The 144,179-nt window shown below is 44.2% G+C and overlaps 2 protein-coding genes and 1 pseudogene across 2 annotated transcripts; all 3 read left to right on the top strand.

Annotated features, from left to right (window-relative positions):
- The first annotated feature begins 27,101 nt into the window (after positions 1 to 27,101).
- On the top strand, positions 27,102 to 27,939 carry LOC147970716 (uncharacterized). Its single transcript, XM_087523579.1, has 2 exons — positions 27,102 to 27,341; positions 27,433 to 27,939. The coding sequence occupies exons 1-2, from the start codon at positions 27,102 to 27,104 to the stop codon at positions 27,937 to 27,939; spliced, it is 747 nt and encodes a 248-aa protein (XP_087379705.1).
- A 23,658-nt stretch (positions 27,940 to 51,597) lies between these two features.
- LOC147970715 (BTB/POZ and MATH domain-containing protein 1-like) lies at positions 51,598 to 89,612 on the top strand (annotated as a pseudogene).
- An 8,390-nt stretch (positions 89,613 to 98,002) lies between these two features.
- LOC147970714 (BTB/POZ and MATH domain-containing protein 1-like) lies at positions 98,003 to 98,638 on the top strand. The gene has a single exon (XM_087522694.1). The coding sequence runs from the start codon at positions 98,048 to 98,050 to the stop codon at positions 98,636 to 98,638; it is 591 nt and encodes a 196-aa protein (XP_087378820.1). The 5' UTR covers positions 98,003 to 98,047.
- Positions 98,639 to 144,179: the final 45,541 nt, after the last annotated feature.

Genomic DNA, 144,179 nt, shown 5'->3' with positions numbered 1-144,179 from the left:
CGTCTCAACCCAGAGAGATCAGAGAATCAGTGTCCTTCGCAACCTCTTCAACCGCTTCAAGCGAAATGACAATGAGAATGTCCAGCTCACATTTGACCGACTCACTGACATCACAAATGAGCTTCAAGCCCACGGAGCTACTGAGATCACCAAACATGAAGTCGTCAAGACACTATTGAGATCACTTGATAGTTCGTTTGACACCCTAGCCCTGATGATTCAAGAACGTCCTGATTTCAAGACACTCGATCCGTCTGACATACTTGAGAGGCTCAACACACATGAGTTTCAACTTTCTGAGAAAACAGATATCTACGGTCCAAACTATGGGCGAACTCGTGCCTTAAAGGCAAAAGCTGTCTCCTCATCTGAAGAAGAATCTGCCAGCAGTTCGGATGATCCTGAAGACATTGGAAGGGAACTTGCTATGCTTGTGAAGAAGTTCCAAAAATTCACCAAGAAGAAAGGTTTCAGAAAGTCTTCCCGATCAAGCTCAAGGAATGATGAAGCTTTTGCTCACGACTACAAGAAGAAAACATGTCACAAGTGCAAGAAACCTGGCCACTTCATCTCTGAGTGTCCACAGTGGGACAATGAGAAAAAAAGAAGAAGAAGAGCAAGGAATATGACTTTGACAACAAGAAGAAGAAGAAATACTCAAAGTCTTCTTCCAGGTCTTCCTCAAAGTCTTCATCACACAAGAAGAGCTCATCTGGCAAGGCACGTGCGTTTGTTGGCAAGGAAATGGATTCAGAGGAGTCCGCTTCTGAGGAGGCGGAGGTGGAGTCTAAGGAGGAGTCCGATTCAGGCGTCGCAAGTCTGGCTACAGCATACGTTGCCAAGTCCATCTTCAACACGGAAGACAATGACTTCATCACCGACACCGATGCAAATGACAAGGACTACTCCGCTTCTACATACTGCTTCATGGCACACGGTGCCAAGGTAAACACACGCACTACTCACTATCAAACATCTAGTGACGATGACTCTGATTGTGGTTCAAAACCCAGCTACAAAACACTTGCTAAAATTGCAACTGAACAACAGAAAGCTATGGAACATATTTAAAAACTGTTAGACAGAAGCGATGATCTGTTAGGTGATGAAATGACTCGATCTGAATCCTTAATTGAAGACATAAAAAATCTTCACGTTAAGTATGAGGAACTAGAAAGTCGTCATGAAACTCTCTCAACAACTCATGAAAAGCTTTCCTATGATTATCTTCAAAGGAAGCAAGATCTTGAGAAATTGAGAGCGGCTCATGAAGATTTCAAAAGGAAAACGAGTCACTTCGCACCAAACAGATCAGTTCCGCTCAGGAAGGATTTGAACCACCATGTCTTAAATGCATTGAGCGTGATAATGCTACTTCTGTTGCTGAATGTTCTACTGCTACTACTGTTGCAATATCTTCAACTGTTGATGTGGTTACTAAGCCCTCTGCTAAGGATACCACTGCTATTGCTGATGAGAATGCTAGGTTGAAGACATTGCTTGAAACAGGGATGTACAAAAGTCTTAAAGGGAATCAGACACTATGTGATGTCCTCAAAAAGCAGATTCTGAACCGAAAACCGAGGAAAGAGGGTGTTGGGTTCGTAAGGAAAATGAATGCTGATGGCTCTTACTGGAAACCTGAGCAGTACCCCAAAACCACGTGGGTTGCTGCAAAGGAACCTTCAGCAGATCCATCCAATCTATCTAGCTTCACTTGTGCTAACCCCATTATCATTGATGAATCCCTTGATGCAAACTATAAACTGTTTAAGAATCAGAATGGTCAAGTGTTTGCCAGGTACATTGGTACTAACTGTAGGAATGGACCGCCTATGAAGAAGATCTGGGTTCCGAAAAGGTGTCTGGAGAATCTTCCTGTGAATGTCATCATGACACCTCACGTGAAGAAGACAAACCTTAGACCAAAGGATTCATACGGTCCAAAGGCTTCATACAGATAGAGGACTCACCTGAGTCACACTAACGCAAATGTTTTGTAGGGAAACCATACTCGGGCATATGAATATGAGAGCGGTACATCAAAGCGCCATGTTCATAAGACCAAGAACTATTCTGCTTATTCTTATGAGTACTATTGTCCGCCTGCAAGACTGTTTGCTAGGGCTCCAAAGCCAAAGTTCTCAGATGCTGCACTTAGACTTATTGCTTCTAAGCCACCCTTGAAGATGTGGGTGGCTAAGAAAGCTTAACTCTCTTTTGTAGGGAAAGGTCTCCAGCAAAAAACCAAAATCGTCTGACGCTATTGCTGGGGACCTTAAACATCTTGTAGGGCGCAAGATCAAATGCCCGAATGGTCTTACTATGTACTTCGTTCCTGAATCGCTTGCTACTCTCCCTGTTAGTCCTAATCTGGATCTAAGCTTTCATAACCCACTGGTTCGTCAAATGTTTTTGCTTCACAATGCTCTTCGTGAAGCCTATCCCCCTAACTACACTGTAGGGTACGACACCAGCATCTTCAGAATGGATTATTGATAGTGGGTGTACAAATCACATGACTGGCAAAAGAAGCCTTCTTATGGACTCAACCTTACGTCCATCCGACAAGAGCCACATCACATTTGCTGACACTGGTAAAAGTAATGTATTGGGTCTAGGTAGAGTTGCAATCTCAAGGGATCAACACATGGATAAAGTCATGCTTGTTGAATCCCTTGGCTTCAACTTAATGTCTGTCTCAATGCTTTGCGATTTAAACATGATCGTAATATTTGGAAAATATCGTTGCCTTGTTCTAATGGAATCTGACAAGTCTCTAGTATTTGAAGGGTATCGAAAAGATGATTTGTACGTGGTAGATTTCTTAGCAGGACCACAGCTTGCCATATGTCTTCTAGCAAAAGCTTCAGAATGCTGGCTCTGGCATCGGAGGCTTGGGCATGCTGGCATGAGGAACCTCCACACCCTGGCAAAGAAGAAGCATGTCATAGGCATCGAGGGTGTCAAGTTCAAGAAAGATCACTTATGCGGTGCCTGTGAGGCAGGAAAGATGACGAGGGCCAAACATCCCTCGAAGACAATCATGACCACTACTCGACCCTTCGAACTGCTTCACATGGATCTTTTCGGTCCCACTCATTACTCAACTCTTACTACTACTGCTTGTCTCTATGGCTTTCTCATTGTTGATGATTATTCTAGATATACTTGGGTGCACATAATCCTTTACAAGACTGAAGTGCAGGATGTCTTCAGACGCTTCGCCAATCGAGCAATGAACAACTATGGCGCCAAGATAAAGCATATCCGAAGTGACAATGGCACTGAATTCAAGAACACTAGCCTTGATACATATCTTGATACCTTGGGCATCACACATGAATTATCAGCCCCGTACACGCCACAGCAGAATGGGGTCGTCGAACGCAAGAACAAAACACTCATTGAGATGGCCAGAACGATGCTAGATGAATACAAGACTCCAAGAAAATTCTGGCCTGAAGCCATTGATACTGCATGCCATACAATCAATCATGTTTATCTTCACAAGCTTCTGAACAAGACATCTTATGAGCTCCTTACTGGCAAGAAGCCAAATGTCAGTTACTTCAGAGTATTTGGCGCCAGGTGCTGGATCAAGGACCCACATCACACCTCAAAGTTTGCACCAAATGCACATGAGGGTTTTATGCTTGGATATGGAAAGGATTCGCACTCCTACAGAGTCTTCAATCTCTTTCATTACAAAGTGGTTGAAACAGTGGATGTGCGGTTCGATGAGACCAACGGTTCACAAAGAGAGCCACTGCCAAATGTGCTACATGAAGTTCCATCCAGTGAATCAATCAAGCTAATGGGAACTGGAGAAATTATACCTTCTGAAGCTCATCCTAAAGAACTTATCATCTCAGCACCTGATCAACATGAAGACAATGCTCAGCCTGAAGACATTCCTTCTAACAACGACAATGATCAGCAAGAGCAAAATCTTCGCCCTGTACATCCTTGCGTTGCCAATGAAGTGCAGATTGAAAGAATAATTGATAGCATCAATGCACCCAGTCCACTCACTCGTTCAAGGGCAACTTAGCTAGCAAATTTCTGTGGGCACTTCGCATTTGTCTCAATAACAGAACCCAAGAAAGTTGAAGAAGCCTTCATGGAACCTGAATGGATTCAAGCTATGCAAGACGAGCTTCAACAGTTTGAGCTGAATAATGTATGGGAACTGGTCAAGCGTCCCGATCCTCGGAAGCACAACATAATAGGCACCAAATGGATATACCGCAACAAGCAAGATGAGCATGGTCAAGTTGTCAGAAACAAAGCTCGTCTCGTTGCTCAAGGATATACTCAAGTGGAAGGCATTGACTTCGATGAAACATTTGCTCCTGTGGCTAGACTTGAAGCCTTACGCATACTGCTGGCCTATGCAAATCATCACAACATACTTCTTTATCAAATGGATGTGAAGAGCGCCTTCCTCAATGGCAAGATTGAAGAAGAAGTGTATGTTGCACAACCTCCTGGCTTTGAAGATCCAAAACATCCTGACATGGTATACAAGCTCAACAAGGCACTGTATGGCCTCAAACAAGCCCCTCGGGCCTGGTATGACACACTCAAATACTTCCTGAAGAGCAAAGGCTTCATACCTGGTTCTCTCGACCCCACTCTCTTCACGAAGACATATGATGGTGAACTGTTTCTATGCCAAATATATGTGGATGACATTATCTTCGGCTGCACCAATCAGAAGTACAGTGAAGAGTTTGGATATATGATGCAAGAGCAATATCAAATGTCTATGATGGGAGAGCTAAAGTTCTTTCTCGGTCTTCAAATACGACAGCAACGCAAAATCATCTTCATATCTCAAGAGAAGTATCTCAAAGATTGCCTGAAGAAGTTCGGTATGCAAGACTGCAAAGGCTTCACGACGCCAATGCCAGCCAAGCATCATCTGGGTCCTGACGACAATGGTAAAGAGTTCGATCAAAAGGTATACCGCTCCATGATTGGTTCTTTACTTTATCTATGTGCATCTAGGCTAGATATTATGCTTAGCGTTTGCATGTGTGCTCGATTTCAAGCGGCACCAAAGGAGTCGCATCACTTAGCTGTGAAGCGAATTCTTCAATATTTTGCTCACACCCCAACTCTAGGATTATGGTATCCAAAGGGCTCAGAGTTTGATCTGGTTGGATTCTCGGATGCTGATTATGCTGGTGACAAAGTTGATCGCAAGTCTACATCAGGCACATGTCACTTTCTGGGACGATCACTTGTATGTTGGTCTTCAAAGAAGCAGAACTGTGTATCTCTCTCCACTGCTGAATCTGAATACATTGCTGCTGGATCTTGCTGCGCTCAGCTTCTGTGGATGAAGCAAACGCTCAAAGACTATGGCATTCATCTAAAGCAAGTGCCACTCTACTGCAACAACGAAAGCGCCATCAAGATTGCCAACAACCCAGTTCAGCACTCGAAGACAAAGCACATTGAAATTTGTCATCACTTTCTCAGAGATCATGTTGTGAAGGAAGATATTGATATCATACACGTCAACACTGAAGAGAAATTGGAAGATATCTTCACCAAGCCCTTGGATGAGAAGAGATTTTGCAAGTTACGGCGTGAGCTAAATATCCTGGAATCCTCAAATGTCCTGTGATCAGGCACACATCTAACCCTTATGCATATTGATGACTTAGATGTGCAACACACGAAGTAAAGTATATCTTTAATCAATGAAGACATACATTCTAAGTGTGAATACATTAATGTGGAATTTGACTTCGGAGTGCCACGATAATTGTGCGCCGTGTCTAGGTCTAATACTTCCTATACGGTGGGTAACGCCACCACCAAATGTTCTATTTTGAAGTGTTTCACTCATGGCGTTACCTTGCTATGTCTTCACATTTGGTTTGGCTTCAATCTCAACATGTCTTCATGATTATCTTCACTATGTTGATTATATATATATACTAGTGTTCTGTCCTCTACAGCATTCACTTATAGCTATGTCTTCTTGTTGAATCTTTTGAACTAAGTGAATGTGATCGGACCCTAACCTCTCTATGCTATCTATCTCAAACTCTATCTCTCCAAATCATATGCATTCTATTGAGACTGTCGAATGTCTTCTCTGCGTCCTTGTTAGCAGAAGATACAAAGATAAACCTTAAGTTCACCTTCAATGCTCATTCCTCCACATGAAACCCGGAGAAGTAGGAACGACCACCCGACAATCCAGGCGTGCGTGGGACGTGGAACAAACCCCAAAATTCTGCATGATGGCCACGTGTTCCTCAGATGCGAATCGCCAGGGGCACCTGTGTAATAACGTAGTGCCGCCCCTGTACCTATAAATACACACTTCATGGTGGTCATTATCTCTTCTTCCACTCTCGCACGAACCCTAGCGCCACCGCTAGCCCTCGACGACGCCGACGACGAAGCGCTTCGCTGCCGCAACCTCTCCGACACCGTCTCACGCCGACCGCGGACATCGTCCTCTCCGCCGTCACCGTAGGTGTCCTCCGTCGCCATGTTAGGGCACGGAAGATCGAACTGCTCGACCTCATCTTCCACTCCGTGTAGCAGTTCTTAGTGTGGTAAATAAAACTTCCTTTTTACGGCACCGTTGATCCTATGGCTTTGTCACTTTCTACCACAAGCAGTTTCTATTCACACAAGTTAGATCTCTCTCATACTGCATCTCATAACATGCCTAGTATATTCACTTATGCTTGACAAAGTAGTTAGATTCCTCACTTGTACTGATCTCTGGATTTGTACAAATCTGGAACCAACTCATTATCTATGTGTGAATGTCTTCGCACGATGAGGTCAATGTCTTCTAAACTGATTTATATTCAAAATCTTCTGAGAATGCATATGACCTCTTCCCCTTCCCTCACACATTAATGCTGTCACAGGTACATGTCCGTGGGAGAATCCCTTGGTTCTCATAGTCTGCATTCATTTGCAGAATTCTTACACCATCATATAAATTCTCCCGAAGCAAGTTCCTGTTTGTCCAGCAAGCGAAAATCTTTGAAGCCTTTGAATGTGTTGAAGCCTTTCAGTTTAAAGTTCATGGCTTCAGAGAAATCAGCAAGGAAGGGTGGCAGAAAGCGTCGTGGAGAAACATCTAGAGATCTGCCAGATGACCTCTCAGAATGGTACAAGACAGATCCTGAAGAGGATTACAATCAGCGCAAGACCCGAATCCAATGGATTCGAAGATATTGGGCAGAACAATGGTTCAAATACCGATTTGTAACCCAGGAATATGCTGAGAAAAATGCCATCAAGAGACCGTGGGGAGACATCCTATACAAGAATCTTCAACCCAGGTCCAGAGATGAAGCCATTGAACAAGGCTTCTATCCCTGCATGGTCCGTGGGCCACAGCCTGTTGATGCACACCCATCATCACTACTATGGTGTCGTGACGATATTCTGTTCAAGCGCAACTTCCAGTTTGCCCAGAACTCAGTGAAGCAAAACAAGAAGACATTGGGACTAGACTTCAACCCTGGTCCCTCAGCTCCAAGGGCTGATGGCACACGAGATGCAGAACCCAATGTCGTCGGTCGTTTCTACAACCTTGAAGGCCTCATCACCCATATCTTGGTTCAAGGGACTGCAGTGAATGAGCCTGCGGCTGACGCTGAATCAGATGAAGCGCCTGCAGCGCCGAAGCCAAAGAAGTTGAAGAAGCCTAAAGCTTCAAAGCCTGCCCCTTCACCAAAAATCTCACGGGCGAAGCCACTGGCAACTGCACCTCCTGAAGACAGTGTGCAGTCCGAAGATTTATCACGCATCTCCAAGCCCCAGAAGGTCAAGATGCCTCTGCCACACACCGGCTAAGAGCTAACAGCTGCTGCCATTCTGCGCAATGATGCCATTGATCTGTCAAGTGATGAAGATCTTGCAGATGACGCTCTTGAGCAACTCATCAAGAGCAAAGAAGAAGCAGAAATCTTCAATGATCTGCCTCTCTTTGATGTAACAATCATCCACAACTTCATTGATGAATGGTTTGACACGCCAAACATTAGCTTCGACGATCTCCAACTACCCATTGGCCTCAGTGTCGGCTTCCATGGCGCCATTGCTTCAGAGTTAGCTATCACCCAGCGCATTGTTGAACTGAAGCAGAAGATTGACTTTGAGAAATCTCAGTTCAAGAAGCATATGGCCAAGCTCAGCGTGCAAGACATGAAGAATTTCAAGATGATGCTGCACGAGCTCAAGGAAGCCTTTCTAAAGAAACGTACAGAAGCTTAGGGTTCTCGTGAGTGCATGAAGGTCCTGGCTGATAGGTGTGCGCAAGCCTACAATGAGGCTGAGAAGCGCAAGGCCCTTGGGCGTCCTGGCATCGACCCCAGGATGGCTGCCAAGAAGCAGAAGAAGCCCGCTATGGCTGAACCTGAAGCACCAAGGCAGGAGGCAGATCCCCTTGTCTTCCCAACTAGCATGACTAGCCCCAAGCCAAAGGTCAGGTCAACCGCTTCAGAACTGAAGAAGACCAGGACTGCTGAGGCTGAAGCAAGGAAGAGAAAACATCTTGAAGCTTCTGCTACTGCCCCCGTCAAGAAGAAAAGAATGACCAAGAAGGACCGGGCTCCTCCCACAGAGCCCTTGATTGTTGAACCCATTTCCATGGTTCACCCCGACGCCGATCCACAAGAACGTCAACTGACTGTCCATGAGCCTGCTTTCACAGAGGCTCATGAAGCTGAAGACTTTCCAGCAGCTGATCCCATCGCTGCTGAAGACATTGGTCATCATGACCATGTTGAAGATGATGCAGCCCTTCCTCAGCTAGAACACCAACAGGTATCATCGCCTGTGCTAACGCACAGCGAACTCATCAGCATTGGTCGTCCACTGACGCCAATTGCACATGATGCTTCATGGGCGGATCGCCCACAAGAGAATGAAGACCTTGAGGCCCAGCCAACAGCAACTCCACAGGCATCACCCGCATTGCGTAGGCTTCGCAAAGGTCCAAGGCCTCAGGTCTCTGCTGAAGACAATCCGGCTGCATCAGCCACGGAAGAAGAAGTCCCACAAGTTGCCACTCCCCTGTCCCACCAAGAAGAAGTTCTCGAGGAGAACGTGATCATGACCGATCCTCCTGCTCGTCAAGTGGAGGTTGAACATCTTGAGGCTGCCACCACCAACACCACTGAAGCCACTGACGCTGTCATGGCTGAAGCTAATGTGGAGCCCTCACCAACAAAAGCACCAGAAGTCAGCGAAGCCACTGATCCCGCCCTTCTGTTCCTGAGTCTGCTGCCGGTCCCCAGTTCGACTATCATGTTGAGCATAGGCCTCAGGTACAGAAGCCAATCCCAAGATTGCCAAGGCTCCCAGGTCCTGCATCAGCACCTGGCTCCTTCAATATGAATGGCTTCAGAGCAAACAACACATTCTTCAATAGCTCCAGGAACCTCTACTCCAGGGAAAGAAAATCATCTGATCGGTTCTGGAGTTATCCGCAGCGAAGCTATTACTCATGCGTTCTTTACAACCAAGGTCGCATCTTCCCACACAAGCGCCTTGACATTGAAGCAATAGCTGGTCTGCCCTGTCTGGAAGAAGCTCTGGATTGCTTCAAAGAGGTTGGACTGCTGACGTTCGTCACTGACCAAGAGCATTGGAATGAAGAGTTGCTGCTCCAATTCTATGCCACACTTCACATCCGCGGGTATAGCAGAGATCCGAAGACTTGGGTCCTGGAGTGGATGACAGGAAACGTTCATCACGAAGCCAAAGCCTTTGACATCATTGAGCTCACTGGTTTTCCCACTCCTGGCGATCTCTACGAGCATGGCTGTCATCTTCATAGTGAAGCTATTGAGAGCATCTTTCAGAAGACTGAACCTAATATGAGTCAGATGCTCAGTATGATGAAGCCATTGCCCCAAGATGCTGCTTATCCCACGGAGTTCTTTGTTGAAGACCTTGAATATCTGCCAAGAACCATTTATCACATCATAAGGCGAACTCTCTGGCGAATCAAAGGACATTCTCCCCATGCCAAGCTGGAAGGTGCAATGAAGACTTTGGTCTTCTACATTCTTCATGGAAAATGCTTCAATACAAAGGATTTCTTCATTCGCCAACTTGCTGCATCTGGCTCTGATCTGTTTGGTTTGAAGTTCTATGCCCCTTGGGTGATGCGGCTGATCAAATTTCACTCCGCTATCTCATATCAGCCCTCGGCTCGCAACCATCGGATCTTTTTGCCTGATGTGGATATGTCTATTGAAGCCATCTATCCTGAGCCTGCCAAGGAACCTCTCAGTCTTCATAATGCAGAGCATCAAAGTTTCACTCAGAACGTTGAAGGCGTGGAAGCCGTAACTCGTGTGTATCCTTTGGCTGGCACTACACGTGCACTGCATCCTACTCTCACTGAAGCCACTGACAGTACAACTGCTCCACGACCCAAGAAGCACACTCGTGTTCTCAACGACCGAGAGCTTCTTGTGGCTCTTCATCAGAAACAGGATAGGCATCATGACTGGCTGAAGCGTCAGATGCAAAGCCTCTTGGTGGATGTTAATCGCATTCGCAATCTTGCCACCAAGAATGCTTTTGTTGCCCATGAAACCTCTCGCCGCACATGGAAAGGGCTAACGCTGATGTGTTCTGAAGATGATCTTCAAGAGGATGGCTTCACTGAGCGATTCAAGTTTGACTCCACACCTCCTCGAAGGGCAGTGCTGCGACGAACTCCATCCCTTGAAGACTCTGAGTTCTCTTCCTCTGCTGCAACTGTGAATGCCAGAGTGATCGAGGATGAAGACGATGCTACTTCACCGCCACCTCCTTCAGCACGCTTCGACTCTGCTCCAAGCTCTTCAGCACCGCCAAACACCACCAACGACCCTGCTGCTTCACCTACTCCTCATGGGAACGAGTAGATGCTCTATGTCTTCAAACCTTTTTGGTCCTTACTAACAAAAGGGGGAGAAGCATATGAGGTTGATAGTCTTCAAGCGGGTCCATATGGGCGGGTGCTTTATATTTTGCTTCGTGCTTACAACTCTCGTTTTGCTACATTTGGTTCTTTGAGTTGTAACACTTAAACTCGATGGTCGTCTGCTACTTATTTGCCACCTTGTGTTGCGATGATAAATTCCGCATGTGCGACGATAAATTCCTCACTTAGATCATTCTGTAGATGTCCATTTTCCATTATGCATGTCATTATCTTCATATACTTTCACATGCATAGTGGATTGTCATCATAAGTTGAAGTGGATCTCCACAAGTACAACCTGCCATGTGCATTTGCATTCCAAAAGCAAATTACTTATATGCACATCTTCAGGGGGAGCCCTTGCAACTTATGAAGACAATTCCTTATCCTTTACAATTTCACAGATTATATTCCCCGTTGAAAACTTCAACTAGTTTGTCATCAATCACCAAAAAGGGGGAGATTGTAAGTGCATCTAGTGCCACCCCTAGTTGGTTTTGGAGTATTGACGACAAACCTAGTTGAGGGACTAATGTGTTTGTGAGAATTGCAGGATAACACAGTTAGAAGTCCCTCATTGATTCGGTTTTCCTACCAGAGATGACCCCTAAAAATGTATGAAGACATTGAAGTCAAAGGTGGTATATTAAGATATTCACATTGAAGACTATGACAAGAGAAGACACCACATGAAGCCTATGGAGCTCGAAGACTTAGATCTTTCGTAGTTCTCTTTCTTCTGTGTTGAGTCATAGGAACCACCGTACTGTTAAGTGGGGTCCAAGAGAACCAGTCAGAATGACTGAAGTGATGCTTAAACAAAACCTATGTCTTCGAGTGAAGACTTTGAGAGCGAATCTTGTCCAGAGTCGGGCAAGTCAGCTTTGCTTGAAGCCCAAGTAAAGTTGCCGTGTGAGTTGGAAATCTGACCGTTGGAACACATGTCAGTTCCTTAGTGACCCAGGGTCATTTCGGACAAATCAGGTCAGGTTGCCAAGTGTCTATAAATAGCCCACCCCCTACAACCATAAATGGTTGGCTGCTGGTTGGCTGCTCAGATTCAGAGTACGGCTTTTGTCGTTTGAGAGCAACCCACCTCGAAGCCTTTGAGAGAGAATTCCTTGCGAGGATAAAGCCCTAACCACCCAGAGCCAAAGAGAATTAGGCATCACTTAAGTCTTCTTGTCTGTGTGATCTGAAGACTTATTACACTTGAGGACTGTGCATCCTCCAGCCGGTTAGGCGTCACGTTCTGAGCATCCAAGAGACATTGTGGATTGCTGGTGAACGAAGTCTGTGAAGGTTTGGGAGTCTACCTTGAGGACTTACCAGAGTGATTGGGCGAGGTCTGTGTGACCTTAGCTCAAGGGGAATACGGTGAGGACTGGGTGTCGTGAGCTGCGTGTTCAGGACTGGGTGTCCGGGACTGTGTGTCCTAAGGTTTAAATACCTATCCGCCCTAACCAGACGTACAGTTGTCACAGCAAATGGAACTGGTCCAACAAATCATTGTCTTCAGTGAGTCACTGGTTTCATCTTCGCTTCCCTTTACTTACTGTTACTCCTTGTGAAGTCATTGTATGTTCGCACTATCTTTTGTCTTCACTGAGTGACTGTGTGTTCTGTGTGGCTTCACAATATCTTCCTACCTGATCCTTACTACATTGCTGCTATTAGTCATTGTGCTTTCACTCTATTGAATACTTGACTATGGCTTGCCTAGTGTAGTCTACCTTCCGCTGCAGGGTAATAGGTTTATTTCTATCGTTTGTCTTGATAACTTCCACGTTTTGAAAACTTTCATAAAAATTGCCTATTCACCCCCCCTCTAGTCGATATAACACACTTTCACCTTGTTCCTCCTTGCTCATCCATTCTCGCGCACTCGAGCTCCAGCGCCCAAGTCCACATCCTTCTCCTCAACCCTCTCCAAACATGTCCAGAGCGGGAGGCAAGTGGATGGTCTCCTCCGTTACAGAGGGAGACATCAAAAAGCTGCGCGGGGCTGGATACTTAGCCACGGATATTGCGCACCGGCTGCCAGCTGCGGGGCAGATCGTCCGTACCCCGGAACCTTACGAAAGGGTGGTTTTCCTCACCCACTTCGTCCGTGGACTGGGGTTTTCCCTCCATCTATTCGTCCATGGACTTATCTTCTATTATGGGCTGGACTTCCATGATCTAGCTCTGAATTTCATCGTCAACATCTCGGCATTCATCGTCGTGTGCGAGGCTTTCCTCCGCATCCGGCCCCACTTCGCCCTGTAGCTGAAGACCTTCAATGTCAAACCGAAGGTAGTAGGCGGCCAACAAGCGGAATGCGGCGGAGCCATGGAGGGAAAAATGCCCAACGTTACATGGCTCGAGGGATCCTACATGGAGACCATAAAGGGGTGGCAATCGGGGTGGTTCTACATCACCGAGCCGTGCGACACCAACTGGGTGGCGGCCCCCGAGTTTCGATCCAGAATCCCCACGCGGCTCACTTCCTGGAAGGAGAAGGGCCTATCCTGGGGCTCATCGGTAGAGCTGGACGGACTCCATAAGTGTATCCGGAACATGATAGGCAAGAAACTCAAGCTTGTCAACATAGTCCAGGTCATGCTCTTCCACCGGATCCTCCTGTGTCAACAACGGGCTTTCAACTTATGGGAGTTCGACCCGGCCCAGCACCAGACTCTACGTGAGCTCTTCGACACGACGCATAAGGATGTCTGTAAGGTGCTGTTCAAGGGCGCCGAGGTCCCCCCTCCCCTTATCGAGGATCGCGGGCTAAGAGCGACGCACCCTGCGAATCCGGTAAGTTCTGTACATCTCGTAGGGTATTTATTTTCCATAGTTTAACCATGTGCGGGGTCTGAGCTCCCATGCGTTTGATAGGACTGGGTGGAGACATCGAAGCAGATTGACTGTCCGGCCCCTCTGCCCGAAGACCCTGCAGATGCTCTCCTGATGGAGATGCGGACTCCGGCACCTTATGAGGTGCCGGAGAAGAAGATCAAGAAGAAGGCCACGGGAACCCGAAAGAGTTCCCGGCGCCAGGTGGTATCGGACTCATCGTCCGATAACTTCGAGATGCACTCCTCCCGTGAAAATGAGAAGGAGGAAGATGACGGTTCTCCCCCTCCAGTCGGGGGAGACAGGAAAAGGAAGGCCGCCCCAACCGGGGAGGCCGGAGGGTCCAAGAACGGAAGGACTCTCCTTCCGGATTGATCCACCACCGCTGCCGACAGCGAAGACGAGTGGTTACTCAGGGCCAAGCCCCTCGCGAAGTCGTAAGTATTCGGATACCAGAGTAACTCATAGCATACTTTTATTGCATTGCTTCTCCTAACGTCGAATATGATCATGCAGTCTGCCCCGAGCCCGCATCGACGTATCCTCGTCGGACGGTTCCTTAGACTCGTCGGATATGAAAAGTGAGTCACTTCCAACCGCCTCCTCTCCTCGCCTTACGGACAATGTCGAGGTATTGTCTCAAGGGGCACCGAACTGAGGGGAGGTAGTCCTGGAGGCGCCTCAAGGCGACCTTCCGGACTCCAGGCGCAAAGGGAGCAAGACTCCCAAGGGCTCCACGTTCGGCCCTCAGCCAAACACCGCGCCGGAACCTCCAGTGGTTCCGGACTCCGGCAGGCGGCCCCCTGCCAAGAGGGGCAAGCTGCCCATGCTGGTGACCTCTGTCTATCCAGAGGCACCGAACAACCTGCTGGGAGCACTTCGCGGCGCTTCCATCAACGAAGAGCACCGCACTATTATGAGTGCGGTGTTTAAGAAGGTTCAGTTCGCCAAGAGCGGACTGACTGAAGCCTGTGCTAGCCTTTTAATAGGCTTTGAGGTAAGTATTTAAAATATAGGAAAATATTAACACATAGACAGTAGCCCCTGATGCCCTGTTTGGTGTTCACAAAGAAAAGCCGAATAGAGGATCAAATAATATCTGCAGGAGTCTAATACAAGTATGTCTATATGCGTATGCAGGCTTCGCTGCTGACCTCTGCCGCACTGACTGCGGAGGTCGCCGCACTGAAGCAGAACCTTGAGCGGTCCGAGAAAGAGCTCGGCCTTGCCAAGAGGCAGCTCGAGGAGAACAAAGGTAAGAAATACCTTGTCTATATATATATATATAGATGTGGTTGCAAAATGATAGGATCATCATGGGTGTGCCAGGGGCCATGACCGAAGTGGCGACCCTGAAGCAAACGCTGTCCGAGGCTGAAAACAAAGTGGCCGAGGAGCTCACCGAGCGGGAGAAACAAGAGGCATGGGTGGGCGAGGTGCAGCAAGAGCTCCAGGCTCTGGTGAAGAAGCACGAGACTTTGGAGCTTGACTCGAAGACGCGAGGGTCCGAGATTGCCGCGGCCCTCGAGAGCACAAAGCATGCTAAGGATGAAGTCCAAAAGGCCCTCCAAGAAATTGAGGCGATGAGGAAAATAGCGGCGGGTAAGGCATTCATTATGCAAAGCAAGCATGTGAAAGTAAATTAGTTGTTACTTACCCGAGTCTGGAGCTCTCCAGGAGCATTCGAAGATTTGCCCCGCAGCGTGTCGGATGCCGCAAAGTTATACCAGGCCGAGGAGGGAAGCTCAACGGAGAAGTGGTTCTGGTCTCAGTATACTGGGACCCAACACCTGATGCCTGTGAGCGACCAGCTGAAGGAACTAGTCGAGTTGCACAAGGTGGCCGAACAGGCCATGAGGGGCCTTATAGTCTGGATGTGGCCTGGCGACTCCCTTCCCAAGAGCTACTTCGGCCTGGTGAGGTGGCTTGTGGATGCCTGCCCATGGCTAGAAGTCATAAAGCGGTCCGTCTGCATCGAAGGTGCACGCCGGGCTTTTGCCCGTGCGAAGGTGCACTGGGCCAAGATGGACGCCGAGAAGGCGGTGAAGGAGGGGCCGCCGCAGGGCAAGGAGCATCGCCACCCTGAAATGTATTATGAGGGTGTCCTGAAGGGTGCCCGTCTTGTGGCGGACGAGTGTGCGAAGGATGTAATTTTTAAATGAACTTTCTTGTGTGATCTTGTATTATGAAAGCTTGTTCATGTGCGCTATGCAATGCTTGTTTGAATTTAAGATATTACCTTCTGTGCGGCTGTTTATCAAATCTGGGAGATGGCCCGTCATCGGCTTCTGCCCCCATGCCATGAGTGCTGGGGTGTTCGGGATAAATCTGAGAACTCTTTTTCCCATTGTTGGGTCCTTCGAGGGAGGTGCTCAGCGCAACGAACAAGGCAACTGGACTATAATGCTTTATCACTCTCACTTAGCCATAGAAGTCTACAATTTTAAATTTTGGCGAAGCCCCTAGTATTCGGAAGGCCGAATTTGGGGCGCTATACACGCCTAAGCCGGACAAAGCCGACTCCTCGCCTTAAGCGGCATAAGTCTTTAGGGACTCTAGACCTCTTGAATAGCGACCAGCTCTTGCCTTATCATGACAGTCAGTTTTAGCTTTCTCTACTGAGGTGCTTGCCCAATTGAACCGGGGCACAATCGCAGTAGTTCTCCCAGTGCTACCTTAGCCGATATAGCGGAACGTAAGGTACCAAAACATGCGAGCCGGGCAAACCCAACTATTGACCCAATACATGATTCGGAGCTGATGCATATAATGCTATAACTTCGGGGTGCCGCACTGTCAAAAGTGTTTGGACTTCTCACGACGTATTATGGGGTACGCTTAAGCCCCTGGTGTATTGGCCGCACCAGAGTGTACGGGTGCTGAATCTCATGAAGGTGCGGTAATAATCTAGTGCTATGCATTGTTTATTCAAAAAGGTGCGTTGAAGCATAATGACACAAGTAGTACGATATGCAAAAAGTAGGACTATTTGACATGTCCCCTCCAAGGGCAAGCTGCGGAATGGTATTTAAAGCAGGTATTTCACTCGTTATCAGAGACCACCTGGGAGTTCCATGGTGCGATGTAGCTTTTTGCCTCCTTGGTTGTTGTATCGTGTGTTCGGCAATCGTACTGCCGTACGGGGTTTCCAGAGTGTAAAGTCCTGAAAAAGAGAAAAAATAACAAAGCGGGAAGCCCCTAGTGCGGTTGAGCCGTGTTTTGGGGCGTGCCGTAGTCGTGCCCCCCCCACCTATGCCCATGGTATTTTCAATGTGTAATTATGTACGCGTGGCACAGATTTCGCTGTTTGGCTGGGACATGGGTGGGGTTCGCATTGCTATGCGAGCTCGGAACGTGCCAGGCGGTCTTGTTGCAAATTACTCCGGGCATGCTTGACGGTGTCTGGGTGTTTAATCACCGAACTGGTAGATTGCCTGAAGAGGCTGCTTTGTGCTTCTGCTGCGAGGGCCGCAATGTGCTCCTCCATGCGGAGAGAGCGCTCTGTGTTTCCATTGACTGTGATGACCCCCCGGAGTACTGGCATCTTGAGCTTGAGGTATGCATAATGTGGTACCGCATTGAATCTCGCAAATGCGGTTCGCCCGAGCAGTGCATGATAGCCACTGCGGAACGGGACTATATCGAAGATTAACTCCTCACTTTGGAAGTTATCTGGGGATCCGAAGACAACTTCCAGTGTGACTGAGCCTGTGCAATGGGCCTCTATACCTGGTATTACGCCTTTGAAGGTCGTTTTTGTGGGTTTGATCCTTGAGGGGTCTATAACAATTTTGCACACTGTGTCCTGATAAAGCAGGTTCAGGCTACTGCCACCATCCATAAGGACTCGAGTGAGGTGAAATCCGTCGATGATTGGGTCTAGGACCAGTGCGGCGAATCCGCCATGACGGATACTAATGGGGTGGTCCCTGCGATCGAAGGTGATCGGACAGGAGGACCATGGGTTGAACTTTGGGGCGACTGGCTCCAACGCATATAGGTCCCTTAGCGCACGCTTCCGCTCCCTCTTGGGGATGTGGGTTGCGTATATCATTTTCACCGTCCGCACTTGTGGGGGGGGACCTCTTCTGTCCTCCGGTGTTCGGCAGCTGGGGCTCCTCCTCGTCATCGCTATGTAACCCCTTATCTTTGTTTTCGGCATTTAACTTGCCGGCCTGCTTGAACACCCAACATTTCTCATTGGTGTGGTTGGCTAGCTTGTCGGGGGTGCCGTGTATTTGACACAAGTGATTGAGTATATGGTCCAAACTGGACGGGCCCGGAGTGCTTCTTTTGAATGGCTTTTTCCGCTGACCGGGTTTAGAGCCTCTGAATTCGGCATTGACTGTCGTATCCTCGGTATTGTTGTTGTTGATGCGGCGCTTGTGTTTGTTGCGACGTGACCTGCCATTGCTATCCTTTGTATCCGAAGTACCATGGTTCTTTGATATGTTATTGCTTCGAGCCAGCCAGCTGTCCTCTCCCATGAAAAAGCGGGTCATGAGTGTCGTGAGGGCTTCCATAGATTTCGGCTTTTCCTAGCCAAGGTGGCGGGCAAGCCACTCATTGCGGATGTTGTGCTTAAAAACTGCTAGGGCCTCTGCATCCGGACAGTCGACGATTTGATTTTTCTTTGTCAGGAACCGTGTCTAGAATTGCCTGGCTGATTCCTCTGGCTGCTGAATTATGTGGCTCAAGTCATCGGCATCTGGTGGTCGCACATAAGTACCCTGGAAGTTGTCAAGGAATGCGGATTCCAGATCTTCCCAACAGCTAATGGATTCTGCTGGCAGGATGTTGAGCCAATGCCGAGCTGGTCCTTTGAGTTTGAGTGGGAGGTATTTGATGGCGTGTAGATCGTCATCGCGGGCCATGTGGATGTGCAAGAGGAAGTCCTAGATCCATACCGCAGGATCTGTTATACCGTCATATGATTCGATATTTATGGGTTTGAAACCCTCTGGATTTGGTGATCCATTACTTCGTCTGTGAAGCATAGGGGGTGTGTGGCGCCTCTTTACTGGGCTATATCGCGGCGTAGCTCAAATGAGTCTTGTCAGCTGTGTTCGGCCCGACCGGATTTACTTTTACTGTATCCGGCATGACGGTTATCGTCTCGCAAAGTGGCGCGCCCTCGTGATCCGTAGATCGATCTTGCGTGTTTTGCTTTGTCCTCCAATACGTCTCGTAGGTCTAGCGTGTTTCTCCGTGCCTTGACATTTTTATTTGAGTGGCGTCGTGGTGCGGACTGAGCTTTTGGCTGAAATGCCTGTCTGTCACGGCCACGAGGTGGCCGATCAGCTGCGCCATATGCTAGAGATGTAGGTTTTAATGCTTCCTCCTCCAGTCTGGGTAGCAACCTGCACTTTGGGTAACTCTTGGAGGGGCGTTCGAGTTCATATTCCTCGGCCGCAAGGACTTTAGTCCATCTATCAGCTAGCAAATCTTGATCAGCTTGAAGCTGCTGTTGCTTTTTCTTAAGGCTATTTGTCGTGGCTATAAGCCGACGCTTGAAGCGCTCTTGCTCGACGGGATCCTCAGGCACGGAAAATTCGTCATCGTCGAGGCTTGCCTCGTCTTCGGGGGGAGGCATGAAATTATCATCCTCTGCCTCTCCATCTACCGCTCTCTCGGGAGGGCTGGCTTCTCCATCCTCCTGCTCTAAATCTTGCTGGAGGGCATTGTCGTCATCTTCAGCACTGTCCGGAGTGCTATTATCTCCTGTGCTGGTATCACCGCTTTTGCCTTGGCGAGACATAGAGCGGTGTCGTTGACGTCGGCGCTTGGGTTGCTTCTTGGAGGGGTCATCCTCCGCTGTCCCGTCGCCATTTCCTTCTTTGGGTGTGTCCATCATGTATATATATCATATTATGAGGTGCCTGTCTAGTGCCCTGTGGGCAGTGGTTCTTGTTCGTCTCCTGCATCGTCGTCCATACCGTCGATGTCTTCAGAGTCGAAGTCGAGCATGTCGGTCAAATTGTCGACAGTGGCTACTAAGTGGGTGGTGGGTGGGCGGCGAATTTCTTCGTCTTCCGCATCCCAATCCTGCCGGACATAGTTCGGCCAGGACTCTCCTGACAAGGAGAGAGACCTTAATGAGTTCAGCATGTCACCGAAGGGCGATGGTGAAAGATATCTGCGGAGGTGAACTCCATGATCGGCGCCCAGTCAGATTCGATAGGCACGGGCGCAGGCGGTTCGGAGTCCGCGGCCGGGGAAGAATCCGGCAGTTTGGCGTCATGGCTCTTGTGAAGGGTAAGGTCGATACTCGGCTGGATCGCCGCTGAGAATGCTGCTTCCGTGGAGGGGTCTATCCACCCGTCCATGGATGGCGCAACTGGCTCCGAATTGAGGGTCGGAGCGGCTGCTGGTGCGGTCTCCTGAACAATGTCTGGTGGTAGAGCTAAATCATGCTCATCGTGACCGTGCGGCGCACTCGGCAGGGGCTCGAATCCATTAAAGATCAAGTCTCCGTGGATGTCGGCCGTGTAGTTTAAGCTTCCAAACCTGACCTGGTGGCCAGGGGCGTAACTCTCGATTTTTTCCAGATGGCCAAGCGAGTAGGCCCGCAGTGTGAAGCCGCTGAATACAAAGATCTGTCCGGGGAGAAAAGTCTCACCCCGGACTGCATCGCTATCGATGATTGACCATCCAGCCTAACGATGACGACACAGAGGAACTCTCAATGAAAGCACCAATGTCGGTGTCAAAACCGGCGGATCTCGGGTAGGGGGTCCTGAACTGTGCGTCTAGGCGGATGGTAACAGGAGACGGGGGACACGATGTTTTTACCCAGGTTCGGGCCCTCTCGATGGAGGTAAAACCCTACTCCTGCTTGATTGATCTTGATGATATGAGTATTACAAGAGTTGATCTACCACGAGATCAAAGAGGCTAAACCATAGAAGCTAGCCTATGGTATGATTGTTGTTGTTGGTCCTACGGACTAAACCCTCCAGTTTATATAGACACCGGAGGGGGCTAGGGTTACACAGAGTCGGTTACAAGGAAGGAGATCTATATATCCGTATTGCCAAGCTTGCCTTCCACGCCAAGGAGAGTCCTATCCGGACACGGGACGAAGTCTTCAATCTTGTATCTTCATAGTCCAATAGTCCAACCAAAGGATATAGTCCGGCTGTCCGGATACCCCCTAATCTAGGACTCCCTCAATGGACTTCGCCATTTGTTGGCCGAGGTGTCGGGGTAGCCATTCGTCATGGATGCTATGCTTAAAGGCCACTAGGGCTTCGGCATCTGGACAGTCGATGACCTGGTTCTTTCTAGTTAGGAACCGTGTCCAAAATTTCCTGGCTGACTCTCTAGGTTGTTGAACTATGTGACTTAAGTCATCAGCATCCGGAGATCTGACGTATGTGCCTTGGAAGTTGTCGCGGAAGGCATCTTCGAGGTCCTCCCAGCTGCCAATAGAGTTTTTAGGCAGGCTGTTCAACCAGTGCCGAGCTGGTCCCATGACTTTTAGGAGGAGGTATTTGATGGCATGAAGATCATCACCGCGGGCCATATGAATATGGAGAAGAAAGTCCTCAATCCATACAGCGGGATCTGTTGTTCCATCATATGATTCGATATTCATGGTTTTGAACCCTTATGGGAATTCATGTTCCATTACTTCATCAGTGAAGCAGAGGGTGTGTGTGGCGCCTCTATATCCGGCTAGGTCGCGACGTAGCTCGGATGGAGTCCGTCTGCGGTTTTCGGCCCGGGCGTGATTATGCTTGTCATGTCCGGCCAGATAGCCGTCGTCGCGCGACGGGGCACGCCCCCGCGATCCGTATGGGCTGGTGTTCGGCTTGAGTTGCCATTTTGTCCTGGCCACATGGTGGAAGATCAGCCGCATTACGTGTTGAAGGTACGGGCTCAAGTGCCTCGTCGTCGAATTGAGGTAGCAGTTTACGCTTCGGGTAACTTTTAGTTGGGCGCTCGAGGCCGTACTCCTCGGCTGCCAGGACATTAGTCCACCTATCGTTGAGTAGATCTTGATCAGCTTGAAGATGCTGCTATTTATTTTTCAGGATCCTCGCAGTGGCTATTACCGACGCAAAGGAGAGTCTTTTCCGGACACGGGAGGAAGTCTTCTATCTTATATCTTCATGGCCCAACAGTCTGGCTCATGTCACACAGGCCGGACGCCCGAGGACCCCTTAATCCAGGACTCCCTCAATCGGAATTACATATATAATTTTTGGCCTCGTGAAGGAGAAAGTATCGCTCTAGCTTGGGGGAGGCTTAAATCTATGTTATATTCATGCTCCAATCATGAGCTCTCAAGAGAAATTATTATTCAGAATTTTTATGCTCGGCTTTCTCGTGATGATCAATCCTTGCTTGATACTTCTCGTACTAGTTCTTTTATGAAGAAGACTATTGAATTTAGGTGGGATCTTTTAGAAAGAATTAAACACAACTCTGAAGGCTGGGAACTCGACGAAGGTAAAGAGTTAGGTATTAAGCTTAAGTATGATTGTGTTAAATCTTTTATGAATACCAATGATTTTCAAAAGTTTAGGACTAAATATGAACTTGACTCTAAGATAGTAGCCTCCTTTTGTGAATCATTTGCTACTCATGTTGATCTCCCTAAGGAGAAGTGGTTTACATATCATCCACCTATTAAAGAAGAACTAAAAGAACCGGTAATAGCTAAAGATGAAACTATTATCTATAATGTTGATCCAGTTATTCCTACTGCTTATATTGAAAAAACACCTTTCCCTATTAGGATAAAGGAACATGATAAAGTTTCAACTGTGGCCAATAAAATTTATATTAGAAAACCTAAACCGGCTGAACAAATCAAGGTAGAACCTAGTGTTGCTATGGTTAAAGATCTCTTGGAAGAAAATATAGCTGGGCATGTTATTTATTTCTGTCATGAAGCTTCTAGAATTCCTAAACCTGGTGAAAAAGATGAACATAGACCCGTTGTTGGCATGCCTATTGTCTCAATCAAAATAGGAGATCACTGTTATCATGGTTTATGTGATTTAGGTTCTAGCATGAGTGCTATTCCTTTTACCTTATATCAAGAAATTATGAATGATATAGCACCAGCTGAGATAGAAGACATAGCTGTTACTATTAAACTTCCTAATAGGGACACCATCACACCACTTGGGATTGTTAGAGATGTTGAAGTCTTGTGTGGGAAAATAAAATATCCAACTGATTTTCTCGATCTTGGTTCCCCACAAGATAAATTTTGTCCCACTATCTTTGGTAGAACTTTCTTGAACACTGTTAATGCCAAAATAGATTGTGAGAAACAAACCTTTGGTGTTAGTTTCGGTGATGAGTCGTATGAGTTTAATTTTTCTAAGTTTAGTAGAAAGCATCATAAGAAATAACTGCCTAGTAAGGATGAAATAATTGGTCTTGCTTCTATTGTCGTACCTTCTACTGATCCACTAGAACAATATTTGCTAGACCATGAAAATGATATGCATATGCATGAAAGAAATGAAATAGATAAAAATTTATGTGAACAACGTCCTCTACTTAAACACTTCCCTATTGAATCTCTAGGAGGTCCTCCTCCACCTAAAGGTGATCCTATGTTTGAATTAAAACAATTGCCAGACACTTTGAAATATGCTTATCTTGATGAGAAAAAATATATCATGTTATTATTAGTGCTAACCTTTCAGAGCATGAAGAAGAAATATTATCGAAGGTTCTGAAGAAGCACCGAGCTGCTATTGGATATACACTTGATGATTTAAAGGGCATTAGTCCCACTCTCTGTCAGCACAAAATCAACATGGAACCTGATGCCAAACCCCTTACTGATCACCAATGATGTTTAAATCCTAAAATGAACGGAGTGGTAAGAACTGAAATAGTGAAGCTTCTGGAAGCAGGTATAATCTATCCTATAGCTGATAGTAGATGGGTAAGTCCTGTTCATTGTGTCCCTAAGAAATGAGGTATTACTGTTGTTCCTAATGATAAGAATGAACTTATTCCACAAAGAATTTTCACTGGTTACCGAATGGTAATCTATTTTAGAAAATTAAATAAAGCTACTAGAAAGGACCATTACCCTCTTCCTTTTATTGATCAAATGCTACAAAGATTGTCAAAGCACACACACTTTTGTTTCCTTGATGGATATTCTATTTTTTCTCAAATACCTGTCTCACAACCTAATCAAGAAAAAACCACCTTTAATTGTCCTTTTGGAACTTATGCTTATAGATGTATGCCTTTTGGTTTATGCAATGCACCTGCTATGTTTCAAAGATGTATGACTGCTATATACTCTGACTTTTGTGAAAAGATTGTTGAGGTTTTCATGGATGATTTTTCCGTTTACAGAAGTTCTTTTGATGATTGCTTAACAAACCATGACCGAGTTTTGTAGAGCTGTGAGCAAACTAATCTTGTCTTGAATTGCACACTACTAGGGAAAACCTTATACACAGACGTATAGTAGTAGAGCTGGTCAGAACAAAGCACTACTGCAACTTAGTCGTAGCGTGCGTCAACAAAGCGCGGTACAACTATAGTTGTAGCAGTAGCGCGTCTGCATGAAAAAATGCTACTACTATAATTCCCACACTGTTGCCGGTAGGCTAGGAATAGTAGTAGCGATCCTGAGGAAAACACGTTATGCTAAATGCCTTGTAGCAGCATGTTTCTGTTGTAGAGCGCTACTGCTAAGAAAAATAAAATAAGTAGAAAATAAATAGAAAAGTAAATGAAAGAAATAGAAAAAAGAGAAATAAAAAAACAAAAAGAAAAGAAAAATAAAAAATGCAGGTGAAAGGCATAGCAGTAGCGCTAGTTCTCACAAAGCGCTATGGCTATATTAGCGGTAGCGCTTTTCGGGTTCCCGCGCTATAGCTAAGTTCCTTAGATAAAAGGAAAAAAGGAAAATAAATAGCTACTTCCTGTAGCAATAGCACGTTTTGGTGGAAAGCGCTATAGCTAACTTAGCTATAGTGTGTTTTTTCTACCAGCGCTACTACTAGTTTGACTTAACCACGCGCGGGCTTAAAATTTTGCTAAGTAATTTTCCCCCCTCTCCCCCTCTCCCCCCACGAGATTTGTCACCGCCGTCGATCGCCCTGCGCCCGAGCATGCGCGAGACACCGGCCGTCGCCCGAGGCCTCACCACCGCCGCCCGAGGCCGCCCTCAACCTCACCGCCGCCCCCCGAGGCCGCCCTCAACCTCACCGCCGCCACCCTCAACCTCACCACCACCACACTTGACATCACCGCCACCACCCGAGCCCTCCCTGGACCATCGCCACCCGAGCCGCAGACCATAAGCCTCTTCCTCTCCTCTCCCCTGCCCTCCTCTCTCTCTCTCTATTCCAGCTAGGGAAATTTCATAGAGTGCTACTGTGATGATGTTCATATGAACCCTAGGTGTTCATATGAATCCTAGATTTGTTTACGACAGTAGGAATTTTTTTAGCATTTAGAAAATAATTTAGCAAAAAAAATAGGAAATTAGTTAGGGCAATTTTTTATGAAAATGCCTAAACAGTAATTTCATTTAGCTTTGAATTAATAGAGGGTATATAAATAATAGTAGCATTTAGCTTTAAACTAATAGAGGTTATAAACAAAAACAATAGCATTTAGCTATAAAAAATTATTTGGACTATGGACATGAATCTTGTCCAAATTTTATTCAAATGAAATTTGAATTATTTGGACTATGGACCTGAATATTTTTGAAGAAATTGGATGTAGGTACTAAGGTATTGCTATGGAAATTTTGGTGAGGTCAGAAGGCTTAGAGAAAATGGAGTTCCTTTGCAATTTCTAATAAGGTCAAGTATTTTTGGAATATTTTCTCTAAAACAATTTGGATGAAAAGAAAATAATGTGTGTGTGTGTGTGTGAGGAATTGCTAGAACAGAATTTGGGTTCTGTCCTAGGCAGAGAAGTATTTAGTGAGGTCATTTTGCGAAGGTTTTTGGTTTTGAAAAGACCACAATTTTTCATGGAAAAGAATTTGGGCAAGTTTTATTTTAAAGATGATCCCTTCCTAGACTTTTAGCTTTAGACAAAAAACAAAAGTATTTAGCTATAAATGAAAAACAGTACCTATGGCATTTAGCTATAATCAAAAAATAGAATTGTTTTTCTTTTCAAAAACTTGATTAAAGTAATTGTTGCTATGTAAACGAAAAACAAGATTGATGTTATGTGATATATGTCATTGATGTTCATTTGTATATTCCATTATTGTTGATTATATATTTTCATTGAAGTGGTCATGTTATATGCAAAGTACTCAATAGTGTTTGCTCATGTTATATGCAACATGGAAGTGGTTCGATTGTGCCCAAGTGGCCTTTTGTTGTTTCCAGGGAATGTAGCCGAGTGGACTATGTTTTGCCAGAATGTTGATTCATTTCAGTTCTGGCAAATTTTAGGTGCTCGATCTGTCCACTTTTTAGCAAAGCTCATGCCGAAATTTTCTATGAATTTCGCATGACTTGTGCTACAAACTAGGACATATCGAGTGCCTGGGATTTGCCGCACTGGGAAGGAATCAACGTTCCTGCAAAACATAGGCCTTTTTATGTCATTATTCATTTTATTAGGTCTAGAATAATTGACTAGATTTAATCGTAGGAAACATGGCTAGCAACGATGAAGGACAGGGTTCTGGTGATTGCAACGTCTACGCAGCGGCAGACGCCTATTTGATCCTTCTCGATGAGCGATAGTCGTTGCAGGGCCCACCTGTCACATTAAAGACTGAGATCAACATCAAGACCGGTGCTGAGACTGAAAACGGCACCGAGACTGGCGAAGCTGGTATAGAACCGTAACCAAAGAGCCAACGGCGCCCAAACTAGCTCATCACTACTAAAGTGGTGGCACGGAGGTGGGTGACGGCAATTTTGAGCCAAAAGAGCATGCGGGAGCACGCGCGTGCTACGGCAATCAAATAGGTTACATCCTACGGGCTTGCCCCACCATCAATGATGTGAAACTAAGGAAGATACCAGATATGAAGCAGCCCCTCCTAATGTAGCTACACCAGGTGTTCTTGTTCTCGGGCCGGGATGAAAGCGAATATAAAAATCCAGATAAAGACACGACAATGAAGAAGATAAACAGACGTGCCATAGGCAAGTTTAGCGGCACGTTGTCCGCCTGGAAAGTAAGGGTGAAACATCGGATCATCGATAGAAAGGAACCCTACTTCGAGATTGTAAAGGATAATCCGACAATTTTGGACGAGTAGTTTGAAATATTCAAGGCGGCTTGTGTTGTCGAAGCTGCCAAAGAAAAGTTAGAATACATGAAGGGGCTTCAAGAGAGGAACATGGGGTGCCACCACCTTGCAAGTCGTGGTTACGCAGGGAAGAGGTCCATATGGGCCAAGGAAGACGCGGAACACAAATGTCTAGGCATCCTAGACCCCTTGGCGGAGTTCACCATCCCGCAGGAGCGTGACGTCCTCAAGGCCCGGTACCATTGGGAGCTAGTCAAGAAGGTTTTCGAGAAGGAGGCAGTCATGACGGAGTTCATGAGACTGGTGGTAATTTTTAATTTACCCCCTAATTTTAGCTTCTGATCAATTCGACTACATGTTTACTCATATTTGTAAACAATCCTTGTTCCTTTTGCAGAGAGAGCAGCACAGGATCGCGGCCGAAAGCGAATCGCCGTCTGAGGCGTTGGCGAGGCCCAAGTGGGACACCCTATTCAACCGGGCCTTGAACATATTGAAAGGACTCCCAGTGGACACTCTGCCATCATATGGACGTGTGCACAACATCGGAGACGGCTCCACATGGAAGAAGTACTACCGTAAGACCACAGAAGAGAGAAAGGAAAGACAGAGGTTAACTGAAGAAAACATCGACAAGAAGGTTGCGATTGGGGTTGATAAGAAATCAACCGAGACAGTCAAAGCAGTGGTAGCTGCCGCAAAAGAGGAAATGGTAGCTTCGTATGGTGTGTTGCTTCCGACTATCGTCAATTGGAGCAGAAAAATCCAAGTAAAGATCCAGCGGACTTTCCCCTTGCCAACTTCTTCGGGAGCAGCTCGACTAGCGTTGCACCAGCATCTGCTCCCGCACCTGTTCCTGCACCGGCCCCCACACTCCTACACCAGCTCCCGCACCTGCTCATAGCAGCCCGTCCTCCGTCTCGGACGTGCTCGGCGGTGCTTCGTCTTTGGCTGAGATCGACGCCCTCATGGTACCTTTCACACCAGCCCTCTTGAATAAATGTATAATCGGTCGTTTCCGTTGCCTTTCGGATGTCTCACGTCGCAGACATGTCTTTTGCGGCTGATGTAACCCCATGCACCATATTGTACACCATCAGTCGCCAGAAGGTGGACATGGGGAAGGCGACAATAGTGAAGCCAAAGGAACAATTGTTCAACAGCTGGCCGATCCCCTTGACTTCTTCAAGGTTTTTGTGGCCAGTGTCAAACTAGGCCATGCGAATTTGGCTCCTCCGATACTAGGGGGAGATGACGACGAGACCCTGATAGAGGCAAGGGTCCCAATCTTTCGATGAGACGATAACTATCGATTTGGTGGAGTTAACTTCGACGATCCGACTACAAACGTGCACGACGTTGAACCTTAACAATCGCTAAACCAATCTCCCGAGGTTACTGACGATGCCAGAAGCACGATCAGCCTGACCACGATGGTCTATTCCTGCATGCAATCGAAGAACAACCAATAATATGATAATGCAATCTGAATATTGTGAATATATATGAAGTATTGATAAAGGTGGGGATCCGAAAGCGGTCTTGGTCTTGTCGTTGGACACAAACGAAGTACAGGAAGTTGTAATGGCTAACTTTTAACTAAACAAATCCCAAGGAAAAAGATACTAGATGGATCTACTTATATAGAAGCAAGGGGTGGCGGCCAAGGAGGAGGGAGGACGACCCAAGGCAGCCTAAAACTAAACCTATGTCGTAAAAGGCTCATGGGCCCAAGTGGAGGTGATTTAACACCTTTGGGCTTGTAGTTTGACTCGGATTCCGCTACAACGTCAGATTGTTTCGTCCATAACTCAAAGCTCCGGATGAATTTGAAGTTGAATCCAATTGTGTTGGAAATAGCACGAAATCTACTTTCAAACAAAAAAAAGAATCACCCAATTCGGAGTCCGTATGAAAAAGTTGTTAGCGTTTTTAGTCAGGTATGTCTGTGCAGTCCGAATCTGAATTGAGAACGTGAGAGACTTGGACTCTATCTTCTCTTGGCCGAAAATTGACATCAGAGGACTTTTTGAACAGCACCTAAACTTCTATTTTTCCCTTATCTTCATATGTGGATTCTACAAATGTCCCATACACATGTATGCAATATTTTTGGTCGTATCCAAGGTATTCATGTCCTCATCATCCTCCCCTTCTTGAAAACAAAGCCGTCCTCGGCGTTGCTTAATCTGAAATGTGGCTAACAAAAGAGACAAGGTGTATATGGTGTATATGTATATGCCATCCATTTTTACTTCCCTTGATTTTTGCACAAATGACACATGTATACACGAGTAATTTTCATAGTTCATAAAATCTGAACCCAAAATATTATCACAATAAGTACAAGGCATGAAAATATTGCAACTCAGTTTGCACATATAAGTGAAGCTCTTATTCATACCAAAGAATTGACCATGTTCATCATTAAACCATCCCAACATTGGTGAATAAACCTTACTTGCATCAAATTTACATGGTACACCATGCTTAAATAAACAAACATGCAATAAGTCCTTTGACACAGAATCATCACCAAGATTAGAGGTCATACCAAAATGATTAAACATTGGTTCTTTTGCATCAACAGTTAATTCAATGGGTGCACTCAAAATTGTTGGTATTTCAGTTGTTTGATCACATGACGCATTCATGAAAGTAAAAAGATTCTCTAAATAAGGTGGTGTGCTCAAATCAAGAGGTAACTCAACACATGATGCATTCAGGTTAACTAGGCATGCGTCATTCTCATGTGAAGTTATATCATCAATACCTTTACTGTTACCTTGTCGCAAAGACGTAGCTGATGTAGGTACGGACATTGACAATGTACCATACCCTTGAGATGATGCCGCGCTCCCAATCTGAGGTGGGTCTACTCTAGTAGGTGCAACAGTGGAGGAACCAACCAGCAGTGGTGAGCATGAACTGGAATAGTTGTTGTTGTTGTCACCCAATGCATCCTCCTGTATTTGTCTCTCAAAGGTACAAGCACGAACATGCATAGCAGTAATGCAACAAGGAATATACTGAAATCTTGCCTGAATATCATGGTTCAAACCACCAAAAAATCTATTCATTGTATCATCCTCAGATTCTTCTATGTCACAATGATGCATATAAGATTTGAACTCTTGGTAGTAAGCATGAACAATGTTGTTGCCTTGTTTAAATTGTTCAAATTTGCGAAGCAATTCACGACGATAGTAAGGGGGGAAAACTTGTTGTCTCGTTACATATTTCAAATCTTTACAAGTTGTGGGTTGGTTATCAATGTTTTTCTTACAATGCACACTCCACCAAATAGAAGCAAAACCAGTAAAAGCTCTAGTGGTATCTCGTACTCTCTATAGTTTAGAAAAATCATGGTGAGTAAAAACTTGTTCTACAGCAAGCTCCGAAGCTAGATAAATAGCAGGATTAAATCTACCCTCGAATGATGGTAAAGAGATAACCTGACCATATGCTTGTGTGTGTTGTCCCACCTCTCGTGATGCTGAAGATGTATCCGTCGTCCAAGAACTTCTATCTTCGGACCCTGTCATGATTAGTAGAAACAGGAAACAAAATTCAAGAACAATGTTCCTATGAACTACTAAGGTGTGGTGGTAAAGCACTCACAGTAAAGCAAATATCAATATCACACAAGTTCTTACCAAGAAGCAGGTGGTGACAAGCAACCATCAGTGTCAAATAACTCCGAAGATTGTGTAAAGCGATTGCCAGGGAAACATACGTATACACGGGTGTATAAATATGTGGAGCTGGGTTGGCTATATATGGTAGCAAAAGATTAGCAATAATCAATTCTGAGATGCAATGTTGAATAAATGCTCAACGATAGTACTATGCTGGTCCTAGGCTAGACCGGACTAGAGACGCGAGCCTAGAACACAAATTAGGTCACGCCGTAGTACAACTGGCATCAATAAAGGATATGAAGTAGCTCTGGACATCAAAATATAAGTGAATATCACAATAGCGGTAAAGATTATGATTTGAAACAACAGCCAAGCAGGATATATCAACAACTTTATCTCCAACTTTCCTCTGGAAAACTTTGTGCCAATTTTTTGATAATTTTTCAAGAATGGTATTGACTCAAGCTTTCAAACGCAAAAGGAATCACTCAATTCCGAGTTGATATGAGGAGTTAAAAAAATCTAAACTGGGCTAAAAAACTAGAATAAGCTGTGTTCATGAACTTCGGAGGGCAAAAAGACCTATTTAGAAGCAAATTTTGAAGTGCCAAATATTGAACAAGCTTCTGCAACTATTTAGATGCGGCTCGTCACTAGCTTTAATTTGAGTACTAGCGGAGTCAAAACGGACTTTGTATGAGGAGGTTATGTCTATTTTCCTGAATAGTGCACAAAACAGATTTCAATTTGAATTCAACTACGAGATTGAGCCTAGATAGATCCGAATTTTGTTTTTTTTTCTTCTCTCTTTTTTTCCTCACACTTCTTTTTATTTATCTTTCTCTTTTTTTCTCTGACTTTTTTTAAATTTTTTCTCTCATTTTTTTCTCTGTCTTTTTTTCTCTCTCCCTCTTTCCAAAACAAACTAGATAAGATGTAGATTGGATCAAGCGAATATGTGAACTCTCAATTATGATTATGACAATGAACGGTGGGTAGCACGTGGTGAAAATTGATGGATGGATGGTGGACAGCGGAAGGGATAACGATGCAGTGGCGGCATGACTGATGTGAACAGAACTCAAAACTCTAAACGAACGAGACACTAAGACCAGCAACTCGACACGACGATGCAACCAATAATTCAACTATGCAAGCAATGAAAAGAAAATTGCAAAGGCTCAGACTAGCTTGGAAAAAGGATAAATAGATCTATTTTGTGGCTTTTTCTTGGACACTAGGTAAGAAAATAAATCTAATATAGGAAAAACTAGAAATTCTCACCGAGCAACCTGAAAACTGATACCACTTGATAGAGGCGAGGGTCCCGATCTTTCGATGAGATGATAACTATCGATTTGGTGGAGTTAACTTTGACGATCCTACTACAAACGTGCACGATGTTGTGCACTAGCAATGGCTAAACCAATCTCCCGAGGTTACTAACGATGCCGGAAGCACGATCAGCCTGACCACGACGATCTATTCCTGCACGCAATCAAAGAACACGCAAGAATATGACAATGCAATCTGAATATTGTGAATATATATGAAGTATTGATAAAAGTGTGGATCCGAAAGCGGTCTTGGTCTGGTTATTGGACACAAACGAAGTACAGGAGGTTGCAATGGCTAACTTTTAAATAAACAAATCCCAAGGAAAAAGCTACTAGATGGATCTACTTATATAGAAGCAAGGGGTGGCGGCCAAGGAGGTCGGAGGACGTCCCATGGCAAACTAAAGCTAACCCTATGTCGTACAAGGCTCATGGGCCCAAGTGGAGGTGATGTAACACCTTTGGGCTTGTAGTTTGACTCAGATTCCGTTACAATGTCAGATTGCTTCGTCCATAACTCAACGCTCCGGACGAATTTGAAGGTGAATCCAATTGTGTTGGAAAGATCACGAAATCTACTTTCAAACAAAAGAAGAATCACCCAATTCAGAGTCCATATGAAAAAGTTGTTGGCATTTTTAGTCAGGTATGTCTGTGTAGTCCGAACCTTAATTGAGAACGTGAGAGACTTGGACTCTATCTTCTCTTGGCCCAAAAGTGACGTCAGAGGACTTTTTGAACAGCACCTAAACTTCTCTTTTTCCATTATCTTCATGTGTGGATTGTACAAATGTCCCATACACATGTATGCAATATTTTTTGTCGTATCCAAGGTATTCATGTCCTCATCATCCTCCCCTTCTTGAAAACAAAGCCGTCCTCAGCGTTGCATAATCTGAAATGTGGCTAACAAAAGAGACAAGGTGTACATGTTGTATATGTATATGTCATCCATTTTTACTTCCCTTGGTTTTGCACGAATGACACATGTATACATGAGTAATTTTCATAGTTCATAAAATCTGAAGCCGAAATATTATCACAGGAAGTAGAAGGCATGAAAATATTGCAACTCAGTTTGCACATATAAAGTGAAGATCTTATTCATACCAAAGGATTGACCATGTTCATCATTAAACCATCCCAACATTGGTGAATAAACCTTACTTGCATCAAATTTACATGGTACAACATGCTTAAATAAGCAAACATGCAATAAGTCATTTGACACAGAATCATCACCAAGATTAGAGGTCATATCAAAATGATTAAACATTGCTTCTTTTGCATCAACAGTTAATTCAATGGGTGCACCCAAAATTGTTGCTATTTCAGTTGTTTGATCACATGACGCATTCATGACAGTAAAAAGATTCTCTAAAATAGGTGGTGTGCTCAAATCAAGGGGTAACTCAACACATGATGCATTCAGGTTAACTAGGCATGCGTCATTCTCATGTGAAGTTATATCATCAATACCTTTACTGTTACATTGTTACAAAGAGGTAGTTGATGTAGGTACGGACGTTGACAATGTACCAGACTCTTGAGATGATGCCGCGCTCACAATCTGAGGTGGGGCTACTCTAGTAGGTGTAATTGTGGAGGAACCAACCGGCGGTGGTGAGCATGAACTGGAATAGTAGTTGTTGTAGTCTCCCAATGCATCCTCCTATATCTGTCTCTCAAAGGTACAAGCACGAACATACATACCAGTAATGCAACGAGGAATATACTGAAATCTTGCATCAATATCATGGTTCAAACCACCAAAAAATCTATTCATTGTATCATCCTCAGATTCTTCTATGTCACAATGATGCATACAAGATTTGAACTCTTGGTAGTAAGCATGAACAGTGTTGTTGCCTTGTTTAAATTGTTCAAATTTGTGATGCAATTCACGACGATAGTAAGAAGGGAAAAATTGTTGTCTCATTACATATTCCAAATCTTTACAAGTTGTGGGTTGGTTATCAATGTTTTTCTTACAATGCACACTCCACCAAATAGAAGCAAAACTAGTAAAAGCTCTAGTGGTATCTCATACTCTCTAAAGTTCAGAAAAATCATGGTGAGTAAAAACATTTTCTACTTCAAGCTCCCAAGCTAGATAAATAGTAGGATTAAATCTACCCTCAAATGATGGTAAAGAGATAACCTAACCATATGCTTGTGTGTGTTGTCCCACCTCTCGTGATGGTGAAGATGTATCCGTCGTCCATGAACTTCTATCTTCGGACCCTGTCATGATTAGTAGAAACAGGAAACAAGATTCAAGAATAATGTTCCTATGAACTACTAGGGTGTGGTGGTAAAGCACTCACAGTAAAGCAAATATCAATATCTTACAAGTTCTTACCAAGCAGCAGGTGGTCACAAGCAACCGACGGTGTCAAATAACTCCGAAGATTGTGTAAAGCGATTGCCAGGGAAACATACATATACACGGTGTAGAAATATGTGGAGCTGTGTTCGCTATATATGGTAGCCAAAGATTAGCAATAATACATTCAGAGATGCAATGTTGAATAAACGCTCAACGACGGTACTGTGCTGGTCGTAGGCTAGACCGGACTAGAGACGCGAGCCTAGAACACAAATCAGGTCACGCCGTAGTACAACTAGCATCAATAAAGGATATGAAGTAGCTCTGGACATCAAAATATAAGTGAGTATCACAATAGCCGTAAAGGTAATGATGTGAAACAACAGCCAAGCAGGATATATCAACAACTTTATCTCAAACTTTCCTCTGGAAAACTTTGTGCCAATTTTTTGATAATTCTTCAAGAATGGTATTGACTCAAGCTTTCAAACGCAAAAGGAATCACTCAATTCCGAACTGATATGAGGAGCCAAAAAAATCTAAAACTGGGCTAAAAAACTGGAATAAGCTGTGTTCATGAACTTCGGAGGGCAAAATGATCTATTTACAAGCCGATTTTAAAGTGCCAAATATTGAACATGCTTCTGCAACTATTTAGATGTGGCTCGTTGCTAGCTTTCATTTGAGTACTCGCAGAGCCAAAACGGACTTCGTATGAGGAAGTTATGTCCATTTTCCTGAACAGTGCACAAAACAGATTTCAATCCGAATTCAACTACGAGATTGAGCCTAGATAGATCCAAATTTTGTCTTTTTCTTGTCTCTTTTTTTCCTCACACGTCTTTTTTTTCTTTTTCTTTTTCTTTCTCTGACTTTTTTTTACTTTTTTCTCTCCCCCTCTTTCCAAAACAAACTAGATAAGATGCAGATTGGATCAAGCGAATATGTGAACTCTCAATTATGATTATGACAATGAACGGTGGGTAGAACATGGTGAAAATTGATGGATGGATGGTGGACAGTGGAAGGGATAATGATGCAGTGGCGGCGTGACTAATGTGAACAGAACTCGAAACTATAAACGAACGAGACACTAAGACAAGCAACTCGACACGATGATGCAACTGATAATTCAACTATGCAAGCAATGAAAAGAAAATTGCAAAGGCTCAGACTAGCTTGGACAAAGGATGAATAGATATAAATTTTTTTGTGGCTTTTTCTTGGACACTAGGTAAGAAAATAAATCTAATATAGGAAAAACTAGAAATTCTCACCGAGCAACCTGAAAACTGATACCACTTGATAGAGGCGAGGGTCCCGATCTTTCGATGAGATTATAACTATCGATTTGGTGGAGTTAACTTTGACAATTCGACTACAAACGTGCACGACGTTGCGCATTAGCAATCGCTAAACCAATCTCCCGAGGTTACTGACGATGCCGGAAGAACGATCAGCCTGACCACGACGGTCTATTCCTGCATGCAATCGAAGAACAAGGAAGAATATGACAATGCAATCTGAATATTGCAAATATATATGAAGTATTGATAAAGGTGGGGATCCGAAAGCGGTCTTGGTCTGGTCGTTGGACACAAACAAAGTACACGAAGTTGCAATGGCTAACTTTTAATAAACAAATCCCATGGAAAAAGCTACTAGATGGATCTACTTATACGGAAGCAATAGGTGGCGGCCAAGGAGGTGGGAGGACGTCCCAAGGCGGCCTAAAACTAACCCTATGTCGTACAAGGCTCATGGGCCCAAGTGGAGGTGATGTAACACCTTTGGGCTTGTAGTTTGACTCGGATTCCGCTACAACATCAGATTGTTTCGTCCATAACTCAACGCTCCGGACGAATTTGAAGGTGAATCCAATTGTGTTGGAAAGAGCAAGAAATCTACTTTCAAACAAAAAAAGAATCACCCAATTCAGAGTCCGTATGAAAAAGTTTTTGGCGTTTTTAGCCGGTTATGTCTTTGTAGTCCGAATCTGAATTGAGAACGTGAGAGACTTGGACTCTATCTTCTCCTGACCCAGAAGTGACATTAGAGGACTTTTTGGACAGCACCTAAACTTCTCTTTTTCCCTTATCTTCATATGTGGATTTTACAAATATCCCATACACATGTATGCAATATTTTTGGTCGTATCCAAGGTATTCATGTCCTCATCATCCTCCCCTTCTTGAAAACAAAGCCGTCCTCGGCGTTGCTTAATCTGAAATGTGGCTAACAAAGAGACAAGGTGTACATCTTGTATATGTATATGTCATCCATTTTTACTTCCCTTGGTTTTTGCACAAATGACACATGTATACATGAGTCATTTTCATAGTTCATAAAATCTGAAGCCGAAATATTATCGCAAGAAGTAGAAGGCATGAAAATATTGCAACTCAGTTTGCACATATAAGTGAAGCTCTTGTTCATAACAAAGGATTGACCATGTTAATCATTAAACCATCCCAACATTGGTGAATAAACCTTATTTGCATCAAATTTACATGGTACAACATGCTTAAATAAGTAAACATGCAATAAGTCATTTGACACAGAATCATCACCAAGATTAGAGGTCATATCAAAATGATTAAACATTGGTTCTTTTGCATCAACAGTTAATTCAATGGGTGCACTCAAAATTGTTGGTATTTTAGTTGTTTGATCAAATGACGCATTCATGACAGTAAAAAGATTCTCTAAAATAGGTGGTGTGCTCAAATCAAGAGGTAACTCAACACATGATGCATTCAGGTTAACTAGGCATGCGTCATTCTCATGTGAAGTTATATCATCAATACCTTTACTGTTACCTTGTCGCAAAGACGTAGCTGATGTATGTACGGACGTTGACAATGTACCATACTCTTGAGATGATGCCGCACTAACAATCTGAGGTGGGGCTACTCTAGTAGGTGCAATGGTGGAGGAACCAACCGGCGGTGGTGAGCATGAACTAGAATAGTAGTTGTTGTAGTCACCCAATGCATCCTCCTGTATCTGTCTCTCAAAGGTACAAGCACGAACATACATACCAGTAATGCAACGAGGAATATACTGAAATCTTGCCTGAATATCGTGGTTCAAACCACCAAAAAATCTATTCATTGTATCATCCTCAGATTCTTCTATGTCACAATGATGCATATAAGATTTGAACTCTTGGTAGTAAGCATGAACAGTGTTGTTGCCTTGTTTAAATTGTTCAAATTTGCAAAGCAATTCACGACGATAGTAAGGAGGGAAAACTTGTTGTCTCACTACATATTTCAAATCTTTACAAGTTGCAGGTTGGTTATCAATGTTTTTCTTACAATGCACACTCCACCAAACAGAAGCAAAACCAGTAAAAGCTCTAGTGGTATCTCGTACTCTCTAAAGTTCAGAAAAATCATGGTGAGTAAAAACTTGTTCTACTTCAAGCTCCCAATCTAGATAAATCGCAGGATTGAATCTACCCTCAAATGATGGTAAAGAGATAACCTGCCCATATGCTTGTGTGTGTTGTCCCACCTCTCGTGATGGTGGAGATGTATCCGTCGTCCAAGAACATCTATCCCCGGACACTGTCATGATTAGTAGAAACAGGAAAAAAATTCAAGAATAATGTTCCTATGAACTACTAGGGTGTGGTGGTAAAGCGCTTACAGTAAAGCAAATATCAATATCTTACAAGTTCTTACCAAGCAGCAGGTGGTGACAAGCAACCAGCAGTGTCAAATAACTCCGAAGATTGTGTAAAGCGATTGCCAGGAAAACATACGTATACACGGTGTAGAAATATGTGGAGCTGGGTTGGCTATATATGGTAACAAAAGATTAGCAATAATCAATTCAGAGATGCAATGTTGAATAAACGCTCAACGACGATACTGTGCTGGTCCTAGGCTAGACCGGACTGGAGACGCGAGCCTAGAACTCAAATGAGGTCACGCCGTAGTACAACTAGCATCAATAAAGGATATGAAGTAGCTTTCGACATCAAAATATAAGTGAATATCACAATAGTCGTAAAGATAATGATGTGAAACAACAGCCAAGCAGGATATATCAAAAACTTTCTCTCTAACTTTCCTCTGGAAAAGTTCGTGAAATTTTTTTTGATAATTTTTCAAGAATGGTATTGACTCAAGCTTCAAACACAAGAGGAATCACTCAATTCCGAGTTGATATGAGGAGTCAAAAAAATCGAAAACTGGGCTAAAAACTAGAATAAGCTGCGTTCATGAACTTCGGAGGGCAAAAAGACCTATATTAGAAGCCGATTTTGAAGTGCCAAATATTGAACTTGCTTCCGCAACTATTTAGATGCGACTCATCGCTAGCTTTCATTTGGGTACTCATGGATCCAAAACGGACTTCGCATGAGGAAGTTATGTCTCTTTTCCTGAACAGTGCACAAAACAGATTTCAATCCGAATTCAACTACGAGATTGAGTCTAGATAGATCTGAATTTTGTTTTTTTTCTTCTCTCTTTTTTTCCTCACACTTCTTTTTCTTTTTCTTTCTCTTTTTTTCTCTGACTTTTTTTCTACTTTTTCTCTTGTTTTTTTCTGTGTCTTTTTTTCTCTCTCCCTCTTTCCAAAACAAACTAGATAAGATACAAATTGGATCAAGCGAATATGTGAACTCTAAATTAGGATTATGACAATGAACGGTGGGTAGCACATGGTGAAAATTGATGGATGGATGGTGGACAGTGGAAGGGATAATGATGCAGTGGTGGCGTGACTAATGTGAACAGAACTCGAAACTCTAAACGAACGAGACACTAAGACCAGCAAGTCGACACGACGATGCAACCGATAATTCAACTATGCAAGCAATGAAAAGAAAATTGTAAAGGCTCAGACTAGCTTGGACAAAGGATGAATAGATCTAAATTTTTTTGTGGCTTTTTCTTGGACACTAGGTAAGAAAACAAATCTCATATAGGAAAAATTGGAAATTCTCACCGAGCAACCTGAAAACTGATACCACTTGATAGAGGCGAGGGTCCCGATCTTTCGATGAGATGATAACTATCGATTTGGTGGAGTTAACTTTGACGATCCGACTACAAACGTGCACGACGTTGCGCATTAGCAATCGCTAAACCAATCTCCTGAGGTTACTGATGATGCGGGAAGCACGATCAGCCTGACCACGACGGTCTATTCCTGCATGCAATTTAAGAACAAGCAAGAATATGACAATGCAATCTGAATATTATGAATATATATGAAGTATCGATAAAGGTGGGGATCCGAAAGCGGTCTTGGTCTGGTCGTTGGACACAAACGAAGTATAGGAAGTTAATGGCTAACTTTTAACTAAAAAAATCCCAAGGAAAAAGCTACTAGATGGATCTACTTATATAGAAGCAAGGGGTGGCGGCCGAGGAGGTGGGAGGACGTCCCAAGGCAGCCTAAAACTAACCCTATGTCGTACAAGGCTCATGGGCAAAAGTGGAGCTGATGTAACACCTTTGGGCTTATAGTTTGACTCGGATTCCGCTACAACGTCAGATTCTTTCGTCCATAACTTAACTCTCCGGACGAATTTGAAGGTGAATTCAATTGTGTTGGAAAGAACATGAAATCTTCTTTCAAAAAAAAGAATCACCCAGTTCGGAGTCCGTATAAAAAAGTTGTTTATGTTTTTAGTCAGGTATGTCTATGCAGTCCGAATCTGAATTCAGAACGTGAGAGACTTGGACTCTATCTTCTCTTGGCCTAAAAGTGACGTTAGAGGACTTTTTGAACAACACCTAAACTTCTCTTTTTCCCTTATCTAAATATGTGCATTGGACAAATGTCCCATACACATGTATGCAATATTTTTGGTCGTATCCAAGGTATTCATGTCCTCATCAGACCCCACGGCGGCTTGGTGATTGCAAGAGGTGGGTCCTATTGTGGCCAAAGAGTCTGCTTCGCCTGGAGGAGGCCAGGAGCACATCCACCACCACGCAGCCTCAGCAAGGTATGAACATCAACACCCCACCTACCCAATTAGCGTCGCATGTCGTGTCAGGTGATAGCAGATGGGGTGAGTAAGAGGCTCCATTAGACGCTGATGATGTCGCCGCCGTCGAAGAAGCAATGCACGATATTGATGCCATTGATGAGGATGAGGATGACGATGACACTCTATAGTATCTCAATACTGGCACCTACGACGGAGGTTTGATGGCTCATCAGTATGAGTACTTAGGGGTTGAGCATCATGAGTCGGTGCCTGAATTGCCAGTAGTTGAACGTATTATAGACGACCTTCCAGTAACAAAGCATAGGAAGAGAGCGAGGAAAGGCAACAAAGCTGCTTCTATGATCCAGCCGACTCAATAGCCTCGGGTTGAAGACCATATAGCTATCCTCGGTGCGGCAAAATGTCATATCCCCAGTCATCCGATCCTACCTAAGGCAGTGGTATAGGCCATATACGGCGATCTAAGGAGACTTCATGATGATGTGTTGCAGAGAGAGAAAAGCCTAATCGCCATAGAAAATCCAGGATACCCACTCTACGTTGTTAACGTGCCGCGACAAAGGTTGTACGCCGACACATTCCCCGCTTAGAAGTTCTTCCTTTGATTCGATTACATCTTCGACATGTTTCACTTGAAAAAGCTGGATTTTACGTTTATCCGCCTTGTTGCCTTGTACATGAACTACATCATCGGGATTGAGCAGATATCTTATATCTATGTTGATGACCCGTACTTCATGCACGATGGCTTCTTGGCAGTCTGCCCAGAGCACCGTGAATACGCGAGGGACTATATCGCCAATTTCATGGACACCAATAAGGACAAGGAGATGATTCTCGTGCCTTATCATCTCATGTAAGTCATCCGCGCAGATATCCTTCCTTCGATTTCAATCATTCATTTGCACGGTGGAGGCTAATTTGAGGTGTACTTATTTTGTGCAGCGACGGGCGTGCAGTCCTCATCATCCTTTACCCCCGATTCTCCCATGCTCTTTACTTCGACTCGTCGAAGAACATGAACAAAAAGGATTACACCCACATCAACTCTGTTCTTGACAGTGCTATCTTTGTCTATGGCACACGGGGTGGAGAGATCGAGCCCAGGAAGACAAGGAACCGCAGGCCCGCCTTTGGCCATAAGACTGACTTCTGTTGTATCCAGCAATCGAGTGGTACTCTTAGTGATGGATTCTATGTCTGCCGCCACATGATGGAGTACAGACGAGATCAGCAGAACCTTCGCATGGCACCTACATCCGGCGATGCCCATATTCTTCAATGGGCAAAGAACCTAGGAGATATCCCGGATCATCGACTTCAAGCTGAGTTCTATCACATCCAGCGTGAAGTTGCCCAAATCATCATGAAGGAGGTCCTCAAAAAAACAGGGATGTTCTACGAAGAAGGGCAAATGTCACGGGAAGACGTCCGAACACGCGTAGCCACTCAACGTCTCTACCTGAAGCCTTTCACTAATCTCGGGGAGTATCTCCCTGACATGGATGGATGGCACGACATGTTGGAGTGATTGACGGTATATGACAATGTGTCCGTTTAGTCCATACTTTGTGTATGATGAAACTTTGAGTTATGCATGATGAAACTTTAATTGTGATATAATTATACCGTCCTCCTCAACTAGCAAAGATCACTCTAGTTAGGGCATTTTGGGTACGATGAACTTTGTTATTTATGCTTCTATTTTTTCCAAGTCTGTCTCTTTTTGTTTCTCAACTATATATGTTGCATATTATCGGCTCATGTGACGATGCAGGTGCATAGATCATCGATGTTGAAGAAGTGCTACGTCAGGGGTATACGATGAGTGGCCGGAGTGTCAAGCCTAGGTGCACTGGTTTCCGGGTTCCGAGCGACAGCTACTAGTTAGTTTAGGTTCACGCTAGTGCGAGAGAGGGATATGAACCGACGCCTCAGGAAGTACTACATTATGTATGATGACACATGCCATGTAACTTGTAGAGCTATATCGTGATTATGATGTGATGACATGATTTGTGTTGGATGATATGATGAGACTGTTATGTGTATGATATGATGAGCATATGCATGTTTATGATATGATTAGAGTACTGTATAAAACCTACACAAATACGCAACAAAAAAAGATATGAGAAAATATTGTAGTAGCGCTCTTTAGCGTTGGACAGGAAAATGCTACTGCTAAAGCACTTAGCAGTAGGGCTGGTTTGGAAAGCGCTACTGCTAAGTAGGTATAGCAGTGGCGCGTGTCAAACATCACTACTACTAAACGTTAGCTATAGCGCCATATCAGTAGCGCGGGGTCCCGCGCTACTGATAGCCCTTAGACCCGCACTACTGCTAGGCTTTTCCCTAGTAGTGTTGGGAGAAGTTCCACTTTATGGTTATGGAAGGTATTGTCTTGGGACATAAAATTTCTGAATGAGGTATTGAGGTGGATAAAGCTAAAGTTAACGCAATTGAGAAAATGCCATGTCCTAAAGATATCAAAGGTATTCGTAGTTTCCTCAGTCATGCTAATTTCTATAGGTGGTTTATTAAAGACTTCTAAAATTTCTAGGCCTCTTACAAATATTTTACAAAAGGATATTCCATTTGTTTTCGATGATGATTGTGTAGAAGCCTTTGAAACACTTAAGAAAGCCTTAATCTCTACACCTATTGTTCAACCACCTGATTGGAATTTACCTTTTGAAATTATATGTGATGCTAGTGATTATGTTGTTGGCGCTGTTATAGGACAAAGAGTTCATAAGAAATTAAATGTTATTCATTATGCTATTAAAACTCTAGACAGTGCCCAAAGTAATTATGCTACTACCGAGAAAAAGAGTTTTTAGCAGTGGTGTTTGCTTGTGATAAATTTAGATCTTACATTGTTGATTCTAAAGTAATTGTTCACACCGATTGATACATCTCCAATGTATCTATAATTTTTGATTGCTCCATGCTATATTATCTTCTGTTTTGGACATTATTGGGCTTTATTATTCACTTTTATATTATTTTTGGGACTAACCTATTAACCAGAGGCCCAGCCCAGAATTGCTGTTTTTTTTGCCTATTTTAGGGTTTCAAAGAAAAGGAATATCAAACGGAGTCCAAACGGAATGAAACCTTCAGGAACGTGATTTTTGGAACGAACAAGATCCAGGAGACTTGGACCCTACGTCAAGCAACCAACAGGGAAGCCACGAGGTAGGGGGGCGCGCCTACCCCCCCCCCCAGGCGCGCCCTCCACCCTCGCGGGATTAAAGAAGTCAAAACTTTAAATAGTAATGAACCCACTATTTTGTATTTCAAGGAATTTAATTATGATAGCTTCTCTTTGATAGATTGTATTTCCTTGTTGCAATCCGTGCTAAATTCTCCCCATGCTTATAGTGAAAATAAAGATTTACCGAACATATCGTTGATGCTTTGATGCAATATTATGAAGAAAAATTTGAGTTGGAAGTTTCTATCCCTAGAAAACTTTATGATGAGTGGGAACCTACTATTAAAATTAAAATTAAAGATCATGAATGCTATTCTTTGTGTGATTTGGGTGCTAGTGTTTCCACGATTCCAAAGACTTTGTGTGATTTGTTAGGTTTCCGTGATTTTGATGATTGCTCTTTAAAATTGCACCTTGCGGATTCCACTATTAAGAAACCTATGGGAAGAATTAATGATGTTCTTATTGTTGCAAATAGGAATTATGTGCCCGTAGATTTTATTGTTCTTGACATAGATTGCAATCCTTCATGTCCTATTATTCTTGTTAGACCTTTCCTTAGAACGATTGGTGCAATTATTGATATGAAGGAAGAAAATATTAGATTCCAATTTCCATTAAGGAAAGGCATGGAACACTTTCCTAGAAAGAAAATAAAATTACCTTATGAATCTATTATGAGATCCATTTATGGATTGCCTACCAAAGATGGCAATACCTAGATCCATCCTTGCTTTTTATGCCTAGCTAGGGGCGTTAAACGATAGCACTTGTTGGGAGGCAACCCAATTTTATTTTTATTCCGTGATTTTTTATCTTGTTTAGTAATAAATAATTTATCTAGCCTCTGTTTTGGTTGTGTTTTTTGTGTTTAATTAGTGTTTGTGCCAAGTAGAACCATTGGGAAGACTTGGGGAAAGTCTTGTTAATCTTGCTGTAAAAACAGAAACTTTAGCGCTCACGAGAACTACTGCCATTTTATTTCGAAAGCGCTATTTAGTTAATTATTTTTTCAAATGATTAATAGATAAATTCCTCACGTCCAAAAATTTATTTTATATTTTTTGGGGTTCCAGATATTGCGCTAGCTACAGATTACTACAGACTGTTCTGTTTTTGACAGATTCTGTTTTTCGTGTATTGTTTGCTTATTTTGACGAATCTATGGCTAGTAAAATAGTTTATAAATCATAGAAAAGTTGGAATACAGTAGGTGTAACACCAATATAAATAAAGAATGAGTTCATTACAGTAGCTTGAAGTGGTCTTTTGTTTTGTTTCGCTAACGGAGCTCACGAGATTTTCTACCTTAAGTTTTGTGTTGTGAAGTTTTCAAGTTTTGGGTAAGGATTTGATGGATTCTGGAACAAGGAGTGGAAATAGCCTAAGCTTGGGGATTCCCATAGAACCCCCAAGATAATCTAAGGACACCTAAAAGCCAAAGCTTGGGGATTCCCCGGAAGGCATCCCCTCTTTCGTCTACTTCTATCGGTAACTTTACTTGGAGATATATTTTTATTTACCACATGATATGTGTTTTGCTTGGAGCGTCTTGTATGATTTGAGTCTTTGCTTTTTAGTTTACCACAATCACCTTTTCTGTACACACCTTTTGGTAGAGACACACATGATTCGGAAATTATTAGAATACTCTATGTGCTTCACTTATATCTTTTGAGTTATATAGTTTTGCTCTAGTACATCACTTATGTCTTTTAGAGGACGGTGGTGATTTGTTTTATAGAAACTATTGATCTCTCATGCTTTGCTTAGATTATTTTGAGAGTCTTAAATAGCATGTTAATTTGTTTAAATAATCCTAATATGCTAGGTATACAAGATTAATAATAAAATTCTCTTATGAGTGTGTTGAATACTATGAGAAGTTTGATACTTGATAATTGTTTTGAGATATGGAGATGGTGATATTAGAATCATGCTAGTTGAGTAGTTGTGAATTTGAGAGATACTCGTGTTAAATTTTGTGATTCCCATATCATGCATGTATGGTGAACTGTTATGTGATGGAGTCGGAGCATGATTTATTTATTGATTGTCTTCCTTATGAGTGGCGGTCGGGGACGAGCGATGGTCTTTTCCTACCAATCTATCCCCCTAGGAGCATGCACGTAATACTTTGCTTTGATAACTTGTAGATTTTTGCAATAAGTATATGTAACACCCCCAGTGTCATGCTACAGTAACCCTCTATGATTAAACTAATCATTTTCGAAACAGTTCTTAATCACCTTTGTTCAATACCCATTTGGTAATTCCAGTCAAATTAAATTCAAGTGAAATTTGAAGTTGCCCAAAAGTTGCTGGAAAAATGTTCATCATTTGTCAAAAATTCCATAACAATTATTTGTTAAGGAACACAACATCACTCTTGTGCAAAGATGAGCATTAGTAATTAAAACAACACCAATTCAGCATTTTTAAATGCTATCCTATTTATGGAACATACCAAATCAATTCTTCTGGTCTCCAATATATTTTTGGCACTGTCTATAATCACCAGGAATTTAATGGGAAACCTCCCAAAATTTTGCTAAGTGAAATAGTTGGCCAAATAATTCTCTTTCTCTTTCTGTTAAAAAAATAAAAGCAAAACCAGAAAAGGAAATGGAAAAGGAGGAAAAGAAAAGGGGTAAAGTGCTCTGTGCACTTAGGCCTGCCAACAAAGTGGCTGGCCCAGCCGACTGACCGGGTCACCACCTACCTCCTGTTCACAGGAGCACGGTGGACGCCTGTGCGTCGTCCACAGCTCGGACCGGCCACGGGTCGACCATCCGGCAGCTCCGCGGTGATCTCAAGTCCCCGATGACACCCCCGATCGACCCCTAACCCTAGGCGCCCCTCAGTTCCCCCTCTCTCATTCTCCTCCCCATAGACCACACCAGAGCTGCGGCACCATGAACAAGCTCGCCCACGCAGCCACCGTGCCCTCCTCGCCGTCCGCACGTGCCCAGGTGGATCGCTGTCTTCCTCTGCGTCATCTACGCGCCACTATTCGTGCTCGGAGGCTCGGGATCGCCGTTGACGCCGTCTTCCCCATATCTTGATCACCGACCACCGCTGCCTCGATTCGCTGCACCGAGTCCTCTACGAGCACGCTGCCATCCCCCTATAGCCTCGCAGTGAGCTTCTTCCCCTCCTTCCCCTCTCCATTCGCTCTCACGCGCCTCCTAGCTAGCTCTCCCGCCATTGCCCGAGCGCGTTGCCGCCAACGAGCTCGGCGCCGTGGCCCTGGGCGCCTTCACATGAGGCTGAGCGTCGCATCGTGCTCCTGGGTTTCCTAGGGGCCCAACGCACGTGTGTGCTACTCTCGCCGAGCCCCGTAGCCCGATCCCCGCCAACGCCCGTTCTGGTCGTCCGCCCCACTCAACGCTGTCGTCGTTGCAACCCGCCCCCGCTCGAGCTAAGGTCGCAGTTGGATGCGCCGCTTCTCCCACGTCCGAACGAGCCTGGCCGCGCTCGAAACGGCCCCCTGTTGCGCTTTTCCGGTGAAGTCCCGAGCGCCACCGCCGTTCCCCGTCGCTGGTCCGGCCAACTCCGGCCTCCCCAGCGTCGCCTATTACCACCACTCGACGCGGCGTCGACCCAGCGATCAAAAAGTCCCACCCTCGTCTCCGTTCATGCCCTTGTCGCCGTCTCCGTCCTCGCCCAACTCCGGCGACCGCAGACCTCAACGCCGGAGCCGTTTCTAGCTGTCCCAGCCACTGCCGTTTCCGTGGTTGGACGCGCAATGACGTCAGCGTTCGAACGCTACCGGCCACGCCCTTTTTGACGCCCCTAACCCTTTCCCGATCCCCTCCCGTGCGCGCCGTCGCGTAGTTGGCTCGCCGGAGCTCCCTCCGGCGTGGCGCCGACGTGGCCGGCCGGGCCCCACCCTTGGGTCACTGCCAGTGGGTCATGGGGGCCCCGTTGACCTAGTCAACATGCTGACTGGGCAGCCCAGTGGCACTGACATGGGGGCCCCCATCGCGTAATTAAACTAATTAAAATGTTTTTAAAAATAAACATAATTAGTTAACCTAATTAGTCACTGACATGTGGGGCCCTACTGCTAATTAACTCTGTCTAATTAAAAATAACCCACTATTAGCCCTCTGTGTATGACATGTGGGACCCACTGGTCAGTTTGACCTGGTCAGCCATCCTGTTGACTGCTCACGTCACAGTGATGTCATGCTGACACTGTAATTCTTTTCTGTTAATAATAATAATTCCAGAAAATACTTTAATCTTTAGAAATTCGTAGAAATTAAACCGTAGCTCTGATGAAAATGTTTTCTATATGAAAGTTGCTCAGAAAAATCCAACGAATCCGAATGCGCAGTCCATTCACCTGTCACATGCCCCTAGCATGCTGAACATGGAACCGTCCCCTCTCTTCCATCTGTCCGAAATTCGTCTAACGCCGGGAATTCATCCTCGGATGTTTATCCCCTCCGTCTGCAACGTGTAGTACTATGTTAGGACAACCCTAGCTCTGCCCGTCGTCATGTGTAATGCTTAGTGATGCATCTGTTTGCTCTGTATTTACTGTTTCTTCCCCCTCTTCTCTCCGGTAGACCCCGAGACCACTGCTGATGCCCCTGTGATCGACTACGTCGACGACAACACTTCTTCTTTTTCAGCAGAGCTTCCAGGCAAGCAAACCCTCCTTGAGCGTTCTGATATCGCCCATTTATTTCCCTCTCATGCTTGCATTAGAACTGCTACTGCTTTCTGTATGATCCTACTCTGATGCATAGCCTGTTTTTGTAACCTGCTTTCATACCTTACTTGCCTATTCTAAATTTCTTAGTATAGGTTGGTTAGAGATCCATCAGTGACCCCCACCTTGTCCCAGTTGCCCCGCTTTGTGTTCGATGACTCGATCAACGGGATCGACGTCCAGGCCCCGACACCGCACATCACTTTCCCCTTAGTTGCTCGACACTACCGGGTTACCATTGAGTGCCGAGGGTGGAACCTATTACATCACTCCTGATGAGATCTCTGTAGTGTAGCTATACGGTCGAGGTCATCGAGGGTGATTTCCTCCTTAACCACTTCCGTTACGGCTTTGTCGTGCAACCCCTCAAGTGTGGACCTCGAGGGTGGATCCTCTTATGTTCACCTTGATGATAACATCAAGTGGAATTCACCGGGGGTTATTCCTCGAGTTTTCCCCTTGGTGTTAGACACACAGTTTCTATGGTTACTATGACTTTACACTGAGCCATGTTACTAAAGACGGGTCGGCCCTGAGGGGTACCTATGCGAGCTTAATAGCGAGTGATGTGGAGTTGGGTTGACCTGGAAGCTGCCCGCGAGATACTTACGAGGCGTTGCCGGGCATTCATAGCCCTTGCCGCAAGTACTCGAGACGGGGCGACGGGGTCACATCTTTCGTCAGTCTCTGCTTGTTACCGCGCGTTCCTAATCCACTACGATTTGGATATTTGATCCGAGGGGCCTCTGGCCTGATAGCACTAACCATCACGTGGGCATAGTATGGGCATTCTGTGTCGTATGCATCAACTAAAGTTTAATAGACGTTAGTGACTGAGCGGCGCACGCTGGGTTGGACTGGTAACCACCTGCCTTTTTGAAGGAGGTAGCTAGGTCTGCTCACCGTCCGCGTACGCAACGTGCAGGAGCTCCCGGGGAGATGGCCCATGACCCCTGGGGGCATAGGTTTAGTCCGACGTGTTGACCTCTCTATTAAGCCTAGGCCAGGTTGCGGTGTATTGTTTGGCCGAGGCCGGGCATGACCCAGGAAAGTGTGTCTGGCCGGAGTTAATCGAGTGTGGTGGGTAAGTTGGTGCACCCCTGCAGGGAACAAAAACATCTATCGATAACCTATCCTACGGTAACGGACACTTGGAGTTCTATCCAGATTGATACAACTAGAATTGGTTACTTGTGATGAGAAATGGATTGTGATGAGAAATGGATAGTATGGCTCTGGGATTGCTTTCTCGCCGGGAGTCGAGAAAGGATCTCTGGCCGAGGTGGATAACACTACTACTACTTTATATTAGGTTGATCTGTACTCTTCTATATGCTGCAAGATCCTTGAAGATGCTAGTCTTCGATAGGCTAGGCTTTCCCCTTCTCTTTTGGCATTCTGCAGTTTAGTCCACAGATACAGCCCATTTCCTTTGATACATATGCATACTTAGTTTAGATCTGATGTAAGTCTTGCGAGTACTTTGGATGAGTACTCACGGTTGCTTTGCTACCTCTTTTTCTCCCATACCCGTTTGTTGCGACCAGATGACGGATCCCAGGAGCCAGACGACACCACTGATGACTACTGCTACCACAAGGGTGCCTACTACTACGTGATGGCCGCTGACGACTTGGAGTAGTTAGGAGGCTCCCAGGCAGGAGGCCTTGCATTTTTGATCGATGTTACTTTTGTGCTAGTCTTCTTAAGGCAAACTTTTTTAACTCATGTCTGTACTCAGATATTGTTGCTTCCGCTGACTCTTGTGTATTTGAGCTTATGTATTCGAGCCCTCGAGGCCCCTGGCTTGTAATATAAAGCTTGTATTATTTTAATTTGTGTCTAGAGTTGTGTTGTGATATCTTCCCGTGAGTCCTTGATCTTGATCGTACACATTTGTGTGTATGATTAGTGTATGATTGAATCGAGGGCAATGTGTTCTTCCCTCACATTTGGGTACAATATGATTAGTGTACAATTCTATTACGGTTGTTTTTGAATATGTTACTAAGTTGGTAGAAGCTATTCCAATTAGTAGTGCTGATCACAACACCTCTATTAAAATGCTTAAGGAAGTTATTTTCCCAAGGTTTGGATTCCCTAGGTATTTAATGACTAATGGTGGTTCACACTTTATTCATGGTGCTTTTCGTAAAATGCTTGCTAAGTATGATGTTAACCATAGAATTGCATCACCTTATCATCCTCAGTCTAGTGGTCAAGTTGAACTTAGCAATAGAGAAATAAAATTAATATTACAAAAAACTGTCAATAGGTCCCGAAAGAATTGGTCTACGAAATTAGATGATGCACTTTGGGCTTATAGAACAGCATATAAAAATCCTATGGGTATGTCTCCTTATAAAATGGTTATGGAAAAGCTTGTCATTTACCTCTTGAGTTAGAACATAAAGCATACTGGGCAATTAAAGAACTCAACTATGATTTCAAACTTGCCGGTGAAAAGAGGTTATTTGATATTAGCACACTAGATGAATGGAGAACCCAAGCTTATGAAAATGCCAAGTTATTTAAAGAAAAAGCTAAAAGGTGGCATGATAAGAGAACCCTAAAGCGTGAGTTCAAAGTTGGAGAATATGTTCTTTTGTACAACTCTCGTTTCAGATTATTTGCAGGAAAACTCCTCTCCAAATGGGAAGGACCCTATGTTATGGAGGAGGTTTATCGATCTAGAGCCATCAAAATAAATAATGTTGAAGGAACTAACCTGAAGGTTGTCAATGGGAAAAGAATAAAGCATTATATATCAGGTACTCCCATTAATGTTGAAAGCAATATTATCCAAACTATGACACCGGAAGAACACATAAAGGAAACCTTCCGAAACACTCAAGAATGGTGAAAAAATAGGAGGTACGTGATACGGTAAGTAAACGGACTCCGAAAAATCCGCAATAATATTTTTTTCAGTTTTGGAATATATCAAAAATTAGGAAAATAAGAAACAACTAGGAAGGCAACCCTGGTGGGCACAAGACACCAGGGCGCGCCTGGCCCAGGTGGGTTGTGCCCACCTCGGGTACCTTCCGGACTCCATTTTTGTTCCGTTTGCTTGTTTCCCAAGATAAAAAATCTTTATATACCCTCCGAACCTATTGACCATCGTATCACGGAGAAAACTTATGTTTTATGTTGTTGCTATTTTCTAGCGGATCTAGATTACCATGGCCGCTTCAAGCTCCTCCAAGGACAAGTTCTTCGAGAACGTCATCAACCCATAATTTCGGGAGGTGATGCAACACCCTCAGGCTATTGAGATGCGTGACGGGGTGCTCCACATCTACGATGTGCAAGGTCCCAAAGGAAGGGGAACCATGGAGGCCAGGCTTGAAGCTATGGAGCAGGAGGTCTTCCGATGCAAGGGGGTGGTGGAACGTGGACTCAATGCCAATCTCCTCATGATCGCGGACTACACCCATGATCTCAAGGTGGATGGCAAGTCCATGAAAGACATCGTCCTCACCTTCAATGAGCAAATAAACTTCCTCCAAAGGCAGATCTACGATCTCCAAAACCAAGTCTTTGAATATGAGGCGAGGTTTAAAGGTATGAGTTTGGCTGCCAGTTGCAGGATCCGTGAGACTCGCTCCTCCTCTTACGATGGTGAGCCTCTGCCATGGAAACCTGAAGATAAGATCGATACTACTTCATCACCGCCACATCCTTCTTCATCACCAAAGGAAAATTGAGTATCGGGAATGGGCACTCCCCTTGTCTTATGCCAAGCTTGGAGGAGGTGTCCCGGTATCATATCATCTCCACTATATTTTGCCTTTACTTAACTTAGTTCGATCCATAGTTACCTTTTTCTTTAGATGAATAAATGTTTAGTTCGATCCTTTCTTTTTGAGTGTTTGCTTAGTGATCTATCCTTCTAATCGTGTGCGAGATATATAATGAAGTTTACTTTGAGTTTTGTTTTCTTTACTTTCATATCCAGCAAAAAGAAAGGAAATAAATGAAAAAGATCATATGCTAATCTTATGGTGAGTAAAGACAGCACGTAAGGACGAGTATAAGTAGAAAATTTTATTGGAGATCTACAAACATAGCATTAGTCAATGATGCAATTCATGAAATAATTAATAAGGGAAGAGAAGATTCATATGCAAATACACTATCTTGGACATCTTTTGTGATTGTGAGCCCCCATCAAAATATTATATGCCAAAATTGTTGACGTTGGACAAGGAAGACAACGTAATGATTCATATTTGTTCATATTCACATAGAAGTTATATTGTCATAGATCCTTTAACATGTGGTACTTTCCCCCATCTTTGCTAGCCAAAAATTTCGCACTAAGTAGAGATACTACTTGTGCATCCAAAACACTTAAACCCAAATCCTGTTTTGAAAGTCCACCATATCTATCTTGGGATTGAGTAAGATCCTTCAAATAAGTTGTCATCGGTGCAATAAGGCAATAAAATTTGCTTCTATAAGTGTTGGATCATTTAGTGTCAGAAAAAATGGAGCGTTGTAGGAACTTGTGATGGCAAAGTATAAAAGCGACAGACTACATAATAAAGGTTGCTATCATAAGGGGCAATATAACGTGATGTTCTTTTGCACTAAGAGATTGAGGATACAAAACAAAAGTGCATGGCAACATGTGCTTCCCTCTGCGAAGGGCTTATCTTTTATTTTATGTATTTACTTTTATGCAAGAGTCAAAGTATTTATCTCTATTCCTTTTTATTTTCTCTTTGGGAAGCACCATGTGATGAGGAAAGATCTAGGCACATATATACAACGAGATATGGGTGGCATGAGTTATTATTGTTGACATCACCCTTGAGCTGAATACGTTGGGAGGCGAAAATATAAGCCCCTATCTTTCTATGTGTCTGGTTGAAAATTTTTACTCATGTGTATGCGGTGAGTGTTAGCAATCATAGAAGACTATATGATGGTTGAGTATGTGGACTTGCCAAAAGGCTCCGATACGTGACCCTTCCTGAAAAGATTATGAATTGCAGTCGCAAAGTTAACTAAGAACATAGTTTGTTGGTTTTCAATAGAGTTTATGCTTTATACTTTGATGTTGTGACGAATTGTTACTTATTCATGAGAAGTCTATGATAAAAGTATTATGTTAAAGTTTGTTCATGTTATAATAATTTACATGATGCTTCTATGTCTGTATTTTGTTTTTATCGACGCCTCTCTCTTTAAGCACGTGGACATGTTTTTCAATTTCGGTTTTCGCTTGAGGACAAGCAAGGTCTATGCTTGGGGGAGTTGATACGTCCATCTTGCATCATGTTTACCTACTATTATTTATAATGTTTTTTGGAGTAATTCTAATGCATTTTCTCTCATAATATGCAAGGTTCACACAAAGCGGGAGAATATCGGCAGGTCGAATTCTGGACCTGAAAAAGCTACCTCAGGCTACCTATTCTGCACAACTCCAAATGTGCTGAAACTTCACGGAGATTTTTTATGGAATATATAAGAATTATTGGAGCAAATAAGTACCATGGGGGGCCACCAGGTGGGCACAACCCACCTGGGCGTGCTAAGGAGCCCGGCCACGCCCTAGTGGGTTGTGCCCTCCTCAGCACACCTCTGGTGCCCCTCTTCTGGTATATTAGTCATTTTGACCTTGAGAAAATAAGGGTAGGACTTTTGGGACGAAGTGCCACCATATCAAGGCGGAACATGGGCAGGATCACTTTTTCCCTCCGGCGGAGCGATTCCGCCGGGGGAACTTCCCTCCCCCCGGGGGGGGGGGGGATCATCGTCATCATCATCACCTACAACTCTCCCATCTTGGGGAGGGCAATCTCCATCAACATCTTCAATAGAACCTTCTCCTCTCAAACCATAGTTCATCTCTTGTGTTCAATCTTTGTATCGGAACTATAGAATGGTGCTTGTGGGTGACTAGTAGTGTTGATTACGTCTTGTAGTTGGTTTCTCTATGATTAATTTGGCGGGAGATTATATGTTTAGATCCATTATGATATTTAATACCCCTATGATCTTGGGCATAATTATTATTTTTGAGTAGTTACTTTTGTTCTTGAGGTCACGGGAGAAATCTTGTTGCAAGTAATCATGTGAACTTGATATGTATTCGATATTTTGATGGTATGTATGTTGTGATTCCCTTAGTGGTGTCATGTGAACGTCGACTACATGACACTTCACTGTGGCATGCCGGCTTAGAGCGACTGGTTTACCTTACAGTGCCAGCCCAGAGATGAAGTCTTCTGGCTACACATAACATCTTGGTATAGAAAACAATCGCTTTATTGATGCTAGCAGAAACATAAGTTTGATATTACATCAAGTAATGAGTCCAAGCGGCACACACTGTGCGGCTGAACAATATGTACATTATTTAATGAACATGAAAGGGCCTCGATCACAATAACTACGAGGCAGCGAAACGACGATGAAGCAAAACTCCATAGCACAAGGACATCGATGTGGACATGATCTAGACATGGGAAGCACTCCGATCCTGTAAGACTTTCCTGAAATCTGGCATGACACGCCAGGTCAGTACATTGAATATACTTGCAAGCTCACAACAATCATAAACATAATGGAAAACAATATCATGACAATTTATCAAGTTAAATGCAATGCGATAATACAGTACTGATGTAGTGAAATCAAACTTGTGCATTGAGTCGCTTGGACTCTCTTACCAAACAGGTTACCTCGTAACCAAACGGTGATCATTCCGGATCACAAACGAAACCAACACTTTGGTTCCCACAACGATCATCTTCATGAAATCACAAATATCATCACTTAACCAGTGCCAAGCATATAAATTTAGTGTGTAAGATTACTTATTAATGTTGATCCATGGTGTGACTTACTCACGAGCTATGTCCATAACCGAGGACACGACTATCGATAGATTTAATAAACACTCTGCAGAGGTTAGCACTACAAAAAAAAGACACTTCCGTGACATTTTGGGTCGAACGAAATTTTTTTGTCATACATATGACACTTCTATGATGATAATTGTGACAAAACCCGGTATCATCATAGATGTGGTGGGCTCCTACTTCTATGACAAAAAATCATGACAGAAAATGGGCTTTTCGTCCTGGGCGGGCCGGAGACGCAGCTGCATGACATTCTTTGGGCCGTCCATGATGGAAAAATCGTGGTAGAAGCGAGGGGGAGGAAAATTTCGGGGAGTTCCCGGTTACGGTGGGAGGTCGGGGGCCGAGCGATGCGCGTTTCTATGATACACGTACGCGCGTGTGTGCGAGGCGTTGGCTCTAACTGAACCCAAGCGAGGCGTTGGGCTCTAACTGAACCCGAGCGACTGCACTGCAGGCTACGTGTTACTGAACCCGAGCGATCGATCGATGGCTGTTAACTGAACCCGATCGAGCGATTCCTTCGCTACTGCTGCTAACTGAAGCCGATCGATGTTGCCTCTGGATGAACAATGAGCGTTGCGCGGGGGGGGGGGGGTTGGATGAACAGTACCCGGTGGGGATGGATGAACAGGACCCCGTGTTGTTGCCTCTGGATGAATAGGACCCCGATCGATCGAGCCGGTTGGGGCTGGATGAACAGGATCCCGTGGAGGGCAGGATGAATAGTAGATAGTGGAGGGCAGGATGAACAGTAGCCCGTGGAGGGGTTGTTGAACAGGAGCCCATGGAGAGGGCTGGTTGAAAAGTAGCCGGTGGAGTAGCGCGCGGTGGAGGCTGGATGAGCATGAGCCCGTGGATGAACAGTCGTAGGTGGAGGCTGGAGGAGGTCGACGGTGGATGAACAGTAGCTCGTGGAGGCTGGAGGGGGTCGACGGTGGAGATGAACAGTATCCCGTGGAGTCCCGTTTTGCAGTACGCCACACCCCTCCTGATGAATAGGACCCCTGTTTCGACCATAGCGCTCCAACACAAGTCCGTTTCGTCCGTTTTGTGGTACGCCACACCCCTCCTGATCAATAAGACCCCCATTTCGACCGTAGGAGGTCTATTTCCTCCGTTTCGCGGTACGCCAGACCCCTCCCGATCAACATGACCCTGTTCCAAATGTAGGAGGTCCGTTTCCTCCGTTGTGCGGTACGCCAGGCCTCATTTCCATCGTCTGTTCCGTCCAAGCCCTCCCGATGAACACGACCACACATTCCGTTTCGACCCAGCCGGTTGGCTCCCATGCGTTCCGTTGCCTCCCGATGAACACGACGCATTCCATTGCATCCTCATGAACACGACACATTCCGTTGCATCCCCATGAACACGACGCATTCCGTTGCGTCCCCATGAACACGACGACGACGTTGTTTCTCCGTTCCGATCCAGCCATGTACATGAGCCCTCGCCGTACGTATGCGCGAGTAGGCATTCGAGACCTCGCCCGTATGTACACATACGTGGCCGTATTTTCTTTCTTGCACCTTGGCCGATGTACGTACGTGTACATGCTACGTGCGCGCCTCTACTACGACACGTGCGTGCCTCTACATCGACCAGTATGTACGTACACGTTCACGACCAGAATGACAACGCTACGTACGCTTCGACCAGGTGGGTCCCGACTGTCAGGCACTTCCTTGCATGCAAAGATGTAGCTGGTGGGTCCCAACAGTCAGGGGGCGAATCGTTTTTTTTCGGACACACTTCCTTGCGTGCGAAGATGTAGCTGGTGGGTCCCAGCAGTCAGGGGGAAACGTTTTTTTCACAAAATATAGTGGCCCGTCCGGTGGGTCCCAGCTGTCAGGTGGAGGAATCATTATTTTCCACGTAATAAGGAGGAACTTCCTTGCTGCGGCCGTGGACCCAGTTGTCAGCCTCTCCACGTACAGTCCACGTCCGATGGAAGTCGTTCCTTGACCACGTTGACCACGCCGCACCGAGAGCACCAGGGCGGTGGACGACGGCGAGGCCTAGGAAGGGGACGACACGGAGGCAGGGAAGACTCGGTAGTTGTTTCCCACCTGGAGGGGAGTACGACTGTACGAGGGTTTACTGGTTCGTCTGCCGTCGCCGGAGAATAACAACAGGTGTGGGTGAGTAGAGGTATGGCTAGGCCAGCGATGGGAGTATGGTCGGGCGGTGAGCCTGCGCAGCAGCACAGCCGGCCGCGAGGAGGAGGGAGCAGGCAGTCCCGCCGGCGCTTGTTTGAGCGGCTGGAGCAGGAAGAGCAGAGATTGAAGAAGCACGACGGCCGTTGGATGGACATCCAACAGTCAGTGCTTGTGCGTCAACCTTTTTTTAAGGAAAGCCTCAAATCTGTGGAAAACGGCATTATTTCTAATAATTTACAGCCCATTTGCTAATTCTTAAGGTTTTTTTTTGGAGCCCATATTCTTTTTGTTAGCATTACAGCCCATATTGTCGCAACGGTTAAAAAATTATACGAAATTTTGCATATTTTGGTGCGGTACGAACTGTTTTTAATCCCAAAATTTCGACTCACATTCAAACTGATTTTAAAAATAAATGTATATCAATATAAAATCCAACAAATTCTCCACGCATAAAAATTAATGTAATTTAAAATATTCAAATGAAAAAAAAAGATATTTGAAACTAATTGCCAGTTTGATGTGTTTTAAAATGTACAGCCCATTTCTCATTACTGATGGGCCATTTTCTCAGCCAGCCGAATGAAAGCTCTCCTCGTCTTGAAAGATTTGCAGCCCAACAGGCCTGACAAAGCGACTTACTTGGCAAATCACAAAAAACTGGGTTGTGGCAGTGGACCTAGCTGTCAGCCTCTCCACGTATGGTACTCTTCCGATGGAAGTCGTTCCTTGACCACGTTGACCACGCCGCGCGGAGAGCACCACGGCGGTGGACGACGGCGAGGCCTATGAAGGGGACGACGCGGCAGTGGAAGCCCACGCGGAGAGGACAACGAGGGTTCATTGGTTCGGCTGCGGTGTGAGGCTGCCGTCGCCGCAGGGCCTGGCCAGTGGTGGGAATAGTAGGGGGTGGTGAGGCCTCTGCGGCAACACAGCCGGCCACGGGAGGCAGGGGCATGCGGCACGACCAGCGCTGCTTTGGGTGGCTGGAGCAAGAAGACCAGGGGTTGAAGAAGCACTACGGCCGTTAGATGGACATCGTACGGTCACTGGAGCTAGAATCGTTCATATTGACTAAGTTGACAAAGCCCATCATCCCCGTCAACTTAGTAGGCCCACAAGTTAGCCTCCTAGCAAGGTGGGTCCCAGCTAGCTGGGGGAGTATTCATTTTTTTTGTGCGTAATAAGGAGGCACTTCCGGTGGGTCCGAGCTGACAGCGGGGGGGCATGTTTTTTTCGCAAAATACGATGGCCCGTCCGGTGGGTCCCAATAGTCAGGGGGAAAAGATTTTTTTCGCAAAATACTGGCGGCCCGTCTGGTGGGTCCCCGCTGTCAGGTGGAGGAATAATTATTTTGCACGTAATAAGGAGGCACTTCCTTGCTGCGGCCGTGGACCCAGCTGTCAGCCTCTCCACGTACAGTCCACGTCCGATGGAAGCCGTTCCTTGACCATGTTGACCATGCCGCGCTGAGAGCACCAGGGCGGTGGACGACGGCGAGGCCAGGAAGGGGACGAGGCGGAGCCGGGGAAGACGCGGCAGTGGATGCCAACGCATAGAGGAGTACGAGGGCTCACTGGTTCGCTGCGGTGTGAGGCTGCCATCGCCGCAGAATAACAGGGGGTGTGGGTGAGTAGAGGGATGGCCTGGCCAGCGGTGGGAGTAGTAGGGGGCGGTGAGGCCTCCGCCGCATCGCAGCCGGCCATGGGAGGCAGGAGCACGAGGCACGACTGGCACTGGTTTGGGCGGCTGGAGCAAGAAGACCAGAGGTTGAAGAAGCACTATGGCCGTTGGATGGACATCGTACGGTCACTGGAGCTAGAATCGTGCATATTGACTAAGTTGACAAAGCCCTCTGTCCCCGTCAACTTAGTAGGCCCACAAGTCAGCCTGCCACTAAGGTGGGTCCCAGCTAGCAGGGAGTATTCATTTTTTTGTGCGTAATAAGGAGGCACTTCCGGTGGGTCCGAGCTAACAGCAGGGGGAACGTTTTTTTCGCGAAATACGGTGGCCCGTCGGGTGGGTCCCAGTAGTCAGGGGCAAACGTTTTTTTCGCGATATACTGGTGGGCGTCCGGTGGGTCCCTGCTGTGAGGTGGAGGAATAATTATTTTCCGCATAATAAGGAGGCACTTTCCTTGCGGCTGCCATGGACCCAGTTGTCAGCCTCTCCATGTACAGTATTCTTCCGATGGAATTCGGTCGTTGACCACATTGATCATGCCACGCCGACAGTACCACGGCGGTGGACGACGGCGAGGCCTAGGAAGGGGATGACGCGGAGCCAGGGAAGATGCGGCAGTGGATGACCACGCGGAGAGGAGTACGAGGGTTCACTGGTTCGGCTGCGCTGCCGTCACCGCAGAATAACAGGGGGTGTGGGTGAGTGGAGTGGAGGGATGGCCTGGCCAGCGATGGGAGTAGTATGGGGGCGGTGAGGCCTCCGCGGCAGCACAGTTGGCCACGGGAGGCAGGAGCAGGTGGCACGACCGGCGGTGCTTTGGGCGGCTGGAGCAAGAAGACTAGAGGTTGAAGAAGCACTACGGCCGTTGGATGGACATCGTACGGTCAGTCGAGCTAGAATCGTGCATATTGACTAAGTTGACAAAGCCCTTCGTCCCCGTCAACTTAGTAGGCCCACTATACTGGGTCCCAGCTAGCAGGGGGGTATTCATTTTTTTGTGCGTAATAAGGAGGCACTTCCTTGCGTGCGAAGATATAGCTGGTGGGTCCAAGCTGTCAGCGGCGGTAACGTTTTTTTCACGAAATACAGAGGCAGTTTCGGTGGGTCCCAGATGTCATGTGGAGGAAATCATTATTTTGCGCATAATAAGGAGGCATTTCCTTGCATGCGGCCGTGGACCCAGCTATCAGCCTTTCCACGTACAGTCCACTTCAGATGCATGTCGGTCATTGACCACGCTGACCACGCCACGCTGAGAGCACCAGGGCAGTGGACGACGGCGAGGCCTAGGAAGGGAACGACACGGAGGCAGGGAATACTCGCCCGTTGTTTTTTTTCCCACGCGGAGGGGAGTACGACTGTACGAGGGTTTACTGGTTTGTTTGCCGTCGCCGGAGAATAACAACAGGTGTGGGTGAGTAGAGGGATGGCTAGGCCAGCGATGGGAGTACGGTGGGGCGGTGAGGCCTGCGCGGCAGCATAGCCGACCGCGGGGAGGAGGGAGCAAGCAGTCCCGCCGGCGCTTGTTTGAGCGGCTGGAGCAGGAAGAGCAGAGATTGAAGAAGCACGACGGCCGTTGGATGGACATCCAACAGTATACATGCCATCTGTGGAAAGCCTCAAATCTATGGAAAACAGCAAACAACCCATCTGCCATTATTTCAAATAATTTACAGCCCATTTGCTAATTCTTACGAGTTTTTTGGAGCCCATATTCTTTATGTTAGCTTTACAGCCCAAATTGTGGCCACGGTTAAAAAATTATACGAAATTTTGCATATGTCGGTGCGGTCTGAACTGTTTTTAATCCCGAAATTTCAAGTCACATTCAGACTGATTTTAAAAATAAATGTATATCAATATAAAATCCAATAAATTGTCCACGCATAAAAATCTATGCAATTTAAAATCTCGAAATGAAAAAAGATATTTGAAAATAATTGTCGGTTTGATGTGTTTTAAAAATGTACAGCCCATTTCTCATTACTGATAGGCCATTTTCTCGGCCAGCCGAATGAAGCTCTCCTCGTCTTGAAAGATTTGCAGCCCAGCAGGCCTAATAAAGTGACTTACTTGACAAATCACAAAAGAACCGGGCTAGCCAATTTCAGAAAGAAAAAAAAACTACTGGGCTGGTCTGTGGTAAACATAAAAGAAAAGGTTGTCTAGACAGGCCAGAGTGTCCCGCACAGCCCAGTATTTCCGAAAGGACGTGTAGGCCGGGGTGCCTCTTCATGAACCATGGCAAACTCGCAACCGTCCACCGACTCTTCGCCTTTCCCTCTCAATTTGGAACTGCTGTCGCACGCTCTTACTCTCCCTCCTCCATTTTCCTTCAGCCCTTCACCCCTTCTTCTGCCATTGTTCGATCGTCTTCTCCATGGAGGGAACAGGCCGGAAACGACCCCATTATTCTTGCCCCGATCTCAAAGATGACGTGGTGGAGGAACTCATTGATCGGTGCGACATGATCACCTCGGCTAGCATGGCAGGTTCGTTCAAGCCCATTCTCAACTCAACTAATAACATCATTACAAAGAACCCAAGAGTTAAGGAGCGGTTTGATCTCCCCATATCTTCTTCACCGTGACCCTGATGACTGGCGTCGGCACGACGGAGGCCTCGCCCTGTGCCAGTTGATGCTGCTTGATAATGATACATATGATGTTAAGATGCCATCGCTCGAGGGAAAGGCTTGGGCGGGCGCAAATGGAGATTGTTTTGTTTACATTGGGTCCAACTGCGAGTAGGAACTTGTGAATGTGTACACTCGTCACCGGGTTCCACTTCCAAAAATCTCAGCACACTGCCCAGAGGTTGAGCACACCGGTAATGTACGCACGTTCAAATACGATCATGGTGACTGTCTTCTACGGAAGATAGCAATTTGTCGAGTTCCCAACCGCTCTTGGAATTACAACAACTATCAAGTTGTTGCTATCTTTGACAAGCTTGTTGCCGTCCTTCGTGGTTCGACTCGATGGATATTGCTCAAAAATCAGTTTCTGTACACGGATGAGTACTGTGATGCAATTCAATACGAGGGCCTTGTGTTTGCTGCCGCCACTCGTGGCACTATTTTTGCATGGCATCCTTGTAGTTTCGGTACGTTTGTCTTCCATCGTAATTATAATTGTTTCATCCACATGCATGCGGGTTAGCAAGTTTCCCTTTACTAATTAACCTTGTTCTTGTGTTTCGAAGGTCCTGTGAACATCCCACCACTTATACTTGAAAAATTTTATAACCAAGGGGGAAATGACGATGGTGATGATCACGAGCATGAGGACGAGCAGCGCCGATATACTCTATGGCGCCTGGCAACTAATTCCGATGGATCACCTCTTCTTGTGTGTATACAACCCACTGATGATGTTACTGGTAAGGAAGCAGGTGTCTCCCATGGTTGCACTCTCCGGACCTATTCCAACACCCGTTGCATGGTATTCGGGATGGATACTAGTGTGCTAGCGCCAACTCCTTCTCCCTGGCACATAATTGATAGTCTTGGAGAAAACTCGCTCTTCCTTGGACAAAACTATCCGATGATGGTGAAAGGCGATCCAACTGTTGTTGACACATTTATGAGAAGCAACTGTGTCTATACCTCGGACATTTGGGTGGTTCCCTACCCTCATACTGATATAGTAGGCCGCTTCAGCCTAGATGATCGGTCATGCGTTGGTCTCTAGATCGATTACAGATGGCCCGTCCAAGAGAATCAGTTGTGGTTCAAAGCAAGCGTTTCCAATGCCACGGAATGGTTGAGTTGAAGTTCATTTCATGGCTTGTTATTTGTTGTGTGGTGAAAACTTTAGTATTTATAATATATCCTCATTGCCGATGTGGGTTGATGACCTGTTGTATGCAATAAAATGATATGCCTGTGATAAACTTACTAAATTTATGAATGGCTTTCGAGTCGCTTCTCTAAATTTGTACTAGCTTCACATGCTTCGCGCGTCGGGCGGGTGTTTTTACTGTAGCCATATGTTAATGTGTTCGTTGTACGTAACCAGCACTTCGAATCCTCGATGCTAGTATACTATATACTAGTAGGAGTAAGTAGTAGGAGTAGTAGGGTGGCATGGGCCAGAACAAGCATTCACGTCCAGGAGTACGGCACACGCCACCACCACGACATCCATCTGACACCATATTATATCTTGGAGTCCGTGCTAGAGCAATCTCTTCAACCTCGTCGTTTCTCTAACTTCAGCCATCGTGCGGCAGGCGAGGTGGGCGTTTGCCGATAGTCGGTTTCCTTAACTGCGGTCCCACTTGTAAGACCAACTCCAACGCATGACCCCAAACGGACCTCCGTTTTGCACGAACTCCAACGATAATTTTGACTAGAAAAGCAAGACCAAAGAAAACAAGAACCACAAGAATACATTTTACTATTCCTGTAAGTTGGATTAGTGCCTTCTCGATGCATTCATTGTTGATCCGCGGAGGCTCGATCTTGCATGCTTCTTTCTTCTTCGAGTGTAAAGAAGTAGACGTTGCTTCCTCGCATCTAGTCTCATGTCTAGCCTCTATTCTAGTAGGAGTATCAACAAGCGCACTAATCTCATCCGATAGCAGAACCGGAGATTTGGTCGGGTTCTTCCTCCTTTTGCCGACACGTGGGACATCCAGCATCCAGGTCGTGTCATGAAAGAAAATAGAGTGGTAGTTGAAGCCACGAGATGTGCATCTTGGGTTAAATTGTAAATAGAATCTTACTACTCTTGAGTAACTCCAAAAGAGGCCACCGAAGATCTTATTGGATTTGTTTTTCATCACCAGCACGTCGAGGTGAAAGATGTGAAGGTTCAGTGGGTCCTCTTGCGTTTTCACTGACATGTGGAGCCGTGTGTGAGCAAACAGACGATGGGCTCCGTGCATCCGCTGGCTGGCTGAGAAGAGAGATAGAGGAGGGCTGAGCACGGACTGCAGGAAATTTGTTCTACGTACCTCGATATAGTGGGGTGGCATGGGCCATAACTCAGTAGCATTCACGTCTAGCAGTACGGCACACACCACCCACATGAGTCCCATCTAACACCAATTTTCTTGGAGTCCGGTCTATAGCCATCTCTTCTCCCTCCTGTTTTCTCAGCCATCCGACAAGATAATTACTGTAGTATCATATACTACTACATGGATTTGATGGAAAGATAAAAATACATGCGGATCTATCAACGTTCAACGACATCCTCACACCCTAGTGCGCCGGGTCGCCAACCGACGTGTGAGGAGCAGCGGCGTTGCCGGCGAGCTCAACGTGCTTCTGAACAGTGCCATCCAAGGTTGCCCTGCGCTCCAAGAAGGCCAGCATCCTATCGTCCTCCTCTTGCATGTAGTAGTCCTTGTGGACGATTTGCGCGTAGACGTGGGTGATTATGTCGATGGTGTCTTGCTGCGCCAGGCGCTGTGCGGCGAGCGCGACCTCGAGGTGGACATTCTCCGGCGCGATGGTAGGCAGTCGCAGGGCCACCAGTGCGTCGAAGAGGTTGTTACCATAGTGGTCGTTGAGGGTGGCGGGCATCGCAGAGCCTGGGCGCGTCGGCTGGAGGCTTACGTCAAAGTCGTCCGCAAGCTTCTTGATGACGGTGAACTTGTCGAGTAAACCAACGAGGACCTTGTCGAACAAGGAGACGCAGCTGTCGTCCAAGCGGCCCCTCGCCCTGGCGGCCTCAAGCAATACTACCTGGAGACGTTCCTCGGTGCTGGGCCACAGGCCGGCATCGTGGACCATCTGGCACAGCCGGCTGATGCGCGCGCTCATCGCCTTCATGGGTCTAGCGTAGCTTCTAGTCAACTGATCTTGCGATTCGAGTGATCACTCAGCCCTTGGTTAGCGTGCGTAGGTGCGTAGGATTTCGTACTACTCCTCGGCCCTCTACTGCACCTGCCTTTGGCTGTATGATAGGTGGGCCAGCCACCCCCTAGGGCCACGTGTCATTCACCCAAAGGCAGTTGCCGTAAGTCAATGAAGTTGCGTCCCACTCCATGCCAATGCAGTATAGTCATCTCACCGGGCCTCTAGTTGGGGCCAAATGAGAGAAGTTTGATCTTTACTGGTTTATTGGTCCCCTTTGCATTTTGCGCCAAGTTTTGACCTTTGATTTAACTATTAAATGTTAATGCATGTAAACAAAAATGTTGTGTGAGTCACCTTATGAAAACCAAATAATCCCAAAATACTTAGGCACGGTGCATTAACTCCCTCCTTGTTTCTTATTTCGTGACATATCAACCAATGAGAGATGTGGGCCGTGCATGCTTTCAGTGACTTGAGACTACCAAACATGACATGCAGTGTTTAGTTCATTGCATGTAATCCTATTAGTACTCTAGTTAGGAGTAGCAAAAAAACATTAAGTTCTCTCCACGATAGGAATAAAACACCATGTATTTATTTACAGAGGGAGTAGTACATTTTTGGTGACATGCATTACTAGATATTGCTAGTCAAATACTAAAATCCAGATGGACGTGGTAGTACTCCTAAATCCAGATGGTGGTGCTACTAGTACTAGTAGTAGTACTACCAATGTAGTAGTAGGAGTACTACCACTGTACTATCCGTTGGTCAAATTATTACGTGCTGCTCCTCACAGTGAAGTGACAAGACCCTGCGCCGGAGATGACACCTGAGTATAGCCGCCGTGTTCAGCATACCATAGTCAGCCTCACCATCTGCAGTCACTATCATCATGGCTGTAGAGCTAGCCTGCTAACAACTAGCCCTGTTCGACATAATTTCCCGTGCGTAGATGCCCGTGCATTGCACGGAACACCAAGATTGGGGGTGGATGGCTCCGGCAGCAGCCATCGCGCCAGATTTTTCCACGGCCTTCTACTCCTAGATGTGGTGGGGAGGAGATGAGGCTGATTGTGAGAGACAAGGAGTTGTTTGTAAATAGGGAACAAGTGCGGGCATCTTTTTGCAAAAATGGAGAAGATTGGTTTGTATGCGTCAGATCTAGATCCGACGGCTATTGGTGAAAGATGGGAGGCACAACATCATCACCAACTCAGGACCTGTTTGATTCGCAGGATTTTGAAAACTCATGAATAGGTCACCCTATGCGTTCGGTTTATTCGGTTTACATGGTTCGATTTATACGGTTTTTGAGTTTGTAAGGTATTAATACTTCGGTAAATATGGTATCAAATTAAAATACGGTTCGGTTTCGGTATATACCATAAAAACCAAAGTTGACGCGAATTTGGAAATGACGTAATAATAATTAGCAAATTTATGACTCAAAACACATACTATTCTACACAAATAGTATATGACTATATATATAAGTATATATGCATGCATTGATTCATCTGTTGATGGTTATGGACGTGCTTAGTATTTTCAAATTAGAAAAATGACTATGTTACAAGAAAAAATTACGTGCTTAGTAGTGCATTTGACTCATGTACAAGAAAAATGACAACTTGTATGGTTGTTCATCTCAAGAAATATAAATTTATTTTTTACTTCGGTTTATTCGGTTAACCATTCGGTTTTCCAGTATATACCATAAAAACCAAGTTCAAATCGGTATGAAAAGTTCATACCATACCGAAACCAGAAACCATAAAAACCATAAAATTGGTTTGGTTCGGTTTATTTTCGATATGGTTTTTTGGTTCGGTTTTTAAATGCATAGAGTGAGGAATAGGACACGGCAATATTACAAGTTTCAAACTGATATTACAAATGTTAGGAGTAATGCTGCACCTACGAAGAGGGAATTACTAGGAAGTTTACATAAGAACTTTCGTTACTTTAGGTGGATGCAGCTTTATCGTACAAACTAAAATCCACCGCCCTGACAAGTCACTAATGGGCAAATAAGTTTTCGAGTCTCTGGCCACTTGATCTTTCAAAAACAAATTCAGCTTCTGCGGAGAAATGAGCTCCACCGTGTACCCGCGCGGGTGTGGCTGGGCACGAAGCGTGAGTACGTGCACGGTGCACCTATTCTCTTCTTGTATACGTACATCACCTACATGGGGTTGTGTGAGATAGATACAAACCTAGAGATATATAGTGTGTGGGTTCTTGAGAGTTTTTTTGTGGGGGGGGGGGGTCAATCAAAAAAATTAACATATGCAATGTGTGTGAAATAGAGTCCTGGATATAACATATATATAGAGGGGCCGATCCACGAGAAGAGAGTGGAGGTATCATCGTCTTGAGGTGTCCATAGAATCGAAGAGAGGGATGATGTGTGTGTGTGCGCGCGCGCGATCGATAAAGAGTGCCATCGAATTTGTGTGTGCCCACGTCAAAGATATAGAGTGGCTGGCCTACTGGAACGTGAGATGGGACATGTGCAATTTGTCTCTGTGGCATGGCTACTTACCTACAACGCTCGACTATCGGTGTGTGGGGGGGGAAGAGGGAGGCCCAATTAACTATAGAGGTACAATGGCTGGTATATGTGTGGAGGAGGAGATAGGCCTACCTCATGTATTAAGGAGATCGATCTGCCTCATGTATTATGAGAGATCGCTCGGCATCCATGCATATGTGCAGGAGATGAATAAGGTTGGGAGAGAGACAGAGCTAGAGTGTTGGAGGGGGTGGTAGTGGAGTTGCTTCTAACAAATGGTGGGATAGGCTTGCTAGACAAACGGAGGGCACGCCCGCAATATCAATAAGAGAGGAGATGGGTGCTTGTTCTCTGTGCACGTGCGTGTGAGACACGGGTCAGGAGGCATGCACGAATGATGAGGGGGGACGATGTGGCTGTGGTAAGAAGACGTAACTACATAGGAAGATCAATCGCCCTTTGTAAGATAAAGGAGAAACATAACTTGTGAGGTACGTCGATCGATGGGGGCGAAGTTAAAGTCGATCTAGGTATATGTTGGGAGATCGATCGGTATACATGCATGTGTGTGTTAGAAGCAAATGAGGCACGAGGAGAATGATAGAGAGAGAGGGATGCATGTACGAGGTGGTACGAGAGGCATACTATATCAAGGGGGAGGAGTGTGCGAGTACGAGAACGATGAAAAGAGTGGTGGGAGTGAGGCATGGATGGTGACAAGAGAAGTGGGGGAGCTTGTGTTTGTGCTAGGCACACCTGGCTAGAGAGGCATATCGATCGATGTGTGTTGTAAAGAAGGAGCTGGCGGGCCTACACACACCGTGGGTGAACGACCTAAAGTGAAAAGACGAATTTGCACGATGGAGCTAGAGAATGCTGAGGGAGGGTGAGAAGGATGCGGGCGTGTGCATGCACAAGGGAAAGTTAGCGCTAGCTACAAAGATAAGAGGGTTGTGTGGGTGTAAAAGACGAATAGAGATCATATATACTTCATTATAAAAAGCGAATGCGAATATTTGAAGAATTTATCATAGTGTTTCAAACCGACGAATGTGTGAATATATATAACGGTGATACACATGGTGTGGTTATGAACATGGTATGCTACATTTAATATGTTTTATCTCTACTCTTATAAAAAACGGAGTTGTTGATGATGGTGTGCCTGCCATCCTGCATTATAGACCGTCTGATTTATATCTGGCGGATAGCAAGGAAACTATGCTGGTTGAAGTTGGCAACAATCATGATTGTAGATTCTTATTGAAATAGAGAAACGAATTCAAATTTAGTTTGAATTGCAGCGGTAGTATAGACATTTGGAATGCACTAAAATGTTGGTATGAGTAGGTTACATGCATTATACAGCAAGCGAAAAAATTTAATCGGACATAACATGGATTCATACTCCCTCCTTCCATCTATATAGGGCGTAATGAGATTTTTAAGATCGCCTTTTACTATTGACAACATTAATAGTACATGACATACACAATGTGAAAATTATATCATTGAAAGAACCTTTCACAAACGAATTTAACGATGTGCTTTGTGTAAGTTGTGTGTCATATATCATTGCCCTAATATTTGGTCAAAGTTAGCATCGAAAAATGCATTAGGCCCTATATAGATGGAAGGAGGGAGTAGCTTTGAATAGCATTTGTATAGTAAAACGGGGCAAGACTCTCTCTTTGTGTGGTGTGAATAGTTTTATTTTTTCGTTTTCTTTTTGGTTGAGGGAAGTGCGAATTTATTTGGTACGTACAAGTACAATATTACTACATGTTAGGCTTATACCTAAAATTCAACACGCGTCTTGTTATATCCTGAAAATTCAGATATCGTGCTCCCAAAACTGGCGCCTTCACAACCCGCTCCTTGCTATCCCGAAATTACAACGCGCGTGAAAACTCCCTCCAGCTGCCAAATTCTGACACGCGAAATTCCCCTTCTAACCCTGAGCCGAAAGGGCCGCTAGTTCAAATCGGTGGGGGGGTACTTTTGTAACACACCCTACATTTTGGACAAGCGCGTTCCTAAGTCATGCTTCACACCCTCCCATCGCCCCCTTTTCGCCATTCGAAATCTCAGGCCTCCATAACCACTCCGCTCCAGCCGCGAAACCCCATCCTCCTCCGTCCGCCACGTCACCGCTGCCCAGCCAGAGCCTCTTCCCCGACGACGTCGTCCAGCGCAATAGCTCGACGTCCCTCGTCCACCTCCCCGAATGAGGATCCGTCGTCCATCTCGCCGTCCCGCCGGTTCAGCCGCCCCATCCTCCACCTCCAAGGAGCTGCTCTAACGATTGCTTCGTCTATCGCGGCTGCTCCATCCCCACAGCGCCGCCTTAACCTGCTCCACCGGAACCGCAGCATCCTCACCGACTCCTCGGACGAAGCCGAGGCCTACTCGGTGCCACCAAAGAGGTTGTACACTCATCGCATCGCACCTTCTCCTTAACTCGACCTCCCAGCACCGACGGTGCTCCATCCCGCACCCCCATGGAGCGGCTACCTTGAAGCCGGCGCCGCGGGCGACATCTCCACGGCGGCTCTCCCCCAGTGTGAGGCCCCTTCGGTGGCGGCGGCCATACCAGCCGGATCTGCTGTTGCTGCTGCTCCGGCTCTCGCTCGATCGCTCGCTCGCCCAGCTGCTACTGCTGCTCTCCCCCTCGCACGTGCTGCTGCTCTGCTCCGATTAAGCCACACTTCAGTCGACTGAATCGACTTTTGGGTCAGTCGATTTTCAGTGGTTGGGGGGGCTCGCCGGAGTTAAGGAAAAACCACCCGCAGCGGGGACGGGGGCTCGCCGGAGAGGTAACCCACTATCTATCTTGGGGTTTAGGGTGGGGGCAGGGGGCCTAGAGGGCTGGCCGGGGCGGCGGTGGCGAGTTGTTTCGGGGCGGCGAGGCAGTGCTGGGGCCGGCGGTTCGGCCGGTGGTGGCTGGCGGCTCAGGGGGGTGCAGGTTGAAGATGAACTGCAGGCCCTCCCTAAACTTCATGTCAAGTGCCTCTCTGCTACCATTGCGTTCAGTTTCGACAGTAGCATTCAGATTCCACAGTAAATTTCAGTTTCGACAGTTAAGTTCAGAGTCAACAGTTTTTACCTGATCTGTTGTAGTCAGGTGGTTTTTGGTGATGTTAATTTTACATCCATTTTACATCATCTATTGGAGATGCTATTAGAATCCCACTTGAGATTGACGATGTCTGTCTTGTGCTGCTTCAGCCTTGACGTCTTACGGCTCACCGGAGCTGCTCCAATGACAGAATGATCCGTCACGACAGAGCAGTGCCCTGGACGCCGTCTACAGATTCCTCAGATCTTCCTCCACACCTCCAACAGCCACCCCTGCCTCAACTCCTTCAGCGACCAACCCAATGATGTTGAGGTCGACACAGCTACAGCAAAGAGGTTGTACACTTGTTGCATCACTTATTACTATACATTCACGTTGATCCATTAGGGCTATTTTGGTTCAACGGAAAAACATCGATCCACTGGTTGTTACCATCACTCTAAATTTCTGGATGCTCTCCTTACATAATCTCACCATATTTTTTTCGTATGCATGTCAGATATTGTACACAGTCATACTGAACATGTAGAGAAAAAGAGAAGAGTTTTGCGCGGCAATACAATGTCATGCAGCCATCGCTCCATGGTGGGTTCAATGGCAAACCCTCCCCACCCCTCTCCAGATTGTAATCCAGAGGAAGATATCTGTTTTGAGGCAGAATCGGACGCCGCTGACCACTCCTATTTACCCCCCAAGGTGTTTTCTCTACCTTGGCATGATGATGTTAGTCATATCATGCATATGTTGCCTTGCAGTGCCAATTTTGACATCATATATGTCATCTGCTTAGTTTACACATGTTCTGTAATGCCACCTGTTTAGTTTCTATATCATATATGGGAATTATGCAGTCTCATAACTTTTAGCCAGCCATAATATATGTGAAATGTGCAATGCCATCCTGTTTAACCAGGCATTATATATTTGAATGATATCTTGCCCATCCTTTTCTTCATTACATTTCCATTTGTCGACAATGTTTGTACATTAAACTACTCTTCCTGTGAATCAGCCATTTGGGTGGGAGATGGAAAAATCTGGAGTGAAAACAAGGCCTTCAGAGCAGACAGTGCTACCTGTCGAAGCAGATCTCTTGTTGGGTCCCAATAGCTCCTCAGAGATGGATTCAGAGACAGATGACCAGTCCTATTCCCCCACTGAGGTGTATGCTCTAACTTGGCACGATTATACTGCTCATATCATGCATACGGTGTCTTGCATTGCATAGTTTAGACATCATATACACAATATTCAACACCATGTTCTTAGTTCAGACATCATATCGAATGCCCTTTGTTTAGCATATAAATCACATATGTGAATTAAATGATGCGATCCTGATTACTTAGATAACATGTAGGTGAATTATGTCATGCGATCCTCTTTAGTTATTCATCATATCTTTGAATTATGTTATGCTATGCTATCTAGTTTAGATAGACATCATATATGTGAAATTATGTCATGCTATCCGTTTTAGTTAAACAATATACATGTCAACTATTTCATGCCCTCTTTTTTCCACACTATCTATTGCATCTATCTCTCATACAATTTGTGTACATTCAACTATGTTTCCTGTTTATCAGCCATTTGAATTGGAGCGGGTGATGCCAGTATCTAGCCGACTAAAAACACAGTCTTCAAATAAAACAGTGCTACCTCTTGGTGGAGATAGCACCCCGGTTGTACATGCACAAGAACCAGCCCTACCACACATAAATCAAACTCTCGCAGATTGTACCCCTACTACGATGGACAGAGAACCAGCTTCACCCAATCTAACCCCAACCCCAGCCGATAGTAACCCAGTTCCTGTTGACACAACACCATCTCCACCACAGAGCTCCCAAACAAGAGCAGTTAGTAAGGCAGCTCCAGTGCCCAAAGGGCCAGTACTATCACGGCGAACCCCAACTCCACCAGTTAGTACGCCTATTCCTGTGGAGGAAGCACAACCAGCTAGTCGTAGTTTAGCATCTATCGCATTTGATGTTGTTAAATCGTATGTGCATATCTTCCCATCTTGGAAATATTATACTGAAGATGAAGGACAATGTCAGTTGCAGGTGTTTGTCTAGGAGTTATGTCTAAGTAATGTTATTCATGGCAATTACTTTGCTTCGTCCCATACATCCTACCTCCATGACGGTTATAATACAGCAAATTTTCCCATTTTTCTCTATAGAGAAGGACCGGTTTGGAAACTCAGGATGAGGTAACCTGTGCTAATACCTCTGCTATCTTCAAGAATGCTTGGTGGCAGTATCGAAATTACCTGAAGAAAACGTACTTCACCGGCAAAGAAACTCATCAAATTCCCTTACGTTCTCCTGAGACACATTTACTGGACGATGACTGGGAACGCCTTGTTCTATACTGGTCCCAAAAAAAGAATGTGGTATGGTCTATGAGCTCATTTTCTATTTTTAAGTATTATATTCTTGCGTCTTACTGTACTCTGTTCATGTAGAACAAGTGCCTAAACCTGAAGAACAACTATTCTAATTTAAGATTCCATTGCTACCATAGGACATAAATATATGTTTGTTTGATGCTTTTATTATGTACTAGTACTTGGCAATAGAAGACTTGGTAGTTTAATCCTGTCCACCTTACTAATGAACTGGTTCACCGAAATGAGTTTCATATACTAGTACATGCTAAACTTGTTATGTGTCTGCTTGTTTCTTCTTTTAGAATGCTGACAGAATATTGGGGAAGAGTGCCTTATTAAGCAACGGTAAAGGAAGTAATGTAGATAAGGTTCAGGATAGTGACACATCCTGTCTTGGTTTAGTGTTGGAGTTACTGGCCACTATCGCTTGCACAAGCTATTCAAGCTCACTGTCTGAATCAGTTCGGTTTCTTGAGTCTCAACTACAAGCTGAAAGACATCGATCAATTGTACTGCGACAAGAAGCGGAAAGACTGCAGAAGTCCCTGGAGCATTCAGATGCATACTTTCTGGTGCAACAGCAAGCGTTGGAGGATTTTAGCGCCAAACAGGACAAAGCTAATCAGCTTGCTAAGCTTATTGCCAGCATGGTGGATATCCAGGATAACGTTTCTTGAGTTCTTCTGAAGTTGTTTCAGTTATGCTCTTGTTTTGCTGCCACGTTTATTTGCACTGGTGGCCAATTTTGACAGCTAGTGTATATGATATGCTGCTTTGTTCCCTATATTTGCACTGGTGGCGAACTTTGATGCCCAGTGGATGTAATATGTGTAATAGCCGTGATAGCCTAGCGTTAGTTGCTTGCTTATTTATTTCCTTGTTGTCTTGTTTATTTGTTTGCTAGTAGTCATTGCAGTTCTTTTTCCGCGGTTAACTAGTGGCTGCAATAACCTATTTTTTAAAACTAGGCCACAATAACCATGGGCTAATATTTACTGTAGTGACACTGGGCCTCCTATGGTCCGTAGAAACAGTGTGCCTTCTACGGGCCATAGAAACAGTAGGCCTTCTACGGGCCGTAGAAACAACGGGCCTTCTACGAGCCGTATCATCAATGGGCCTTATACGGGCCGTATGATCGATTGGCCAAACATGGGCCAATAACAGGCCGCATTATGGCCGTAAATGGGCTAGAGTGGGAATCGTCCGTTCATGGGCCGACCGTAATGGGCCATCGTTAATAGGCCGTATTTGATGACGCTATGAAAACGGACCAATGTATTAACGGACCACAAACGGCCGACTGTAACCACGGGCTGAATTTGGCCCACAAGCAGAAAATGACAGTAACGGTCCATAAGTAAACGAATGCCGAAAATGAGCCCAAGAATAAATGGGCTCTGAGAAGGCCGAAAGATAACATGGGCTGGAAATGGCCCAACGGAATAATGGGCCGTTAATGGGTATAAAGTGATACACTGTTCATTACAGGCCAATTTCACCACGGGCCATTAATGGGTGTAAAGTGATACACTGTTCATTACTGGCCAGTTTCACCACGGGCCGTTAATAGGTGAAGAGTTACATAGGGCCTCATATGGGCCGAAAGACGTCATGGGCCATACATGGGCCAGAAGTGACAACGGGCTGGAATTATACGGATGGCCTAGATGACGCTACTGGGCCTAATTCGGATAGGGCGTAACGGGCCTTGGGTTAGCGGGCTGTAAATGGGTTATATGCGAACAGGCCGTTAACAGGCTTTCCATGGGTCGGCCCGCCACCTTTTGACCAAGTCAAATGGGACAGCCTTTTCACAGGAATGGGCCTCTGTTGGGCCGTGCCACGTGTCGACGTATCATACGCGCCTATCTGACCCACTGACGAGCTGACACGTGTTTCGTCCGGCCAATAAGAATTTTACACATGGAAATTTCCCATTGGTCGGGGCTGTTAACGGGTTATCGGATCCAAAACCCGACCCGATAGCTTAACGGCATTCCGTTACGGTGGATGCCACGTGTCGGTCACCCTTGACGAAAGCACTTCTGTGATGCGTGATTTATCGTCATGGAGGTGGACACTTCCGTGATGATAATTTCGGTAATGTCATGGAACACTTCTACGACAGCACATGTATGACTATCTTGATTCTGTCATAAATTTGTCATGGATGTACATGCATGACAAAAAAAGCGACCTATTGTGACAAACACGTATCATCACAGAAGTGTATTTTTTTGTAGTGTAGCACATTGTACCCACATCACGGAAGCCATGGCCTCACACTCCCATTCGGGTGGACCAAGGGCGTTCCGAAAAAACCAACCCATTGCCATGACACTCTCCCTGCCACTCCGACCAACTCCCGTCTAGGCTAAGTCATGGGTGGCCCCGTGTCTATGAAAGACATCAACAACCACCGTCATGGAAAAACTTAAACGGTCCCAAATGGGGACAAGATACCATAATCAACAATGGGCACACAAGGTTATGGTTGCTTACCGAGCGAGGGTACCGCATGCCCATAACCTTCCCTCATTGGATGTACCGACCAGAGGCATGACAACAGAATGAATAAAGGCCTTCCCATAAAGGCTAATGTGGTTGCACTGGGAAAACATGATTCAGTGGCACCATGACTTGATCAAAGATATGTTCAAGTTGAATTAACATCAGGTTTAACTTGAAATGAAAATAACTCGAGTCACAATATGCCATGAACATGCAACCACCCGACATGCATCACATATCACTTAGAGTAAACACATCAACATCATCAAGATTTCTACTTGCACTAGTGATCACTAAACTTTACTGGTTCTTATTCACTGGTTTTTAACACTCATCATTTATAGTTATGACACTAACATATTAAAATCAATTCCTCTCATATGAAAATAATACCGATGCTAGTCATATTATGACCATATCATAATCACACAATCAGATCTACTTCTACTACCTCATACTAGTCTATGCATTCTTACACTACTATAAACTAAGAATTTCAACCATGAAAAAGTAAATAACATAAGAAATATTCATTTAAATAATTAAATGCATGAAATAACTCATATTCAAGTTGGAAATCCATAAATATGGAAATGACACCATGCAAATGTTGGTGTGGTTTGCCTTAATTCAGAGGAGGTTCACACTCCTCCTGGTTCTCATCAAGACAAGCTTCTCCCTCTGAAAATAATTAAAACCACAAAAAGAAAATATCAAGAACACTTCTGAAAATCACCAGAAATTACAGGCAGCAGGGAAAAATCTCAACTTTGGTGTGCTGCTAGAATATTTCAATCCAAACATAATCCAAAAAATCAATTCATTTGGACTTATGGTTTAAAAGTTATGGCTGGTCAAATTTCTAGGTCAAACTAAGTTAAATTTAAATAAAAAGAAAAAGACCAGGGGGTGACGTCGAAAGCGTATTTCTGCGGGGCGCCACCACTCATACCGCTTCAGCCATGGCTGAGAGGCTGATAGTGGGCCCCCGTGGTCAAGTTTTAGAGGGGGCAAGAGGAAACAGAGGAGGGGTGGTGGTTCTCCGGCAAGGAGAGGCCGGCTGCCGCCGTGGAGGTGGGGAATGGACGCGCAAATACTCCGTTGAACCCATACGTACCCGGAGCCTAGCTAGAGGTGGTCGGAATTGGTCGCGGTGGTCGTCTCTCGAGACGTCGGCGTAGGGGGCTCGTCGGAGAAGATGATTACGGCGAGGCAAGGCATTCCCAAGGGCTCCAACTGCACCAACACGAATAGTGGATCACCAGGAGCACCCCGGAGAAGTTGGTCGAGCTCGAGCGGCTCTGGATAGGTGAGGGGTAGCAGTGGGGATTGCCGGCGAACTCCGGTCAGGGACAGAGGCTAGAGGCCTGCCTGGCCGGGCTGCGGCTATCTATGGCATTGTGGTGGATGTGTGAGTGTGTGGTGATGCTCGGAGCGGCTGGGGAGGGGCCGTATTTATAGGCAAGGGAGGAGAGGGGCTCGGGCTCCGCCGAATTTCTCAAGAAGCGGCGTCGAGCGACGAGAGGCGTCAGTGAGAGGGGGAGAAGGAGACGTAGCTCACGTGGCCACTGTGGGAAGACGGGGACGAGCATAGGAGCAAGGGTGGCGACGAGCATAGTGCCACTGGCGCATTGTGTGGTTGGTCGCGTCGTGCCCGTGCCCGCTGTGGCGAGCTCCGGCGTCGGCGAGTGCCAGGGGGAATTTAGGGCATCGGGACGATGATTGTGGCGAGGTTTGGCAAGGCGTGGCAAACTGGGAAGCGAGCACGAGCTCAACAGAGACTCGGGCGCGACGCAGAGCGCGTCAAACGCATGTCAGCACGCTTGGCCGAACATGGTCACCGCATGAACTTTGGCATCACGCCGCACAATGCAAGAAATTCATGTCTGGCATGTAGTCCTTGATGGTTTGGGTTGCGCCAATGCTTTGAGTTAATCACAAGTGGGCTGTGCGAGTGGGTTTCTTCCTGGAAAGTTTCTGGACAGAAACTTGTGGAGTTAACGGGGAAAATCTAGAAGTAGTTTAGGTCTGATCTCTGGTGGTTAGTAGTTTCTTAGGAGGGTAATGAAGCCCTAAAATTTTCAGCTTCATTGGATCAAGAAAAAATACACTTCATGTACAAACTGCATTTTCTATCCAAAACAGAAATGATTTTCTGTAGCAAAAATATTCCAAAAACCTATGCAATATTTTTGCTCAGGGAGGTGTGCCAAGGTTCAAAGAATATTTGGGAATTTTCTTGGATTTGTGTGGGAAAGAAAAATGAGGGTTTCTTTGGAGCACAGGTTACTGAAGTGAGGTTTAGAAGATAAATGAATATTTTTCATTTGAAAAATATTCCTAGGGCCATTTTGGGATTTATCAGAGAGAGAATGATGGTTTTGAGAGAGAGATAGTTCACTTGGGTGAAAATCTAGGGCATGCACAAGTGTTGAAGTCCACTGAGTTGATTCAAAATTTCAAATTCAAATCAAATGGCAAGAAAATCCAGGAAAAGAAAGAGGGCAAAAACCAGGTTGTCCCAAACCTCCCCTACTTAGTACGCATCTCGTCCTCGAGATTCAGTTGCTCGGGAAAACAATTCTAGATATGCTTCCCTTAAAAATTCCTCTCTTTCCCAAGTTGCTTCTTTCTCGGTGTGATGCTCCGACTAAAGCTTATAAAATTTTACCACCTTGCTGCGAGTGACTCGTTCTGTCTCATCCAATATTCGGAACAGTTTCTCCTCATAGGTTAAACTCTTAGGAAGCTCTATCTATGCCATATCAGTCCTTTTCTCCCGTGGCGAGATACACCTTCTTAGTTGAGAGACATGGAACACATTATGTACTTCTGATAATTCCGGTGGCAGTTCCAACTGATAAGAAATTGTACCAACTCTGGACATTACTGGGAACGGACCAATATATCTGGGTGCAATTTTTCCTCGGGTGTGAAATCTCTTGATTCCTTTCATGGGTGTTACTCGAAGGTACACATACTCTCCGGGTTCAAAACTGATTTGGCGGTGCTTTGAGTCATAGTAACTCTTTTGTTGGGACTTAGCCAATTGCAGTCTATCTCAGATCTCCTTGACTTGCTTTTTAGCCGCCATCATCAAGTCAGTCCCGAAAATACGGCTATCTTCTATTTGATACCAATTTAGCAGAGTGCGGCAGTTACGGCCATACAAAGCTTCATACGGTGACATATTCAGGCTGGTCTGGAAACTGTTGTTGTAAGAGAACTCGGCATAAGGCAGACAATCTTCCCACTTGGGTCCTTCGGCCAAAGCACATGCTCAGAGCATATATTCAAGTATTTGATTTACCCGCTCAGCCTGCCCATCTGTCTGGGGATGATAGGTTGTGCTGTATTTTAGTGCAGTCCCCAAAGCTTGATGTAGACGTGACCAGAATGCGGAGGTAAAGAGTGAACCTCTTTCAGAAGTGATAGCTCTTGGCACTCCATGCAAACTGACTATTCTTGACACATATAACTATGCGAGTTGATCATCTCGATAGGTGATTTGGATGGGAATAAAGTGAGCTACCTTTGTCAGCGTCTCCACCACAACCCATACTACATCATTGCCCCAGTGAGTCCTTGGTAGGCTGGTGACAAAATCCATGCAGACAATGTCGCACTTCCATTGCGTAACGGGTAGAGGTTGAAGAAGTCCAATGGGATTCTGATGTTCCGCCTTCACTTTGTTGCATATATCACAACAAGCGACAAAATAAGCGATGTCCTTCTTCATTCCATCCCACCAAAATATCTATCGAAGGTCTTCGTACATTTTGGTACCTCCTGGGTGGATTGAGGACGAAGATTTGTGCACTTCTACCAAGATTTTCTTTCTCAGGTATGCTTGCTCAGGTACGCAAATCTGTCCTTGAAACCTTAGGGTACCTTGCTTAACCTTAGAGAAATCCTGGGTCTTGCCTTCTTGCATACGCTTGACATGGTGTTGCAGGGTTGGGTCATCTTGTTGGGCCATGCAGATCTCTTTTTCGAGGGTAGGAGTAACTTCCAATATATTGGCAAGGCTGGCATCAACAATAACCAAGTGAAGCTGAGCGATCTCTTCTTGGAGTCCGGGAGGCAAGGACTCCATCATGGCATTCAGACTGGCAGCCTTGCGGCTGAGAGCATCGACAAAAACATTGGCCTTATCGGGATGGTAGTTGATACCAAGGTCATAATCCTTGACCAATTCGAGCCATGTTCGCTATCGGAGGTTCAGATCCAGTTGGGTGAATATATACTTGAGACTCTTGTGGTCGATAAATATCTGACATCTTTTGCTGATGAGTTAGTGCCTCCAAATTTTTAATGCGTGCACAACAACGGCCAATTCCAAATCATGTGTTGGATAGTTCCTTTCGTGAGGTCATAGCTGTTAAGATGCGTATGCTACAACATTGCCATCTTGCATGAGTACACATCCAATACCTTTCCTGGATGCATCACAGTATACATCAAAGATGCGGTAGATGTCTGGAAGGGTCAACACAGGTGCTATTTTCAGCATGGTCTTTAACTCACTGAAGCTTTTCTCACAGCCCTCGGTCCATTGAAATTTCTTATCTTTCTTGAGGAGTTCTATCATTGGCTTGGCAATCTTACAAAAACCTTCTATGAATCGGCGGTAGTAACAGGCTAATCCAAGAAACCTCCGGTTTTCTGATACTATCGTGGGTGCTGTCCATTCAAGCACGTCCTTTACTTTGCCTGGGTCCACAGCCATACCTTCTGCTGAAAGAACATGCCCAAAAAAATCTTACTTGTTTGAGCCAAAATTCACATTTGCCGAATTTTGCGTATAGCTAATGGTCATGGAGTCTTTGCAAGACTGCCCTGAGATGTCCCTTGTGCTCTTCTTCACCTTTTGAGTATATGACGATGTCATCGATGAAAACCACCACAAACTTATCCAAGAAATGCATGAATACTTTATTCATCATATGCATGAATAAAGCGGGGGCGTTGGTGAGGCTGAATGACATGATGGTGTATTCATAAAGACCGTATCGAGTAGTGAATGCGGTCTTAGGGATATCTTCCTTCTTGATTTTCAGCTGGTGATATTCGGTCCTCAAATCAATCTTGGAGAATACTTTTGCCCCACTGAGTTGATCGAACAAATCATCAATCCTCGGTAGTAGGTATTTGTTCTTGATAGTGACATCATTCAACTGACGGTAATCCACGGACATCCGGAGACTGCCGTCTTTCTTGTCCACAAATATTACGGGTGATCCCCATGGTGAAGAGCTTGGACGGATATATCCTTTTTGAAGCATCTCATCAAGTTGTTTCTTCAATTCCACTAATTCTGAGGACGTCATCTGATAATACTTCTTATATAACAGTGCGGTCCCGGGCACAAGATCAATTGGAAACTCAAGCTCTCAGTCTGGCGGCATTCCTGGTAATTCCTCGAGAAATACATCTGGAAACTCACTGACCATAGGAATTAAATCCAACTCTTTAGCTATAGTTGTGTAGACAATTTCTTTCTTGGGTATGCTTTTATGGGCATAGAATTTTGTAGTTTGACCTTCCTGACTTGTCAAGGTCACTTCTCTAGTCGCACAGTTGATGCATACTTGATATTGGGTCAACCAGTTCATCCCCAAAATAATATCCAACATGGCAGACTTGATGACTATCAAAGAAGTTGGAAAGCTGACTCCCTTGATACCAATTTCCAAATTATGGCAGACGAGATTGCATCTGAGCATGGATCCCGAGATTTGTACCATCATGCTCTTTCCCAAAATCGAACAAGGAAATTTGTTTTGGGTAACAAAACTTTGTGAAATAAAAGAGTGGGAAGCCCCAAAGTCAAATAAAATTATTGCATGTATGCTATTAACAGGAAACATACCGATGACAACTTCTGGGTCCTCTCGGGCTCCGTCTGTGGAGAGGTGGTGAACTTGCCCTTGGATGGTCTTCTGGATAGGATATGGCCCCATGTGGTTGACTTGCGGCCTGAATGGGGTAGTTAGCTTGGCGCTCTTGGGGCACTGTCTGGCATAATGTCCGGTTTGTCCACAATTGAAACACGAATTGTTGCGCTGACACTCTTCGCACATCAGGGTGGTCACAACATTCTTTAATTGAGTAGTTGTCTTGTTAACATTCTGTTGCCAATTGGGTTTGTACACAACCTGAGGCTACTGCAAAGTACGAGCCTTCTGCATCGGTTGTCCATCCTTCTTTGGCTCAAACTTGCACTTATGATCATTATTAGCGGGTTTATTATCGTGCACAAGCTTGTGTTCTCTTTCAGCAAAGAGGGCCTTGTTTACCAGAGTTTGGAAATCCAGGAAATCAAACATACTGAGAGTGCATCTGAGGTGCTGGTTCGGTCCTCCAAGAAATATGTCAATCTTTCTTTCTTCTGTGGCCACGTCATAGAGAGAATAATGAGCCAAATGGTTGAACTTATGCAGATACTCACTTACTGATAGGCTTGCTTGGATCAGCGTGAGGAATTTATGCTGCTTGACCTTCATAATACCAACGGGAATATGATAATTTGCGGAAATGGTCCTTGAATTTAGTCCAAGTGATTTCTTCGTCCGTAGGCCACATGGCTTTATCATTATCCCACCATATAGCGGCAGCTCCTTCAAGATAGTGTGTAGCAAACGAAACCCTGTCAGCTTCTTCAGTGCAAGCAATCTCAAGCTTTTTCTCAATAGTCCTCAACCAATCATCGGCTTCCAAAGGGTTGATAACTTGAATGAAACGGGGAGGCTTGGTCCTCTGAAAATCTGACAGGTTGGAGTGATGACCATTCTGATTTCCACTTTTCAACAGCTCAATCAGATCATTGTTTCCTTCTTTCTTCAAACATGCGCATAATTTGTTCAGTGGAAGGTGGATGTGGCGATGGAGGTAGTGGTGGAGAATACGGCTCGGGGGAATGTCCGGCCTGTCTCGCTGAGTGACGAACATGGACATCCTCACAAGCATGACTACTGCTGCCTCCCCGTGTCATCCTATTGTTTGTTTTTCCAATATAAAGCAACCGAGATGAGCAACATCCAAAAATGGGAAGAAAAGCCAGCGACAAAGCCGAAAGAAAGCAGCGAGAAACAAAGCGAATAACACAAAGTTCCAACATAATTATACATAGACTCATACATGAAAGATAAACATCATGATGGGTTTGACTACTCTCATACATGAAACGAAACATCATGACACATACGACTACATCTGTACATCAACATGACAACTGTGGATACTCTAACGCTCTAGTGCTCTGCCTGTCCTGCCGGGTCCTCTCCTGAGCCCGACTCAGATCCCGAACTGACGACATTAACAGAGACCTCCGGGTTAAAGGTAACACGACGGCGCTGCCTCGAGGGCTCTCCCTCAGGGGTGGGTGCGGGGTGAAGCTGGATCATAGGGGCTGCGGGGGTAGCGAGAAGGGAAGCCCACTCGGCAGGAGCACTATGGGGAGTCACAGTCGAGGTGCCCGAGCTACTAGGAGGAGTAACTTGGGGAACGGGCGAGCTACAACCGGGTGCAATATAAGGAGTAAATCCCATGGAAGGGGGAGTGGGATAGGACCTAGCGGCTACTAAAGCAGTGCGAGCACGAGTCAGCTCTTAAGCCAGCTCATGAATCAGGAGATAACTAGCAGTGATATAGCGAGAAAGGTGGCTAGTAGCACTATCGTCCGCTAGATCAATGACAGGAAAACGGAGACGACCATCGTCATGCAGGGATGGATGGTAGTAAAAACCTGGGTGGGTCTACATCTGGATCTCGTCATAGCGTAGCTCAATGAGGACCTCAAACGCAGCAAACTTGACGGCCTGAGCGGTGGTGGAAGCAAAACCACTCTTAGAGGTACGAGTGTAAGAGCCTGATGCTGAACTACTGCGCAAAGTAACCACTGCGTAATACTCATATACTCAGTCTCCTAGATGCTCCCGGTACACCCGATAAACTGGGTCGTCACCGTGAGGGTAGATTCGACACCATACATTTTGAAGAAGGTGCGGGAAAGTGTACTATAGCGGTTCCAACTAGCAACATACGACACTGGAGCCATCTACACTCACAACCATTAGTCGATTAGAGATAATAATAAACCAAGTGCATGCAATGCAGCAATCAGATGCAAACACTATCGTCACTCAATTTTAAGCTAGCTAATGTTCAACTAATGTGTCGGTGGTCTAGCATGTCCTAGAGTTAGCGTGGATCTAATACCAAATGTTGTGGCACCCCAGCTCAGAGCGACCAGTTTACCTTGCATTGCCAGCCCAGAGATCAAGTATTCTAGCAACACATAACATCTTCGTACAGAAAACAACCACTTTATTTATGCTAGCAAAAACATAAGTTCAATATTACATCAAGTAACAAGGCCAAGCAGCACACACGGTGCAGCGGAACAATATGTACATTATTTAATGAACATGAAAGGGCCTCGATCACGATAACTACGCGGCAGCGGAACGATGACGAAGCAGAACTCCATAGCATAGGGAAACCAATGTGGACATGATCTAGACACGGGAAGCACTCCGATCCGGTAAGACTTTCCTGAAATCTGGCATGACACGCCACGTCAGTACATTGAATGTAGTTGCAAGCTCACAACAAGCATAAACATAATGGGAAACAATATCATGACAATTTATCAAGTTAAATGCAATGCGATAACACACTACTAATGTAGTGAAATCAAACTTGTGCATTGAGTCCCTCAGACTCTCTTACCAAACAGGTTACCTCGTAACCAAACGGTGATCATGCCCGGATCACAAACAAAACCAACACTTTGGTTCCCACAACGATAATCTTCATGATCTCACAAATATCATCACTTAACTAGTGCCAAGCATATAAATTTAGTGTGTAAGAATACATATTAATGTTGATCCATGGTGTGACTTACTCACGAGCTATGACCGTAACCGAGGACGCGGCTATAGATAGATTTAATAAACACTCTGTAGAGGTTAGCACATTGTACCCACATCACGGAACCCATGGCCTCACACTCCCATTCGGGTGGACCAACAGCGTTCCGACAAAACCAACCCATTGTCATGACACTCTCCGGGCCACTCCGACCAACACCCCTCTGGGCTAAGACATGGGTGGCCCTATGTCTAGAATGACATCAACGACCACGGTCGTGGCAAAACTTAAAAGGTCCCAAATGGGGACTAGATACCATAATCAACAATGGGTACACAAGGTTATGGTTGCTTACCGGGCCAGGGTACCGCACGCCCATAACATTCCCTCGTTGGATGTACTGACCAGAGGCATGACAACAGACCGAATAAAGGCCTTCCCATAAAGGCAAATGTGGTTGCACTGGGAAAAACTCGATTCTGGCACCATAACTCGATCAACGTTATGTTCAAGTTGAATTGATATCAGGTTTAACTTGAAATGAAAATAACTCGAGTCATAATATGCCTTGAAAATGAAACTACCCGACATGAATCACATATCACTTAGAGTAAACAAATCAACATCATCAAGTATTCTACTTGCACTAGTGATCATTAAACTTTACTGATTCTTATTCACTGGTTTTTAACACTCATCATTTTTAGTTATGACACTAACATATTAAAATCAATTCCTCTCATATGAAAATAATACTGATGCCAGTCATATTATGACCATATCATAATCACACAATCAAATCTACGTTTAGTACCTCATACTATTCTATGCATTCATACACTACTATAAACTAAGATTTTCAACCATGACAAAGTAACTAACATAAGAAATATCCATTTACATAATTAAATGCATGAAAGAACTCATATTCAAGTTGGAATTTCACAAATATTGAAATGACACCATGCAAATGTTGGTGTGGTTTGCCTTAGTTCAGAGGAGGTTCACACTCCTCCTGGTCTCCTAAAGACAAGCTTCTCCCTGTGAAAATAATTAAAACCACAAAAAGAAAATATCAAGAACACTTCTGAAAATCACCAGAAATTCTAGGCAGCAGGGAAAAATCTCAAGTTTGGTGTGCTTCTAGAGTATTTCAACACAAACACAATGCAAAAAATAATCAATTCATTTGGACTTATGGTTTAAAAGTTATGGCTGGTCAAAGTTCCTGGTCAAACTGAGTTATATTTAAACAAAGAGAAAAAGACCAGGGGGTGACGTCGAAAGCGTATTTTCGCAAGGTGCCACCACTCATACCACTTCGGCCATGGCAGAGAGGCTGATAGTGGGCCCTCGTGGTCAGGTTTTAGAGGGGGGAAGAGGAAACAGAGGAGGGGTGGTGGTTCTCCGGTGATTCTCCGGCGAGGAGAGGTTGACTGCCGCCGTGGTGGTGGGGGACGGACGCGCAAGACTCCGGAGAACCCTACCCGGAGCGTGGCTATAGGTGGTCGGAGTTGGTCGCGGTGGTCGTCTCCAGAGACGTCGGTGCAGGGGGCTCGTCGGAGAAGACGATTCCAGCGAGGGAAGGCGTTCCCAGGGGCTCCAACTGCACCAGCGCGATCAGTGGATCACCAGGAGCACCCCGGAGAAGTTGGTCGAGCTCGAGCAGCTATGGATAGGTGAGGGGTAGTAGTGGAGATCTCCGACGAACTCCTGTCAGGGAGGGCGGCCAGAGGCCTGTCCGGCCGGGCCTCAGCTATCTACGACATTGTGGTGGATGTGTGTGTGTGGTGATGCTCGGAGAGGCTGGGGTGTTGGGGAGCATAGCATGCAATTCAAAAAAAATCCCTACGACCACGCAAGATCTATCTAGGAGATGCATAGCAATGAAACGGAGAGAGTGTGTCCACATACCCTCGTAGACCAAAAGCGGAAGCGTTATGTTAACGCGGTTGATGTAGTCGAACATCTTCATCATCCAAGTACCAAACGTACGGCACTTCCGTGTTCAGCACACGTTCAGCTCGATGACGTCCTTCGAGCTCTTGATCCAGTAGAGGCTCGAGGGAGAGTTCCAACAGCACGACGGCATGGTGACAGTGATGGTGATGTGACCCGCGCAGGGCTTCGCCTAAGCACTACGACTCTATTACCTGAGGAGTAAACTATGGAGGGGGGCACCGCACACGGCTAAGAGAACAATTGATGTGCTTTGGGGTGCCCCCTGCCCCCGTATATAAAGGAGGAGGGGAGGAGGCCGGCCACAAGGGGCGCGCCAAGGAGAGGGGAGTCCTACTAGGACTCCAGTCCTAGTAGGATTTGGCCCCCTTTTTTCCTTCTACTGGAGGGGGGATAGGGGAAGGAGAGGGAGTAGGGGAAGGAAAGGGGGTGGCGCCCCCTTACCTAGTACAATTCAGCCTCCTCCCTTGTGGGGGGCGCATCAACCCCTTGTGGGCTGGTTAGCCTCCCTCCTATGGCACATATGGCCCATATCTTTCCCTGAGGGGTTCTGGTAACCCCTCCGGTACTCCAATATGTACGCGATACACTCCGGAACCCTTCCGGTATCCCAATACTACCTTCCAATATATCAATCTTTACCTCTCGACTATTTTGATACTCCTCGTCATGTCCGCGATCTCATCCGGGACTCAGAACAAACTTCGGTCACCAAAACACATAACTCATAATACAAATCGTCATCGAACGTTAAGCGTGTGGATCCTACTGGTTCGAGAACTATGTAGACATGACCAAAACACATCTTTGGTCAATAAACAGTAGCGGAACCTGGATGCTCATATTGGTTCCTACATATTCTACAAAGAATTTTATCGGTCAAACCGCAATAACAACATACATTATTCCCTTTGTCATCAGTATGTTACTTGCCTGAGATTCGATCGTCGATATCATCATACCTAGTTCAATCTTGTTACCGGCAAGTATCTTTACTCGTTCCGTAATGCATCATCCTGCAACTAACTCATTAGTCACATTGCTTGCAAGGATTATTGTGATGTGCATTACCGAGAGGGCCCAAAGATACCTCTCTGATACTCAGATTGACAAATCCTAATTTTGATCTATGCCAACCCAAAAAACACCTTCGGAGACACCTGTAGAGCATCTTTATAATCACCCAGTTACATTGTGATGTTTGATAGCACACAAGGTGTTCCTCCGGTATTCGGGAGTTACATAATCTCATAGTCAGAGGAATATGTATAAGTCATGAAGAAAGCAATAGCAATAAAACTAAACGGTCATTATGCTAAGCTAACGGATGGGTCTTGTCCATCACAACATTCTCCTAATGATGTGATCCCATTCATCAAATGACAACACATGTCTATGGTTAGGAAACTTAACCATCTTTGATTGACGAGCTAGTCAAGTAGAGGCATACTAGGGACACTTTGTTTTGTCTATGTATTCACACATGTATCAAGTTTCCGGTTAATACAATTCTAGCATGAATAATAAATATTTATCATGATATAAGGAAATATAAATAACAACTTTATTATTGCCTCTAGGGCATATTTCCTTCAGTCTCCCACTTGCACTAGAGTCACTAATCTAGTTCACATCACTATGTGATTTAACACCAATAGTTCACATCTTCGTGTGATTATCAACCATAGTTCACATCGCCATGTGACCAACACCCAAAGGGTTCACTACAGTCAATAATCTAGTTCACATTGCTATGTGATTAACACCCAAAGAGTACTATGGTGTGATCATGTTTTGCTTGTGATAGAGTTTTAGTCAACGGGTCTGTCACATTCAGATCCGTATGTATTTTGCAAATTTTCTATGTCTACAATGCTCTACACGGAGCTACTCTAGCTAATTACTCCCACTACCAATATGTATCTAGATCAAGACTCAGAGTCATCTAGATTAGTGTCAAAGCTTGCATCGACGTAACCCTTTACGATGAACTTTTTGTCACCTCCATAACCGAGAAACATATCCTTATTCCACTAAGGATAATTTTGACTGCTGTCCAGTGATCCACTCCTGGATCACTATTTTACCTTCTTGCCAAACTCATGTTGAGGTACACAATAGGTCTGGTACACAACATAGCATACTTTATAGAACCTATGACTGAGGCATAGGGAATGACTTTTCATTCTCTTTCTATTTTCTGCCGTGGTCGAGATATGAGTCTTTACTCAACTTCACACCTTTCAACATAGGCAAGAACTCCTTCTTTGACTATTCCATTTTGAACTACTTCAAAATCTTGTCAACATATGTACTCATTGAAAAAACTTATCAAGCATCTTGATCTATCTCTATAGATCTTGATGCTCAATATGTAAGCAGCTTCACCGAGGTATTTCTTTGAAAAACTCCTTTCAAACACTCCTTTATGATTTCTAGAAAATTCTACATCATTTCCGATAAACAATATGTCATTCACATATACTTATTAGAAAGGCTGTAGTGCTCCCACTCACTTTCTTGTAACTACAAGCTTCACCGCAAGTCTGTATAAAATCATATGCTTTGATCAACTCATCAAAGCATATATTCCAACTCTGAGATACTTGCACTAGTCCATAGAAGGATCGCTAGAGCTTGCGCATTTTGTTAGCACTTTTATGATTGACAAAACCTTCTTATGGCAACATATACAACTCTTCTTTAAGAAATCCATTGAGGAATGCAGTTTTGACCTCCATTTGCCAGATTTCATAAAATGTGGCAATTGCTAACAAGATTCGAACAGACTTAAGCATCGCTACGAGTGAGAAAATCGCATACTAGTCCACACCTTGAACTTGTGAGAAAATCTTTACCTATCTTATTGACGGGCACGTCACGTTCGTATGCACCATCATGGTCACGCGTGATACTACCCCTGTTGTCACCGTGCTGCCATCCGACATCAAGAACCATCTCAGCTGCTTACTGGATCACGCTCACGCATATGGGACCGACGTGTCGTTTACCGTCCACGGCGAGACATTCCCCATGAACCGAGCGATTCTTGCAGCCCGCTCACCCGTCTTCAAGGCAGAGCTTTTTGGGTCCATGGCCGAAGCTACAATGGAATCCATCACACTACACGATATCACACCTTCAACATTCAAACGTATGCTTCGGTTCATATACACGGATGAGTTTCCTACTACTACTACAGAGGATAACACATCCAATTCCAATGAGGTATTGTTTGACTTACTTGCCGCCGCAGATCGGTACGCACTTGACCGGCTAAAGCTTATGTGCGTCCAAAAGTTATGGGATAATGTGTCAATGGATACAGTTACAGATATTCAAGCTTGTGCTGACATGTACAATTGCCTCGAGTTGAAGGACAAGTGCATTGGCTTTGTTGCAAAAGAGAAAAAATCAAAGAAACCTCTTGTTTCAAAAACGATTCGAAGAAGCCCACGACTTCATCAGGCTAAGGCACAGATTTCATAGAATTTTGTTGGTGAGTTTAGACTTTAATTAGAACAATAGTGCTGGAACATTACATATTAGACTATTTCACATTTGTGTTTTCTTTTGTCTTTTACATTGGTGCATTGGCACCCGGGATTCTATTTGTGGTTTGACGAGAACTATGGTTTTCTTGCGTTTGACAAGTATTTTACGTAGTACAAGAATCATTGTTTTCCTATGAAAAGGTGTGTCGAGGGGGGTTAATTTATTGTTGCTTTGTGGTTGCTAAATTCTTATACTGGATATGATTTCTAGTTTGTTAGAGGATTTTTTTTCTCACTAAGTAAGACGTAGTTGCATTTTAAAGAAAAAATTGCTACTAATAAATAGTTATCCTCATAGATGAAAATGTATAATATATTTTGTAAATAATCGCTTATGCCATCAATGTAATTTTTTTCTCCAAAGCTCACGGAATTGCATATCAATTTGTATTAAGAAAACAAAGTCTACTCATAGATGGAAAATAGAAAGCTATTTAAAGCAATTTGTGACTAATTGTTCTTTCAAGACTTTTCACCACAACTTTGTAATATGTACTGCTCCAACGAAAATAATATCCTTTCATCTCCAAAGAAACTGGAACATCCCCATGCTCCAATATCTCTCGCGCGGGATGCATGCATACATCCAAACAGAACCACTTAAAATATTTGTATCACTTCCTTGAATCTAATCTAGGAACTGAACAAAACAAGCCTTCACGATCACAGGGGGTCTTAATCCGTGTGACATCGCCTCTTCTCCCGCCATTTGCATGTAGCCGATGCACTTCTATTCGCATTTACGCATTTAGTCAGGGCATGATGTGCAGCGCATTATTAGGAAAAGGCCTACTAGTGGCGTATCAGCTTTGCCTACTAATGGCGCTATACTGGTGCGCCACTAGTATTATATACTAATGGCGCACCACAGGTGCGCCACTAATATTATATACTAATGGCGCACCACGCCGTGCATCATTAGTATAGACTAATATGCGCTATTAGTATGCCTCCCAGGGGGGCATATTTACCCATGTGCTTTGGCATACTAATGGCGCACTGTGGGGTGATGCGCCATTAGTATGAATATTAGTGTTTTTTTACTTTTTTGATTTTTGCACAGGTTACAAAATATATTATTGGATAGAATATAGACAGCATCACACAGCAAGAGGAGATTCATCGAATACAATAGAAGATTAGTCTTCGAATACAATTCATCATATTAGTCTCCGAATTCAAAAGACCGAACAAAGATAGAACATTACAAGTCTCGAGACCGCGAGTAGCGAGTTTGTCGGAAGTAATACTAATCCTAACAAGTCCTACTAATCATCATCATACAACTTCTACTCGTTATTAATAACAAGTCATACGATCATCATCCTGATAGTCATCGAACCAACCCTACTTAATTGTTCTTAGCACATGATCATCAGTATTATGCAGGACCTAAATACCCTATTTAAGGTAAAATAGCATAAAACAATATAGACCCTGACTCTCCATTATGGAGAATGGAGAACATCCTGTCTCCAATTCTTGCGCTTCTCTTCCTTTTGCTTCCAAGAACCTCCTTACGACTGTTCATACATTTTTTCCATCCTTTGATTTTCATGTCTCCACTTCTTTTAGAAATCGCGTATGCACAGTTGAGATTCATAAGATGACCTGGCTGTATGTTCAAAACATTAAGACTACCTTTCTGATACATCAAATGAGGCACACAATTCTCTGGGATTATCTGTTGAAAAACATGGTAATAACTTCATAGTTAGCAATGATGTACTAGTTTTAGAAGTATGCAAAAGATGCACGGATGTCGTAATAGTAAAAATCTTACCAGGGTATCTCCATGGTAGTTACCGTAGTTGAACACATGCACAAGTGGCACGTATTGACCATAATGTTGAGGAGTTTGATTGTGGATATTGTAATTCTCAATGTCAGTACAAAATCCGACTAGATGATTTTTCTCCTTGTAAGTTGTTAATACGGAGCCATCGGTGTAGTGGGTTTTGTCTACCATCTCCCGGACATTCTTTAAACAGTAAAAATAAGCTGTCAATGGAAATAAGCTGTCAACTATTTTGAAATAAACAATATAAATTAGCTAATAACTATGTTTGAGAAACTCACATAGCGGTAGAACTGGAGGCGTATCAACAAGGACCCAAATGTCCATATTGTCTTGGTCGATGTCAGGATTACCAAGATCCATGGTGATAAGCATACCCTCATCAAAACCATACATCTTGCAAAATGCTTCCCAATTTTTGCAACCAAAATGGGTTACGCTCTCAGAATTATACAGACTTACTTCAAAGTCCACATCGTGATGAGTCCTTAGGTGACTTTTCTTTGTTTCAGAAATTTCATGGTCTTCAAAATTCATCCTCTCCAAGATATAGCGTCTTGCATGGCATGGGATAAGTTATACTCGAATTGTAAAAGATGAAAATTACACATTGAAATAGTTGAAGTCATGCTTAATTATGAAAAAAAAACAATTGTCGTCGTTGCGTATCGTTTCAACTTCGAAGGTCTCCTCGAGCTTAATGCTGAAGCGCCGATCATCATCCAGGTGAGGCATGTCGCACAGACCTCGATCGTCGTGGCACCAGCCGCACTCCCCCGGGAGACTTTCGTCGTCCGATGACGACATTTCCTACGTTCATAATTCAAAACTACATAGGATGAGTGGTTCCTCTTCCAGATTAGGGTTTATCGATGACGAGCAACTGACATTAGTAATAAATATGAGTTGATATCACACTTCTATATGTATAACACAAGAGGCAGTTGATCCTACTTAATTAAATACTAAGATACCCCAGCCCATGCATTTGTCGCAAGTACCCCATATGTCCTATTTTTAGCAAAGTCATGCTAAAATTCACGAAAAATTTCAGCATGACCTTTGCTGAAAATAGGACATATGGAGTACCCGAATTTGCCGGAACGGAAGTTAATCGACATTCCGACAAACTCAAGGGCCTCTCGGGGTACCTGCAAAATCATCACGACACGATGGTCGGAGACAAAACCCAGCAAACTCCTTCCCTTCACTCGGGGTACAACAATATATCTTCTAGCCATGAAAAATAATACCAACTAGGATCGGTATGATCTTCGTTTTTCATTTTCTGTATGATCAATTAAATCTTCTGCAAGCTTATATGAAAAGGTTCAGCAACTTGAAACATAACTCTTGCTTGGTGTTCCAAATCATTTCATTTATATTTTAAATAACAGTAGGAATTATTTCATAATAGAATTTACCCCAAAATCAAATTCCTTTAATGCCATTTTCAAACTCTGAGTTGCCTCTGTTGCACTAAAACTAATTCAAATAATTTTTTACTAAAGTAGGAAATCAATGTTGACTAAATTTTTTAAGTGCTCTTCCTAAAAATCACTAAAGTAGGAAATCTTTAACATAATGTACCTTGCAGCTTTGTTCAATTGGTACAGTCAACAGTGGGTTTCGTTCAATTGATCAGGAGTAGGAGATCTTAGTGTTAGACCAAAAATTCATTTATGTCGTCGTCCAAAAATTCCTAATCTGATGTCACAGTAGCCACTATCTACCACGCACCATACAGAAGCACATCAGGCAACCGAACTAGCAGCAGCAGCCAATTCACACTAGCAGGATCATTGGCTGTACCAACAAAATCACACTAAGCATTGACAGTACCAACAACATTGCCAGCACCATACAAAATTGTTTCACTGGCAGCCACCAATCCAACCTAGTAGTTCACACTAGAGCAGTACACACGAGAGAGGAGACAGAGAGACGAGGAACTCACCGGCGTCAGGCGGTGAGGGCGGGGCGGAGTCGGGGGACGGCGGCGTCGGCGGCGAGGCGTGGAGGGGTCGGAGTTGGAGGAGGGAGACAGCCGGCGGCGCGCTTGGGTGGGGTGGGGGGAAACCTAACAGAGGGGCCGAGCGAGCGTGAGAGAGAGAAGGGCCAAAAATTCAGTGCTTCTTCAGAGGAGGGGAGAGGAGGTCAAGGACGATGGCGATGGCGGCGTAGCAGCGGGTGGGGCGGCGGCGGGTGGGGCAGGAGGCCGAAGGCGATGGACGAGCGGAGGAGGAGGGGGGCTTATGGGCGGAGGAGACCGGGCGGCGGCGCAGTGGGTGGGGCGGCGGCGCAGTGGGTCGGCGGCGAGGACCGAGACGGCGAGGCGGGGCGCGGGGGTCGTCGGAGCGAGGGGGGGAGTGGAGGGAGGGACGAAGGGATCGGGTGAATTTTTAGTTATGACACTAACATATTAAAATCAATTCCTCTCATATGAAAATAATACTGATGCCAGTCATATTATGACCATATCATAATCACACAATCAAATCTACGTTTAGTACCTCATACTATTCTATGCATTCATACACTACTATAAACTAAGATTTTCAACCATGACAAAGTAACTAACATAAGAAATATCCATTTACATAATTAAATGCATGAAAGAACTCATATTCAAGTTGGAATTTCACAAATATTGAAATGACACCATGCAAATGTTGGTGTGGTTTGCCTTAGTTCAGAGGAGGTTCACACTCCTCCTGGTCTCCTCAAGACAAGCTTCTCCCTGTGAAAATAATTAAAACCACAAAAAGAAAATATCAAGAACACTTCTGAAAATCACCAGAAATTCTAGGCAGCAGGGAAAAATCTCAAGTTTGGTGTGCTTCTAGAGTATTTCAACACAAACACAATGCAAAAAATAATCAATTCATTTGGACTTATGGTTTAAAAGTTATGGCTGGTCAAAGTTCCTGGTCAAACTGAGTTATATTTAAACAAAGAGAAAAAGACCAGGGGGTGACGTCGAAAGCGTATTTTCGCAAGGTGCCACCACTCATACCACTTCGGCCACGGCAGAGAGGCTGATAGTGGGCCCTCGTGGTCAGGTTTTAGAGGGGGGAAGAGGAAACAGAGGAGGGGTGGTGGTTCTCCGGTGATTCTCCGGCGAGGAGAGGTTGGCTGCCGCCGTGGTGGTGGGGGACGGACGCGCAAGACTCCGGAGAACCCTACCCGGAGCGTGGCTATAGGTGGTCGGAGTTGGTCGCGGTGGTCGTCTCCAGAGACGTCGGTGCAGGGGGCTCGTCGGAGAAGACGATTCCAGCGAGGGAAGGCGTTCCCAGGGGCTCCAACTGCACCAGCGCGATCAGTGGATCACCAGGAGCACCCCGGAGAAGTTGGTCGAGCTCGAGCAGCTATGGATAGGTGAGGGGTAGTAGTGGAGATCTCCGACGAACTCCTGTCAGGGAGGGCGGCCAGAGGCCTGTCCGGCCGGGCCTCAGCTATCTACGACATTGTGGTGGATGTGTGTGTGTGGTGATGCTCGGAGAGGCTGGGGTGTTGGGGAGCATAGCATGCAATTCAAAAAAAATCCCTACGACCACGCAAGATCTATCTAGGAGATGCATAGCAATGAAACGGGGAGAGTGTGTCCACATACCCTCGTAGACCAAAAGCAGAAGCGTTATGTTAACGCGGTTGATGTAGTCGAACATCTTCATCATCCAAGTACCAAACGTACGGCACTTCCGTGTTCAGCACACGTTCAGCTCGATGATGTCCTTCGAGCTCTTGATCCAGTAGAGGCTCGAGGGAGAGTTCCAACAGCACGACGGCATGGTGACAGTGATGGTGATGTGATCCGCGCAGGGCTTCGCCTAAGCACTACGACGCTATTACCTGAGGAGTAAACTGTGGAGGGGGGCACCGCACACGGCTAAGAGAACAATTGATGTGCTTTGGGGTGCCCCCTGCCCCCGTATATAAAGGAGGAGGGGAGGAGGCCGGCCACAAGGGGCGCGCCAAGGAGAGGGGAGTCCTACTAGGACTCCAGTCCTAGTAGGATTTGGCCCCATTTTTTCCTTCTACCGGAGGGGGGATAGGGGAAGGAGAGGGAGTAGGGGAAGGAAAGGGGGTGGCGCCCCCTTCCCTAGTACAATTCAGCCTCCTCCCTTGTGGGGGGCGCATCAACCCCTTGTGGGCTGGTTAGCCTCCCTCCTATGGCACATATGGCCCATATCTTTCCCTGAGGGGTTCTGGTAACCCCTCCGGTACTCCAATATGTACGCGATACACTCCGGAACCCTTCCGGTATCCCAATACTACCTTCCAATATATCAATCTTTACCTCTCGACTATTTTGATACTCCTCGTCATGTCCGCGATCTCATCCGGGACTCAGAACAAACTTCGGTCACCAAAACACATAACTCATAATACAAATCGTCATCGAACGTTAAGCGTGTGGATCCTACTGGTTCGAGAACTATGTAGACATGACCAAAACACATCTTTGGTCAATAAACAGTAGCGGAACCTGGATGCTCATATTGGTTCCTACATATTCTACAAAGAATTTTATCGGTCAAACCGCAATAACAACATACATTATTCCCTTTGTCATCAGTATGTTACTTGCCCGAGATTCGATCGTCGATATCATCATACCTAGTTCAATCTTGTTACCGGCAAGTATCTTTACTCGTTCCGTAATGCATCATCCTGCAACTAACTCATTAGTCACATCGCTTGCAAGGATTATTGTGATGTGCATTACCGAGAGGGCCCAAAGATACCTCTCTGATACTCAGAATGACAAATCCTAATTTTGATCTATGCCAACCCAAAAAACACCTTCGGAGACACCTGTAGAGCATCTTTATAATCACCCAGTTACATTGTGATGTTTGATAGCACACAAGGTGTTCCTCCGGTATTCGGGAGTTACATAATCTCATAGTCAGAGGAATATGTATAAGTCATGAAGAAAGCAATAGCAATAAAACTAAACGGTCATTATGCTAAGCTAACGGATGGGTCTTGTCCATCACAACATTCTCCTAATGATGTGATCCCATTCATCAAATGACAACACATGTCTATGGTTAGGAAACTTAACCATCTTTGATTGACGAGCTAGTCAAGTAGAGGCATACTAGGGACACTTTGTTTTGTCTATGTATTCACACATGTATCAAGTTTCCGGTTAATACAATTCTAGCATGAATAATAAATATTTATCATGATATAAGGAAATATAAATAACAACTTTATTATTGCCTCTAGGGCATATTTCCTTCAGTCTCCCACTTGCACTAGAGTCACTAATCTAGTTCACATCGCTATGTGATTTAACACCAATAGTTCACATCTTCGTGTGATTATCAACCATAGTTCACATCGCCATGTGACCAACACCCAAAGGGTTCACTACAGTCAATAATCTAGTTCACATTGCTATGTGATTAACACCCAAAGAGTACTATGGTGTGATCATGTTTTGCTTGTGATAGAGTTTTAGTCAACGGGTCTGTCACATTCAGATCCGTATGTATTTTGCAAATTTTCTATGTCTACAATGCTCTACACGGAGCTACTCTAGCTAATTACTCCCACTACCAATATGTATCTAGATCAAGACTCAGAGTCATCTAGATTAGTGTCAAAGCTTGCATCGACGTAACCCTTTACGATGAACTTTTTGTCACCTCCATAACCGAGAAACATATCCTTATTCCACTAAGGATAATTTTGACTGCTGTCCAGTGATCCACTCCTGGATCACTATTTTACCTTCTTGCCAAACTCATGTTGAGGTACACAATAGGTCTGGTACACAACATAGCATACTTTATAGAACCTATGACTGAGGCATAGGGAATGACTTTTCATTCTCTTTCTATTTTCTGCCGTGGTCAAGATATGAGTCTTTACTCAACTTCACACCTTTCAACATAGGCAAGAACTCCTTCTTTGACTATTCCATTTTGAACTACTTCAAAATCTTGTCAACATATGTACTCATTGAAAAAACTTATCAAGCATCTTGATCTATCTCTATAGATCTTGATGCTCAATATGTAAGCAGCTTCACCGAGGTCTTTCTTTGAAAAACTCCTTTCAAACACTCCTTTATGATTTCTAGAAAATTCTACATCATTTCCGATAAACAATATGTCATTCACATATACTTATTAGAAAGGCTGTAGTGCTCCCACTCACTTTCTTGTAACTACAAGCTTCACCGCAAGTCTATATAAAATCATATGCTTTGATCAACTCATCAAAGCGTATATTCCAACTCTGAGATACTTGCACTAGTCCATAGAAGGATCGCTAGAGCTTGCGCATTTTGTTAGCACTTTTATGATTGACAAAACCTTCTTATGGCAACATATACAACTCTTCTTTAAGAAATCCATTGAGGAATGCAGTTTTGACCTCCATTTGCCAGATTTCATAAAATGTGGCAATTGCTAACAAGATTCGAACAGACTTAAGCATCGCTACGAGTGAGAAAATCGCATACTAGTCCACACCTTGAACTTGTGAGAAAATCTTTACCTATCTTATTGACGGGCACGTCACGTTCGTATGCACCATCATGGTCACGCGTGATACTACCCCTGTTGTCACAGTGCCGCCATCCGACATCAAGAACCATCTCAGCTGCTTACTGGATCACGCTCACGCATATGGGACCGACGTGTTGTTTACCGTCCATGGCGAGACATTCCCCATGAACCGAGCGATTCTTGCAGCCCGCTCACCCGTCTTCAAGGCAGAGCTTTTTGGGTCCATGGCCGAAGGTACAATGGCATCCATCACACTACACGATATCACACCTTCAACATTCAAACGTATGCTTCGGTTCATATACACGGATGAGTTTCCTACTACTACTACAGAGGATAACACATCCAATTCCAATGAGGTATTGTTTGACTTACTTGCCGCCGCAGATCGGTACGCACTTGACCGGCTAAAGCTTATGTGCGTCCAAAAGTTATGGGATAATGTGTCAATGGATACAGTTACAGATATTCAAGCTTGTGCTGACATGTACAATTGCCCCGAGTTGAAGGACAAGTGCATTGGCTTTGTTGCAAAAGAGAAAAAATCAAAGAAACCTCTTGTTTCAAAAACGATTCGAAGAAGCCCACGACTTCATCAGGCTAAGGCACAGATTTCATAGAATTTTGTTGGTGAGTTTAGACTTTAATTAGAACAATAGTGCTGGAACATTACATATTAGACTATTTCACATTTGTGTTTTCTTTTGTCTTTTACATTGGTGCATTGGCACCCGGGATTCTATTTGTGGTTTGACGAGAACTATGGTTTTCTTGCGTTTGACAAGTATTTTACGTAGTACAAGAATCATTGTTTTCCTATGAAAAGGTGTGTCGAGGGGGGTTAATTTATTGTTGCTTTGTGGTTGCTAAATTCCTATACTGGATATGATTTCTAGTTTGTTAGAGGATTTTTTTTCTCACTAAGTAAGACGTAGTTGCATTTTAAAGAAAAAATTGCTACTAATAAATAGTTATCCTCATAGATGAAAATGTATAATATATTTTGTAAATAATCGCTTATGCCATCAATGTATTTTTTTTCTCCAAAGCTCACGGAATTGCATATCAATTTGTATTAAGAAAACAAAGTCTACTCATAGATGGAAAATAGAAAGCTATTTAAAGCAATTTGTGACTAATTGTTCTTTCAAGACTTTTCACCACAACTTTGTAATATGTACTGCTCCAATGAAAATAATATCCTTTCATCTCCAAAGAAACTGGAACATCCCCATGCTCCAATATCTCTCGCGCGGGATGCATGCATACATCCAAACAGAACCACTTAAAATATTTGTATCACTTCCTTGAATCTAATCTAGGAACCGAACAAAACAAGCCTTCACGATCACAGGGGGTCTTAATCCGTGTGACATCGCCTCTTCTCCCGCCATTTGCATGTAGCCGATGCACTTCTATTCGCATTTACGCATTTAGTCAGGGCATGATGTGCAGCGCATTATTAGGAAAAGGCCTACTAGTGGCGTATCAGCTTTGCCTACTAATGGCGCTATACTGGTGCGCCACTAGTATTATATACTAATGGCGCACCACAGGTGCGCCACTAATATTATATACTAATGGCGCACCACGCCGTGCATCATTAGTATAGACTAATATGCGCTATTAGTATGCCTCCCAGGGGGGCATATTTACCCATGTGCTTTGGCATACTAATGGCGCACTGTGGGGTGATGCGCCATTAGTATGAATATTAGTGTTTTTTTACTTTTTTGATTTTTGCACAGGTTACAAAATATATTATTGGATAGAATATAGACAGCATCACACAGCAAGAGGAGATTCATCGAATACAATAGAAGATTAGTCTTCGAATACAATTCATCATATTAGTCTCCGAATTCAAAAGACCGAACAAAGATAGAACATTACAAGTCTTGAGACCGCGAGTAGCGAGTTTGTCGGAAGTAATACTAATCCTAACAAGTCCTACTAATCATCATCATACAACTTCTACTCGTTATTAATAACAAGTCATACGATCATCATCCTGATAGTCATCGAACCAACCCTACTTAATTGTTCTTAGCACATGATCATCAGTATTATGCAGGACCTAAATACCCTATTTAAGGTAAAATAGCATAAAACAATATAGACCCTGACTCTCCATTATGGAGAATGGAGAACATCCTGTCTCCAATTCTTGCGCTTCTCTTCCTTTTGCTTCCAAGAACCTCCTTACGACTGTTCATACATTTTTTCCATCCTTTGATTTTCATGTCTCCACTTCTTTTAGAAATCGCGTATGCACAGTTGAGATTCATAAGATGACCTGGCTGTATGTTCAAAACATTAAGACTACCTTTCTGATACATCAAATGAGGCACACAATTCTCTGGGATTATCTGTTGAAAAACATGGTAATAACTTCATAGTTAGCAATGATGTACTAGTTTTAGAAGTATGCAAAAGATGCACGGATGTCGTAATAGTAAAAATCTTACCAGGGTATCTCCATGGTAGTTACCGTAGTTGAACACATGCACAAGTGGCACGTATTGACCATAATGTTGAGGAGTTTGATTGTGGATATTGTAATTCTCAATGTCAGTACAAAATCCGACTAGATGATTTTTCTCCTTGTAAGTTGTTAATTCGGAGCCATCGGTGTAGTGGGTTTTGTCTACCATCTCCCGGACATTCTTTAAACAATAAAAATAAGCTGTCAATGGAAATAAGCTGTCAACTATTTTGAAATAAACAATATAAATTAGCTAATAACTATGTTTGAGAAACTCACATAGCGGTAGAACTGGAGGCGTATCAACAAGGACCCAAATGTCCATATTGTCTTGGTCGATGTCAGGATTACCAAGATCCATGGTGATAAGCATACCCTCATCAAAACCATACATCTTGCAAAATGCTTCCCAATTTTTGCAACCAAAATGGGTTACGCTCTCAGAATTATACAGACTTACTTCAAAGTCCACATCGTGATGAGTCCTTAGGTGACTTTTCTTTGTTTCAGAAATTTCATGGTCTTCAAAATTCATCCTCTCCAAGATATAGCGTCTTGCATGGCATGGGATAAGTTATACTCGAATTGTAAAAGATGAAAATTACACATTGAAATAGTTGAAGTCATGCTTAATTATGAAAAAAAAAACAATTGTCATCGTTGCGTATCGTTTCAACTTCGAAGGTCTCCTCGAGCTTAATGCTGAAGCGCCGATCATCATCCAGGTGAGGCATGTCGCACAGACCTCGATCGTCGTGGCACCAGCCGCACTCCCCCGGGAGACTTTCATCGTCCGATGACGACATTTCCTACGTTCATAATTCAAAACTACATAGGATGAGTGGTTCCTCTTCCAGATTAGGGTTTATCGATGACGAGCAACTGACATTAGTAATAACTATGAGTTGATATCACACTTCTATATGTATAACACAAGAGGCAGTTGATCCTACTTAATTAAATACTAAGATACCCCAGCCCATGCATTTGTCGCAAGTACCCCATATGTCCTATTTTTAGCAAAGTCATGCTAAAATTCACGAAAAATTTCAGCATGACCTTTGCTGAAAATAGGACATATGGAGTACCCGAATTTGCCGGAACGGAAGTTAATCGACATTCCGACAAACTCAAGGGCCTCTCGGGGTACCTGCAAAATCATCACGACACGATGGTCGGAGACAAAACCCAGCAAACTCCTTCCCTTCACTCGGGGTACAACAATATATCTTCTAGCCATGAAAAATAATACCAACTAGGATCGGTATGATCTTCGTTTTTCATTTTCTGTATGATCAATTAAATCTTCTGCAAGCTTATATGAAAAGGTTCAGCAACTTGAAACATAACTCTTGCTTGGTGTTCCAAATCATTTCATTTATATTTTAAATAACAGTAGGAATTATTTCATAATAGAATTTACCCCAAAATCAAATTCCTTTAATGCCATTTTCAAACTCTGAGTTGCCTCTGTTGCACTAAAACTAATTCAAATAATTTTTTACTAAAGTAGGAAATCAATGTTGACTAAAATTTTTAAGTGCTCTTCCTAAAAATCACTAAAGTAGGAAATCTTTAACATAATGTACCTTGCAGCTTTGTTCAATTGGTACAGTCAACAGTGGGTTTCGTTCAATTGATCAGGAGTAGGAGATCTTAGTGTTAGACCAAAAATTCATTTATGTCGTCGTCCAAAAATTCCTAATCTGATGTCACAGTAGCCACTATCTACCACGCACCATACAGAAGCACATCAGGCAACCGAACTAGCAGCAGCAGCCAATTCACACTAGCAGGATCATTGGCTGTACCAACAAAATCACACTAAGCATTGACAGTACCAACAACATTGCCAGCACCATACAAAATTGTTTCACTGGCAGCCACCAATCCAACCTAGTAGTTCACACTAGAGCAGTACACACGAGAGAGGAGACAGAGAGACGAGGAACTCACCGGCGTCAGGCGGTGAGGGCGGGGCGGAGTCGGGGGACGGCGGCGTCGGCGGCGAGGCGTGGAGGGGTCGGAGTTGGAGGAGGGAGACAGCCGGCGGCGCGCTTGGGTGGGGTGGGGGGAAACCTAACAGAGGGGCCGAGCGAGCGTGAGAGAGAGAAGGGCCAAAAATTCAGTGCTTCTTCAGAGGAGGGGAGAGGAGGTCAAGGACGATGGCGATGGCAGCGTAGCAGCGGGTGGGGCGGCGGCGGGTGGGGCAGGAGGCCAAAGGCGATGGACGGGCGGAGGAGGAGGGGGGCTTACGGGCGGAGGAGACCGGGCGGCGGCGCAGTGGGTGGGGCGGCGGCGCAGTGGGTCGGCGGCGAGGACCGAGACGGCGAGGCGGGGCGCGGGGGTCGTCGGAATGAGGGGGGGAGTGGAGGGAGGGACGAAGGGATTGGGCGAATTTTTAGTTATGACACTAACATATTAAAATCAATTCCTCTCATATGAAAATAATACTGATGCCAGTCATATTATGACCTTATCATAATCACACAATCAAATCTACGTTCAGTACCTCATACTATTCTATGCATTCATACACTACTATAAACTAAGATTTTCAACCATGACAAAGTAACTAACATAAGAAATATCCATTTACATAATTAAATGCATGAAAGAACTCATATTCAAGTTGGAATTTCACAAATATTGAAATGACACCATGCAAATGTTGGTGTGGTTTGCCTTAGTTCAGAGGAGGTTCACACTCCTCCTGGTCTCCTCAAGACAAGCTTCTCCCTGTGAAAATAATTAAAACCACAAAAAGAAAATATCAAGAACACTTCTGAAAATCACCAGAAATTCTAGGCAGCAGGGAAAAATCTCAAGTTTGGTGTGCTTCTAGAGTATTTCAACACAAACACAATGCAAAAAATAATCAATTCATTTGGACTTATGGTTTAAAAGTTATGGCTGGTCAAAGTTCCTGGTCAAACTGAGTTATATTTAAACAAAGAGAAAAAGACCAGGGGGTGACGTCGAAAGCGTATTTTCGCAAGGTGCCACCACTCATACCACTTCGGCCACGGCAGAGAGGCTGATAGTGGGCCCTCGTGGTCAGGTTTTAGAGGGGGGAAGAGGAAACAGAGGAGGGGTGGTGGTTCTCCGGTGATTCTCCGGCGAGGAGAGGTTGGCTGCCGCCGTGGTGGTGGGGGACGGACGCGCAAGACTCCGGAGAACCCTACCCGGAGCGTGGCTATAGGTGGTCGGAGTTGGTCGCGGTGGTCGTCTCCAGAGACGTCGGTGCAGGGGGCTCGTCGGAGAAGACGATTCCAGCGAGGGAAGGCGTTCCCAGGGGCTCCAACTGCACCAGCGCGATCAGTGGATCACCAGGAGCACCCCGGAGAAGTTGGTCGAGCTCGAGCAGCTATGGATAGGTGAGGGGTAGTAGTGGAGATCTCCGACGAACTCCTGTCAGGGAGGGCGGCCAGAGGCCTGTCCGGCCGGGCCTCAGCTATCTACGACATTGTGGTGGATGTGTGTGTGTGGTGATGCTCGGAGAGGCTGGGGTGTTGGGGAGCATAGCATGCAATTCAAAAAAAATCCCTACGACCACGCAAGATCTACCTAGGAGATGCATAGCAATGAAACGGGGAGAGTGTGTCCACATACCCTCGTAGACCAAAAGCAGAAGCGTTATGTTAACGCGGTTGATGTAGTCGAACATCTTCATCATCCAAGTACCAAACGTATGGCACTTCCGTGTTCAGCACACGTTCAGCTCGATGACGTCCTTCGAGCTCTTGATCCAGTAGAGGCTCGAGGGAGAGTTCCAACAGCACGACGGCATGGTGACAGTGATGGTGATGTGATCCGCGCAGGGCTTTGCCTAAGCACTACGACGCTATTACCTGAGGAGTAAACTGTGGAGGGGGGCACCGCACACGGCTAAGAGAACAATTGATGTGCTTTGGGGTGCCCCCTGCCCCCGTATATAAAGGAGGAGGGGAGGAGGCCGGCCACAAGGGGCGCGCCAAGGAGAGGGGAGTCCTACTAGGACTCCAGTCCTAGTAGGATTTGGCCCCCTTTTTTCCTTCTACCGGAGGGGGGATAGGGGAAGGAGAGGGAGTAGGGGAAGGAAAGGGGGTGGCGCCCCCTTCCCTAGTACAATTCAGCCTCCTCCCTTGTGGGGGGCGCATCAACCCCTTGTGGGCTGGTTAGCCTCCCTCCTATGGCACATATGGCCCATATCTTTCCCTGAGGGGTTCTGGTAACCCCTCCGGTACTCCAATATGTACGCGATACACTCCGGAACCCTTCCGGTATCCCAATACTACCTTCCAATATATCAATCTTTACCTCTCGACTATTTTGATACTCCTCGTCATGTCCGCGATCTCATCCGGGACTCAGAACAAACTTCGGTCACCAAAACACATAACTCATAATACAAATCGTCATCGAACGTTAAGCGTGTGGATCCTACTGGTTCGAGAACTATGTAGACATGACCAAAACACATCTTTGGTCAATAAACAGTAGCGGAACCTGGATGCTCATATTGGTTCCTACATATTCTACAAAGAATTTTATCGGTCAAACCGCAATAACAACATACATTATTCCCTTTGTCATCAGTATGTTACTTGCCCGAGATTCGATCGTCGATATCATCATACCTAGTTCAATCTTGTTACCGGAAAGTATCTTTACTCGTTCCGTAATGCATCATCCTGCAACTAACTCATTAGTCACATCGCTTGCAAGGATTATTGTGATGTGCATTACCGAGAGGGCCCAAAGATACCTCTCTGATACTCAGATTGACAAATCCTAATTTTGATCTATGCCAACCCAAAAAACACCTTCGGAGACACCTGTAGAGCATCTTTATAATCACCCAGTTACATTGTGATGTTTGATAGCACACAAGGTGTTCCTCCGGTATTCGGGAGTTACATAATCTCATAGTCAGAGGAATATGTATAAGTCATGAAGAAAGCAATAGCAATAAAACTAAACGGTCATTATGCTAAGCTAACGGATGGGTCTTGTCCATCACAACATTCTCCTAATGATGTGATCCCGTTCATCAAATGACAACACATGTCTATGGTTAGGAAACTTAACCATCTTTGATTGACGAGCTAGTCAAGTAGAGGCATACTAGGGACACTTTGTTTTGTCTATGTATTCACACATGTATCAAGTTTCCGGTTAATACAATTCTAGCATGAATAATAAATATTTATCATGATATAAGGAAATATAAATAACAACTTTATTATTGCCTCTAGGGCATATTTCCTTCAGTCTCCCACTTGCACTAGAGTCACTAATCTAGTTCACATCGCTATGTGATTTAACACCAATAGTTCACATCTTCGTGTGATTATCAACCATAGTTCACATCGCCATGTGACCAACACCCAAAGGGTTCACTACAGTCAATAATCTAGTTCACATTGCTATGTGATTAACACCCAAAGAGTACTATGGTGTGATCATGTTTTGCTTGTGATAGAGTTTTAGTCAACGGGTCTGTCACATTCAGATCCGTATGTATTTTGCAAATTTTCTATGTCTACAATGCTCTACACGGAGCTACTCTAGCTAATTACTCCCACTACCAATATGTATCTAGATCAAGACTCAGAGTCATCTAGATTAGTGTCAAAGCTTGCATCGACGTAACCCTTTACGATGAACTTTTTGTCACCTCCATAACCGAGAAACATATCCTTATTCCACTAAGGATAATTTTGACTGCTGTCCAGTGATCCACTCCTGGATCACTATTTTACCTTCTTGCCAAACTCATGTTGAGGTACACAATAGGTCTGGTACACAACATAGCATACTTTATAGAACCTATGACTGAGGCATAGGGAATGACTTTTCATTCTCTTTCTATTTTCTACCGTGGTCGAGATATGAGTCTTTACTCAACTTCACACCTTTCAACATAGGCAAGAACTCCTTCTTTGACTATTCCATTTTGAACTACTTCAAAATCTTGTCAACATATGTACTCATTGAAAAAACTTATCAAGCATCTTGATCTATCTCTATAGATCTTGATGCTCAATATGTAAGCAGCTTCACCGAGGTCTTTCTTTGAAAAACTCCTTTCAAACACTCCTTTATGATTTCTAGAAAATTCTACATCATTTCCGATAAACAATATGTCATTCACATATACTTATTAGAAAGGCTGTAGTGCTCCCACTCACTTTCTTGTAACTACAAGCTTCACCGCAAGTCTGTATAAAATCATATGCTTTGATCAACTCATCAAAGCGTATATTCCAACTCTGAGATACTGGCACTAGTCCATAGAAGGATCGCTAGAGCTTGCGCATTTTGTTAGCACTTTTATGATTGACAAAACCTTCTTATGGCAACATATACAACTCTTCTTTAAGAAATCCATTGAGGAATGCAGTTTTGACCTCCATTTGCCAGATTTCATAAAATGTGGCAATTGCTAACAAGATTCGAACAGACTTAAGCATCGCTACGAGTGAGAAAATCGCATACTAGTCCACACCTTGAACTTGTCAAAAACATTTTGCGATAAGTCGAGCTTTGTAGATAGTAACACTACCATCAGCGTCCGTCTTCCTCTTGAAGATCCATTTATGGCTTGCCGATCATCGGGCAAGTCAACCAAAGTCCATACTTTGTATTCATACATGCATCCCATCTCGGATTTCATGGCCTCAAGCCATTTCACAGAATCTAGGCTCATCATCGCTTCCTCATAGTTTGTAGGTTCGTCATGGTCTAGTAACATGACTTCCAGAATAGGGTTACCGTACCACTCTGGTGCGGAACATACTCTGGTTGACTTACAAGGTTTAGTAGTAACTTGATCTGAAGTTCCATGATCATCATCATTAACTTCCTTACTATTTGGTGTAGGCATCACTAGAACTGATTCCTGCGATGAACTACTTTCCAATTCGGGAGAAGGTACAATTACCTCATCAAGTTCTACTTTCCTTCCACTCACTTCTTTCGAGAGAAACTCCTTCTCTAGAAAGGATCCATTCTTAGCAACGAATATCTTTCCTTCGGATCTATGATAGAAGGTGTACCCAACAGTCTCCTTTGAGTATCCTATGAAGACACATTTCTTCGATCTGGGTTTGAGCTTATCAGGTTGAAGCTTTTTCACATAAGCATCGCAGCCCCAAACTTTAAGAAACGACAGCTTAGATTACTTGCCAAACCACAGTTCATATGGTGTCGTCTCAACGGATTTAGATGGTGCCCTTTTTAACGTGAATGCAGTTGTCTCTAATGCATAACCCCAAAACGATAGTGGTAAATCGGTAAGAGACATCATAGATCGCACCATATCTAACAAAGTATGGTTACAATATTCGGACACACCATTACGCTGTGGTGTTCTAGGTGGCATGAGTTGCGAAATTATTCCACATTGTTTCAAATGAAGACCAAACTCATAACTCAAATATTCACATCTACGATCAGATCGTAGAAACTTTATTTTCTTGTTACGATGATTTTCAACTTCACTCTGAAATTCTTTGAACTTTTCAAATGTTTCAGACTTATGTTTCATTAAGTAGATATACCCATATCTGCTCAAATCATCTGTGAAGGTTAGAAAATAACGATACCCACCACGAGCCTTGGCACTCATCGGACCGCATACATCAGTATGTATTATTTCCAATAAGTCAGTTGCCCGCTCCATTGTTCCGGAGAATACAATCTTAGTCATCTCGCCCATGAGGCTTGGTTCACAAGCATCAAGTGATTCCAAAAGCCCATCAGCATGGAGTTTCTTCATGCGCTTTACACCAATATGACCTAAAAGACAGTGCCACAAATAAGTTGCACTATCATTATCAACTTTGCATCTTTTGGCATCTATATTATGAATATGTGTATCACTACGATCGATATTCAATAAACCATTCAGATTCCGTGTATGACGACCATAGAAGGTTTTATTCATATAAACAGAACAACAATTAATCTCTGACTTAAATGAATAACCAAATTGCAATAAACATGATCTAATCATATTAATGCTCAATGCAAACACCAAATAACATTTATTTAGGTTCAATTCTAATCCCGAAGGTAGTGGGACTGTGCGATGGTGATCGTATAAACCTTGGAATTACTTCCAACACACATCATCACCTCGTCCTTAACTAGTCTTTGTTTATCTTGCAACTCCTATTTCAAGTTAGTACTCTTAGGAACTGAACTAGTATCGAATACCGAGGGGTTGCTATAAACACTACTAAAGTACACATCAATAATATGTATATCAAATATACCTTTGCTCACTTTGCCATCCTTCTTATCCGCCAAGTATCTAGGGCAGTTCCACTTCCACTGACCATTTCTTTTGCAGTAGAAGCACTCAATTTCAGGCTTAGGTCCAGACTTGGGCTTCTTCCCTTGACAACAACTTTCTTGATATTCTTCTTGAAGTCCCCATTCTTCCGTTTGCCCTTTTTCTTGAAACTAGTTGTCTTGTTAACCATCAACACTTGATGCTCCTTCTTGATTTCTACCTCCGCAGCCTTTAGCATTGCGAAGAGCTCGGGAATTGTCTTTCGTCATCCCTCGCATATTATAGTTCATCAGGAAGTTCTAGTAACTTGGTGATAGTGACTAGAGAAATCTGTCAATCACTATCTCATCTGGAGGATTAACTCCCACTTGATTCAAGCAATTGTAGTACCCAAACATTCTAAGCATATGCTCACTAGCTGAGATATTCTCCTCCATCATGTAGGAAAAGTACTTTGTCAAAGGTCTCATACCTCTGAACACGGGCATGAGTAGAAAATACCAATTTCAACTCTTGGAACATTTCATATGCTCCAGTTGTTCAAAACATTTTTGAAGTCCCGGTTCTAAGCCGTAAAGAATGGTGCACTAAACTATGAAGTAGTCATCATACCGAGCTTGTCAAACATTCATAACGTCTGTATCTGCTCCTGCAATAGTTCTGTCACCTAGTGGTGCATCAAGGACATAATTCTTCTGTGCAGCAATGAGGATAATCCTCAGATCACGGACCTAGTCCGCATCATTGCTACTATCATTTTGCAACTTAATTTTCTCTAGGAACATATCATAAATAAAACGAGGAAGCTATACACAAGCTATTGATCTACAACATAGATATGAATACTATCAGGACTAAGTTCATGATAAATTAAAGCTCAATTAATCATATTACTTAAGAACTCCCACTTAGATAGACATCCCTCTAGTTATCTAAATGATCACGTGATCCATATCAACAAAACCATGTCTGATCATCACGTGAGATGGAGTAGTTTTCAATGGTGAACATCTCTATGTTGATCATATCTACTATATGATTCATGTTTGACCTTTCGGTCTTAGTGTTCCGAGGCCATATCTGCATATGCTAGGCTCGCCAAGTTTAACCCGAGTATTCTTCATGTGCAAAACTGGCTTGCACCCATTGTATGTGACTGTAGAGCTTATCACACCCGATCATCACGTGGTGTCTCGGCACGACGAACTGTAGCAATGGTGCATACTCAGGGAGAACACTTATACCTTAAAATTTAGTGAGGGGTCATCTTATAATGCTACCGCCGTACTAAGCAAAATAAGACACATAAAAGATAAACATCACATGTAATCAAAATATGTGACATGATATGGCCATCATCATCTTGTGCCTTTGATCTCCATCTCCAAAGCACCATCATGATCTCCATCGTCACCGGCTTGACACATTAATCTCCATCATAGCGTCGTTGTCGTCTCGCCAACTATTGCTTCTATGACTATTGCTACCACTTAGTGATAAAGTAAAGCAATTACATGGCAATTGCATTTCATACAACAAAACAACAACCATAAGGCTCCTGCCAGTTGCCGATAACTTTTACAAAACATGGTCATCACATACAACAATTTATATCTCATCATATCTTGACCGTATCACATCACAACATGCCCTGCAAAAACAAGTTAGACGTCCTCTACTTCGTTGTTGCAAGTTTTACGTCGCTGCTATGGGCTTCTAGCAAGAACCGTTCTTACCTACACATCAAAACCACAACGATTTTTCATCACGTGTGTTGTTTTAACCTTCAACAAGGACTAACCGTAGTAAAACCCGATTCAACTAAAGTTGGAGAAACAGACACCCGCCAGCCACCTATGTGCGAAGCACGTCAGTAGAACCAGTCTCATGAACGCGGTCATGTAATGTCGGTCCGGGCCGCTTCATCCAGCAATACCACTGAATCAAAGTAAGACGTTGGTGGTAAGAAGTATGACTAATATCACCCACAACTCTTTGTGTTCTACTCGTGCATATCATTTACGCATAGACCTAGCTCTGATGCCACTGTTGGGGAACGTAGCATGTAATTCAAAAAAAATCCAACGATTATGCAAGATCTATCTAGGAGATACATAGCAACGAGACGAAGAGAGTGTGTCCTTGTATCCTCATAGACCAAAAGCGGAAGCGTTATGTTAACGCGGTTGATGTTGTCGAACGTCTTCACGATCCAACTGATGCAAGTACCGAACGTACGACACCTCCGTGTTCAGCACACGTTCAGCTCGATGACGTCCCTCGAGCTCTTGATCCAGTAGAGGGTCGAGGGAGAGTTCCGACAACACGACGGCGTGGTGACGGTGATGGTGATGTGATCCGCGCAGGGCTTTGCCTAAGCACTACGATGCTATGACCGGAGGAGTAAATTGTGGAGGGGCACCACACACGGCTAAGAGAACAATTGATGTGCTTTGGGGTGCCCCCTGCCCCCGTATATAAAGGAGGAGGGGAGGAGGCCGACCACAAGGGGCACGCCAGGGAGAGGCGAGTCCTACTAGGACTCCAATCCTAGTAGGATTCGCTGCCCCTTTTCCTTCTACCGGAGGGGGAAAGGGGAAGGAGAGGGAGTAGGAGAAGGAAAGGGGGTGGCTCCCCCTTCCCTAGTCCAATTCGGCCTCCTCCCTTGTGGGGGGCGCATCATTCCCTTGTCGATGTCAAAACCGGCAGATCTCGTGGTAGGGGGTCCCGAGCTATGGATTCTTGGATCAATGGTAACAAGAACGAAGGAGACGATGTTTTACCCAATTTCGGGCCCTCTTGATGGAGGTAAAACCCTACGTCCCGCTCTTGTTTATATTGATGGAGTATCAAGTACAGAGTTGATCTACCTCTAGATCATATGTTGTGGTCTAAAACCCGAGGGTATGATGAATAATGTCATAATAATCTAGCGACTAGCCTGGCCTCGACTTATATAATGTACCGGATGCCTAGGATAATAAGAGTCCTGGTCGAATACGTTGGTGGAGAGGAGTCGTTGTCTTGATCATCAAGTCTTGTGGAATCTTCCTCGTGTGCGGCATGGGATGCCCGAAGTGGCCCATGAGTGAACCGCCATGGGGGTCCTCGGCCCAATCCAGCTGGTCGTGAGACGACGTGGTGAGTACCCCCTAGTCCAGGACACCGTCAGTAGCCCCCTGAACCGGTCTTCAAGTTGGGGACGCTCCTCGATTCTTCCGAACTATTCTTCATCTTCAGTCATCGGTCTTGAAAACTGGTTCAACAAATCTTCTTATCTTCGATCTTGAGGATCACCGAAGTAAATCCAAAGAGTTTACACGTCGGGTATCCTGAGGAGCCCCTTTAAGTTATCAGTTGTTATCTATTTTTACGCCCACCTCTGGTTTGAAGTGTTTCCCGTGCAGCGGTGTCCTCTCGCGTCCGAGTTCCAACGCCGGACTGCATTCGAGGTATCTTTTGCAGCCGAGCACCAACGTTGGACCGCTTCCGAGATTTAACACCGGAATGTATCCGAGCTCCAAGGCTGGACTGTATCTGAGGTGTCATAGTTTACCTTGGTCTTGAAATTTTTTTATCCGAGCTTAATGCCGGAAATGCCCTCTAAGGAGCCAGCCACTTGAATCCGAGCTATATGCCGAACTGCTTCCGAGGTGGCTCAGCACCTCGGTCATGGGCTGATTGTTTGCGGATTTTATTTCCGATGCGTATAAATTTATTTGTTGACGAGATATATGGCCAGTAGCCCTGAAGGTGTCTGTCGGCCTAAAATCTGAGATGGACCTGAAGGAAAATTTGAAACTGTTGATCCTAGTAGCTTCTGAGACTCAGGTCGTGAAATTGGCCCGAGGATCAACTCCTAGCTCGGCAGCATACATAGGAATAGAAACGCTATTAGAGGTAATAGTGATCGGCGGACGGGCCCTTGAGAGAGGGTTTTGAGAAGTCACCGCAATATATTAGCTTGATGCCGGATAAGTCCCAGATGGTACTTATTGTTGTCCGAAGATGCGTTTGCCCATAGTTCGGTCCAGCCGAACACTGAGCGCTTTGAATTTCTTGCATTGAATAGGCAATGTAGTAGCCCCCAAGACACTGGTCAGGTGGCAACACCAGATCAGGGGGTCGATACGCCCCTTTCAATATTAGTGAACTAGCATTGTGATACGTCCATTTTGCATCATGCTTTTATATCGATATTTATTGCATTATGGGTTGTTATTTCACATTATGTCACAATAGTTATGGCTATTCTCTCTTATTTTACAAGATTTACATAAAGAGGGAGAATGCCGGCAGCTGGAATTCTCTGCTGGAAAAGGAGCAAATATTAGAGACCTATTCTGCACAACTCCAAAAGTCCTGAAACTCCACGGAATACCTTATAATAAATAATGAAAAATCCTCGCCAAAGATGAAGACCAGGGGGCCCACACCCTTCCCATGAGAGTGGGGGCGCCCCCCTAGGGTGCGCCCCCCTACCTCGTGGGCCCCCTGGCGGCTCTCTGATGACCATCTTCTGCTATATGAAGTCTTTCGTCAAGAAAAAAATAGGAAGCAACCTTTCGGGACGAAACTCCGCCGCCACGAGGCGTAACCTTGGCGGATCCAATCTAGAGCACCGGCAGAGCTGTTCTGCCGGGGAAACTTCCCTCCCGAAGGGGGAAATCATCGCCACCGTCATCACCAACGCTCCTCTCATCGGGAGAGGCCAATCTCCATCAACATCTTCATCAGCACCATCTCATCTCAAAACCCTAGTTCATCTCTTGTATCCAATTCTTGTCTCCAAGTCCGGGATTGGTGCTAGTAGGTTTGCTAGTAGTGTTAATTACTCCTTGTAGTTGATGCAAGTTGGTTTAATTGGTGGAAGATCATATGTTCAGATCCTTTATGCATATTATTACCCCTCTGATTATGAACATGTTTATGCTTTGTGAGTAGTTACATTTGTTCTTGAGGACAAGGGAGAAGTCTTGCTATTAGTAGTCATGTGAATTTGGTATTCGTTCGATATTTTGATGAGATGTATGTTGTCTAGCCTCTAGTGTTGTTATGTGAACGTCGACTACATAACACATCACCATTATTTGGGCCTGGAGGAAGGCATTGGGAAGTAATAAGTAGATGATGGGTTGCTAGAGTGACAGAAGCTTAAACCCTAGTTTATGCGTTGCTTCGTAAGGGGCTGATTTGGATCCATATGTTTCATGCTATGGTTAGGTTTACCTTAATACTTTTGTTGTAGTTGAGGATGCTTGCAATAGAGGTTAATCATAAGTGGGATGATTGTTCAAGTAAGACCAGCACCCAAGCACCGGTCCACCCACATATCAAATTATCAAAGTACCGAACGCGAATCATATGAACGTGATGAAAACTAGCTTGACGATATTCCCATGTGTCCTCGGGAGCGCTTTTCCTTATATAAGAGTTTGTCCAGGCTTGTCCTTTGCTACAAAAAGGATTGGGCCACCTTGTTGCACTTTATTTACTTTTGTTACTTGTTGCTCGTTACAAATTATCTTATCACAAAACTATCTTTTGCCACTTATTTCAGTACTTGCAGAGAATACCTTGCTGAAAACCGCTTATCATTTCCTTCTACTCCTCGTTGGGTTCAACACTCTTACTTATCGAAAGGAGTACGATAGATCCCCTATACTTGTGGGTCATCACATTGCTACCCGCGCATTTGCGCGGCTAGATTTACTATACATTTTTATCTTGCGTTTTCTCTATAGAGATGTTAATTCATATTATTTGTAAGTTGCACTAATATTGATCTACAACTACAGTACACATTTACATCTCACGAAAACATTATTAAAGTTCGGTATACTTTGTTTTCCTATATTGAATTCAGTTGTTGGCAAAGACCTTTGTTGTGTGAATGTCAAAGACTAGAAATACCATGCTATATGTCCCATAACGTAACACCATTAGCTCTCTTGTTATTTTCTAGATTTTCCTATTCCACTCCTTCGCTTCCCGTGATATTTATTCAGAAATATTATTTTAGAGATTTTTAGAGAAAATCTGGACATTGATGAACCTTGTTCTCCATTCCATCTTCTGCTTTGCATTTGGCACTGTTGTAGTTATGTTTTCTGCATTATCGATTTTTTTCACTATCAATTGACATTTCTTTCTTTTGCTGGGTTTCTGCTGTTTTTTCTATTACTGGTTGCCTTTCAAAGTTTGTTCCCTATATACTCTTCATGCAAAATTATTGACCATATATGCCTGAAACCAAATGTATTGTCTCAATAGTTACCAATAGGTCTTGTCATGTTTGTGTTGCCTCATGTATAGAAATTGTAAATGCCCCAAATTCCCCCCCCCCCCCCACATGTATAGATGCTACATATCAGGCTAGCATTTTGCTTTTTCCCATCTAGGTAGATGATCAGTAATGGTTATATGTCTTCTCCGACTTAGGCAATCCTATTTTTTATGACCTATGGTTGAATCCTTCATATGTACCGAAGCTTTTTTTCATGACATATCGTGGACTCATATATATGTTATCAATGCTATGCGTTACTTGTTCATCTTCTAATTTAAGCCTTTTTTCTAGTGGTTGATGTGTCAAAAGAAATTATATATTGCAACCATATCCGACTTGTGAACTGAAGTAACTATTTATAAGAGTCCTTCTAGAATTTGTATGATTCCCCTAGTGTCAGCTCGTATGTGGTATTACAAAGTTAGCTCATGTCTGTTAGAAATTAAGTACAACAATATAGAGAAAATGTTGGGTGCGTGCAACATTCTTGTGCTAGCTCATATATGTAAATATTTTTTAAACGCTTGTATACATATTTTGCCCAAGCTAGTTCGCATTTGTTATACCTCAACATGATGGATAGCAAAAAACAATGCGTGCTTAGAGCTTTCCTGCTGCTAGGCCCTATGTGTTTACTTCAACGTCCTGGTTTCCCCGCAAAAAAAACGTGCTGGTTGATATTTTTTTAAAAGAAAATTGCATGCTTGTAGATTTGCTGGTGGTAGTTTTTTAGTGAAACCCTGGTGAGGTCATGTGTGTTTTAATCTCCCGTAAAAAAAACTGTTTTAGAAAAGCAATCTGCATGCCATCTTCTTCTTTTTTAGGTAACCATGAGGGCTGCTTTTTTCGGTAGCTCATATATACAATATATATTTTAAATGCTTGTATATGTATTTTGCGGAAGCTAGTTCGTATGTGTTATACCTCAACGTGATGGATAGGAAAAGGCAATACATGCTTAGATCTTTGTTGCTGCTAAGTCGTACGTGTTTACTTCAAGGTCCTGGTTGAGAAAAAAATTAAATGAAAATTGCATGCTTGTAGATTTGCTTGTGGTAGTTTTTTTAGTGAACCCCGAGGAAGGGTGTGTTTTACTCCCCCGACAAAAAAATATGTGTTTTACAAAAGCAAATTGCATGTCGTCTCCTACTTTTTTAGGTAACCGTGAGGGCTCCTCTTTTTTTATAACGTTTTTTTGTTTTGTGTGAGGGCTCCTCCTAGTGATTTCTGGGTCTCTGGTGGTGGGCTTTTCCCTTTATGTTACGTTTGGAATTCAAATAGTTACATTCCTATTGATTCATTACGTAAAATTTCGCATAAAAAATAAAAATATAGATCATAAGATAAGAAAATTTGCAGTTTATGTGTATTTTACACTATGTTTTTATGTTTGTAATTTTACATAACATAATTTTTTTACGACGATTATATATTTTCTTACGGTCTTTTTTTACGTCGGAAATAAGACATAACTTACGAAACGTAAAATTATGGTGCATTGATGTCAAAATAGAAAGGGGGTGAAGAATAACTATTCCTCACCCAGGGTGACGAATAGGGCGACCCTATATATATATATATATATATATATATATATATATATATATAGGGTCGCCCCCTAACAGCGGCTAACAAAAATCTTTTTTTAGTACGCGGCATGAAAAGAAAACCTGGCTAGCACAATTGGTTTTTTAGCCGATACTAACACATAGGCCATAGCACATGTACCTTGTTTATGTGGGCCATCCATACATCATGTAGGACTCTTTTATTTCTCCATACGTGTAAAGAGTTGAAATTTGTAGATGCTATAGTTTCACATAACTTTTATATCTTTTTAAATCTCAACCTTATAATCTAAATCAATAGAGTATATAGTCTTGGACTATGTGGATGAACATGATGGCTTATATTTCTTTTATCAAGTTGATATCAAAATAAAACCCATGCATGCACCTTTGAACATTATATGGGCCCACACACTAGGCCGAGCTCGAGCATGTATTTTTCACTACATCTCATGTATTTGTATGTTTGCAGAAACATTTGATATTTTGTAAAGTGAAAATATTTGGTGCTAAGATAGCAATTGTTCTTAAATAAAAATTTATCTTAGTACAACCTAGTATGATATTTTTTGACACTGTGATGGACTCTAAAAACATTTAATAAAAAGTTACAGGGAGTACTAAGTAATTGTGCCAATATTTTCTTAATTTATACATGTATAACTATTTGTCTATCACCGGCGTAGTGATCAAATTTCCAAATTTTAGTGTCTACATAGCAGTTGGACATGCCGACATTATAAATAGACACAAATACTTGTTTTTGTATATTTTTATTTTTTTTCATACGCTAGACAGTCTATATGCAGTGCAAGGCCATGTCCATAGGTCGGCACATGTGTTTTTAATTGGCGGACCGGATTTTTAATGGGCTGGTGGGCGGACGCATGTATATACTATCATCGTATTTGTCGTTTTGACTTTCATTTTGACCGGACTCTTTCTATCAATAGATTAGCCTTAATTCTTTATGTTAGACCGATTAGTACTCCAACTCCAATATTTTCCTCCGACCCGAATACATGCGTGGACGTTGCATCCATCTAGACTTTTTTTCCAGGGCATCCATACATATTACCATATATATGTTTGCATGTGACGGTTCAACATGCCGATATGTCAAAAATAGCATGTTACGTAAAATTTGTTAAATCTCAGCTATTAATATTCTATTCAAATGGTCGAAATAATATTATCATATGTGGAGGCACGTGATGGTTTATTTGTCTTCTGTCAAGTATATAATAGATGATAAGCCCGAAGCCCAGTAGCCCCCGAGTCTTAATGTGGGCACGGGTGGTCGAGTTAAGGATCGATATCCAGAGTAAAATCACAAATTATGTGTAATGATTCTATGTATCCAAGTACTTTACATCATAAATGCCCGGATCCGCATTATACAAAACTTTGTTGACCGACCATCGGCTTCAACCTCCTCAGCCAGAAGACAGAGAGTCTTTGTCCTACTTTATAAAGCCATTATAAGGACAAAGATTTATAGAAAACAAGGCAATCCGGCCATACGGTTTTATAAACAAAGGTACGGAGAGAGATATGAAACATCTTCCAAAGAAAATAATCCCGCTATCGGTTCCTTTCTTTGGGTTGTCATGCTGATCATGATCATGAAACCTCACCTCCAATCAATGTGGGAGGAAAATATTAAGGATTTAGTTCAGGGAAAGTTACCGAACTCTATGGTATTAATGCCAAAATTTTCACTTCCGTCGTTGCCGACCAATTATATCTTTTAAGATCGCTTATATCCTTTAAGATCGTTAGCTTTCGGCTTCACCTAGTCTGAGGTACTAACTCGGATGACCCGGTAGTAACAATCACAGAGGTGCTCCCTTTACCGCCTAGCCGAACAATCGGGAACGTAGGGGTAAGCACAGGAGCCAGGCAACCCAGCTTGGCCAAAATCTTAAGTCAAATTAATGCATATTTATGGCTTTATAACGATGATTACTGAAGGTAGCCCTCGTATATAAAATACGAACGCCGATGATATATTTATTTTTACTTCGTTGCGACCTTTTGTCACTTGAAAGTGGCCCATCGTCGCTTTCTACCCCCTTGTAGATGCTACGCACAGTGTTTCTGTAATAACATGACAACCCTTAGCCGACGTCTCTGTGCCCGAAGGCGGTTGTGTTAGAAGAAACGAGGCAATCAGATATGTGGGCTTTATAACATTCACTTAGTCATAGGAGCTTTAAACTGGGGAAGCTAGCTACGAGCCCCCGGTTAGTGTTCGGCACCGACCGAAGTCTAGCCATTATCACTTCGGCCAATGTTATGAAAGGCCCATCGTTTAACACGGGGTAATCAGTATCGATCTATAGTTTGATACCGCCATCGGATCGCTGACCAGATTATGCCCATTGTGATAGTTAGTTTTTGGCTTTCTCAACTGAGGTGCTTAACCATTCGAGCTGGAAGCACAATCGCAGTGGTTCTCCCTTTGCACACCTAGCCGAACAAAGCAGAATGTAGGAGGCAAGCACAGGAGCCGGGCAACCCAACTATTTATCAAAGACACAATTTGAAACCGATGCATATATAGCAATATCCGAGAATTTTTGTGTCGAATCTCTAAAGGTGTCCAGCGCTGCACTACGATACTTTTGTTGGAAACAAACAAATAGTTTAAAAGTGCCATACGCTTGAAAAAATAAAAAACTTCAGTAAAAACTTTACGCCCGAACTAAATCAAGTCATTTGGTGCGAATCCGAAAATTGGTCTTACTTTTATGCTTCTGTCATGCATTAATATGACACATCCGATCTCAAGACTTCAAGCGGGTCAGCCTACGACTGCAACCTCCTATCCCGAAGGTGGAGTACTGCTCGTTAGACCAGTTTAGCGAACTAAACTCGAGCGGTCACTAGAGAGAAAATGGGCTATCCGGCTATTGACCACACACTCGCGTCGAAAAAGGAGTGATAGAAAAAGATTTTGCAACGACTAGGAAGAAAACACATTTACTATAAAACAACTCATATAAATTTAAGAGCCCCTAGTAAACTTGGGTAAAAGAATTTTATGTATAATGATTGTATGGACCGAAGTACTTATATTATATCTATGTTCACCCAAACTTTTAAATGCGTCTTAACCGACCGTTGGTTTCTCACTCTTCGGTTAAGGGCCGAAAAGTGTTATGTACTCCACCTGCCGAGAATATCGACTGTGATTCCGATAACCAGGCAATCAGGCCATAAGGCTGTAACAGACAAAGCGCGCTCAGGGAACTTATGCTATATTACGGACGAAGTGTAAGAAGCATCTTCGAAGAAAATAGTACCCCCATCGATACCTTTCCTCGGTTTCTCATTGTTACTATGAGACTTGTGCAATAGATTTTTGTACTCATGAGTTCCAATGTGTGCCGACCATGATTGAAAACAATAAGAGCGCTAGCTTTCGCCTTCACCCAGTCTGAGGTCCGAGCTCGGATGACCCGATCGTGACAATCGCAGAGGTGCTCCCTTTACTCCCTACTCGAACAATCGGTAACGTATGGGTAAACACAAGAGCAAGGCAACCCGGCTTGCGGAACACTTAAGTCAACATGGTGCATATTGTGGTGTAATACACGAACAAGGAACGAAGCCATACAACTATAATCATATGCAAGAGGAAATGCTTCATAAAGGAAGCACCCAAGTAAACGGGGTATTTGAATTTGTGTGTCACAAACAAAGTTTTTACAAGGAAGTTTTTTCACAAACAACTTTTTGCCAAAAAAGTATAATGCTTGGTCGAACCGAACAAAATTGAAAACTAAAAGTTTTTGAGTATGAAAGTGACTTAGCTGGTTAATGTGCTCGGTATTGATGACACACTCCGAGCTTACGGCGGGATGAGCTCCTAGCCCCCAAGCCGGTCCCGAGGTGGCAGAGCAAAGAGCTCGATGCTCCGAAGTGGCGACATAGCACGGCCGATGCAGGCCGACAGTGTGACGCCGAAGTACCCGGCGTGGGTTAATGAAGTGATGACGAAGCCCCGGTCCAGCCAAGGTGACGTGGTATGTCGATACGCTGAGGTGACAGCGCTGCCCAATCCGGAACATTTACATGTGCACAGAAGATAGTGCAAGCCGAAGATAATAGTAGTAATAATAATAATATATATTTTAAAAAAGGATGCTTGATTAATAATTTATGCAAAGTGAGTAATAAAAGAAATATGGCCTGTGTGCTGAACACTCGATGAGGTAGAGCTCCCTCAGGGATGCCGAAGTCCCGAGGCAACCGAACATGTCGGTATGGAAATTCGACCAACAAGGTGGTCACGTGAGCCGATTTAGGCCGATTGGGAAGATGGCGTCGGCTTGCGAAGTGACCGCGTGACGCAGTCGAAGTCGATTACCTACACATGTAAAATAGTGTAGTCCTACAATAATAATATAAATATATAAAAATCCTCACGTAATTAATTTATGCAAAATAATTTATTTAAAGATATGTGGCCTGGCGTCGAAGTCAATGTCGATGCAGGGCGTTGGCATGATGCGGTAAAGGCGTGGCAAAACCGAACCACCACACGACCGTCGTTAATGCGGCCACCATTTGATAGGCATGTGTACAGATGATGGAACAAACCAGAGTAATAATTGCTCAGGAAAAATAAACCCAAACAAGCAAAAATTACTAGGATTAATAGCACCTGGTTTATTTGTTGTAGAAATCCAAAGAAAGGTGGCTCCCGAAGAAAGGTGACTCCCAAAATTGGGACTCGATCCGCACACCCATTGCCTGATGGGCGATAAAGCGACGGCATGGTGACGCTGGCAAAGGTTGGCTCGCCGATGCAAAGCCCCTGGTCCAGCAAACGTGACGAAGCCGGTCGGCTGGTGACGCCGGAGTCACCGGAGTATGTTGATGAAGAAATAGCAAAGTCCCCGATCCAGTCGTGGTGTCGAAGCCTCCATGTCAGCCGATGAGTCGAAGCAAGTCGGCTGGTGACGCCGAAGTCACCGGAGTAGGTTTGATGAAGATATGGTGAAGCCCCCGGTCCTGCAGAGGTGACGGAGCGGGTCGGTAAGGAGACGTTGAAGCTGCCGTGTCAGCCGAGGTGTTGAAGCAGTTTGGCATGCTGGACATCGGCTTTAAGAAGAAAAAGTGCGGCCATGCCGATGTAGGTCATAACTTGTGACGCGGTCAATGCCGGCTTGATGAAGTGACCATGCGGCAATGCCGGTGTGCCCGCTCCATGTGATTCGTGTGGTGGCGATGTTGGTGATGATTTTATCCTTTGTGATTCCAAACTCTGATTCGGCTCGCCAAGGTGATGATCTGAAGAAGTTGAGTTTGGCTCAACAAAGTGACGACATGTCTAGTGCAGGTCGGTAGTCGTGAAGAAATGTTGCCCGAATGGTTTAACACCAGCATGACGGTGAAGATTGCCTCCGAAAACGAGAAAAATTCGTGAGCATGTGTTCCGAAACAAAACACAATAGCCTAGAAAGATATTCTTCCAAAAAGGTTGTCCAATATCTTGTTCATGAAGAGAGATGATCCCAGGTCGGATTCGTATTCAAGGTGAAAACTGATCCGAAAAGTGATGCACTAATCAGAAGGTTCCTGAAGTTTGAACGGTTGGATCGAGCTGAAATTTTGAGAGGTGGTAGATATTTAAATTCCACGGCAGATGAATGGTTGGATCTTCCAAATATGGTCTGAACTGGGCTCTAGAGACCACGCCCTAAACTCGTCTTGTTTCCCATCTAGATTCGACAGGGCTCCGGTATATCGGAAATCGGCGGAGATTGCTCCATCTGAACGCGACGAAATTTTACAGGTTGTTGTAGACTCAATTCCGCACAATTCCATCGAAGGAATCATCAAAGAGATGCTCGAGGAGGTGGTGGCAGCGGATACAAGTTTGCTGTCCGGAAGAACAGCACGGTCACCCGAGGGCAATTTGACGTTGAGCCCCCAAGCTCCAAGGATGATTCCTTCATGATCATGATAGAGATCAGAGTTGATGTTTGATGAAGGCCGTCGTCCAAACATGATGATTGGAGGCGGGGCACAGTCCTTGGTCAAGCCAATGTGACCAGTCGAGCCGGCGACGAAGACGCCGATGTCGCAGTTGATCTGCAGACGAGCCATTGATCCTTTGTCGATCTCACAGCGGAACTCTCAATGAAAGCACCATTGTCGGTGTCAAAACCGGGCGATCTCGGGGTAGGGGGTCCCGAGCTGTGGATTCTCGGATCAATGGTAACAGGAATGAAGGAGACTATGTTTTACCCAGGTTCGGGCCCTCTTGATGGAGGTAAAACCCTACGTCCTGCTCTTGTTTATATTGATGGAGTACCACGTACATAGTTGATCTACCTTGAGATCATATGTTGTGGTCTAAAACCTAAGGGTATGATGAATAATGTCATAATAATCTAGCGACTAGCCTGGCCTGGGCTTATACAATGTACCGGAGGACTAGGATAACAACAGTCCTAGTCGAATACGTTGGTGGAGAGGAGTCCTTGTCTTGATCATTAAGTCTTGTGGAATCTTCCTCGTGTGCGGCATAGGCTGCCCGAACTGGCCCATGAGTGAACCGCCATGGGGGTCCTCAGCCCGATCTAGCTGGTCGGGAGATGACATGGTGAGTACCCCCTAGTCCAGGACACCGTCAGGTGGCGCGCCCTTCCCTAGTCCAATTCGGCCTCTTCCATTGTGGGGGGCGCATCATCCCCTTGTGGGCTGGTTAGCCTCCCTCCTATGGCCCATATCTTTCCCCGGGGGTTCCGGTAACCCCTCCGGTACTCCGGTATGTACCCGATACACTCCGGAACCCTTCCGGTGTTCGAATACTACCTTCCAATATATCAATCTTTACCTCTCGACCATTTCGAGACTCCTCGTAATGTCTGTGATCTCATCCGGGACTCCGAAAAATCTTCGGTCACCAAAACACATAACTCATAATATAAATTGTCATCGAACGTCAAGCGTGCAGACCCTACATGTTCGAGAACTATGTAGACATGACTGAGACACATCTCCGGTCAATAACCAATAGCAGAACCTGGATGCTCATATTGGTTCCTACATATTCTACAAAGATCTTTATCAGTCAAACCGCAATAACAACATAGGTTATTCCCTTTGTCATTGGTATGTTACTTGCTCGAGATTCGATCGTCAGTATCATCATACCTAGTTCAATCTCGTTACCTGCAAGTCTCTTTACTCGTTTCGTAATGCATCATCCCGCAACTAACTTATTAGTCACATTGCTTGCAAGGCTTATAGTGATGTGCATTACCGAGAGGGCCCTGAGATACCTCTCCGATACTCAGAGTGACAAATCCTAATCTTGATCTATGCCAACCCAACAAACACCTTAGGAGACACCTATAGAGCATTTTTATAATCACCCAGTTACGTTGCGACGTTTGATAGAACACAAGGTGTTCCTCCGGTATTCGGGAGTTGCATAATCTCATAGTCATAGGAATATGTATAAGTCATGACGAAAGCAATAGCAATAAAACTAAACGATCATTATGCTAAGATAACGGATGGGTCTTGTCCATCACATCATTCTCCTAGTGATGTGATCTCATTCATCGAATGACAACACATGTCTATGGTTAGGAAACTTAACCATCTTTAATTAATGAGCTAGTCAAGTAGAGGCATACTAGGGACACTTTGTTTTGTATATGTATTCACACATGTATCAAGTTTCCGGTTAATACAATTCTAGCATGAATAATAAACATTTATCATGATATAAGGAAATATAAATAGCAACTTTATTATTGCCTCTAGGGCATATTTCCTTCATGGGGATGGGCCATATTTATAGGCGAGGAAGGAGAGGGGCTCGGGCTCCGCCGGAGTTCTCTGGAAGCAGCGCCCGCCGATGAGAGGCGTCAATGAGAGGGGGAGAAGGAGACGCAGATCACATGGCCACTGTGGGAAGATGGGGACGAGCACAGGAGCGTGGGTGGTGACGAGCACAATGGCACTGGCGCACTGTGTGCTTCGCCACGTCATGCCCGTGCCCGCTGCCGCGAGCTCCGGCGTCGGCGAGTGCTAGGGGAGTTAAGGGCGTCGTGATGGCGATTGTGGCGAGGTTTGGCAAGGCGCGGTGAGCTGGGAAGCGAGCACGATCTCAACAGAGACTCGGGCGCGACCCAGAGCGCGTCGGACGCATGCTAGCACGCTTGGTCGAATCTGGTCACGTGTATGAACTCTGGCATCATGCCGGGCAATGCAATAAATTCATGTCTGGCATGTAGTCCTTGATGGTTTGGGTTGCGCCAATGCTTTGAGTTGATCACAAGTGGGTTGTGCGAGTGGGTTTCTTCCTCTCAAGTTTCTGGACAAAAATTTGTGGAGTTAACTGAGAAAAATCTAGAAGGATTTTAGGGCTGATCTTTGGTGGTTAGTAGTTTCTTAGGACGGTATTGAAGCCCTAAAATTTTTAGCTTCATTGGATCAACGAAAAATACACTTCATGTACAAAGTGCATTTTCTGTCCAGAACAAAAATGATTTTCTGTAGCGAAAATATTCCACAAACCTATGCAATATTTTTGCTTAGAGAGGTGTGTCATGGTTCACAAAATATTTGGGAATTTTCTCAGATTTTTGTGGACAACAAAAATTAGGGTAGCTTTGGAGCATTGGTTGCTGAAGTGAGGTTTAGAAGAGAAAATGAATATTTTTCATTTATGAAAAATATTCCTAGGGCCATTTTGGGATTTATCAGAGAGAGAATGATGGTTTTGAGAGAGAGATAGGTCACTAGGGTGAAAATCAAGGACATGCCCAAGTGTTTAAGTCCATTGAGTTGATTCAAAATTTCAAATTCAAATCAAATGGCAAGAAAATCCAGAAAAAGGAAGAGGGCAAAAACCAGGCTGTCACATTAATCATATTTGGGCCCAAGGGAATGCATTATGGATTAGTTATTAGATGATGGGTTGCGAGAGTGATAGAAGCTTAAACCCTAGTTTATGCACTATTTCGTAAGGGACTGATTTGGATCCAAAAGTTTAATGCTATGGTTAGATTTATTCTTAATACTTTTCTTGTAGTTGCGGATCCTTGCAAGGGGGTTAATCATAAGTAGGAGGTTTGTTCAAGTAAGAACAACACCTAAGCGCCGGTCCACCCACATATCAAATTATCAAAGTAGCAAACACAAATCAAACCAACATGATGCAAGTGACTAGATCAAATTCTCGTGTACCCTCAAGAATGCATTTCTTATCATAAGTGACTATTGTGGCCTATCCTTTGCCTCAAAAGGATTGGGCTACCTTGCTGCAATTTTATTATCAGTACCATTATTTTCTCGCTACAAATTATCTTGCTATCAAACTTCTCGTTACTTATAATTTCAGTGCTTGCAGAGAATACCTTGCTGAAAACTACTTGTCATTTCCTTCTGCTCCTCATTGGGTTCGACACTCTTACTTATCGAAAGGACTATGATTGATTCCCTATAATTTTGGGTCATCACACTGCCCCACGCATGGTGACTGATCGTGAGCTTCTTCTAAGTCTTCATCAGAAGGTCGATCGCAATCACATGTGGGTCAAGCGTCAATTTGGCTCAATTCTTCAGAACATGACTGTTACTCAGAACACTGTGAAGAAGAATCACTATTATGCACATGAAATATTCGACCACACTTGGGCCATTCTGTCTCATCTTTATATTGACAAAGACCTCAAGAAGATGGACTTTCAACAGAACTTTGACTGGGCTCAACCTCCCTCAAAGAAATTCAAGAAGGTCAAAGTTCCTCAGCTAATCACAAGTTCATATTCTTCATCTCACGAGATTGATGAAGATGAGGATCTCAATGACACTACGGCAGGCCCTACTTCAACAAACGACCCCGACAACATTGGCACTCCTCCATCGACATCATGATGATATTCTTCAGGGGCGTTAGTCCTCATTTTTTGTCCATTTTGGTTATTTGATGACAAAGGGGGAGAAATTTGAGTTAGTCTTCAAGCGGGTCTTATATATGGGATGTTTTTTCGTTAAGTTACAACTCTCGTTCTTCTGAAGTGTTTGTTGGTCAAGTTGTAGACTTAAGTCCGATGGTGGTCTGATACTTTTGAACTAATTTCTGCATGCTTATTTCCTCAAGTACCTTAGTGCACGCATGCTGAATTTCGTCAGACACAATATTTCATCATGCATTTAAAATTCTTCATATTATATGTTAAATATGTGTTTGAATTACAAGATATAGGGGGAGATCTCCATGATATTACTCTACAATGTGCATTTCCAATCCAAAGCAAATTCCTCAAATGTGCACATCTTTAGGGGGAGTTCTTCTATATCTTGCAATCAAATTCCCCAGTATCAGTATTTACACTTCATATATTTATCCCCGTCGAAAACTTAACCTATTTGTCATCAATCACCAAAAAGGGGGAGATTGTAAGTGCATCTAGTGCCCCTTAGTGATTTTGGTGTATTGAAGACTTATATGTTAAGGGACTAATGTGTTTGTGAGTGTACACAGGTTCTATAAGTCTCTGAGGAGTTTGATATTTCCGAAGAAATTCGACCCCTAAAAATGAACATCTTCAGTTGAAGACTTTGGTTTTATTGAAGACTTTGAAAATGAGGAAATTAGAGTGACCCTGAAGACATTGATATTGATGTGAGGATTATGAAGCGGGAAGACTTTTGTTTTGTAGTTTTTTCTCTTCCTTGAGCCATAGGAAACACCGTACTATTAAAGGGGTCGAGGTAAAACTATGGAAAATTTCCAAGTGGTCCTCATTACAAATCCTACACTTACCCAATCGTTCGAGTGAAGCCTCTGGAAATCTCATACAGTTCAGTCAACTTCTTCAGTGATAGAGACAAAGATCTTCTAGTCTCTGAGGAATTTTTTCTGACTGAGGAGTTAGGAATTCTCTAGTGCGGATTGCCTACAAGTGAGGAACATGATAGCCCTGAGGAATTTGAGAGCTAAAATTTCCGACCGTTGTTGTGCTACGCGCCAGCTGTCCCAAATATCTTATCTACCTAATAGTCATATCATTAAAGGTCATTTATGTTTTATCATGTCGGGCTCCTCCCTGGCTAGAAATAGTTGCCCCCCTCAACCACTAGTTGGTTGGCTGCTCCGAGAGAAACTGACACTTATCATTGAGAGCATCCCATCCTCCAAGGACTTTGAGAGAAAATCATCAGTGAGGAAAAACCCAAAACCCAAAGTGATTGAGCATCACGAAAGAGATTGTTCCTGTGTGGAACCTACGCTTGTTACCTTTGAAGACTGTGCATCCACTACTGCAGGATGGTCCAAACGCGAAACTATGATTAGAGACCCTTCGACGAAACTGTGTGCAATGCCATAATCACAAACGGTGGTGTAAAAAACAGTCAAAAAAGGTGCAAAACGTTTGCGATGATGGATGCATCAAACACGGTTCTTATTTTAATTGTGTGTATGATGCAGGGCATATGGTTTAGTTCAATGAACTGTTTGCGATGAGGCAGAACAAAAGAAACGGGCAGCTAGATGAAGGCGTGTGCGATATACAACATATGGTTCACTCGGATGAACTGTTTGTGATGAGAAGGAACAAAATAAACGGGCAGCCAGATGAAGGTGTGTGCGATATACATCATACGGTTCATTAGGATGAACTGTGTGTGATTAGGCAACACAATGGAAACGGTTCAACTGAACAAGATGTGTGTGATCCGCGGCAAACAGGTCCGTAATAAAAAATGTGTGCGAAGACCAATAAGAACAGAGATGATTGCTGCTAATAAGCCGTGTGATTTGCTCTATCTACAGAAGAATAACATGTATATATATAACTGAAATAAACATCCAATTACATAAGTGACTATACAGATCATTCACACACACCTCAAAGGGCTCGCTTCCTAGTGAGCCTGTGCATTGGAGGACAGCTCGCACGCTTCCCGGTGAGCCTGTGCATTGGAGAATAGCTTGCACACCTCTCGGTCAACCTGTGAACCGGACTACGCTCGCACGCCTCCCGTTCAGTCAAGGTCAAGCAGCTCTCCACACGACACCTCGTATAGCCATTAAAACCAAGACACGTGGCGTCACGTGAATGGTTAACAGAACGCACATGGTTTGAATTATACAAACGTTTGAGATATTAAATTGGCAGTTATTTTTTCAAAATAGCTTTGTTTGTTGTTATTCGAGTGCGCCTTCTCTCAAAATGGACACAAAAAATACCATAGAATATCGGGTTCCATTCCATCATAGCATGCTATGTTTCAAGAATTTCAGACAAGTTTAGGATTTAGTAGAATTTAAAAACAAAGTATCTCAACGTTTTCCCAGCAATAAACGGGGCCCTGGTGTTTGAAATCCATTCCCATTTCTTGCATTGGACCTAAGCATGCACCCAAGGACAAAGATTTGATTTTTCAACCAATTTATATGCACTGGAGCATGTGCATATAGTTCAAATTTGAATTATGCACATAAATGCATTGAAAACTCAGTTAATGCATAAAAGTGTCCAAACAAACCCTGAAAATCACAAAAATTGAACTCCTGTTGTTCTATGTTGACACGAGAAATTTTTTGAAAGCATAAGAGGCAATGGATATCGTTTCGTCCCCAAAGGTGGGACGTTCCCTACCGAAACCTTCATGCTTGTTGTGAGAAACTCTGGTTTGTGAGAAGCATATACCCAAACCTGCCCCAAATGGGACAAAAAATTTATCACAACACGTTGATGCCGCTCCATGATAGCATACCAAGTTTCATGAATTTTAGACGAGTTTTGGATTTACTAGAATTTAAAAACAAGGTATCTCAATGTTTGCGGCCGAGTGACGGTGGCAGGGTGTTTGACATTCATTCCCATTTCTTGCATGGGACCTAAGCATGCAACCAAGGACACATATTTGAATTTTCAACCAATTTATATGCATTAGAGCATGTGCATGTAGTTCAAATTTGAATTATGCACATGAATGCATTGAAAAATCAATTAATGCATAAAAATATCCAAACGAACCCCAAAAATTCCAAAAATTGACACAACACTCCTGTTGTTCTATGTTGACACTAGGAAAAAATTGAAATCGAGAAGTGGCAATGGATATCGTTTCGTCCAGAAAGGTGAAAGGTTCCCTACCGAAACCATCAGGCTTGTTGTGAGAAGCTCTGGTTTGTGATAGGCATATACACAAACCTTCCCCGAATGGGACGAAAAATTTACCACGGCATGTTGATGCCGCTCCATGATAGCATGCCAAGTTTCATGAATTTCAGGCGAGTTTTGCATTTACTAGAATTTAAAAACAAGGTATCTCAATGTTTACGGCCGAGTGATGGTGGCAGCATGTTTGACATTCATTCCCATTTCTTGCATGGGACCTAAGCATGCAACCAAGGACACATATTTGAATTTTCAACCAATTTATATGCATTAGAGTATGTGCATGTAGTTCAAATTTTAATTGTGCACATAAATGCATTGAAAAATCAATTAATGCATAAAAATGTCAAAAGGAACCCCGAAAAATCCCAAAAATTGACACAACACTCATATTGTTCTATGTTGACACTAGGAAAAAAATTGAAATCGAGAAGAGGAAATGGATATTATTTCGTCCAAAATGGTGAAATGTTCTCTACCGAAAACATCAGGCATGTTGTGAGAAGCTCTGGTTTGTGAGAAGCAGATCCCCAAACCTACCCCAAATGGGACAACAAATTTACCACGGCATGTTGATGCCGCTCCATGACAGCATGCCGTGTTTCATGAATTTCAGATGAGCTTTGGATTTACTAAAATTTGAAAACCAAGTATCTCAATGTTTGCGGCCGAGTGACGGTGGCAGGGTGTTTTACATTCATTCCCATTTCTTGCATGGGACCTAAGCATGCAACCAAGAATACATATTAGAATTTTCAAGCAATTTTTATGCATTAGAGCATGTGCATGTAGTTCAAATTTGAATTTTGCACATGAATGCATTGAAAACTCAGTTAATGCATAAAATTGTCCAAACGAACCCCGAAAAATCACAAAAATTGACACAACACTCCTGTTGTTCTACGTTGACACGAGAAAAAAATTTAAAGCAATAAGAGGCAATGGATATTGTTTCTTCCCCGAAGGTGGGACGTTCCCTACTGAAACAATCATGCTTGTTATGAGAAGCTCTGGTTTGTGAGAAGCATATAGCCAAATATGCCCCAAATGGGACAAAAAATTTACCACGGCATGTTGATGCCGCTCCATGATAGCATTCCAAGTTTCATGAATTTCAGACGAGTTTTGGATTTAATAGAATTTAAAAACTAGGTATCTCAATGTTTGCGGCCAAGTGACGGTGGCAGGGTGTTTGACATTCATTCCCATTTCTTGCATGGGACCTAAGCATGCAACCAAAAACACATATTTGAATTTTCAACCAATTTATATGCATTAGAGCATGTGCATGTTGTTCAAATTTGAATTATGCACATGAATGCATTGAAACTCAGTTAATGCACAAAAATATCAGAACGAACCCCGAAAAATCACAAAAATTGACACAACACTCCTGTTGTTCTACGTTGACACGAGAAAAAATTTGAAAGCAATAAGAGGCAATGGGTATCGTTTCATCCCCAAAGGTGGGACGTTCCCTACCGAAACCATCATGCTAGGTGTGAGAAGCTCTGGTTTGTGAGAAGCATATACCCAAACCTACCCCAAATGGGACCAAATTTTTACCACAACCTGTTGATGGCGCTCCATGATAGCATGCCAAGTTTCATGAATTTCAGACGAGTTTTGTATTTACTTGAATTTGAAAACAAGGTATCTCAATGTTTGCGGCCGAGTGACGGTGGCAGGCTGTTTGACATTCATTCCCATTTCTTGCATGGGACCTAAGCATGCAACCAAGGACACAAATTTGAATTTTCAACCAATTTTATATGCATTAGAGCATGTGCATGTAGTTCAAATTTGAATTATGCACAAAAAGGCATTGAAAACTCAATTAATGCATAAAAATGTCCAAACAAACCCCAAAAAATGCCAAAAATTGACACAACACTATGTTGACACTAGGAAAAAATTGAAACCGAGAAGAGGCAATGGATATCATTTCGTCCATAAAGGTGAAACGTTCCCTACTGAAACCATCAGGCTTGTTGTGAGCAGCTCTGGTTTGTGAGAAGCATATCCCAAACCTGCCCCAAATAGGATAAAAAATTTACCATGGCATGTTGATGTCGCTCCATGAGAGCATGCCAAGTTTCATGAATTTCACACGAGCTTTGGATTTACTAGAATTTAATGTGTAAAATGTTCAAACGAATCCTGAATAATTCCATTTCTTTTACGACACACATATAGTTGCATGTTCATTGTAGATAAAAGGTCTAGCCATTCAAACAGAGTCCATTGCCATTGTGACCCCATTATGTAATTCAAATCAAGGTGAAAAATCAAGTAGATCCCACACAATTTATTATCACAAACTGCGTGAGACGTAGCACAAAATATCCTGGAGCACCATCGATGTATAGTACGCCTATGGCTTACGCGAGAAGGTGCATCAGCTACAGTCCACAGCCGGCGTCTCAAGCACACAAGCTCGCTCCCCAAGTATCATTTCACTGTTCAGTCGTCGCCGGTGAAAGATGGACATGTGGACCCGCGTCGTGAGGGAAACTTCGGTGGTCCACTCTGGCGAGAGCGCAGCCGTAGCCGCCATGCGCATGCTAACAAGGTGCATGAGCGCGACCACAATATGCGACCGAGCGGCCAAGGCAGCCAAACGGCCGCTGTTGCTTCTCAGGTGGTGATACGTCTTCGTCGTATCTATAATTTTTTATTGTTCCATGCCAATATTCTACAACTTTCATATACTTTTGGCAACTTTTTATACTATTTTTGGGACTCACATATTGATCCAGTGCCCAATGCCAGTTCCTGTTTGTTGCATGTTTTTTGTTTTGCAGCATATCCATATCAAACGGAGTCCAAATGGGATAAAAACGAACGGAGATTTTTTTGGAATATATGTGATTTTTGGGAAGTGAAATCAACGTGAGACGATGCTCGAGGGGCCCACGAGGCAGGGGGCGTGCCCCTGACCCTCGTGGCCACCCCGTAAGGCGGTTGGTGCCCTTCTTTCGCCGCAACAATTATAATATCCGGATAGAGATCGTGTCAAAATTTCAGCCCAATCGGAGTTACAGATCTCTGGGAATATAAGAAACGGTGAAAGGGAAGAATCTGAGAACGCGGAAACAGAGAGAGACAGAGAGACAGATCCAATCTCGGAGGGGCTCTCGCCCCTCCCGTGCCATGGAGGCCATGGACCAGAGCAAGGAAGAAGAAGAAGGAGGGGTCCTCTCTCCCCCTCGCTTCTGGTGGCGCCGGAGTGCCACCGGGGGCCATCATCATCACCACAATCTTCACCAACAACTTCACCGCCATCATCACCAATGCTTGCCCCCTCTATGCAGCGGTGTAACCTCTCTCTTACCCGCTGTAATCTCTACTTAAACATGGTGCTCAACGCTATATATTATTTTCCAATGATGTATGGCTATCCTATGATGTTTGAGTAGATCCGTTTTGTCCTTTGGGCTATTTGATGATCAAGATTGGTTTGAGTTGCATGTTTTATTATTGGTGCTATCCTATGGTGCTCTCCATGTCACGCAAGCGTGAGGGATCCCTGCTGTAGGGTGTTGCAATACGTTCATGATTCGCTTATAGTGGGTTGCGTGAGCGACTGAGACACAAACCCGAGTAAGGGGGTTGTTGTGTATGGGATAAAGAGGACTTGATGCTTTAATGCTATGGTTGGGTTTTACCTTAATGATCTTTAGTAGTTGTGGATGCTTGCTAGAGTTCCAATCATGAGTGCATATGATCCAAGTAGAGAAAGTATGTTAGCTTATTCCTCTCCCTCATATAAAATTGCAATAGTGATTACCAGTGTAGTTATCGATTGCCTAGGGACAAATAACTTTCTCGTAACAAAAAGCTCTCTACTAAAACTAACTTAGTTGTGTCTTTATCTAAACAGCCCCTACCTTTTATTTACATCCTCTTCATTACCTTGCAAACCTATCCAAAAACACCTACAAAGTACTTCTAGTTTCATACTTGTTCTAGGTAAAGCGAACGTCAAGCGTGCGTAGAGTTGTATCGGTGGTCGATAGAACTTGAGGGAATATTTGTTCTGCCTTTAGCTCCTCGTTGGGTTTGACACTCTTACTTATCGAAAACTGTTGCGATCCCCTATACTTGTGGGTTATCAAGACCTTTTTCTAGCGCCGTTGCCGGGGAGCAATAGCGTGGGGTGAATATTCTCGTGTGTGCTTGTTTGCTTTATCACTAAGTAATTTTTATTTGCTGTTCTTAGTTGTTTTCTATCTTTAGTTATGGGTAGGAAATGCAAAATACCAAAAAACTTATTTGTACCTACTAAACCAATGGTTGAAGAACCACTCAAAATCTATCACACTGCTGAAGCTTATTACTTGGATCATCTTCGATCCCTATGTGCTTGTGCTGAAACCCCAACTAGCTTAGTTGAGGGCAAATCTTTGGATGAGCATGCTTGTTATGTGCGACACCGAATATCTGAAAAAGGGAAAATTTTACTGGGTCAAATTCATCGTTTGCAATGCTATGCTTGGAATTTATGCGAAATATATGGTATTACTTGTTGTTCTGAAAACCCTAAGAAACACCTTCCCTATTAATGTGAGTTTAGTGATAATGGAATCGTATCTTTGTATGCTAAGGGTGTTTATATTTACGATGATGTTCAACAAATTGAAGAATTTGTTGCTTTTAAGGGTGCTTATGAAATTGCTTCTTTGATTGAAACATATGATGCTACTCTTTACAAATCTAAATTTTTTGCCATACTTAAATATTGCTATTATAATTATGCTTCTAATGCCTATGTTGAACCATATATTGAGGACTACCCCGCTGTCCAAGAAGAGACTAATATTTTGCAGGAGTCTATGGAAGAAGAAATTGATGAAACTGTGAGCTCATTGGATGAAAAAGATGAGGAGGAGAGCGAAGAACAAAAGGAGGAAGAGCGGATTAGCTACCCATGCCCACCTTCTAATGAGAGTAACTCTTCAACTCATACACTGTTTCATTTCCCTTCATGCTTACCGAAGGATGATTGCTATGATGATTGTTATGATCCCGTTGATTCTCTTGAAATATCCCTTTTTGATGATTCTTGCTATGCTTGTGGCCAAGATGCCAATATGAATTATGCTTATGGAGATGAACTAGCTATAGTTCCTTATGTTAAACATGAAATTGTTGCTATTGCATCCATGCATGATAGTCCTATTATCTTTTTGAATTCTCCCGACTACATTATATCAGAGAAGTTTGCACTTATTAAGGATTATATTGATGGGTTGCGTCTTACTATTACACATGATGATTTTGATGAATATAATATGCATGTGCTTGCTGCTCCTACATGAAATTATTATGAGAGAGGAACTATATCTCCACCTCTCTATGTTTCCAATACGATAAAATTGCAAGAAACTGTTTATACTATGCATTGGCCTTTACTATGTGTGCATGAATTGTTCTTTTATGACATGCCAATACATAGGAAGAGAGTTAGACTTTGTTGTTGCATGATATATGTTACTTTGTTCTCACTACTAAATTACAAATCATTGTTAATTAAAAATGGCTTTGATATACCTTGGGATCCGGGTGGATTCACTACTTGAGCACTATATGCCTAGCTTAATGGCTTTAAAGAAAGCGCTACCAGGGAGACAACCCGGAAGTTTTAGAGAGTCATTTATTTCTGTTGAGTGCTTTCATATATTTTAAAAACAACAAAAATAAAGAGGGGAACCCGAAACTTTTTCAAAAAGGAAATTGAAAGTGAGAAAGACAAGCATTGTTGAAGTGGGAGAGCTCCTTGAACTTTGTTCATGCTCACGACAACTTTGTGAATCTTGATTATAGAAACTTTTCAACAAAAATAATTATCCCCTTGTACAATTCCATTGTATTATAAAAATAATGTGCCAAGGTTTGCCTTTAGGATGTTTACATTTGCTTGATGGTTTGTACGGTGCAGGACAGAAACTTTGGCTGTAGTGCGCGATTTTACATTTTTAGCTGGAACGTCAAATGGTTCTGATTATTTTTGCACTGTCTTTCTATACAAATTGTGTATTTTTCCTAATTTCGTAGAATTCTTCAAGTATCAAAAGTATGGTCAATGTTCAGATTATTACAGACTGTTCTGTTTTAGACAGATTCTGTTTTTGATGCATAGTTTGCTTGTTTTGATGAAACTATCGATTCATACCAGTGGATTAAACCATGAAAAAGTTATATTACATTATACACAATGAAAAAACAAAATATGAATTTGTTTGCAACAGTACTTAGAGTAGTGATTTGCTTTATTATACTAACGGATCTTACCGAGTTTTCTGTTGAAGTTTTGTGTGGATGAAGTGTTCAATGATCGAGAAGGTCTCGATGTGAGAAGAAGGAAGAGAGGCAAGAGCTCAAGCTTGAGGATGCCCGAGGCACCCCAAGTAAATATTCAAGGAGACTCAAGTGTCTAAGCTTGGGGATGCCCCGGAAGGCATCCCCTCTTTCTTCAACAAGTATCGGTATGTTTTCGGATTCGTTTCATTCATGCGATATGTGCAATCTTGGAGCGTCTTTTGCATTTAGTTTTCATTTTTCTTTTATACACCATGATGGTATGAGATAGTACTTGGTTGATTTATAGAATGCTCTACGCACTTCACTTATATCTTTTGAGTATGGCTTTATAGAATGCTTCATGTGCTTCACTTATATCATTTGAAGTTTTGATTGCCTGTTTCTCTTTTCATAGAAAACCGCCATTTGTAGAATGCCCTTTTGCTTCACTTATATTTGTTAGAGCATGGGCATATCTTTTGTAGAAATAATTAAACTCTCTTGCTTCACTTATATCTATTTAGAGAGATGATAGGAGTTGGTCATTCACATGGTTAGTCATAAAATCCTACATAAAACTTGTAGATCACTGAATATGATATATTTGATTCCTTGCAATAGTTTTGCGATATAAAGATGGGGATATTAGAGTCATGCTAGTGGGTAGTCGTGGATTAGGAGAAATACTTGTGTTGAGGTTTGTGATTCCCGTAGCATGCACGTATGGTGAACCGTTATGTAACAAAGTCGGGGCATGATTTATTTTTGATTGTCTTCCTTATGAGTGGCGGTCGGGGACGAGCGATGATCTTTTCCTACCAATCTATCCCCCTAGGAGCATGCGCGTAGTACTTTGTTTCGATAGCTAATAGACTTTTGCACTAAGTATGTGAGTTCTTTATGACTAATGTTGAGTCCATGGAATATACGCACTCTCACCCTTCCACCATTGCTAGCCTATCTAGTATCGCGCAACTTTCGTCGGTACCTTAAACCCATCATATACCTTCCTCAAAACAGCCACCATACCTACCTATCATGGCATTTCCATAGCCATTCCGAGATATATTGCCATGCAACTTCCATCATCATCATATACATGACTTGAGCATTCATTGTCATATTGCTTTGCATGATCGTAAGATAGCTAGCATGATGTTTTCATGACTTGTCCATTTTTTTATGTCGTTGCCACGCTAGATCATTGCACATCCCGGTACACCGCCGGAGGCATTCATATAGAGTCATATCTTTGTTCTAGTATCGAGTTGTAATATTGAGTTGTAAGTAAATAAAAGTGTGATGATCATCATTATTAGAGCATTGCCCCAGTGAGGAAAGGATCATGGAGACTATGATTCCCCCACAAGTCGGGATTAGACTCCGGACGAACAAAATAAAAAAATAAAAAAAGATAAAGGCCAAAAAAGAGAAGGCCCAAAAAATAATAAAAATAAAAATGAGAGAAAAAGAGAGAAGGGACAATGTTACTATCCTTTTACCACACTAGTGCTTCAAAGTAGCACCATGTTCTTCATATAAAGAGTCTCTTGAGTTATCACTTTCATATACTAGTGGGCATTTTCATTATAGAACATGGCTTGTATATTCCGATGATGGGCTTCCTCAAATGCCCGAGGTCTTCATGAGCAAGCAAGTTGGATGCACACCCACTTAGTTACAGTCTGAGCTTTCATACACTTATAGCTCTTAGTGCATCCGTTGCATGGCAATCCCTACTCACTCACATTGATATCTATTGGTGGGCATCTCCATAGCCCGTTGATACGCCTAGTTGATGTGAGACTATCTTCTCCTTTTTGTCTTCTCCACAACCACCATTCTATTCCACCTATAGTGCTATGTCCATGGCTCACGCTCATGTATTGCGTGAAAGTTGAAAAGGTTTGAGAACATCAAAAGTATGAAATAATTGCTTGGCTTGTCATCGGGGTTGTGCATGATTTGAATATTTTGTGTGGTGAAGATGGAGCATAGCCAGACTATATGATTTTGTAGGGATAACTTTCTTTGGATATGTTATTTTGAAAAGACATGATTGCTTTATTAGTAGGCTTGAAGTATTATTGTGTTTATGTCAAATGATAGACTATTGCTTTGAATCACTCGGGTCTTAATATTCATGCCATGATTAGATATGTGATCAAGATTATGCTAGGTAGCATTCCACATCGAAAATTATCTTTTTTATCATTTACCTACTCGAGGACGAGCAGGAATTAAGATTGGGGATGCTGATACGTCTCCGTCGTATCTATAATTTTTGATTGTTCCATGGCAATATTCTACAACTTTCATATACTTTTGGCATCTTTTTATACTATTTTTGGGACTAACATATTGATCCAGTGCCCAGTGCCAGTTCCTGTTTGTTGCATGTTTTTTGTTTCGCAGAATATCGATATCAAACGGAGTCCAAATGGGATAAAAACGAACGGAGATTTTTTTGGAATATATGTGATTTTTGGGAAGTGAAATCAACGTGAGACGATGCTCGAGGGGCCCACGAGGCAGGGGGCGTGCCCCTGACCCTCGTGGCCACCCCGTAAGGCGGTTGGTGCCCTTCTTTCGCCGCAACAATTATAATATCCGGATAGAGATCGTGTCAAAATTTCAGCCCAATCGGAGTTACGGATCTCTGGGAATATAAGAAACGGTGAAAGGGAAGAATCTGAGAACGCGGAAACAGAGAGAGACAGAGAGACATATCCAATCTCGGAGGGGCTCTCGCCCCTCCTGTTCCCTGGAGGCCATGGACCAGAGGGGAAACCCTTCTCCCATATAGGGAGAAGGTCAAGGAAGAAGAACAAGAAGGAGGGGGGCTCTCTCTCCCCCTCGCTTCCGGTGGCGCCGGAGTGCCACCGGGGGCCATCATCATCACCGCAATCTTCACCAACAACTTCACCGCCATCATCACCAACTCTCCCCCCCTCTATGCAGCGGTGTAACCTCTCTCTTACCCTCTGTAATATCTACTTAAACATGTTGCTCAATGCTATATATTATTTCCCAATGATGTATGGCTATCCTATGATGTTTGAGTAGATCCGTTTTGTCCTATGGGCTATTTGATGATCAAGATTGGTTTGAGTTGCATGTTTTATTATTGGTGTTGTCCTATGGTGCTCTCCGTGTCACGCAAGCATGAGGAATCCCCGCTGTAGGGTGTTGCAATACATTCATGATTCGTTTATAGTGAGCTGCGTGAGTGACTGAAACACAAACCCGAGTAAGGGGGTTGTTGCGTATGGGATAAAGAGGACTTGATGCTTTAATGCTATGGTTGGGTTTTACCTTAATGATCTTTAGTAGTTGTGGATGCTTGCTAGAGTTCCAATCATAAGTGCATATTATCCAAGTAGAGAAAGTATGTTAGCTTATGCCTCTCCCTCATATAAAATTGCAATAGTGATTACCGGTCTAGTTATCGATTTCCTAGGGACAAATAACTTTCTCGTAACAAAAGGTCTCTACTAAAACGAACTTAGTTGTGTCTTTATCTAAACAGCCCCTACCTTTTATTTACATGCTCTTTATTACTTTGCAAACCTATCCAAAAACACCTACAAAGTACTTCTAGTTTCATACTTGTTCTAGGTAAAGCGAACGTCAAGCATGCATAGAGTTGTATCGGTGGCGATAGAACTTGAGGGAATATTTGTTCTGCCTTTAGCTCCTCGTTGGGTTCGACACTCTTACTTATCGAAAACTGTTGCGATCCCCTATACTTGTGGGTTATCAGTTGGCGGCAGCAACATTTGCCTCGGGGATAGCAACTAGCGAGAGCGGCACAACAGCTGTCTGTTCCGCAGCGACGGCCTTAGCCCTGATGGAGGCCGCCCACGACCATGTCGAGGCCGCCCACGCCTAGCTCATGGAAGTCATCGCACAAATCGAACGAAGCTTCTCCGACAATGGTAAGCAACCCACGGCTGAAGAGTTGGCAATCGCCGAGAGTGTTCGAGCAGCCGTCCGTTCCTCCGCCGCATACCTTGCGACAATGAAGCCTATCCAAGCCCAGATAGTGGCCGCCCACGTCCAGCTCGTGGTGGCCTTTTCCAAAGAGATGGTGGACGCAGATGGAGAGATGCTTGTCGAGCATGGTGCAATGGATGCCATGGAGCCCCTTCCCCAGGAGACCGTCAGGCGCGAGCTGGACATGGAGGCGGCGGCGAAGATCGACAACCACCAGCCGTAGTAGTAGCAGTACTCTTTGTTTTGTTTAATTAAGAATGTCGGTCTTTAATTTGTAGAGTAATGTTTAGGTCAGCTGGCTCTATCTAATTACTGAACTTGCTCAATTAAGAAGTGTGGGTGTGCTGTAGTCTCCTTTGTGTACCCAACTTATGCAATGACGTGGATGACCACTGTAACCAGGTGTCGGTGTACAAAAGTAGGGGCTCTCCTTTTGCACCCATTTACTTGTGCACGGGCAGTCAGAGCCACACCCACGGCCGCACTGAGCAGGGCAGAGGAGGGATTCCTGAGCGAAAGACAGCCAGAGCAACGCCAAGACCAGGGGCGCAAAGAGAGCAAGAGGGCGAGGTGGACTCCCTCGGCAAGACTCTTGCCGGGGTGGCTTCCGTAGCCGCGGCAAGATCCTTGCCGGGGCAACTTGCCTGACACCAGCAGAGTGCGCCACCCTTGAGCCCAAGGGTTTCCGACGCCATCAGCCACATCAAGACCAAGGCTCGGGAGGCACCTCCATGGTGGCATGTAGATCTTTGTAGAGATCATAAATACGTAAGATCGGCTGAGAACCAGAACAGGACGATCCTTGGCGAGATCCTTGCAATGGAAATCCATGAGACCCCCGGCAAGATCCTTGCCGGGGACGACTGCGGTGCCATGGCAAGACCCTTGCCGGGCCCCCGACAAGACCCTTGCCGAGGACATGTGCGGGGCCGCAGCCAGGCCCATGTCTGCCAAGACTCCACCGCCACTCCCATGCAGCTGCTAGCTCAACCAGTTGGGCAGGGATCTATGTGGCAGCGTGCGGCCTCCACACCGACTCAGCAAGCACCTACGTGGTGGCATGCAGATCTTTGTGAAGGCTCCGCCATCATGCCAGCCCAACAGCCAGCCAACGTGGCGCTACAACGCCTCATCAGCTCGGACGCGCGTCGGAGCTAGGCGAGGCGGCGACAGCTGGGACGAGCTTCCTTGCCATCCCCGATAAAGCAAGAGGGGCACGTCGGCAGCGCATTAAATGCGTTTGTCCGGCGGTGCCAAAGGATAGAATTAGTCACGATGAACCTTTACACCTCCTATGTGCCACTGTGGTGACCCCTTTTGTCTATAAAAGGAGGCCCGAGGCGTACTGGAGGGGGATTCGGATCTTTGGAACTAGAGAGACACCATAGCTAGTTCAAGAACTCAAGAACACTCAAATAGATACATCAAAGCAGGACTAGGGTATTACGCATCTCCGCGGCCCAAATGTGGATAAACGATCCTTGTGCTGACCGCTAGACCCGCTCTTTTCACAACCCCGCGCCCGCCAACCGTAGAAGGGATCCCGGTGACCCCATAGGTGTCGTTTCCCACCGACATCTCTGGCACACTAGGTTGGGGGTGCGCAGTTGTGGAAATCCTGGTCTGGTTGAAGCAGCGGCTTCATTGTGGTCGTCACTCCAAGGAAGAAGACGACTGAACAAGTGGCGTCCTCTGCGGACGTAGTGAACGCTCACGCAGCGGCAGAAAAGCTAAGTCATGCAAAACTTTGAGTAATTCCTTTATATATAAGGTTATCGTCCTCGACGATCTTGCCCTGTGTATGGAAAACCTGCACGCAATGGGGCCCTACCACTATTGGCAACACCCTCGTTCTGTTTCGAGTCCGCTCAACAGTTCAAGAGGCTGCGTCGAGAATGGCAGGGTGACCTTCGGCAATTGACAATGCTCTTGTTCTGTCTCGAGTCCGCTCGACAGCTCGAGCGGTCACGTTAAGAGCAGTGAGGTGGTTTTCCCGGCAGCAAGCATGTCCGGCTGGCCATTGGGGATCCGTCCTCAAGGCACCGCGGCCTGGGTTTCCGCGCCGGCAAGCCTACACGGTTAACATAGGGTGGACATACAAAGGGAGATCAAACGGGAAAATAACATGCATCGTTTCAAAAGCACTGCAGAGTTATATTACATCATTTGTTGCTGTGGTTCTAACTAAAGATAAAATTGTCTTGGTCATGAACCTACAGCAGCGATAAGAAACAGGGTGCCTACTCCCTGCGCTGGCCTTCTATCCTCCGAACTCCGTCGATGCGGCTGATGACGGGCTCGATACGCTCATCGAGCGGCGCAAGGTCCACATCCTCTGGCAAGCTCTCCAGCGCAGCGTCGAAGTTGAGGTCGGGATTCCAGTACGCCACCTTGGTGAGGACCTTGGTCATGGCACCCCGGCAAAGCCTCCGGGCCTCCTCGGCAAGAGAGGCCGCCCTGTTGGAGCGGAACCGCTCTAGGGCCCCGAGAACACCCTCGAAGAACAGAGTCAGCCTAGCATTAGGACTCACGTTCGGCTATAGATAGATTTAATAAACACTCTATAGAGGTTAGCACACTGTACCCACATCACGGAACCCATGGCCTCACACTCCCATTTGGGTGGACCAATAGCGTTCCGACAAAACCAACCCATTGTCATGACACTCTCCGGGCCACTCCGACCAACACCCCTCTAGGCTAAGTCATGGGTGGCCCTATGTCTACGAATGACATCAATGGCCACGGTCGTGGCAAAACTTAAACGGTCCCAAACGGGGACTAGATACCATAATCAGCAATGGGCACACAAGGTTATGGTTGCTTACCGGGCCAGGGTACCGCACGCCCATAACATTCCCTCGTTGGAGGTACCGACCAGAGGCATGACAACAGACCGAATAAAGGCCTTCCCATAAAGGCAAATGTGGTTGCACTGGGAAAAACTCGATTCTGGCACCATAACTCGATCAACGTTATGTTAAAGTTGAATTAATATCAGGTTTAACTTGAAATGAAAATAACTCGAGTCACAATATGCCTTGAACATGCAAGTACCCGACATGCATCACATATCACTTAGAGTAAACAAATCAACATCATCAAGTATTCTACTTGCAGTAGTGATCATTAAACTTTACTGATTCTTATTCACTGGTTTTTAACACTCATCATTTTTAGTTATGACACTAACATATTAAAATCAATTCCTCTCATATGAAAATAATACTGATGCCAGTCATATTATGACCATATCATAATCACACAATCAAATCTACGTCTAGTACCTCATACTATTCTACACATTCATACACTACTATAAACTAAGATTTTCAACCATGACAAAGTAACTAACATAAGCAATATTCATTTAAATAATTAAATGCATGAAAGAACTCATATTCAAGTTGGAAATTCACAAATATTGAAATGACACCATGCAAATGTTGGTGTGGCTTGCCTTAGTTCAGAGGAGGTTCACACTCCTCCTGGTCTCCTCAAGACAAGCTTCTCCCTGTGAAAATAATTAAAACCACAAAAAGAAAATATCAAGAACACTTCTGAAAATCACCAGAAATTCTAGGCGGTAGGGAAAAATCTCAAGTTTGGTGTGCTTCTAGAGTATTTCAACACAAACACAATGCAAAAAATAATCAATTCATTTGGACTTATGGCTTAAAAGTTATGGCCGGTCAAAGTTCCTGGTCAAACTGAGTTAAATTTAAACAAAGAGAAAAAGACCAGGGGGTGACGTCGAAAGCGTATTTTCGCGGGGCACCACCACTCATACCACTTCAGTCGTGGCAGAGAGGCTGATAGTGGGCCCTCGTGGTCGGGTTTTAGAGGGGGGAAGAGGAAACAGAGGAGGGGTGGTGGTTCTCCGGTGATTCTCCGGTGAGGAGAGGTTGGCTGCCGCCGTAGAGGTGGGGGACGGACGTGCAAGACTCCGGAGAACCCTACCCGGAGTGTGGCTATAGGTGGTCGGAGTTGGTTATGGTGGTCGTCTCCAGAGACGTCGGTGCAGGGGGCTCGTCGGAGAAGACGATTCCAGCGAGGGAAGGCGTTCCCAGGGG

The sequence above is a fragment of the Triticum urartu genome, chromosome 5A (assembly GCF_056163025.1).
Source record: "Triticum urartu cultivar PI428250 chromosome 5A, HENAU_Tu73, whole genome shotgun sequence".
NCBI lineage: Eukaryota > Viridiplantae > Streptophyta > Magnoliopsida > Poales > Poaceae > Triticum > Triticum urartu.
This window is presented reverse-complemented; position numbering and strand designations above follow the sequence as displayed.

Excerpts from the sequence above, each read along its gene's own strand:
- LOC147970716 (XM_087523579.1), top strand. The coding sequence starts at position 27,102 with ATGAAGGGGCTTCAAGAGAGGAACATGGGGTGCCACCACCTTGCAAGT. Across the intron at positions 27,342-27,432 it reads CGGAGTTCATGAGACTGGTG|AGAGAGCAGCACAGGATCGC; the intron begins GTAATTTTTAAT and ends TTCCTTTTGCAG.
- LOC147970714 (XM_087522694.1), top strand. The coding sequence starts at position 98,048 with ATGGTCACGCGTGATACTACCCCTGTTGTCACAGTGCCGCCATCCGAC.